Raw genomic sequence first — 144179 nt, forward strand, 5'->3', positions numbered from 1 at the left:
GATCACACTGACAGAACCACAGGCGCATAGACACAGGCAACAGAGCATGCACAATGTCGGCACTAGTACAGTGTATATCCACCTTTCGCAGCAATGCAGGCTGCTATTCTCCCATGGAGACGATAGTAGAGATGCTGGATGTAGTCCTGTGGAACGGCTTGCCATGCCGTTTCCACCTGGCGCCTCAGTTGGACCAGCGTTCGTGCTGGACGTGCAGACCGCGTGAGACGACGCTTCATCCAGTCCCAAACATGCTCAATGGGGGACAGATCCGGAGATCTTGCTGGCCAGGGTAGTTGACTTACACCTTCTAGAGCACGGGATACATGCGGACGTGCATTGTCCTGTTGGAACAGCAAGTTCCATTGCCGGTCTAGGAATGGTAGAACGATGGGTTCGATGACGGTTTGGATGTACCGTGCACTATTCAGTGTCCCCTCGACGATCACCAGTGGTGTACGGCCAGTGTAGGAGATCGCTCCCCACACCATGATGCCGGGTGTTGGCCCTGTGTGCCTCGGTCGTATGCAGTCCTGATTGTGGCGCTCACCTGCACGGCGCCAAACACGCATACGACCATCAACGGCACCAAGGCAGAAGCGACTCTCGTCGCTGAAGACGACACGTCTCCATTCGTCCCTCCATTCACGCCTGTCGCGACACCACTGGAGGCGGGCTGCACGATGTTGGGGCGTGAGCGGAAGACGGCCTAACTGTGTGCGGGACCGTAGCCCAGCTTCATGGAGACGGTTGCGAATGGTCCTCGCCGATACCCCAGGAGCAACAGTGTCCCTAATTTGCTGGGAAGTGGCGGTGCGGTCCCCTACGGCACTGCGTAGGATCCTACGGTCTTGGCGTGCATCCGTGCCTCGCTGCGGTCCGGTCCCAGGTCGACGGGCACGTGCACTTTCCGCCGACCACTGGCGACAACATCGATGTACTGTGGAGACCTCACGCCCCACGTGTTGAGCAATTCGGCGGTACGTCCACCCGGCCTCCCGCATGCCCACTATACGCCCTCGCTCAAAGTCCGTCAACTGCACGTACGGTTCACGTCCACGCTGTCGCGGCGTGCTAGCAGTGTTAAAGACTGCGATGGAGCTCCGTATGCCACGGCAAACTGGCTGACACTGGCGGCGGCGGTGCACAAATGCTGCGCAGCTAGCGCCATTCGACGGCCAACACCGCGGTTCCTGGTGTGTCCGCTGTGCCGTGCGTGTGATCATTGCTTGTACAGCCCTCTCGCAGTGTCCGGAGCAAGTATGGTGGGTCTGACACACCGGTGTCAATGTGTTCTTTTTTCCATTTCCAGGAGTGTATTTATAACTGGTACGTCATGACAAACCGTGTGCTCTAACGCGCTGTCATCAGGCCCCAGTTGAATAGCAATAAAATAATGTAAATGAGGAGTCCTTATTTCAGACACAAATGGAGATGATACACTCATACTGTGGACCCACTTGCAGAGGTTCAGACGCTGTGTTCGTTGTTGATTGATTTTCTGCTCCCGTGCCTAAGCATAAACTCAGGCGCGTTTACACCATTGCGCCTTGCGGCTAATCGCCGTGCGACTGTGCTTGCCCCCCCCCCACACACACACATGTAAAAGCGCCCAGTGTGTCCGCAGGTGCGATTGGAATCACTCGTGCGCACATATTGTGGAAAAGGCGTGCACCTACACGCGTGTGTGCAACCGTAGCCGCTCGCCGTCTAGCCGCAAGGCGCACAGGTGTAAACACGCCTTTACCCAGACCTCTACCGAAGGCTTCTCGTTGTTTGATGATGTAAATGAGCTGTTAGGGTAATGCTACCGTACTGTTACAGTACCACACTGCGTTAGGACGCCTGGTGCTACTTGAGATGGGGTGTCGTTGCATTACTCCGAACCAGCCAGTTATTGAGAAGCCTTCAACTTGGCGTTGAATCAATCAATAAGTGACAGAAAAAAATCCTCGAACCGCCTGAGATTGAACCCCGAAACTTTCGATTTGTAGCTGACACTTAACTTCTTCGCGACAGAAAATAATAACAAAAAGAAACGGTTTCTAAAACTAGTCATCTGCTGATGAAAACTAGGGATTTATGTTGCACAGAACTGCTTAAGACGTTGTGGAGGAATTACTATGTCATGACAGAGTTCCAGACCGACCAGACGTGTAGAGGACTAGTCTGTGCGAATTTATCATTCTCGCTTATCACTACCGACGTGAAAGCTCCATCTGATCACTGTATCCTCAGAAGCGGATTTTGGATGATGCGATTATTACTGCTCTTCCAAACAAGGAATCATTCCTGTTGAGTCAGTACATTTATGTTCTTTAACATTTTATAATCGATCAGTGCAAACCAAGTTTGAAATATTAACATTATGATTTTCTGGAATGTTTCTTAACGAAAATAATAACAAAAAAGTGCATTTATTTCCACAGTTTGTAGCTTCCATATCGTAAAAAGGTCGTTTGTCAGAGCAATATGTGGTGAAGCTGCTGTCGTGTGGCCCTTAATTATCATTGGCGATTGATCTATAGCCCATCAAACGGCCTACTTGAGTCGGAGGCAAAAACTTTTCGTCACTAACCCAGATCAAATACCACACGACAGGGACATAAACTAAACCTCCTGATAATCGCTATCTGCAGCTGCTAACAAGTCTTGATATGTTTCAATTTTAATTATCTGAGAGCGTCAGAACAGACAGCCTTTTCACATAATAAGTATTCTGTCACTTTTACGTAAATCTTTCTCGTCCTTAATTAAAATGAAACTGTTCCACACTAAACTTCAGTCGCAGCCAACAAACTGTTTAATACATTCCGATCAACATCAAGCTACTGATCACAAGTCCCAAATTGCTCTAACACAGTTCTTCATATGTTGTGAATTTCTCATATCCAGATTATGTGCCGTAGTATTCCCTGATTTCTCTGAGTTCAATTACATTCAAAGAATACATGTATCTCGCCCGCAGCTTACTTGTTTCCCTAAGTCTATACAGGAGTGACATATAACAATTTTATAATGTACTTCATTCCCTGAGTAGTTGGGCATTCCTTCGCGGCCATCGTGTTTCACGTCACTGTCAGAGAGCATGCAGCGAACTACAGAATACTATAGGTCCACCAGCTGCATCGTGACTCGAGCAAGTGACAAAACTCTGCATTTTCATACATATAAGAATGCATAAAATTCACCATACTGCTAGACAGTTGCCCTCTCAGCAGTAATGTTATACAAACGTCTTGATAACTAGACAGCCTACCCATCAACCTAAACAAATCTTAACGGGCTCCATAGTCAATCTGCTACGAATGTCGTAAATAAACGAGTCCTATCGCGTTAATAATGTTAATGAAGGTGCAGGATCGAACGTCATCTTTGCCGCTTGACAAAAGTAATTTTTTTTATTATTATTTTTTTTATTTTTTTATCCGAACCATCTGACAACGTACGTTATGTGAATGAGTGGAGCGTGTCTCAAATTTCCTTGTAATGTATGTTTCGCAGTACAGTTTCTAGAAATGTAGGATGAAATCCATATACAATGTGCCAGATTAGAAATCTCTTTCGAAGGATCCATCCCAGTATTTGCCTTAAATGATTTAGGCGCACGACCAAAAATCTTAATCTGCTTGATAGGACGGGAATTTAAACCACAGCCATCCCAAATGTGAGTTCAGAGTGCTGACTCCTGTTTACTTCCCTTGGTCAAATAACAGAATGCATATGGTGCTCCACAAAGCGTTCTCATCAACCAAAACAAATCTTAATGGGCTCCATAGGCAATCTGCTACGAACGTCGTAAATAAACGAGTCCTATTGCGTTAATAATGTACTTGTCTTCAAGGAGCGTAGTCGAAGGTCATCTTTATAGCTAGAAAAAAGTATTTTTTTTTTAACCTGAGCCATCTGACAAGGTACATTACGTGAATGATTGGAGTGCGTCACAAATTTTCTTGCCGCTTGATTAGCCGAGCGGTCTGAGGCGCTGCAGTCATGGACGGTGCGGCTGATCCCAGCGGAGGTTCGAGTCCTCACTCGGGCATGTGCGTGTGTGTGTGTGTTTGTCCTTAGGATAATTTAGGTTAAGTAGTGTGTAAGCTTAGGAACTGATGACCTTGATAACCAGTTAAGTCCCATAAGATTTCACACACATTTGAACAAATTTTCTTGTAATGTAAGCATGTTTCGTAGTAAAATTTCTAGAAATGGAAGACGAAATCCGTACAGAATGTGCCAGATTAGAAATCGGCCATGCTCTTTCAAAACATCCATCCCAGTATTTGCCTTAAGTGATTTAGGTACAACACCAAAAACCTTAACCTGCTTGACAGTACGGGGATTTGAACCACAACCTTCCCAAATGTGAGTTCAGAGTTCTGACTACCGTTTACTACTGTTTAGTTCTCTTGGTCAAATAACAGGAAGCATACGATGCTCCACAAAGTACACTGCGGGCCACTAAAATTTCAGCGTGGGAAAGGAGAGCAAATAAAGAAATTGTACTTGCCGAGCGCATACGTTATATGAAGTATAGCCAAACGAAAACGAAACAGATGGAAAAAGTAAAAAAACTGTTTAGTATTTCAAACGTACGAGGGCATGCTGAAAAGTAATGTTGATACTGTCACTGCAGAATGTTTGAGTTTGTTGACAGATCACAACCTCAGCTTTGTTTGCACCGCTTCATCACTATCACAGTGAAGTCCTAGTGGATGTACTTTAAATTTTGGAAACAGGTGACAATCGGATGGGGCCAAGTCGGGATTGTATAGAGGATGATCGATGACAGTTAACCCAAGGCACATGGCACACTTATCTGAGAGCTGTGTCGGTGTTATCTGACAATTTTCTCTGATGAGTTCATTAACCCGATTCCGATGAGTCTCGTCGTTTGCCATACGCTTCCGTCCACTGGAGATCTGCCACACACATTGAGTTTAGCACAATTTCCTTCATAACGAACACGAAAACCCAATACGCGCATTACTGATGCTGGCACAATGGATATCGTGTACAGCTATCGTTCGTCTATGGACTTCAATTGGAAGCACATTTACTGCGATGAGAAACTCGATTACATCACCCTATTTCTCACCCACCGACACAGTTACATTACACACTGCCATGTTGCACGCAACAATTTGGAGCCCTCTAGCGGCAGAGGGTTGCAACTTGTGGCACTGAAGAAGGAAAGCCGGCCGAGCAATGTGCATGACTTGTAATACTTTAGCCAGTTTTGAGAACACAATAAAAAATTCTGTGCCGTTACTTTCAAGAACCCCCGCGTAATCGCCATATCTATTGATATATTTATCATTGTGAGACAAGCTGGTCAATGCCTTCATGGAAAAATGTTGCGGTTGCATGTAGATCCTTGATTGTTTCTAGGTCCGCACCTCTTCGTCCAAAGCAAACTGAAGGACACGAATATCTTTCTTCAGGGCTCAAAAAATATGAAAGTAACATGGGGAGAGATCGGGACTGCATGGAGGATGTGCAAGGGCTTCCCAGCGAAACTTCTGCCGTGTTACTTCCTGGCTGTGTGCCGAACCGAGCGTCGAACTATGGACCTTTGCCTGCAGAGTGAAAATTTCATTCTGGAAACGTCTTCCCGGCTATGGCAAAGCCTCTCTACCAGGAGTGCTGGTTCTGCAAGTTTCGCAGGAGAGGTTCTGTGAAGTTTGGGAGGTAGGAGAAGAGGTACTGCTGGAAGTAAAGCTGTGAGGAGAGGGCGAAAGTCGTGTTTGGGTAGCTCAGTTGGGAGAGCACTCGCCCGCGAAAGGCAAGGGTCCTGAGGTCGAGTCTCGGTCCGGCACACAGTTTTAATCTGCCACGAAGTTTCATATCAGCGCACACTCTGCTGCTGAGTGAAAGTTTCATTCTGCCATGTAGTCAAAACAACCTTGGTAACACGTGAACGGGCATTATCCTGCAACAAAATGATGTCGTCCGCCAACATTACTGGGCGTTTGGACTTGACGGCGCGCTCCAGTTTTTGCTAAGTGTCCATGTACAAAGACATCAATGGTCGTCGATTTCCTTCGAACGAAGACGGGCGTTTCTCAGTACAATTATTGCTCCGTAGGCAACAGTAAACATTTTTCCGTGAAACAATTGGCTGGCTTGTCACACAGTGGAATAAATGTATTAACAGTTATGGCGATTACTTTTGAAATAATAAATAGTTTAACTGTTTTTTTTTCGCATGTTTCTTTTTCGTTTGACAGTGCCTTTTAGTAGCAAGAATACATGGTAGGTGATTTGAAGTTATAAGGGTGCGAAACTTAGTACGCAAGGAGTCCACTTCTGTCAGCAACAATCGCTCTAGCTCAGCTGGTCATCACGTCTGTTTGGGCTTGAGTGACACATGCATGTATTTCAGTCCATACTTCTTCAACTCTGTGCCAGTTTCTCGGCAGCCTATTACCAGATGAGTTCAGTCGGTAAGAGATCTGAAAAGTCGTGCTGGCCAGGCAGTAGTCGAACACATACCTTGTTGAGGCAGCTCAGGACACCACGGGCAACATGCAGATTAGATTAGATTAGATTAATACTAGTTCCATGGATCATGAATACGATATTTCGTAATGATGTGGAACGAGTCAAATTTTCCAGTACATGACATAATTAAGTTAATTTAACAACTTTTTTATTTTTTGTATTTTTTTTTATTTTTTATAATTTTTGTGTTTTTTTTCTTTTGTTCTTAATTTATATCTAAAAATTCCTCTATGGAGTAGAAGGAGTTGTCATTCAGAAATTCTTTTAATTTCTTCTTAAATACTTGTTGGTTATCTGTCAGACTTTTGATACTATTTGGTAAGTGACCAAAGACTTTAGTGGCAGTGTAATTCACCCCTTTCTGTGCCAAAGTTAGATTTAATCTTGAATAGTGAAGATCATCCTTTCTCCTAGTATTATAGTTATGAACACTGCTATTACTTTTGACTTGGGTTTGGTTGTTAATAACAAATTTCATAAGCGAGTATATATACTGAGAAGCTACAGTGAATATCCCTAGATCCTTAAATAAATGTCTGCAGGATGATCTCGGGTGGACTCCAGCTATTATTCTGATTACACGCTTTTGTGCAATAAATACTTTATTTCTCAGTGATGAATTACCCCAAAATATGATGCCATATGAAAGCAATGAGTGAAAATAGGCGTAGTAAGCTAATTTACTAAGATGTTTATCACCAAAATTTGCAATGACCCTTATTGTCTTGCGTTATCTTGCTGAAAGACATCTCAGAGAATGCAAAGACAGGGCACAGCTGACAGCTTTAAGACGTCAATAATTTAATAGCCGGCCGCGGTGGTCTCGCGGTTCTAGGCGCGCAGTCCGGAACCGCGCGACTGCTACGGTCGCAGGTTCGAATCCTGCCTCGGGCATGGATGTGTGTGATGTCCTTAGGTTAGTTAGGTTTAACTAGTTATAAGTTCTAGGGGACTGATGACCTAAGATGTTAAGTCCCATAGTGCTCAGAGCCATTTGAATAATTTAATCACTGATGTGGAAATTACAAGCTATTTGAACCAGAGAGTTGATTATGATTTTTACCCAACAGCAGTCCATACCATCATACCAGGTGAAGGAGACGTATGACGGTGATGAATGCCAGTGAGGCAACATTTATTCTCCTCGGATCCTCCACACGTTTATAGGTCCGTTGTGACCCTTAACACACTCGTGGGTCTCGTTGGAGGTGATATGGTGCCACTCCTGTGTCCAGTTGTTGTTATCACATGCACCATTGTCGACAACGTCTCTCCTGCTGCCAAGGGAAGCTGAAAGGTTGATCGTCGTGCTGACAGTCCGTGAGGCTCCATATGATAACGCGTTGATAATCTCTTGCTTCAGCTCCACTTACTCATGATACATGACGCGGCTGTACGATCCTGCGTGGCCTAATGAATATGTCCTCTCGGGCGCTACTCTTGTGGATTTGTTGGAATCTTGCACGGCGATGAGTATGTCCCTCCTGAAGCCATGGATTCCATGTTTGCATGACAGTCACGAGACCCACGTTGTAAGCATTTGCTTTAAAAAACTCGAATCCTTGCAAAATTCCTACAGTGCATTTGTTCCCTGGTGAATTTTATTAAAAAAAATTGCATTAAAGAAAAAAGACTGACAACGATAAATGTAACGCACCAGGGGTAAAATATCTTTGAAATCTTACACTGAATTTCATGCTGACTTGGAAAACAGTAAGGTATAGAGGCGGAACTGATGAAATCTTCTCGGGCTTCCAGCCAGGTGGCTGCATTGAAGTTCTGTGACGTTCCGATGAGTGTCACTTTCACGATCTTCCGACGAAGTGTCGAGACACGTGCCGGTGGCCCATATATAGGGTGTGACATTTAGCCTTGCCACCTCATGTATTTCCGAAACGTACCAATATGTGAAAAATTAAGCAGGAATGCAGCTACGTCAGGGACTCTCACAATCGGCGGGAATGCATAATCCATAAAAACAAATAAACATCACTTTCAACACAAAGCTACTTCTTTTTTAAATGGCACATATACTTTTTTTTCTATGGCAATGAAAATCAGAGGTACAATTAGTGACGGATGACTTGTTTTCACAGTTCTAAACCTCATTCCTTCTGAAATACTCAGACTCTGAAGGGTGATAACGGAGTCACAGTTTCTCCCGTAATGCGAAGAGCAGGCCCCAGAACAGTGCAGGCAGCCAACATTACGTCATTACAGCATTACGGTAGAAACCGCGGCACCGTTTCCAATTACTTAAAGCAGAGGACACCAAACTTTTTTGACAACTTGCCATATATCTGGCAAAATAACTAGCGCGGACCACGTCATCATTCTGTATAATACAGAAAGCTTTGGGGTAAAAGACGGGAAACTAAGTTCAGCATTCCGCGTGAATAATGTGTGAGTGGCACGCAACCAATATACAGGGTGAGTCAGGAGGAAGCATACGTGTTTTGACGGGTGATAGCATTACTGATTCTGAACAGAAAACTTGATATGCACATATGCCCTATTCCGGGTGGTTTCCGAGATAAAACACTTTTAATGTACGTTTCTCTTTATTTTCTACATTATTCATTGTCATTGTTTACAACGTACCACAGTAATATAGAGGAAGGTGAGACTAAAATTTTGATACGAGATGATTGTGGTCTATCAAGTCGGAAAACTACCTCAAACTGGCCTACAAAAAGTACTTAAGTTACAGCGCATGCGCATCGCGCCAGATGATTCAATATTCTCTCTCCGCGCAAACTGTTAGTCCTAATCAAAATATAAATAGGACCTTTTCTGTAGCAAATTTAATTTAGTTTAATTGTGCACCGAGACACGTTTTCGTTGGAGTGTGCGCTTTTCGAGTTATTAAAGAAAAACGTACAAAAGTGATATTAAACGTGTTCTATCTCGGAAACCATTCGCAATAGGGCGTATGTCACTCTGAAGTTTTTTGTTAAGAATCACTAATACAACCGCGTCTCAAAGCAAGTACCTTTCCTCCTGACTCACGCTGTATTTATTTGCTAAAAAGGTTATTAGAGAAGGTGACGTTAGCAAAAAGAGAGTTACATCCGTCTCTAATGACCTCGTTGTCGGCGGGACGTTAAACAATAAACTCCTCTTCCACGGTAGTTCCATCAGATCTTGCATGCACATATCGAAATCTCACAAACTAAGCAGCAAAAGAACGTTAGTGTGATTTGTGAAACTGACGTTTGGCTTTCAAGACATCATTAATGATTAGTTTGGTGTTGCCGTATCCAGTCGAGATAACTGCTTTCATATATTCATCTGTCAGTCTCATTCGATGTGCTGACTTAACATACCTCATTTTCGAAAACGTTTGCTCACAGACATCAGTTGTCCCAAACACTGGTGCTATATACCATCGCAAATTTCTTTAGTTTCGGAAACTCAACAAGCTTTCTTTCTCTGTGTTTCTCTTTCAACAAGACATTTGCTTCCAAATCAATGAGCTTCAACTGTAATACAATTACCACATCACCGAGGCTACACTCAAGCGGATTCTGGAACAAAAGAATGTCACTCTCCAAAAGACGCTTCTTCAAGTCACGAATAACTTCTTACGGAAAATCAAGGTTGACTTTTTCGAAGATTGACCTCTTTAAACTAGTGACAATGAGAATAAGTTTCTCCTTACGGTTACGCTTAAGATAATGACAGCGTCGTCTGACCTCTTTTGATGATTCTGTAGAGATATAGACGAGGTTATCCTTACCCTGAATTTTAAACTTCAGCTCATTCGTGTGGGATGTCATGTCGGCCAAAAATTACAACTTTTGTCTGCCAACTAGGATCTGACAACTGTGGATCAGCTCTGTGTTTTTCAGTGAGAACTTTTTGTTTCGGAGCTTTTAAAACTGGAACAGAACTTCACCGCTGCTGAGCCACCTCACTGTTGTATGATAAGGCAAGTAACAGAATTCAGAATCACTCTCTTCAAGAAAAGCCTTGGACTGACGGTGACTGAGCGCCATATCCACGAATGAAGTTCACAGCAGAAACGACTGGTTTCAGTACACAAGGAATGTATGTCTTTATCGCAGAATGCCATGTGATGTGTGATGCAGTGTATGAAAGGAGAGTTCGAAATTTCCATATCTTACAACGGGTCCTGATCGTTGAACATGGTAAATTTAAGGCACACAAGAGCCAGGTGGTTTCCGCACGTGTGAAAATCACTTGGTATTCTACAGATAATATTTAAATTTAGACTGTATCACAGCGACTCGCGTCCCACATTGAGTAAATCCAAGTACCGTCGGTGGGTCGGATGAAAAAAAAAAAAAGGGGGGGGGGGGCTCTGACGTATGTGCTTCCAACAGAATTTTTCACCCTTTTGTTTCATTTCGGAAATATTTTAGGTGGTAAACTTTGCACTGCAAATACTACGGGAATGGGAATCCTATTGATGTGTGGTTTTCACGGAATGGTAATACGAGTAATACTTAGAAAGCGCATTTTTGTGCAAACTTGCGCTTTTTTTAAATGGAACAATGTCTGCTGACTTTAAAAAACTAAAAGTAGGGTAGATTAGAATGTCAGTGGTGTTTGTTGCAGGATTTTAGTGCGAATGGTTTACGAGTTATAGCATTTTGAAATTTCCACACAGATACTTGTTTATGCCATTGAACCTGCGTAGTTGCCATATACGAAGTTATGTTTGGTTACAGTGTGCTTGCGTGTTCCTTGAGTGCAGTGTGACTTGCCAATCAGTAAGAGTGTAACAGTCCAAGCAGTAGATCGTGAGTGGACGATGGAACTTATTAGTGCAGAAAAAGTCCACATTCTCGTAGTGTATGGAGAGTGTAGGAAGAATGCAGTTCGTTATTGTGTGGTGTATGCGGCAAGATATCCCAACAGACGTCAACTATCTCGGCAATTATTTATCAACCTCTTGAACCAGGTACGTGAAAATGGTATTGTAACACCTAGACAAGGTAACAGAAGGACACAAATAACGACAGAAGAGGGGGGAAAGTAATGTTCTTGCTGCTGTTGCAGTTGATCCGGACGTTAGCTGTTTCACAATCGTATGAGGAACTAGCATGTGTCAGGCAAGTGTTCTACGCATTTTCCATTGACATAGGCTCCATCCCTATCACATCTCCCTCCATCAAGAACTGCATAGAAACGATTATGAGAATCGCATTAACTACTGTACATGGGCATTAAATCTGTATATTCCAGATGCATCCTTTATCTTGTTTAGCGATGAAACCACATTTACCAACCATGGCCAGGTAAACAGCATAACCATGCACTATTGGTCTGTTGACAACCTCCATTGGCCTCATCAGGTGGCATGTCAGCCGCGCGGGGTAGATGCGCAGTCTGAGGCACCTTGCCGAGTCCTCCCTCGGGCATGGGTGTGTGTGTTGTCCTTAGCGTAAGTTAGATTAAGAAGTGTGTAAGACTAGGGACCGATGACATCAGCAGTTTGGTCCCATAGGAACTTACCACTAACACAGGTGGAACGTCAGCGCACATAAAGTGTAAATATGTGGTGTGGGAGAGTGAACCATCAGCTCATACACCCATTTTTCAGAGACAGAACACTCAACATGCACAGGTATTGCAGCCTCCCAACAGACTATTTTCCACGCATACAGACTAAGAGAGTAGTCTGCAGTACCAACATCATCGCTGTGCAGCCCATGGTACACGAAGTACTATGGCATTGTTTCAAGAGTTGTTTCCAGATCATTGGATTGGACGCAAAGGACCTGTACCTTGGTTGGTCCGTTCCTCATATTTGACGCTTGTAGACTTTTTGTTGTTGGAAAAGTTGAAAGAGTTTCTGCAAGGAGCTACCAACTACACCCCATGATATTCAATTACGTTTACTGCAGCCTGCTCGGACATCTCTGCTGAAATGCTAACATTTCTGCAGCAGTCGTTCCATACTAGACTGGAAGCGTATATTGATTTTGCCAGAGGTCATTTTGAACACAACCTGTGATGGTCAATTGTCCCGTTACTGGTTAGATAACTAGCGTACGCATGTGTGTTCTTCTTTAGTGTGTTCTAGCACAGGTATTATACAAGTGTCGATGTGGGAACTTTTCAAAATACGATATCCTGTAAGCGACTCATACTACCGTAGAATGCTGCAATAAACCTCACTTACATTCTATTTTATCCTTCTTTTGGCATCTTAATGTTAATAGGTATTTAACATTTTAAAAAAGTGCACGTTTCAACAAAAAACTAGACTTTATAAGAATTATTATGATCTGTATTGGCTAACAATATGAGCCCCAGATGCAGGGTTTGGTGGGGAGCACAGACAACTGTTCAACTCTGTGCATTCAGTCTTGTCCAGAACTGCGAAGCATCAACAGCTGTCTACCTTCTTGGTGTATATCTGCTGGTGGAGAGTTCCATTCTGAACTTAGCAGGCTGCCCCCATCCTGTCGACGTACTTGTGCTGGAGCCTTATCTCAACTGACCACTTATGATGCTCTCCCACAGTCGACAAGCTTGGCACAATATGTTTGTTTTCTCAAATTGTAATGTACATTCTGTTGATGCTGAGTGCTACCAATGCTGGTTTAACTTAATGCTCCAGATGTACACATTTAATATGTCCCACGCAGGGTTGCAAGAAGCAGCACTGTGTTTGCTGGATGTACTGGCGTTCACACTTGCAAGGGATGCTCCCAGGGGGTATGATTAAAATGCAGCTACTGACAGAAGTAAAACTCATAAAAAAGTGACTGGTTGCTATGTTTCTCAAACATGAACTTTATCTTTCAACTGAGACTTTATCCTGATTGGGACATATTTTATACATCTTTCCTGGTAAATAAAATTAAATGTTTTCATGAGAGATCTCATGATCTCACAGTGAATGACCCTGTACTGGTGTTATTGGTTGCTGTTGAGGTCACCTTTTTAATATGTAATCCAATGAACACTGGCATGAAACTATTTGTAATGTAATTTTGTTGTAGCACTTCACCCATGCATGACACGAAATTTTTTATGTTACTTGAAGTATTGCACTTGATAATTAACATGAAACTCTGTACCAGTTCTGTATAAAAAAACAATAAAGGAGATTTTTTATGTTGATGTTAGCGAACTAAGTACTTCGCACACTGATTTTAAACAGCTCAATATATATAAGATGTTTTGTCGTTTTCAGACAAGATGGAGTTCCAGAGGTATGTTTATATTGACGCGACAGTTTAATCTTTCCCCCAGACTCCACGAAGCTTTATTTTACTATAGAATGTGAACTCTGTGTTTGTGGTCAATCTACTCGTTGTGTTTTTAGTTTTCATGCAAGAGATTCATCACTGATGCAAATGTAGATATAAAAACAGAAAAGCTGATACTTATTAAAGCCGCTGCTTCCCCAGTTACATTGAATCACTGTTGTCTACCTACCACCATTTGCCTACTATTATTTGCATGACCACAGAGTTATTTATCAAGAATGAGAATTGTCCATTTGCTGTAAGAGTGGAAGCCATTTTACAATAATACTGCAGCTATGAGACTTTTTGCCGTTGCTATTAAATTCTCACTTTCAACTAATGGCTGAAAACTATTGTTAAAATGATGTACGGGTGCAGTTATTTTTAGACAAGTTTCAAATTGCATTCTGTTTGCTATGACACATCTTCTGTTACTGTTCAGTTTATTCATTGGAGAAATAAATTTGCTGCAGATAAACAGATGAAGAAACTGTAGAATACAGGCAAAGATAGAGAGAAAAACCGTCATAAAAAAAGAAATGACAAGACTGCAAGATAAAGCCTGCTTTGAACTAACAACAAAATATTGTAACTCATTAAACTTTTCTAAGAAAGACTATTCTTACTTAGTGAACCAGCTGGTGTCAGCATTAAATTTTAACAGTATGAGGAATTTCAAATGAATTGACGAGTATTTAGCAAAAGGAAGATTGTTTTATTTTTAGCCAAAGCAATTAATAAAAACACAGCTGAAGTTTTGCATAATTCAAGATTAATTGCCTCTAATTTGAAATGTGTTTAATACAAAACATATTTTGAATTTAGAAAAGTGTAATTTGTGAGTTTTGAGCTGCACAATCTCCATCAAATATCTAACATTTAAAATAAAAATTTATTTCTGCAATTCTTGATGAATTGTGTTTTTTATAAAAATTAAAACAACAGTTTAATATTACTTTAAATCAGTCTTTTCAAAACTTAAATATAATATCACTATGCTGATAGCATTTTACAATTTGACAGGCAAAACATTTGGCTTGAAAGAATGCTGTTCCTCTAAAGTTGTCACTTTTTGTTTACATCATTTGTACTTAGAAACAGCCCACTATAGCAGGGATGTGAACACACAGTTTATAAGTTGCTACATAATTTTCTAGACGTTTCAGAAGGTACAGCAGTATTCTTTTGATGTAATCAGCTTCTGATCATTGCCTAATTTTTGATGTCTGAAAGAAACTAATATTCTGACTAGCTTGACTGACCTTGCTGAAACAGGCTGAGGATATAAATCTTAATATTAACTCAATAATTTATTATGCCAGTATTTCTGACAATAATATCTACCAACATCTGTTAATTACAAGCAACAGTAACTGACCATCTGTTAGGATAATATTTCTTTTCATTGATTTTTTTCAGAGCATTGGAGCATGCACAATGTGTTTCGAATTCCCCATGTTGGTTAGCTGTAGTAATAACAATAGGCAGTGGCATGAGTCTGTACTGCTACATTGCAGCAAGGGTAACATTACTTAGTAATGATATTGTAACTTAAATGCTCAGTGAGAAATAACTAATTCCCAGCCAAGCTTTGTACCTGTCACATGGTAAGACTGTTAGTTACAGTGAGTAGAATTTGAGCTCATATAAATAAGCACTGGTCAACCGTATCATCACATACTGCTGTACCAATGTAGAGAGCATATTCCATCTACATAAATGTGAAAGTGCTCTAATATCACTATCATTCTCTCTCTCTCTCTCTCTCTCTCTCTCTCTCTCTCTCTCTCTCTCTCTCTCTCTCTCTCTCTCTCTCTCTCTCATATTCAGCAATGTAGTTGTGGACTTGAAGTTTCACTACCAAGCTGTGGAATACTGAAATTTTAGAAAATCTGAAATGTTGGCTGCCTATAGCAGTCTCCACAATAAATTTTCTTCCTTAATGAACTCACAGTAATGGAATTTCTTACTATCACAAGACCCTGCAAATTTTGTTATATGCTGGCAGTACCCTCAGCAACCTCTTCATCATTCTTCTGAGAAAGTTAAGCACTTTCAGGAACTTAATTGTAAGGAATACTGACACGCTGCACTATACATATCTTAACTGTTCGAATATGCTCTATTTACAGCACTACTACTACTACAACGACTTTGTCCGAGGTATGTCACAATTAACTTGTGATGCTCTAGCATTGATTTTAGTCTAGTTTATCATTCTCTCGATGGAAGAGTCTGCAATCAGTATGCAGCCATTTTCAGCTGAGACTGTGCTTCAGCTTCTTTCCCCTAAACAGTACACTTGTTACACATCAACCTCCAGAGCATCCTTACTGAAGTTCCTAATTGTAAATGCTCTACAAAATTTCTAACACAGCAAAAAACACAGACGTGTTTGTTATTTTTTGACGGTTTGAATACTTAGTGGAATATGGTACACAATTGTGCATTGACAGTATCAGTTTTACTCGCACTCCAGGCTACGGACACAGAAAACGCCAAATACACAATGCGGCACTGTACAGTGTCTTTTCGAACAGTCGTTACGATCACACAGTCGAACGACACCACTGCAATTGGCGATCTCAGTCATCTATTCCAGTGTCCACGGTGGAAGACGTGTACTGCGTACTAGCACCACTGGAGAAGGAACTGCGACAAGTGTCCACGCTGAGGGCCGCATCGGGAACTGGCACGAAGTCGCACAGCATAGTCCGGCACTTGGGCTGCTTGTAGCCCCATTTAGTTTTGCTGAGCAACGACTGCAGTACCGACGAGGAACTGTCTTTGGACAGAGAGTCAGTCTCGCCTTCCGCCAGGGAGGCCATTACGTCCAGCGACACGTGGCTGTAGTTTGCAGTGAGATGCGTCTGCTGGGGGTGGTGGACCTGCACAGACGGCGGACGCCTCAGCGTGGGCGCCTTCCGACGGCACGTGGCGGTACCGGACCCCGCCTCGGACGGCCTCGGCAGCCCGAAGATACGGCGGACCTCGCGCTGGACGCGGCGCGACCGGAGGGCGAAAAGAAATGGCGAAGCGACCGTGCCCGCGGCCAGCATGGTGAGGCTGAGCGCGTCCACGTAGTGCGGCACGCCGCCGGCGGGCAGCGCCACCAGCAGCCCCGAGTGCAGCAGCAGCGCCGCCACGTAGGGGAACCAGCAGAAGAGCGCCATCACCACGACGAGCGCCGAGACGCGCGCGGCCCGCGTCTCCTCGCGGTAGCGGAACACGCTCGCGTTCGAGATGCGGTGCTTCAGTGACGTCACGATGCTGCTCGACGTGCTGCGGACGCTGGCAGCGCGCGAGAGCGGCGTCGAAGGCGCGGGCGACGACTGGCAGGTGGGAGGGCCGCCGCCCTTCTGCGGGGAGCTCGGCGGCGTCACCGTCACTGTCACCTGCGAATTCAAGGAGGCAGCTGCTGTCAGCTTCACAGGTCACAATGTTGGGTATACGCATCAGTCAGGTCACTTGCGATTGCGTAATGATATACAGAATAAAATGAAATTAACACCCTTAGCTGCTTACAGGCGTTGACATACGTCAACGGGGACAGATGAAAATGTGTGCCCCGACCGGGACTCGAACCCGGTATCTCCTGCTTACATGGCAGACGCTCTATCCATCTGAGCCACCGAGGACACAGAGGATAGCGCGACTGCAGGGATTTATCTCTGGCACGCCTTCCGCGAAACCCACATTCTCAAAGTATTGTGCCGCACTACATTCGTAGTGCCCCCCGCCCATTATACTCTTTACTCGCGGCGCGTTGCTGATTCCCGTAAGAGTTCGGGTACTGTTTGTGCATTCGCACAGAAGAAGATGGTCAAGTGGCCGGTGAGCCTTAACTAATATATATATACACACACACTAAGTATAGATATACAGGATACTCAAAAACGAATATAGCGATTAAGAACGCCTGTAACTACACTGACGTTTAAAACTCAAGGACGAAAGTAGCTTCTGCCCGATGTACTATTCAAGAGCAGCATCACTCTTATATGTTTGATCTGTTTATTGTAGATTGATTTCAACTGCTATATAGCTATTTTCAGTGCAATGATATCTCACTTACGACTGATGCTGCCTTTCCTACTGTTTTGAATCTCATTAATTCGGTCATGGAGTACGCCGTTCATGTTATTGTGGTCTTCAGTCCTGAGACTGGTTTGATGCAGCCCTCCATGCCACTCTATCCTGTGCAAGCTGCATCATCTCCCAGTACCCACTGCAGCCTACATCCTTCTGAATCTGCTTAATGTATTCCTCTCTTGGTCTCCCTCTACGATTTTTACCCTCCAGCTGCCCTCCAATACTAAATTGGTGATTCCTTGATGCCTAAGAACATGTCCTACCAACCGGTCCCTTCTTCGACTCAAGTTGTGCCACAAACTCACAAACTCCTCTTCTCTCCAATTCTATTCAATACCTCCTCATTAATTATCTGATCTACCCATCTAATCTTCAGCATTCTTCTGTAACAACACATTTCGAAAGCTTCTGTTCTCTTCTTGTTCAAACTATTTATCGTCCATGTTTCACTTCCATATATGGCTGCTAACCCTCTGACCGAACACGCTGAGCTACCGTGCTGGCGACCACTCAGCTACCGGGGGCGGACGTCGTATCATATGAAAGTCGCTTTGATCCTTAGGTTTTGCACACCAGTATACTTCACCCTTAGTTTGCGATGCATCGATAATTATTCCAAAGAGGGATCCTCAGAAATTTAATATCAGCTTGAATAAATAAAGTTACGTAACTATTTTTTTTTAAATTCCTTGCAGGCACGCGCTTGGAGTCCTAGTACACATCGAGCTCCCCGCACCACAGCAAGGAGGCATGTCTGTTTTTGAGGTGATAATTTAACTTCACGATCACGTCTCCTAATGGCTAATGGAAGACTCACTTGTTGCAGGAGGGCCGTGTTGTCCTCCGAGGCGGGCGCAGCGGACACGGAGAAGGTGATGGTGGTGGGCTGCGGCTGCTGTTGCAGCTGCGGCGGCTGCAGGTCTCCCGACGATGCCTCCTCCGCCACCGACGCCAGCGGTTGGCAGTCCGCCACCTGTGCGTCGACCGACGCGTCCGCTGTGCTCACTTGTGACGTCAGCTGCGAGCTGGCTGCCACCGGACCAGAACCTGCGCACACCGACATACGGGGGCTCTGTTAGTCGCTGCTGCTCTGCGCCACCAAACGCCTGCTCCCTGTCCCTTCCTTATACAAGCAATGCGGTTTCGAAAAAGGCTGTGACAAAGCCGCCACTCTTAATGAACATCTGTAAGCAATTTCCATCCCCTGGTACAGAAACCAGATGGCACTTATAAGAGTCGAGGGACATGAAAGGGAAGCAGTGGTTGGGAAGGGAGTGAGACAGGGTTGTAGCCTATCCCCGATGTTATTCAATCTGTATATTGAGCAAGCTATAAAGGAAACAAAAGACAGGTTCGAAGTAGGCATTAAAATCCATGGAGAAGAAATAAAAACTTCGAGGTTCGCCGATGACATTGTAATTCTGTCAGAGAGAGCAAAGGACTTGGAAGAGCAGTTGAACGGAATGGACAGTGTCTTGAAAGGAGGATATAAGATGAACATCAACAAAAGCAAATGAGGACAATGGAATGTTTTCGAATTAAATCAGGTGATGCTGCAGGAATTAGATTAGGAAATGAATTTTGCTATTTGGGGAGCAAAATAACTAATGATGGTCGAAGTAGAGAGGACGTAAAATGTAGACTGGCAACGGCAAGGAAAGCGTTTCTGAAGAAGAGAAATTTGTTAACATCGAGTATAGATTTAAGTGTCAGGAAGGCGTTTCTGAAAGTATTTGGAGTGTAGCCATGCATGGAAGTGAAACATGGACGATAAATAGTTTGGACAAGAAGAGAATAGAAGCTTTCGAAATGTGGTGCTACAGAAGATTGCTGAAGATTAGATGGGTATATCACATAACTAATGAGGAGGTACTGGATAGAATTGGGGAGAAGAGGAGTTTGTGGCACAACTTGACTAGAAGAAGGGACCAATTGGTAGGACACGTTCTGAGGCATCAAGGGATCACCAATTTAGTATTGGAGGGTAGCGTGGAGGGTAAAAATCGTAGAGGGAGACCAAGAGATGAATACACTAAGCAGATTCAGAAGGATGTAGGCTCCAGTAGGTACTGGGAGATGAAGCTTGCACAGGATAGAGTAGCATGGAGAGCTGCATCAAACCAGTCTCAGGACTGAAGACCACAACAATAACATTTGTTAATAAGAGTTTATTAGAAAAAGCCACAACAGTTATTCACAAAAGTGAGGAAGAATTATTTATTTTCGTTTTATTTAAAGGAAAGTGACAGTAAACTGAAATATCAGGCCACCAGTTTATCGCCAATGGATATTCAAAGTTGATGACTGTTCATAAGCACTGCTCCTTCATTTTCAACTGGTAACGTTAGGGCTTCTGAATTCAAATGTGGTCGACCTTGAAGGTGTCCAAAGTGAAGGACTCACGGAAGTACCGCCTCAGATGGACCCATCAAGCACACAGTAAGGTTTGGACGACTGGCAGTTAAAGGTGTACGAGGTTTTAAAATTTTGAACATGGCTGCGCTGTAGTAACGTCGCAGGTAGAAATCTGATAGAATTGGAAAATAACAGCCAACCAGTTGCAGAAGTAAAGGTATTAGCGTTTTCCCATGGTTTCGAAAAAATAATTTTTCAGTCCATTTTCCTTACGAAGGAGACAAATTTATGCTTGTCAAAAGGATCGGTACGGGCAGCGGAATCATCCTGAATTTACTTGACGAAAATTGGAAATTTATTTAATCTAAATTGTATCTGCATATCGTCACAATTGTGTCTGTTCTTTCAGGCGTACACGTCCAAATGAACGGACACCGTACCCATATAATACATATGTAAGTAGGCTGTTTAGGTTTTTTTATTGGTAACGCCACCTCTGTATGAAAATCACTGGCTGTGCTGTGTGCAGTCTGTGGCTGCTTTGCATTGTTGTAATACTCGCCATTGTAGTGTTAGGCAGCTGGATGTGAACAGCGCGTAGCGTTGCGCAGTTGGAGGTGAGCCGCCAGCAGTGGTGGATGTCGGGAGAGAGATGGCGGAGGTTTGTAATTTGTCATGAACTGCTATATTTATACATGATGATATCAAGGTAAATACATTGTTTGTTCTCTATTAATATCTTTCATTTGCTAACTATGCCTATCAGTAGTTAGTGCCTTCAGTAGTTTGAATCTTTCATTTAGCTGGCAGTAGTGGCGCTCCTGTATTGCAGTAGCTTGAGCAGCGAAGATTTTTGTGAGGTAAGTGATTTGTGAAAGGTATAGTTTAATGTCAGTCAGGGCCATTCTTTAGTAGGGAATTTTGAAAGTCAGATTGCGTTGCACTAAAACATTGTGTGTCAGTTTAAGGACAGTCGTGTATAATTGTTTAAAAAGGGGACGTTTCACATATAACAAATTATATTGGTAAAGCGTAAAGAAAGCTGATCTGAATTGATATGGTCCCTGGAGACCAAAAGGGAAAGAAAGAGATGGTGCACTATGGGACTTAACATCTGAAGTCATCAGTCCCCTAGACTTAGAGCTACTTAAACCTAATTAACCGAAGGACATCACACACATCCATGCCCGAGGCAGGATTCGAACCTGCGACCGTAGCGGCCACGCGGTTCCAGACTGAAGCGCTTAGAACCGCACGGCCACTAGTGGCCGGCTCATTGAGAAGTGAGTCACTCACCAGTGAGCCGTGTCCGCTTGCTGTTGTGGTGTGCCGCAGAGTAGATGCACAGGTAGATCCACGCGATACCAGCAAACGGGATGGCGAATATGAAGATGGCGTAGCAGGCGGCGAATGTCTCCCTGTAGAGAGAGTAATCGGCCCGCTCCAGCTGTGGCTCCTCCACACTGATGGTGCTGGTGGTGTTGTCGGCGGTGGTGTTGGTGTTGGGAGCGGAACGCGCATGCCGGTACAAGCACGCCTGCCACAGACTGGAGCCGGAGGAGTCCTCCACCGGGACGATGCCCGCCAGGGCGCCGAACACCAGCGCCACACTCCACGCCGTCAGCATCATGGCTGCCGGTCATAAAAATACGTGTTACACTGACTACTGGCAAGGGAAGGGCGGAGGCGAGCGTTCCGTCCTTATCAACGACAAATTGACACCAGACTTTGCTGGAAAAGGTCGGTAGAGGGACGGTGATGTGCAGAGACAACGCTGGAAGCGGCAGGGATGGTTCCAAAATGGATCAAATGGCTCTGAGCATTATGGGACTTCTGAGGTCATCAGTCACCTAGAACTTAGAACTAATTAAACCTAGCTAACCTAAGAACATCACACACATCCATACCCGAGGCAGGATTCGAACCTGCGACCGTAGCGGTCGCTCGGTTTCAGACTGTAGCGCCCAGAACCGCACGGCCACTCCGGACGGCAGCGGTAGGTAAGCAGTACTGTGGAAGTCCGTCATCCTCGAGACTGCTTATTTCTTTCTAAGTGTTTCATAGTAGTTGTAATTTATCTCAAGCAAGATCAGTATAAAGTAATAAGTAGCTACGGCTGGAACGATCTGTTACTGGCCAAAGGGGAGAGGTTAATGGCATTAAACTTCGAAAAGACTCACTATACGCAATTCAGAACCTTTAAGAGGTTTCCACCCAACATACGCATAAAGTATGAAGAAGAGCAAATAGAAGAGCAAATAGAAGAGGTTGACAGTCTTAAATTCCTGGGATTACAACTTGATAATACATTCAGTTGGGAGGAGCACACCACAGAACTGCAGAAACGCCTTAACAAATCTGTATTTGCAATTCGAGTGTTAGCAGACATAGGCGACATAAAAATGAAAAAGCTTGCATACTTTGCCTACTTTCTTTCCATAATGTCATATGGTATATTTTGGGGTAACTCTTCAGGTCAAACAAAAGTTTTCAGAGTGCAAAAGTGTGTAATACGTATTATTTGTGGAGTAAATTCACGGACGTCCTGTTGAAACTTCTTCAAAGAACTGGGTATACTAACTACTGCCTCTCAGTATATTTACTCCTTAATGAAATTTGTCCTAAATAATGTATCTCTTTTTCCGGTTCATACATACAATACCAGGAACAAAAATGATCTGCACAAGAAGTTAAAAGCACTTACTTTAGTTCAAAAAGGGGTCCACTACTCAGGAACACTCATCTTCAATAATTTGCCAGCAAACATAAAAAATTTAGTTACAAATAAGGGTCAGTTTAAAAGGAGCCTGAAAGACTTACTAGTGGCCAACTCTTTCTACTCCATTGACGAATGTTTTAATAGAAACAAATGATGTATTGTATATATTCATGCTGTTATTATGGTTATTTCAGCTTAAAAAAATTGACGTGTTCCACATTCACGAGGATCTCCTCAACACAGATCTATGGAACGAAAAACTAATCTAATCTAACAACCAATACAATGATGTGTACACGCGTGCAAACGCTGTAAGATGAATGTATAAAATCTTATACGAACATTGTGCGATTTATGTCACACAGTAACACACGACTGTAGTAACCTCCCTTAAAGTAAATAATGAGGACTGCGATTTAACGTGCATTGACGGCGAGATCGTTAGAAGTGAAATACTCAAATTAGGAGAGGACGGCAAAATAAATTGTCCGTTTCTTCTGAAAGACTGTCATTACAATCGGTGGATTTAAAATTGCGATCTTCTGTTCATGGCGGTAGGCTGGATGAGGCACCACTCGGAGCTTCATGCGTCTCTCGATGGTGAAACGCTTTCGTCAAAACAGCTGCTTGGTCGATTGTGCATTGCCTGTCAGAGTACAGTGGCGTCAACGACACCGTGGATTATGTTTGTTTGTGCATTAGAGTCGCATAGAAAAAGCTTTGCTATGCTGATGTTTTTTTATGACGCGCGCTTTTTATTAAAAAAACAGTAACAAAAATGGCTACAATGAAATGACAAATAAGGTGACATAATTGCAGCCATAAATTACAGCATCAAAGAATGAGGGATCTTTAGCAGTAGCACACATTCAGCACCTTCACTGTCACCTTCACCTGGTGGCAGTTCAGCATGCACATTTTCTTTTTCTGCAGCCTGAGGTTCCTCATCGTCATTTCCCAGACCCAAATTAATCATTCAGTAAATCCTTGATTTGTGTTCCTTCCAGGGTAAATTACGTGGACAGGAGAGCAGTCCCGAACAGCGACATCGCAAAATCCCTCACTGCCTTGTTATTTTTTGTCAGTTTCAGCCTTCTAAAGGCATCTTTAGGGAGTTCAAGATCTTCCCTTATATCAGACACCAGATGTTTGCCGTCATATTCTTGTATCTGCTGTACTACTGTTTTATTTTTCATGTGTGACTTGCAGGTGAGGTTAGGGTCGGGAAAGTGACCCAACCCATCCCCTCTCTAACGAGGAATCCAGTTCCTAACCTACACCCATTCTGTTGAAGATAATTCGGAGCATGTTACCATATTTCTTATTGTGATTCCGATACTTAAGTGAGGGAGCAAAATCGTACTGCAGTTCTTCGCTTCAGTTATTACACGAACACCAAACTGACGTACTGAAATAAGGGTCTCGGCATATGCAAGCAACAAAAACTGTCAACAGAGCTAAGGTAAATTGACCTGATGGAATATATGAATCGACACAGAGTACGCGAAAGGACTTGCAGTAGCATACGTGGTCTTCCGCGTTCCATCTGGTTAGTAAAACGCACAGTTCCAGAAGGGTAATTGAAAATACCAACTGCTTGCCTTTACTCTGTTATGTCTTACACTATGTCATTATATCTCCACAAACCGAGAGGAGGTTTTTAGAGTACTTAAGTGCCTAATAAGACTCAGCAGTGCTGAAGTCACGCTTGCATAGCACATGGTAAGCTCGGTAAATGTTGAAGGTCGTGGGCCTTCACCAAGAATATTGCCCTTCCCACTTTTTCAAGTACGCGCGTTAAGTATTCAATTTTCTAGCATCTTGGGAGTCTCTAGATCGTCATTCCACTGCGAGAGCACGTGATGAGAATTGATTCACTTTAGAAACAAATGAATGCCGAACAGTATAGCACGCACATTACGGAAAGAATGCTACACAAATCTGAACATTTCGGGTTGAATTTTCTCTGTTCTCGATTGCTGCCAATTAATGCGATCTATCAGTACTGGCCCTTTCAAAGCGTGGCGAAATGTTGTGTTGTGCGGATCAATTGGTAAATAATGTAAGGAGCAGGTTTAAACACTAACGTCTCTATAATCAGCTTTCGCTAGCCCTTATCACTTGGGTGTGTTAGTTATGCCATAGCTGCTGATCGGTACGAGGCGGGCGCTTCCGTGGATTACCAATACTGATCGACATTGCTACCGTCACTACCCCATCACTGGCCCGCCCCCCTCCTGCCCCTCCCTCAGTAGAAGGCGACCATAAATTGGTCTATACATCGAGAGTAGTATCGATTATTATTGACAACTTTTCGATATCTGTCGATCAGGGTGTTTGAAGTATCCATAGTACAGGGTGACACACGAGAGAGAGACGGTTTTTAATGAAATAATACTCAGCCAACTTTAAAATTAATGCATGTTATTTACACAAAATCAAAGCTCATTATTTGCCATTTTAGTTAACAAAGTTATTTGTGAAAATAATGTCGTCAAGGTGATGTCCGTCATTTCGAATGCAGGACTCAAGTCTCTTCTCAAAATCCTCCATCACATGGACTAAAATCTCTGCAGGGATGGCAGCAATTTCTTGAATGATTGCATTCTTCAACTCGTCCAAATTTCGTGGTTTGTGGTTATAGACACAGTTCTTAAGGTACCCCCACAGGGAAAAGTCACATACTGACAGGTTGGGAGACCTGGGTGGCCAAGGAACATTGCCAAAACGTGAGATAATCCGGCCAGGAAACATTCGTCGAAGAACTGACATTGAAGTGTTCGCTGTGTGCGATGTTGCCCCATCCTGCTGGAACCAAACGCGTTTTAAAGGGATTCGTCGTCTTCTTAGCTCTGGTTTCAGGAATGTTTCAAGCACACGAATGTAACGAACCGAATTAACAGTAACTGAGGCCCCGTTGTCTTCAAAAAACAAGGTCCAATAATGCCAACAGAGGCAAGAGCACACCAGACTTACTTTTTCTGAGAGGACGCTGGTGGATAAGGTGTGGATGCTCTAGAGCCCAGTAACGTAGGTTTTGCTTATTCACGGTCCCGTTTAAATGAAAATGGGCTTCATCGATCATCAATAAAATTTCATTTTTATTCGATCCCAAAATCACTTGCATTCTGTAAGCGAAGTCTTCTCGTGCAGTAAAATCAGTTGTTGGACAATGAGCATTTTGTAGGGATGGAATTTTAATTCTTTATGCAAAATTCGTGTAACCGATTCACGATTGATTCGTAACTAACTAGCATGACGTCTAGCTGACCGTCCTGGGCTTCTGACTGCCGCTTGCCTTACCCTCTCAACATTTTCTGGTGTCGTTACTCTGCGTCTCGGGCCAGGATGCTTGTTATCCAGTAGGTTTCCAGTTGAACTGAAGTTTTCCTTCCACCCATCTGAGGATTGTGTTACGGCTCGGAACAGCTCCATGTCGACCGACATTAAACCGCGCACGAAACAATCGCTGCGTAGCAACAATAGACTCACCACTTTTCATGAAACTGCCAAACACTCGACGTTGCAAGTCCCACTGCTCCATAGCGACTGAGTAAATGAAATGGCGTCTTGTGTGGATCAGAACTATCCCCACCACGACCACCTCCCACGACCGCGCCCTCAGTACTACGCAGTTCAAAACCGTCTGTCTCCCGTGTGTCACCCTGTACTTAGCGACATTGCCGGCCGGTGTGGCCGTGCGGTTCTAGGCGCTACAGTCTGGAACCGCGTGACCGCTACGGTTGCAGGTTCGAATCCTACCTCGGGCATGGTTGTGTGTGATGTCCTTAGGTTAGTTAGGTTTAAGTAGTTCTAAGTTCTAGGGGACTGATGCCCACAGATGTTAAGTCCCATAGTGCACAGAGCCACTTTGCGACATTAATAACACTGATCACTGAAGAGAGATACGGGAGAAACATGTGGTCAACGAGAGATGCGGGAGGATTAAAAAAAAATTTCAAGTCTGCAGGCTTTCGTGGCCGTTGTCATTGAAGTTAAAATCTTCTGGGTTATCAGGCCGCGTCATGTTTCTTCTAAAATGATCATTGTTTCGACTCCTCTGCTGGGATCTTCTTCAGGATCCTTTGGTGTCCACTACTGCTAGAACACTGATTGTTCTAGCAGTAGTGGACACCAAAGGATCCTGAAGAAGATCGCAGCAGAGGGGTCGCAACGTCGATCATTTTAGAAGAAACATGACGCGGCCTATTAACCCAAAGATATTATATATATTGCTGTAATACGGCAGATCTCGGGAAATACGGGACGGTTGGTCACCCCAGCTCGGATAGTGATGGGAGTGGCTTACCTGCGGAGCGCAGCTTGTTGATGCGCGAGTGGTAGTGCAGCGGGTCGACGACTGCGCAGTACTGGTCGAGCGCGATGAGCAGTACTCCAAGGATTGAGGCTGCGCAGGTGGCGGCGGCGGCGGCTCGGCCGGCGGAACAGAGCGCGGACAGCGGCCGGGACAGCACGGAGTCCGCGGCCGCCAGCGGGAGGAACACGCAGCACGCCGACAGGTTCGTCGCCACCAGATTCAGCACGAACCTGCGCATTGCCGCAGAGCACAGGCGTCACTCGCCGTACAACTCCGTGCCGGTCGGTCGGGTACTGGATATAACAATTTGTAGGGGTTAAGATGTCGCACAGGCCCAGGACGCTGGCTGAGACATGTGGAAGACTTCGGTACATTAGGATACGTGGAAAATTCAGTCGGTGTAAAAACGACATTGTTTACAAAAGTAGCTCGTGGGAACTATCTGCTTTATGATGGATAAAAACTCGAATTACGCCAGCCATCTATGATGTCTGGTTAACAAAGGGAGCGTCTTTCGCAATCATCACGTGTTTCGTGGTACGAAAACCTCCCTGCCTGGAAAATTATCCTTTGGACACTGCCCTGATTAATGTATTATAGAAGATCGTGGCGCTCAGATACGATTAACCTAAAGATTGTCGGGTATTCCCTCTGACGTCAAGAACGTACCGAGAAACGTTATGGCTTATCGAGAGGTTTCCCACTGACTAGGACTGTAAGTAGGCTGTTTAGGTTTTTTTATTGGTAACGCCACCTCTGTATGAAAATCACTGGCTGTGCTGTGGGCAGTCTGTGTCTGCTTTGCATTGTTGTAATACTCGCCATTGTAGTGTTGGGCAGCGGCAGCTGGATGTGAACAGCGCGTAGCGTTGCGCAGTTGGAGGTGAGCCGCCAGCAGTGGTGGATGTGGGGAGAGAGATGGCGGAGTTTTGAAATTTGTCATGAACTGCTATATTTATATATGATGATATCAAGGTAAATACATTGTTTGTTCTCTATTAATATCTTTCGTTTGCTAACTATCCCTATCAGTAGTTAGTGCCTTCCATAGTTTGAATCTTTTATTTAGCTGGCAGTACTGGCGCTCGCTGTATTGCAGTAGCTTGAGCAGCGAAGATTTTTGTGAGGTAAGTGATTTGTGAAAGGTATGGTTTAATGTTAGTCAGGGCCATTATTTTGTAGGGAATTTTGAAAGTCAGATTGCGTTGCGCTAACAAAATATTGTGTGTCAGTTTAAGCACAGTCTTGTATAATTGTTAAAAAGGGGACGTTTCAGGACAAACTACCATCATCAACGAAGTCTTAGTGTTGACTTAGTACTTATCTACCGCATTTTTAAAATGTGACTACACCTATTCAGGCCGTTTTAGTTTTATTTGTAGACCGTGCCCTCTTAAACAAATTACAGATTCAGGAATATCTTCTGAAGAAGGCTCAATTATTTGGGCTGAAACGTAGGTACAGGTTGGTTTCGTTACCGCAACCGAGGCTGATAGTTTCTTATATATTAGAATACTGAACGAATACAAACAATGACAACACAAATGGTCACAGATTTATTTGACGCGTAAAGGAGTGTCGAGGACGTGCTAATGAGCCTGAACTGGCAGACACTTTAAGACAGACGTCGAATACTCTGCAAGAACCTGCTTACAAAGTTTCAAAGAACCAGCATGAAGTGATGACTCTAGGAACATATCCCCATCTTCTACATATCACTTCCCTAGAAACCGCGGAGGCAAGACTGCCACCTTATGATTTCGTGGCATATTTCAAACTTACAGGACTGTCGGGCGCCCGCTCCCGTTATATAAATTCTCCACGATACTTCGCCAACAGACTAGATGCCATCTTCAGGTGGTTTCTTATCAGTGCTGCTCTGCTCGGGTCGACGTCCTATATACGTTCGCCGTTACCCTTTCCATCACTCTGGAGTGACGGAGGGAGTAATATCAAACTTATGTAGAACGCCGATCCGAGCAGGACAGCGCTGATCAGAAATCACCTGAAGATGGCAACGAGTCTGTTGGCGAATTCATCCTGGATGACACCCGAGAATTTTACAAAGAAGATGCGGCTAATTACAGTGCATACAGAGGCATTTAACAAATCATTCTTCCTGCGTGAATAGACTAATAAATGGTACAATGGGAAGTACCCTCTACCACGCACTTTACATCGGTTTGCGGGAGTATAAATATATACATAATCCAGATTTAGTGCATATTGCGATGAGGAGTGGTAGAAACGAGAATAACAACTTGCGTAACGTCAAAATGGCGATAGATACCGAAGTTCAAGTGAAAGAGTTAACCTAGCTATCTGGAAGCAAGATTACAAAGGATGGAGGAATACTGGAATCAGATTACTACAGGTGATTAAATATCTCTTCAATAAGAGAGCTCTTTTGGTATCATATATTCGTATGGATATGAAGAATTTCGTGAAGCACATATCTGGAGTATAATGTTGAAGTGTTAAGTAGACATCGGAAACCCAGATCTGAAATGTGGTGCTATCTGAGAAAAGAATGAGTGGACAGATAAAATACGAAATGAAAGAGAGTAAAACAATAGGGAGGGATATAAATATGCAGAAGACACTTAATGGAAGAAGGGACAGATTAATGGGACATCTGGTACTGCGTCCAGCCGCGGTTAACATGGCCCTGGAAGGAGTAGTAGAAAGGAAAATAGACGTATACCAAGACTATAATGTGAAAAAAGATTTTAGATGAAAAATAGAGAGCAGCGACAAACTAGTCGAAAGAATGACAACTTAAAAAAAAGCGATCCATGTGGCGCTTTGTTGGAAACAGCGAGTTAGAAATGGGCATTCAGCACTAGTAAGCTTGAAGGAAAAAGCCTTAGGGCTTAAACCGTAAAGTCACAGATGATGGTGGCAAAAGTTAACTAGTTCTATGTTCCGAAGATGATATCACAATAAACGTTCGGAACGTAGCATTTTTCGTCCCCGTTACTGCGCTGCTGTACTACGTTAAGTACTACAATACTGAAATGTAATATTCTCTCAATTAATTCTACCATTGGTGCAATACAATCATCTCGTGCTTCAAACTAATTCTTCAGGAAGTGCTGTGTTATTTGGGTTTGCGACGGTCATCACATCGAATTACGTCAGCCATCTGCAAAGTATTGTTGACGATGTCAAACACTCCGTGTTTCGCGGTACGAAAATTCCCCAGTCCGTAAAACTGTGGCTTGGACACTGCCCTGCTTAGCATACTGGTTCTGTTATGGAAAAACTCAGCGCAGATGTACTTAATTTAAAGGAATTCACGTTCTAATTTGTTGGGTATTCCCTCTGACGTCAAGAACGTACCAAGAAACCTTACAATGTGTGTTCAGATCTTCGCCACTGATCGCAGAGAAGACCTTCGGCGTTCTCCGCCTGAATATTTCCATTGTGTAAAGTTTTATTACCTATAATAACTTATAAGCACAACACAAACTTGTGATCTTGTCGATGTTTGGTCATATTTATAATGAACGTATACTACGGGAATAAAGGTAAGAGACGTTATCTATTTCCTAAATTTTTCGTAAATGTTTAATATTGACATTTCGTAGGCGCACAATTTTATACCGAAGCAATCAGTGGTACCAGAGTATGCACATTCCTAATACGGCGACAGTGACTTGCTGCATCCTTACTTGACGGAATAAAGAAGTAAGATTACACATTAATCTACCGTCGACTTCGAGTTTGTTAGAGACGTACTTGACAATCACAATTCAAATATCAGGTCAACTAGTGTGATACAGTCTTCTTTTAAGTTTTAAAATCTCACTACGGGTCGTTAGCAGTCCTGGCTTGATGTCTACAGTTGTTTAGTTTCTCTATACCATATTTGTTTTATGCCAACTACAGTTGCGACTACGGTAATATGCTGCGTATGCCTGATAATTTTGACTGACTAATAATGCGATAATTCTAACCTTCTGAAGAAGGACACTAAGTGTCTGAAACCGGTCAAGAAATAAAATTTCTTTTGTAGAACTGGTTACCTATTTCTTCAATAATTACTCTCAGTTACTGAGGAACGTTAAACTACTAAAAATTTAGAACCGTTCTACAAAAACATACCTTTGCAAAATTGAGGTAGTGTTCGGTTACTGGTGGCAATCCTTAACTTTAACTGAACTCTATACTTTTTTTGCGAAATGGTAAACTTGTCTTGTGTCTGTCGTGGGACTTGGTACTGTAGAAATTTCCTTACACAGCTTAGCGATATTAAATACAGTAATGACATATATCATAAATTAGTTACGAAACGAGAGTAATAGTATTAACTACGGGTTCCCGATCAAGTAACGGGCCACTGAAGAAACACGAGGAATGCGAGTCCTAGTCACTACAGATATAATGTCATCACGAAGTGCGTGCAGAGGCTTACCATGGATTTAACCTTCGGGGCATTGGTCTGTCATTTTACACACCAGGTACTAGGGCTATTCAGAAAGTAAGTTCCGATTGATCGAGAAATGGAAACCACTTTGAAAATCAGAAATATTTTATTTGACTCAGTTAGGTATAGCTTCCAGCCACTGCTTTACATAGTCACCACTCTGACTCAGACATTTGTCGTAGCATTGTACCAACTTTCCAATGCCCTCATCATAGAAGGCAGCCGCCTATGCTTCCCACTAATTCTCTACACTCATCTATAGCTCGTTGTCTGTGCGAAAATGTTGTCTTCATAGCCAGTAGTTAATGTGAGCAGAGATTTGAAACACAGAAGGAGCCAATTACGGGCTGTAGCGCCGGTGATCAGACACTTCCCATCGAAAACGCTGCAGGAGCATTTTCATTGCCCCTGCAGGTAGCGACCGAGAATTGTCACGAAGCAGGAACCGTATGACACTTCTGTAATGTTGGCTGCATAACATCAGGCGAAATCTCTCACCAGGACCTCATACTTGGAGGGAGACACTATTTTCTATGCATCTTGATGTGTTCACCATGCGGTCAGAACTGAAAAGAGCGAAGTGATGCAACCGACAGGCATACTAGAGACAATGTCGAACACATATGTGCAAAGCTTTATTAGATTTTCACAGTGGTTTCCATTTCTTGACCGATCGGAACTTACTTTCCGAATATCCCTCGTATATTGCCCAAATGTAGTCTAGTCTACCATTCGATCGTTTGTTCATTGTGTAACGGTTGGAAGTTATCCACTGTGTAGACCACGGTCGTCGGGGCAGTGGTTTGCAGTGTCGTCACTTTGTTGCTATTTGATCAAGTTCCACATGAGGTATGTCGTTTTAGTTCGAAGAGTGTTTTAAGTGTCACCGAAAAAACGGATATAGTTCAGTTAAAAGACTGTCATGATTTGGCCGCTATAAAAGTAAAAAAAAAAAAAAAAATAGAATATGTCAGAAAATTAACCACATTGTTATAATTTAGCGAAACTCACTCCGCGATTTATAAAATACACTGAAAAATAACGAGCCTGAAGCTGTAAAATGAAAACCGCTGGAGAGATGGTACTGACATTGCCTACGGTAGAAGGTGTTGCCCTTTAGAGGGGCAAAGCCCCAAACTCGCCTGACACTACATGATGAGAGCCAACTCTTGCACTGTCGACCGTCCGCTGCCCTCCATTAGAGCCGAAAACGCAGAAACAGGGGCATCAGCAGAAGAGCAAAGGTATGCAGCGCGTTCCTTTACAGCTAAAAGAATGCGGGGAATGGAAATCCACTGAAGACAGGCACAAGTGGACGGAGGGAACAGCATGTCCGTTGCAATTACGACGGTCAATCCGACCTCTGGGTCAACGTCTGCCACTGTAACTCGCCGGTTTTCAATAATGAGGGCATCCATATACGGGGCAATGGTGTCTGTAATGCGGTGTGGCCTTCCAGATCGTGAGTCATCGGCTAACGACGTCAGTCCTTTCTTGAATCTCATGTGTGATGACCATTGCAATGGACTAGCAGTACTCTCCGTACGCTTGTGCCACTCTTTAATGAATTTCGGTTCCCTGCTACTCCTTCCACTGTCAGGAAACACAGAACGTCCCATTGCTCTTCTTTTGAAGCTTCCTTTTCTCTGTTTTCAGCAGTACTGAGTGCAGTGGACGGTCGACGATTGCACGTGTTCGCTCTGTCGCGTGCGTGTGCGCCCATGTCCCCCTAGAGGCGTGTTTGGGGCCGCAGCGCTCTTACACTAATCATGCATTCTTCCGTAGGCAATGGCATTACGATCCCTTCATCGCTTTTAAAGCCTCTGGTTCGTTTCATTTTGAATGCTACTTACATTAAATCATTCTCGATATATTTCAGGAAGTTTGCCTCAGCTGCGTCACCTCGCATGTGGTGCGTAAACCGACCAACAACTTTGCAGGTCTAACACAGGAGTATAACACCCTCAATTAAATAAAAATTTATGTTATACGATGCATTCCAGACCCTATGGATCCATTATCAGGTGCATATAGTACAATACGCTATTTACGTCTGCTCTTGAGCGAAGTGATGCGAAAGGTACATTCCAAAATATATTTTGGGGCGTACATTTCGCATCAGTCGCTCAACAGCAGACGTAAATAATGTATTATTCAGTTTGCGCCTGATATTGGGACCACCGGGAACGAAATGCATCGTATAATTTGGCGAAACAAAAAGAATGTGTACTGAATACAGTCACGTCCACAGATGGAACGTAAGGATAAACTTGACGCAGATGTAAAAATCACTGTGGTGGGGGCGTTGGCAGTGTAACACGAGTTTGATAAGAGGGTCTTTTCTTCTTTTTCAAGATTACGAAATAGAAATCACAGTGAAAAGAAAAACGTTTTATTTGCGACATTTAGCTACACTTTCCAACTACTTTTGTACGTAGTCGTTTCCCCGACTTAAAGACATATGTCGTAGAGTGGTACCAACTTCCCAAGACCTTCGTCGCAGAGGATAACCGCCTGCACTTTCAGCCAATACTCGATGCTGATCTGCAGCTCGTTGTCTGTGCCAAAATGCTGTCCTCATAGCTAGCGTTTCATGTGAGCAAAAAGATAAAAATCGGAGGGAGCCAAGTCCGAGCTGTTGCTGGGTGACCAGACACTTTCCATAGAACACACTACAGGAGCGTCTTTCTTGCAGCTGCAGTGTCGGCCCACCACTGTCATGAACAACAATGCCTGAGGACAACAGTCCACTTTACTTGTCCTGAGTTGCCCTTCGTAGGAGATTTTCTCTAACCGCCTAATCGGCTCGCTGAACAAGATCATTGGTTGACGCTCGCCTCATTCCCTGACCGCCTGCATCATCAACGTCTGTACGTCCTGCTTCGAAGTTCCTGCACCATTGCCACAGTCGTCTGTAACGCGTGACGGTTACGTTTTCGAGCCGCATGGAAGTCAGGCAAAAACCCTCGGCGTGAAATGAAGAAATCGAATGACAGCACCGGCTTCACATTGTTCTAGGCATCTTTACGTGTTCACTATCTGTCCAGAACTGGAAACTGCTGAAAAATGCAACCTTACGTGATCGAGGGCATACTAAAGATACTGTGCAACCCATATGCGCAAAGCGTCATCGGATTTTTACTGTCGTTTTAATTTTGCGACCGATCGGACTCTGGTATCCTCATCCCCGAAGGAAATTCTGTCAGTAAAGCTTTCAGTAGATTAAAATTTCTCCGCTGTCTCCCTACCTTCTCGAAAAGCGATTGTGAACCAATTTATTGGGAGGTTGCGCAGCAAACGTATGGGGAACTTCGAGAGCCTGGACCTGCTCAGTTGCTCAGCTCTCAATTGACGGCTTATTTATAGGCGAGCGCCGTTGTGGAAGGCTGACGTAAGCGAAATGAAACTGAGCAGAGTGGGCCGGCTGTGGGCTGGGCTCACCTGTTGGACAGGGTGCGTAGGCCGGGCCGCCGGTAGAAGACGAGCAGCACGGTAGCGTTGGCCAAGAGCCCCGCCACCAACAGGAAGAGCAGCGCCACGTCGCACGCCACCAGCAGCGCCGCCCCCGCGTCCGTCGCCGTCGCAGTCGCCGCCACAGCCGCCCCCGACGCCATTCGCCGAGGGCCTTGACTGGACTCTGCAACACCGACACCATCACCGGTCAGTCTCGCTTCGGGTACCCTGATGTTGAGGTGCCGTCCTCACTCCCAAAACTAGACAGTCTTAACACTTAATTTACAAAGGTCTTGATCGCGTTGGATGGTTGGTTGGTTAGTTGGTTGGTTGGAGGAGTGGACCAAACACAGAGCTCGTCGGTCCCATGATCTAAGGTGGCGGCAACCAAGGAAGGAACAACACAGACAGCACAGTCCAGTCAAGACAAAGAGAAAAACTGGCAAACGAAGAGGTAAAAGGAACGTCGGGGCAGCAGGAAGAGTGAAGAACAGGAAAAGGGGGGGAATGGCGTAGCAGGGGCGTCCCAGAAACGGTACGCGTGATGGGGCTTCAGCAACGCCGCCGACCCTTCTCGATCCCGGCACCATGCCATAATCACGACACAATGGGGACAATACCAGGGGAAGAAGACAGAAGAAAATGGGGAATAAACGGCATAGAAGATCAGAAAAATACGTAGGGAAAAGGAAGGGGTAGAACATGGCCGATGGGGAGACAAGGCCAAGATTGATCGTGCTGGATGGACATAACAGCACTTTGCAGGTTTAGACTGTTATGAGCCATCATCAGAACCAGTTTCTTGTCAGTAAAGTAGCGTGTCACACACTCAGCGACTGTGTTGGCCTCTTGACATCGGCATGAACTCAACGCTTGACTTGAGTTGATATCAAGTCACCATCAAAGACATTAAGTGATTGTTCGACGTGCTACTTTTCTACCAAGATACAGGTTCTGATGATGGTCATAAGAGTCGAAACTGGTAAATTTTATGCCTGTAAAGGTACATTTAGGGGGGGGGGGGCTTAATTGGAATGGTTAAATCAGTTCTTGTGTTGCCTAATTTTATTGTTATCAATTTTCTGGCTTTGATACCCCTACAGTTCACCGATCCTATTAACGGATGCCGAGACTGTTGGCTCTGAGAACTATGCGACTTAACTTCTGAGGTTATCAGTCGCCTAGAACTTAGAACTAATTAAACCTAACTAACCTAAGGACATCACACACACATCCACATCCGAGGCAGGATTCGAACCTGCGACCGTAGCGGTCGCTCGGCTCCAGACTGTAGCGCCTAGAACCGCACGGCCACTCCTGCCGGCGCCGATACTGTCAGAGGGATGTGAGATTCCTATTTAAAAAATTATCCTTCTGGCACAGGGCAAACTAGTTCAACTGTGGCGATTCACTTAATTTCAGAGGTGGCTCAACGTAAATATTTTTATTTAGACAGCTAAATGAAGTGGCGTAATGTCACAAGTCCATCCCGTGCCAACAGGACAATAGTAAGTAAAGTACTTACGAAAACAGGTCGCGCGCTACAATTTGACAATGTCAAACTTCATTCTAGACAGGTTATTTAAAGATGCTTCCTTGGTCTAAATCCTCATTGCTATCGCATTGTCTCCAACGAACTAATGATGTAAATTACTCTCCCACTGCATTATAACATCACTGGAACTTTCATACAATTGCAACAGTGTCCACTAAAGCCACAAATTTAGTGTCACGCTGGCTGCCATTTGAAAAATTAAAATAACCATTTCTTTTGCTTTCATAATTTATCAGTTTCGGCAGTGAAGCGTTCTCACATTATTATAATTATACTACATAATAATCAATGTACTTTGTGAAGACAGGGCCACCACAGATACTACATGTGGAAAAAGGCTATTTTGAATAATTTTACGATGTCTGAAGGTGTTCAGACGATCGAAACCGGTTCATAAAGCAGCTATTGGTGGCTCTAAAGTGTGACTTTCTCACATTTTGTATACAACTCATCACAATCGGCGTAACTGCGTTACTCATCAAAATATCTCAATGGTAAAAAGAGGAGAGGGTGCGTGAGGTGTCAGTCGGATTTCACAAAAAAATAACACTAGAATTACTTTTAACAGCTGTGATGTAGCATATCGCTTAGAAATGTAAGAATGTACTGGACACGTACGACGACACCACAGTTCACGTAATAAATGTGATCTGAGACGAGACATCTCGGACAACACGATCAGTTACTCAGTCGGTGGAAGGAAGGCGGAAGGCAAAGGACGCATGTTCCAATCCCCCTCCGGCACCCAGTTTTAATCTGCCAGGAAGCTTCAAAACGATATACAGGGTGTTACAATAAGGTACGGCCAAACTTTCAGGAAACATTCCTCACACACAAAGAAAGAAAATATGTTATGTGGACATGTGTCCGGAAACGCTTACTTTCCACGTTAAAGCTCATTTTATTACTTTGTAAGTAGGCTGTTTATGTTTTCTTATTGGCAACGTTACGTAGCGCTCTGTATGAAAATCACTGTCTGTGCTGTGTGCAGTCTGTGGCTAGTTTGCATTGTTGTCTGCCATTGTAGTGTTGGGCAGCTGGATGTGAACAGCGCGTAGCGTTGTGCAGTTGGAGGTGAGCCGCCAGCAGTGGTGGATGTGGGGAGAGAGATGGCGGAGTTTTGAAATTTTTGAGACTGGATATCATGAACTGGTATGTATATTATGAGTTTTCAACACTATTAAGGCAAATACATTGTTTGTTCTCTATTAAAATCTTTCATTTGCTAACTATGCTTTCCGTAGTTTGAATCTTTTATTTAGCTGGCAGTAGTGGCGCTCACTGTATTGCCGTAGTTCGAGTAACGAAGATTTTTGTGAGGTAAGTGATTTGTGAAAGGTATAGGTTAATGTTAGTCAGGGCCATTCTTTTGTAGGGATTATTGAAAGTCAGATTGCGTTGCGCTAAAAATATCGTGTGTCAGTTTAAGCACAGTCTTGTATAATTGTTCAAAGGGGACGTTTCAACTTCTCTTCAAATCACATTAATCATGGAATGGAAACACACAGCAACAGAACGTACGAGCGTGACTTCAAACACTTTGTTACAGGAAATGTTCAAAATGTCCTCCGTTAGCGAGGATACATGCATCCACCCTCCGTCGCATGGAATCTCTGATGCGCTGACGTAGCCCTGGAGAATGGCGTATTGTATCACAGCCGTCCACAATACGAGCACGAAGAGTCTCTACATCTGGTACCGGGGTTGCGTAAACAAGAGCTTTCAAATGCCCCCATAAATGAAAGTCAAGAGGGTTGAGGTCAGGAGAGCGTGGAGGCCATGGAATTGGTCCGCCTCTACCAATCCATCGGTCACCGAATCTGTTGTTGAGAAGCGTACGAACACTTCGACTGAAAAGTGCAGAAGCTCCATCACGCATGAACCACATGTTGTGTCGTACTTGTAAAGGCACATGTTCTAGCAGCGCAGGTAGAGTGTCCCGTATGAAATCATGATAACGTGCTCCATTGAGCGTATGTGGACGAAACTAAAATGAGCTCTAACATGGAAATTAAGCGTTTCTGGACACATGTCCACATAACATCTTTTCTTTATTTGTGTGTGAGGAATGTTTCCTGAAAGTTTGGCCGTACCTTTTTGTAACACCCTGTATACTCCGCGGCAGACTGTAAATTCGTTGTGGAGTAGTTTATGTGATCATGCTTATTAAGTAACACACGCTCTGGCGCCAGGAGAGAATCGTATCTTCCGACGATAATGCCCTCTTGTACTGTACTGCAAATGGTATAGATTTTGTATGACAGCTGATCTCTCCTCCACTGAACTCGCGACGGTGGACATCCCGCAGACTTCCTTACTGTGCTTGGCCTACTGCGGTGTAGAGCGCGTTATATAAGCGGGACGATACCTGCAGTTTGTAGGTGTCGATGACTGTGGGCGGCAGGGTGAGTTCCCTAACATACGGCTTTAAACATACCGGCAGACGTATCTAGGGCAGAGGCCTCCTAATATACTGTGCCGTCTGGAGAACGCCATGTTATAAAATACTTTTGCCGGGAACTTAATGGTCTTGCGGAGCGAAGCCGTCTGTATATACTGCCTCGTGCCAGGATCAGTTACGATATTTAATGGTTTATGGGCAAGTAAGTCACAACTGTCACTCTAATGGGAGTTAAAGACTTTCAGCTTACCACGTGATGGCGCTCTGTCTTCCTTTCAATCCATAAGGCAAAATTGTTTCAAAATTTAGCGAACTTCCGAATAAGTGCGGATATTCAGCATTGCGGATTATCCGTGCTGCTTTCCACTAGTTTTGCTGCTGTTAGAATTATGACGAATATTTTTTGTTTAGAATACACCACTATGCATGTGGCTAATGTTTTAAGACACAATTCGAACCACTAAATGTGCTGATCTGTTATGAGAGTATGCGTGAACCAAATTTAGCGATACCGTAGTTTTGACTCATAGGGAAAACCGTCGACAGAAAAAAAAGTGATTGGAAAACAGAAGCGGAAAAAAAAATTGATCATTGTCACGAAATGAAAGCGAATGATCCCAGTCAAGCAAAGAAGTTCCGAGACTATTAATAAAAAATAAAGATTCGTTAAGAGCGTGGTTTTAGTGCACCAGTGTTCTACATAGTCTCTCATGACTTGAGTAAAATGCACAGAACGTTCAATCATGAGAAACTGCCAGAAAAATCCTACATTGGGATATTGTTCAAATCGCATGACACATTGGATTGAACGTCGGTTATATTGGCAAAACGTGTGACCATTCATGTGAATTTCTGCACCTTGTGTCGTTTCTGGTAGGTTGGTATTGGTAACGCTCTTTACGATTTTATCAAGGAAGACCTGCCAGCGTTTTATATGTCAATTAAGTCGTGGCAGGCGTCGACGTGTAGTAGTTTTTGTTCGATAATCTACGGGGGACAAACTCAGCAGACGCTTTCCTCTTCTTCAGAACACTCTGGAGAATGTCTAACACATGATTTAGAGGTGTTGCTCCACTGCAATTTGTGAGGCAGTGACACACTGTGGCCGCACGCCCACTACCTAACACCGCCTGTCATTGTTTACAGTTGTTAGTTCAACATGCCACCGTAGTTACTGCGCTGATCTCGCTTACACGCCAGGGATTAAATCAGTCTCTCGACTTTTTGGACCGATGGTTTACAGTGCGTTTTAAGAGCAATTTAGTAACTAAGTTTCAAGTTTTCGACGCTTCACGCGTACGTAATGTAGTGGGCTTTCAAGCAAGTTATGTAAATAAAGTAAACGGCAACTTCCGTTAAAAACAAATGTATTTTGGGTAATCCGTATTTTTCACTTATCCATTCAGTTCGGTTCCGCATCAATCCAGAACATCGGAAGCTTCTGTATTCCGTTTCTTAGCAAGCACCGTTTTTGTGATAATTAGGGCTACATCGAATTCGCATTCCTGGTCAACGGCGTGGCGAGTAGGAATAATTTATCTGAAAGATGGAAAATGATCGACACGCATTGGCGTTATTCCTCCTACTTACACGCTGTCTGTGTTCCACGAAGATTAAAAAGAGACATCAAGTAAAAGGATGGATCACTTTTCCACGTGGAGAGCAAATACATGCTAATGTATCAACGACAAAGCTGAATTTTTCAAATAAAAGTTTATTGAGTGGTACTAGTTCAATCTATCGTGGTTGCTCCCGCGAAGAATTCTTAAATCTATAAGGAGCCGTCAAATAAAAACGAGACAGATGGAAAGAAAGTAAGTAAGTAACCTGATTGTTATTTAAAAAGTAATCTCCAAAACTGTTAATAGATTAATCTCACTGAGAGACAAGACGGTCAATGCCTCCATGGAAAAAAGCGCTTACTAAGCGCCCGACCCCTTGTTGCCAAGGTTGCTTCGAGTACGTTGCAGAAAGTGGGAAGCCCTTACACACACACGATATAGCCCCGACCTCTACTCGATTTTTGGGGCCATGAAAAAGGACGTTCGTGGTCGTAGATTTGCTTCAGACGAAGAGATGCACCCCTGGATACAATCATGATTCCGTAGGTAACTGCAAACATTTTTCCATGAAAGCGTTTGCCGTCTTGTCTCACAGTGGTATAAATGTATTAACAGTTATGACGATTACATTTTGAAATAATAAACAGTTAACTTCCTTTTCTTCCATCTGTTTCGGTTTCACTTGACTGCCACTAATAGTTTTATGGAGTCATTTCGAGGAAACTCTCTCCAGTCCTAAGACGACTCGAATCACACGTCGAAAGGCTGAAAATCGAAATCTGCTGCTGGAAGGTGAATCCAGAACGACCAGGAAGGAAGAGGAGGAGGAGGAGGAGGAGGAGGAGGAGGAGGAGGAGGAGGAGGAGGAGATTAGAGTTTAACGTCCGTCGACAACGAGGTCATTAGAGACGGAGCACAAGCTCGGGTTAGGGTAGGATGGTGAAGGAAATCGGCCGTGCCATTTGAAAGGAACCATTTAGGGAAGTCTAAATCTGGATGGACGGACACTGGTTTGAACCGTCGTCCTCCCGAATGCGCGTCCAGTGTTTTAACCACTGCGTGGACCTCGATCGGTCAGAACTATCAGAACTGGTGCAAAGGAGAGAAGGGCGCGATGGTTGGTAACACTGGTTATAGAGTGCAAATGGCCGATTTCTTCAGAGATATTCGCTAGTGGCTGCCAACAGTTCCAGCTACGCTGTGATTTATTCAGCCCACGTCGGAACACGTGCGACCGAAATACCGGATGGCGACCACTTAAGAAAATTCGCAGTAAAACTCGTGAGCAGGCGAACTGTCCTCCTTACAGTGACATAACTCTGTACCAGCGCATCACGCTTGTGGGCAAAACCAAGCATCTTTAGTTATATTTATAACGTGTTTCTCATTTTTGGTCTAAGTCCCTCTCGAAACTTCCTGGCAGATTAAAACTGCCGGACCGAGATTCGAACTCGGGACCTTTGCCTTTCGCGGGCAAGGTAGGAGACGAGGTACTGGCAGAAATGAAGCTGTGGGGACGGGCGTGAGTCGTGCTTGGGTAGCTCAGATGGTAGAGCGGCGAAAGGCTAAGGTTCCGAGTTCGAGTCTCGGTCCGGCACACATTTTTAATCTGCCAGAAAGTTCCATATCAGCGCACATTCCGCTGCATAGTGAAAATCTCATGCAAGTCCCTCTCATCTGATAACATGTTCTGGCGGCTAAATTATAGGAGTTTGCCTGGCTCCTTGAGTCCATGAAAAATCTGCCTACATCACCGGCAGATTAACCACGGATTAGTTTTTAGGCCCGCACCGACTGGCCTACCAGTACGAAGAGCAACCTGTGATCGTCGGACATGTGAGCACAGCATGCCACCAATACCAACAGCCGTTATTGCCATTAGATGCATCCTGGTGATGCTGCTGCTGCTTCTTTTTTATTCAAGTAATCCTGATTTGACCTCGTGACGTTGCGTCGCACCCGTTCTAGAGCTCCGTACCTCAGAAAAGAATCTGAGAAGGTATCGGGAATTGAACTCGGGTCTTTTCGCACCGGAGGGAGCAACGCTAACCATTCAGCTACGCAGGCGATCTACTGGCAAATAAAAAATAGAAATTATCTGAATGTTGAGGTTTTAAGTTGGGAATTCTCGTATGGCTTACGGGGTACAGGAGTACAAGTACCACTATAGCCGTGATCTGGATCCTAGTCTTAATAAGGTACTCTCCCTCTCCCTGTGTGTGTGTGTGTGTGTGTGTGTCAGAGAGAGAGAGAGAGAGAGAGAGAGAGAGAGAGAGAGAGAGAGAGAGAGGTGTGTGTGTGTGTGTGTGTGTGTGTGTGTGTGGGGGGGGGGGGGGGGGGTGTCTGCATTCTTACTGTGTGTAAGAGAGCGAGACACAGTTGGTAGTAACGAGAAAACAGACCCACAAAAAGAAAGGCGTAACAAATATCACTGGCTGTGTTCACCAGCCTGTTTATGAGATTACGGACTCTTCGCTAAGGAGCATGTATTGGGTAGTTGAATTCATACATATGTCTTCCAATATGGAGTTTTAAGTGACGCCGGAACGAAGAGTTGTTTAAATCGGCGAAAAGTCTTTTTCATTAGTCTACTACGCGCGTTACTTTGGATATGTAACAGTCTCACCAAGCCACGCGGTGTGGTAAGTTGCTACTATGCGATGATTGTAACACATCGTATATTTAATCATATCCTTATTTCCTTATATACTTCTCATCCCGCCCCCTCTCCCAAACACACACACACACACACACACACACACACACACACACACACTTCTTGTATGTTGCAGAATGACTTACTCGTGGACGAGGAATATTTGACACTAAAGTGAACATCAGCTAAACCTGTGTTTATTCCTGTGTTGCACTGTTGTTATAGCACATGAAATTCTGGCCTCCCTCGACCCGGATTCTTTGCTTTCAGGCTGCAGTGCACAGAGGTAATGTTGTCGTTCAGTCAGCACTCATTCTTCCGGAAACACCCAAGAAATGGTAATCGACATACGTAAACCACACATTTACAACACATTTTCCGATCGTCTTTTTTTTGGGGGGTGGGGGGGCGGTTATACGAACATTGTTTCGGACAGCCCGGGTTCCTTCGCTGCGCCTAAGCGATATTTCCAAGGTCTGTTGCTGTCCACTTCTACAGCGCGGATGACCTTGCACCGAGGCCGTGCCCGCTTGGCATCCTAAGGACCGTACAAGCGGCATAGGAACGCACGGAATTTTGAAATCTATTTTCCTGACATTCCTCACTGTTCCACCACTGTCCGTCAACACGCCTGTTTTCGTAATACATTCATGCCTGTAACGATAAAGAACGCCCCCGTAAAACACAAACAACTCACCCTGTCAGTGACCCGATCTTAACATATGTACAGGAATTTGCAATGTCGCTATTTTTTCCTAGACTAGCAATATAAAAGAGTTGCAATTTTCTTCCTTATTCTTAACTTTCTAGCGCTATTTTGTTTTGTAGAACTGGACCGAATTTCAAAAGCTTCCTGTTAGCTCGCAGTGACATTATGCGTCTATAATCAGCTACGTAAGACGTGTCGGAGGGTGTTTCTCAAGGAAAGATGTATTGACCAAGCACGGTATTATATGTTCCGTGTATCTGGCGTAAGACCGGGCTCAGGTCACGTGGAACGCATGTACCAGGTTGCGAAAGACGAGGAACCGGTTTCTGGGACGCAGATACTTCAGGATGCGAATATTATTTAACGTCGGCAACCACTGCTACCTTCTGTGCGGCTGCGGAGTTACATCGAAAATGTTTCTTAAGAGTCACCAATGAGTGGAGACTTTTTCGAGATATTTCGGTTGAATGAAAAGGTTTATGCATGTCAGTATCGATAAACAGACTTCATTAGGGCCACATATGCATTTCTTCTAGGAAGCGATTACAATGTACATTGTTCGGTTTCACAACGCCAGGGCTTTGTCTAATGTGTGGCGTGTCGACCCGGAAAAACACCCGCTGTTCTTTGCTGAAAGAAGTCAGATTCAGAGAAGGCAGTTAGCTCGCCCATTAGCAGTTGTGATTAGCTCACGAGTCGGCGAACTCTGAAATTTCCACACGCTGAAAGACCACGCCTACACTGGTTTCACCTAGCCTGTGTAACTGGAACACTAATTGCTCGTGTGTTATTCCCCGCTGGTATTCGTCGTTGTTAACACTCAAGTTTTCATAGCGTCGTGTTCAATAACTAAACAGTGTAAATAGATATTCTACGTTTTTCAGTTTTCTGTTTTTTGCTGCACTACCGTGGGTGATTTCTGATGCCCCCTTACAACCTGCTATAACAAAGTCTGAAGAAACTTTGTGCAAGGTTGGCACCTTGAGAAAATTGATAATATAACAACATATTACATCAAGGGGGGAGGGAGATTGGGTTTAATGTCGACATCGAGGTCATCAGAGATGGAGCAAAAGCTATGGATGGGAAGGCAATAGGCCATGCCCTTTCAAGGGAATCATCCCGAAGCGATTTAGGGAAATCACGGCAAACCTAAATCTGGGGCAGTCGGACTCTGGTTTGAACCGTCGTCGTTCCGAATGAGAGTCCCGCGTGCTACCCACTTCGCCATCTCGCTCTGTAGGAGAAACTGAAGCTCATACTAACGTAGGTGTCGCTGTAGTTAAAATACTGGACTCTCACTGCGAGATGGTTTTTTAAATCGTCTTCCACCCATCCGGATTTCTGTTGTTCCCTCAAATCCCGTAAGGCAATTGGCAAGATGGTTCATTTAAAAAGGAGACAGCCGAAATCCAATCCCATTCCTCCCGAAACCGTTTTCGTGTTTAATCCCTAACGACCTCGTCGTCCACGGAACGTTAATTCCAATTTTCCTTCTTTCTGAACTCACAACCCACACTGAATAAACGATCTTATTCGGAAGAGAAGCGGCCAGTGCGTGGGTGTGCTACTTCTCTCTGGTAGAATTTTAAACTGAATTAAAAAGCGAATTCGTTCGACGCACTGTCAGGGCACAATTGAAAAGAATGGGAGATGCAGCGGAAAGTACATTTGTTATGGGAACAGCCTGGACAAAGCAAGGACAGTCATGGGAACATATCAGTGGGAAAACATCAACCCAGCGCCGAGTGTAGAAGAAACATCTCTTCCAGACACTTCAGCTCCTTGCCCCTCAGCGTCGATGGTAAACGAAACCGAAGCCGACTATAAATAAACACTCCGAGGCTGACCCCAGAAAACCGCAACGCAGAGGAACACACACACAGCTAGCGGCGGTTATGCAGCCGGTGATGCAAGACGTGTGACACCGATTGCAGCGCCAGTGGCGTCTGGCTGTAGCAGCTTGCAGAAGTCAGCCAGCTTGGATTCGGCTGTCGCCGGAATGCTAGCGGGTCTGAACGACAAAGGACGAGAATGTTCCAGCGGTCGATGATCTCAGCCGACACGTCATTTCGGGAAAGACACGTCTTGGCCGCACGCAACCGGTACGTGCAATTGGTAAACTGGCTGAAACGAGTGTTAATTACTTGCTGCAACCGCACTGGTGCCAAATATGCGAAACAGATGCATGAGAATTAGGTCATCGACTACGTTACCGTTCACACCGATTCAGATCGCGATAGTATAGTTTTATTCCATCGGAAATTGACTCATTCTCTACAGTACGCTGTACTAGTATATAAGAAGGATAAATGTGTGGGTATGCCTTAGAGTTAAGTCGATAAGAGTGTAATGTATCTTATGCTGCGAGTTATGGGACTTGTGCTTAAGACGACGACGGTGCCAACAGCGGAGACAGCTATGCCATGGCGACGATTGTTTTGATGATGATGATGATGATGGTACAGAGAATTATTGGAAGTGTTACGTATACATTTCCCACGATGCAGGGAAATGAGGTATAGGCCCTGAAAAATGAGGAATGGATGACGATGATGAATGACGACTGGATGATGATGATGATGATGATGATGATGATGATGATGATCGCATGTTAACCGCTATGACGTGATCAAGTCAGTGATAACGAAATCTACTGTGTTTTGTGCACAGGGGACACAGAAAACTTCACTGGCAAGAGTCTCTCCAACACATTTGTTGGTCTCACCCAGTACAGTGCCTAAGTAATGAAACACTCATTGTTACGAAGTTAGGCAACATTATGCATACAGAAGCAGTCTGGATAAGAGTGACTTTTGGGAACTCTCAACCAGGATGAAAATCATACAAGATTTGGTTCGACTCATCCTACATCGTTCGAAGGACCTAGCCTGGTAAGAGAGATCACATTTTTGTCGCCACAAAGGTGTAACAAACTCCGGTACGTAACATTCAGAAGGAACAACGGAATCTCCTTTCTGTAAAATGCTCTTAGGTGGTTCAATAAAGCGTATATCCAAGATCACCGCGGTACAAAAAATTCCTGCGCGTAAATGTACAAGTAATATGTACTGGAGAAACATGTCGTAATCGTAAAATAGTTGATATGTATTCCGCTCAGAATAAATTTACATGTACTTATAACTGTGTCATTTTTTTCTTTGGATGATTTTTGTGTATTATTTTTGTACGGATTTTCTCCGCCACTAGTAACTTTGTTCCGCCTACAGACTTTGTAGAGTCAAGAACTGACGTCCAAGGCCGAACGAACACGGCTTTGTAGATCGTAAAACGTCCACGCACTTGGCAGAGGCCTCAGCCTCTGCCCGTTTCGTCCCTGAATAGAAAAACTGACTGATGGAAGCAAGGCAACCTTGGGATCGAGTGAGGGGTCTAGCAGAACAGAAAAATAAGGAGAAGAGGAAGAAATGTAAGAGGAGGAGGAATTGATGAGCAGAAGTGCCAATGAGGAAACTTTCGAAATGCACACCACTAGTGTGTGGAAGGAATAGATTGAGGAGGAGTTGATGATCAAGACGGCTACAAAAAGGCGCTAAGCATACGTATAAAAAAAAAGCGCGACACGAGTACGTTCATTGATTGTCTGGCTGAGTGCAAGGGCTGATCGGGTGCATCGCCCACTCCAGGTGTCGCTAGCGGAGAGACCATTGTATGCTAATCTCTCGGCTTGTGAGCTCAAAAACAGCCGCGCGCCGACACACACACACACACACACACACACACACACACACACACATACACACACACACACACACACACACACACAGACGTGGAGAGCCCCATCCTGCAGACCAGACTGCTTGCCGACTGATGGTGGGCAGTGGCGTGGAATTCTTTGCAGCGGACCAGTCGCTGCCCGCCGACCACCCCACACCAGACCGGTCAAGGTTGAAAGGTCAGCGAACCGGAGGAGTTGTGACCAGCTGCAGATGGCGCACTGCCTCCTCCGTACCGTTCTCACAATCGATTGTTCACTTCTCTGGTACAGATTTAAAAGTTATCCAAAGGATGATACAAATTGTGGTACGCGCGATGCAATTTTCTATTTTAAATCATGTTTCTAATCGATATTCCGTAAACTGATTTTGCACAACAACGTCCAAAAGAACTATGCAAAATAATTTCTAATGACTGCATACCTTTGGAAAGCATTTCAACCGTCTAGAGCTGCTGATAAGTAACTTCTTATTCACAAGCGGTTTCGATCTTCAATCATTTTCAGATACTGTATTTCATTTTTCGAGTTGTTTAGAGCTCTTACCGGCCGCTAGGCCCTAGTGGTTCTAGACGCTTCAGTTCGGAACCGCGCTGCTGCTACGGTCGCATGTTCGAATCCTTTCTCGGGCATGGATGTGTGTGATGTCCTCAGGTTAGTTAGTAGTCCTAAGTCTAGGGGACCGATGACCTCAGATGTTAAGTCCCATAGTGCTTAGAGCCATTTGAACCATTTAGAGCTCTTCAGGTCTTTTCTCGCAACCTCATATCCAAGCCACACGACCCTTGCATAAATCTTCTTTCAAATTTCTTCGTCGCGTATACTACTCCACTTGATTTTTCCATTCTGCAGTCTTCCTCTTTTTCTGTTTAAGGTGGATGCCAACACAGCAGTTTCTTTCGGCCATCGTTCGTTCCCGTGACATTTTAAACGCCGTTTTTCCACCCCTTCGGTGAGGTGCGTGTGGGTTTTCATTCAGTTCCTGATTATTTGGGATTTTGTCTCTCCTTGAAACCTTTCAGGCACCTTGTAATTAACAGCTGACCGGTTCCAGGCGCTTCAGTCTGCAACCACGCGACCGCTACGGGGAATTTCATTAAAAAGTAAGTGGAAAGACATGCGGAATGCCGATGAGCAAATGGAGTATTTGGGAAATTCTTATTAAGAAGCGACAGGCATGGTGTATGAGCCAGTTCCGCAGCTGAGGTTAAGATAAAGCAAGACTGTAAAGTTCATATGGACTGAAGACATTGATACTAGTCAGTAAATAAAAAAGAAGAGGTGAGGAGACTAGTACAGAACAAAAACATTGGATGACACTTTTATCAGCATTTCATGAATTAAGAAGTACGGGACACACAAAATTTGCAAAAATCTTACAACTAATGTTGCGACCGTTTAAACCCATCCATCAGCAATCAGCGATTTCAAAAAGGGATGTTAGAACGTGACGATATGACTTCTAAAGGAGTCGAATTTCGAAATAATTTGTTTAATCCCCTTCTCTTATCATCTGGGTAGCGAACTTTACCCTCGGCGATCGTTGACTGATGTCTCGCGCCACTTACGCGCACCACAACGGTTTTGATAATTACGCAACGAGTAAGCGTTGGCCTTCAAAAATCTGGCTTATCATAGTGTACAAGAATCTCGGTGTTGTTGCAAAATCACAAAGAAACCTTCATGATTGCCACCTGCCCTGCGGTATGCCGAAAATGTTATCCTTGCCGTCCTCGGTGTACTGGTTTGCAGAATATAGAATCAAGCCACCTGACGATGTTACAGACTTCGTTACATCTTCAGTAGCTGAAAATGGCATTGGGATGAAGGTCGGACGCAGCTAAAATGTGGTGGCTAACATAACCAAATTAATAGTTCATCTGCTCCCTACATCCAAGCCCTTACCCCACTCCAAATTCACAGACAGCAACTTCAAGGAGCTAGTATGCAACACAGCAAGGAGCAAGGACGACCTGTGACGTAAACACTAATGAGGTGGTACGAATGGCTGAAAGTTTCGCATTACTCGCTCTGACTAGAAAATCTATTTGAGGTATTGCACCCAGACGAGACTACCTTCACTGTATTTGTGTATTTCCCGATTTAAGAAATGATAGTAGCAATATTTAGTCATGTTGTTAGTGCTCACACTGGAGGAAAGAAAACAGCATCGCCGAATGGAATTCCTAGGCAGCTGAGTATTTCTGCTTTGATCTGGCTTTGCTAACCAGAGGCCACTTTTTCATATGCAGATGGTCGATGCGCGTCGCAAATAGTATTAACGAGACGGTGAAAGGGATCGTTTATTTCTAATTTAGCTTTCAAGATAATCTTCTGGCTCGCAAAATTATGGGACTGCTCTGCTGGCAGGTTGGCAGCACGTACTGTAGAGGTCTTGCCACAGTAGAATCAAGTCTTTCACTCGACGTATCACCCCACTTTCTACGCATTCTTCAGGCGAACTGTTTCTGTTTACCTTGTTCTGCAGTAATGCATGACGCACCATTCTTCAACCGCTAGTGTGGCTAGGGTGAAGTCCCGTGGATGTTGCAATCGGTTCCAGGTTCCAAGAAACTGTGCAGCACCAGGCGTATCACTCCAGGACGCATTTCTGAACTCTCTCGTTCACGTAAGTTTAGCACGAATTGGAGTACAGTGAAAATAAGGCTCGCATATTTTTTGGAGCTAAACTCATTACTGGCTCGAGAACAATGTCTCCGTCAATCAGTATCCAATTAGAAGAGAGCAAAATTGCTACTGGTTAGAAATCTCGATCATGTATTTTTTGGAACGTGTAAGAGGACCGATATAAATTGGGAATATTATAATGACTTCTTGTATTTTCGGGTGTCTAGCCAGGAGGTATCCACAATACCGCCGGTATTTACCTGGTTTGTGTTATACATATTGACACCATCTAGAGGCACCTGGAATTCTTTTGTTTCTAACTATTGATAACAAACAGAAGGGGAAATAAGATAGTTAAGGCAAGATAAACATGTCAGACTTGAGATAATTGCCTTAAACACGTGAACAGGGCTTTCAAATAGCCGTATGCCGTTTTCCCGCTACCTGTCACTCATTCCAATATAGTGGCTATTCATGTTAAAAGACAACGCCCAGTTTTAATCTTTTATCAGCGCCGAACATCGCATATAAATTCACGTGTTCCACGTCTACTGTAGGTGCTTAGCAGGAGGTTTCGCAGTATTGCAAAAAGCTGAAAAAAAGAGATAGTGTAACACGGGCAGTATGTGAATTATTTTGTACTAATGATGTTGCATTCGACATTTACTTCTGCCCCTAGACTTCTGCTTACATTGCCGTCTTTCGCTATTCGGCTACACACTAAGGACTACATATTTTCTAGTGTAATTTATCTGCCCTTAATTACATTCCTCCCCCCCCCCATCTTGGTCTTCTGTTATCTCTTGGAATCCGGCAGGGAGCTTACTTATTCCATAACCCTTTTGTTCGCCTAGCTACTGTTACACCCATATCAGATACATATTCATTGCTTCTTAAGCTAGAAACCTCTCCCATTTGCGTCCTTATTCTTCCGAGAATATGTATCATGCATTTCTCCGATGATCACTGAGAAATCATTAGTTTTTATCGGAAAACCGTTCGAAACTTCATTTCTCACATTTCGTAAGTCAAAACTGGTAGTACATATACAGATTGTGGCTTCTGCATTTAATTTGCGTCAGAAGCTCTTACTTAGTTTGCTAAAAGCACACCAGCCTATTTTTACTTTTCAGTTTACTTCTATTGTTGCACCTTGGATAGTCGTCTCGCACGTCCCTATGTGCAAAAGCTCATGGATCGATCAGGGTACGTTATTGTTAATTTTTTGTTATTGTTAGTTCGAGTATGCATCATATTAGTCTTCTTATAATTGTCAAGTTTTAAAGTAAAGTTACCTCATCCATTGTTGAAGATTACCTACACTAGAGACGAACCGTACGTTATCAGCAAAACAAAAGTATCCAGAATGAGATTTTCACCCTGCAGCGGAGTGTGCGCTGATATGAAACTTCCTGGTAGATTAAAACTGTGCCCGACCGAGACTCGAACTCGCAGGAGACCTTCTGTAAAGTTTGGAAGATAGGGGACGAGATACTGGCAGAAGTAAAGCTGTGAGGACCAGTCGTGAGTCGTGCTTCTGTAGCTGAGATGGTAGAGCACTTGCCCGCGAAAGGCAAAGGTCCCGAGTTAGAGTCTCGGTCGGGCACACAGTTTTAATCTGCCAGAAAGTTTCAAAACAAAAGTAGTTCAAGTGTGTGTGTATATATAAATAGAATTAGTGTGTGATGTTACGAAAGTGCGAAAATTACAGTGTTTGTCTGAAGATTAAGGGATTTTTTCCCTACACATCTTCTCTAGGCAGATACGGAAGAAGGGGAAACGTGCTGCATGCAGTTTAACTGTCACATTTAAAAGGGATTGTCAGCGGAACCATTCAAGTGTCAACTCTTAACACTGAATCTTCGGAGTCAGAGCTCAAGACAGTGGGACTGGTAGTCTAGTGAGCGTTGACCAAGCAACATCATCTTAGAATGGGAGATTCTGATTTAACGTTCAATCGAAGGCGGGTCGGCCTGAAGAAGGATGGGAAAGGAAATCAGTTTTATCCCTTCACAGGAATGGTCTGGCACAGACCTTTACGTAAAAACCAAGCAGGCCAGATGGGAATTTGACACCACCGCCCTCCCGTCCCCATATAACCACTGCATCACCCCACTCGGATCACTGCTTAATACTCTGGAGCAGACTCTGAGAACGGGGCAGTCACTCACTCACTGGTGCAAGAAATGATACGCAAACCACATTCGGAATTAGCGGTACTAGATACACTGTCCACCTCGAAGACTGAATTTTCCCACCTCTCTACATACTGTTATTGTAGCCTAACCTAAACCAAACTCAAGCCTTTGTCTTACCTAAAGTCGTGAGCCATGCGCATGTTTTGCGTCAGTGTAAGGAAGTAAGGAGGGTTAAAGAGTGTAACGCTCCGTCGACGCTTAACTAGTCGGAGATGGTGATTCAGTGACTGTTCTTTCCGTGGAGAAGTGGCGGTGTAAGGCCGTCGCAGCTACTTGCGTACGACAGTAAGAGCTGCGTGGGCGTAAGGCATACACAGAGGTGGAGAGGTAGAGCGTCTCGCACTACTTTGACAACTTGTTGTCGACTTCCAGCTACGGCGGCTCATTATCACTCGGGTGGACAGAGTTCGGACATGCGCTAATTTTAGACACTTGTTTGCGCTTCGCCCGTAATAGCTGTTCGGCCAGTAAATTTTAGCCGTGGGAGGGCTCTGGAGCACTTTAACACACTGATCTCGACAAGGAAGGAACGCTACTGCCCGTAAATCGATCGTCATGCAGTTTAATAAGACTGTCTGGCTTGTACCAGCTGGAGAAACTTACACGTCTCTCTCCTCTTCTTCAAACCAGACACTGCCTCGCATTGTGAGAAAAAATTGTTAGAATTCCACGAGTCTTCTATAACCAGCACTAATTCCTGCAGCAGAAGCAATAGTTTACAATAATCCGTTTAGTGTCGTTACGTTAAGGAATTATGAAAGCTATGTGCCCTTGCCCATTAGGGGAAGGCTAATACAAGAAACCTCTTAATTTAGAAACAAGTTAGTTGATATATATCAGACTGTTAATGTGAGAATAAAAGTGCGGCGTATCATTGGCATGTAAGAAAGCGCGGAAAAATGTTTCAGGCAATAGTACCCATCTGCAGCTTCGTATTAGTCTCAAGTGCACAGTATTAGTACAATAAATGAAACTCTTGAATCGAATAGCTGAATGTACTACACAACACTCCGTTGCCACACAGCGTACAACTGGAGGTGGTATTGCGTTTTAAATACCTAGTATCTCTTTTGTTGCATCTTTATTGCTGTCTTTTACTATCGACTTCCGAACACGAAAAAGATAGCAATAAAACCGCAGGTAAATTGCACACCAGTTCAATAAAGAACTTTTTATGTATAAATAGGAAAACGTACAAACATATTATAGGTTCTTTATTTGCTGATGGGAACAATTATGGTGTAAACACTCTTAAATTGCAGTACACTTAAGACGGAAGAAAGCAAATAATAATTGACATACCATTTCTATTGATTTGGCGCCTTCCTCTAACTCGTTCTCATACTTTCATTTCTGTTTCCCCCAACATCCTCGGCAATGAGGAGTTCGGATGTTTCCCAAGTTGCTATTCTCGTCTCTACTACTCTTCATTACTTTCATCCTAACTTTTCTTTGCCCTCCAAAGCGCCATTTCGCTACAATAAGCTAATTGTCCTATTCAGCATAGCTCATAATTCTTTCTTTTCATCTCTAGAAAGGTTTTGTCATAAGCGAATCTTAGCAACAAAGTCCGTAGCCAATCTACCTCTAAGTCACTCGAGAAAAGCTACTTAACTTCTTAATCAGTTCTTTGGATTGCCTTTAGGGGAGTACGTACGATGAAATTGGTCAAAAAGTGACATTTTTCCGATTATTATCTCTTAATAATGCTTGATCTCTCCTGAATAACTTGATGCATCTTTTATCGACTAATTCCAATTCGGAGTGCCGTTTTTATTATATCAAAGTTAACAGTGCAAGTGTAAAAAACATACATTTTGCACTGATTTCCGTAACTACCTCTATGTCAGGTACTATTTAATCTAGAAAGCTGTGGTTTTCCTTGAATTCGTGTCAATGTTCGTGTTAAGAGATTGGATTTAGTGTGTAAACAGAAATGGCGATAATGCACATGCATTTTGTGGGGACTCTAAATGGTAAAGGAAGACTTACAGACGAAAAAGTTGATGAACTCCAGCAATATTGTAGAATGGCAGTAAGGAACTATACACATGACCTACAAGGGATAAAAAGAGCAGTGTGGGCTACATTCTTCCACAAAAATTATCTATTGGTGGTACACTTATACATGGTCTTTGCCCAACTGGTGTTGATTCATGGTTCAGGTACCACAAATCTCAGGCAGCGGGTACAGAGGAACAACTTAGGCACAAAAATAGCATACCATTTGCAGTGATGGCAGACATTAAGCCAATTACAGAGAGTTAGCTCATCTTGATCTTTTTTTCCAAATGTCTCCATAGTCGAACGCAAAAACCGAATGAGTCTTTTAATACTGTCACTTGGACCTACATACCAAAAAAGACCTTTGTACGAATGAAAACTCTGTGCTTGGTGTATGTGACGCTTTAATAAAATTTATGATGGTAGTAAGGGAAGAATCAGGGTACTAGAGCAACTTGGTTTAACTCCAGGAGCCAACACACTGCAAGCCTTTCGGCGAATGGATCGACATAGTATCATGAAAACTCAGGAATTGACTAAAGAAGGAAGAGGCAAAGAAAAGAAGCTTTTAGATTTGACGTATGATCAAGAACAGGTCCAGATAATGCTGATTATGGGCCTGGCTGTTTCTAGGTGCTGGCATGCCTCTCCATATGTGAGTTCATATCAAATGAATCTTTTAAACAGGATTTCCTGAACGTGACTTATTTTTTTAAATATTTGACCCATTAACTCAGGAACTATTACTGATACGTATATCTAATTTTTCACTGTGTTACCTCTTCGTATACTGCTGCTGCTGAACCACAAACATATCTATAATGGCTTTTTACCTACAAAAGCCAAAGTTGATAAATTGAACATAAATTTTTAAAAAATCATAAGTAATTAATTATTTGTCTGTGTATTATTATTCTAGTTCACTAATCACAGCCCGCATCTCGTGGTCGTGCGGTAGCGTTCTCGCTTCCCACGCCCGGGTTCCCGGGTTCGATTCCCGGCGGGGTGAGGGATTTTCTCTGCCTCGTGATGGCTGGGTGTTGTGTGCTGTCCTTAGGTTAGTTAGGTTTAAGTAGTTCTAAGTTCTAGGGGACTGATGACCATAGATGTTAAGTCCCATAGTGCTCAGAGCCATTTGAGCCACTAATCACAACAGGAGTGAAACTATACCTCCCAAAAATTTGAGATCTCAATCTGTCGAAGGTTCTGAAAAATGGCTCGTCAATATTGCAAATTTAACACTGTAGGTGTGGGACGTACGGACTCCCTTTAAAGCCTTCTTAATGTGTACTTTCATTTTTCCTGCCCGATATGTCCATAGCCTCACTCAAAAATCGTTCTACGATGCCGTTCTCTGTTTTATGACTCAGGGATGAACAAGATACTGTCAGAGACAACAGAAGTGTTCTGGAACAAAAAAAAAAAAAATTGAATTCAGAGCAGTAGGGAATAGAATGTAGGGCTCTTAGTATTTCTTATATGGTGAAGCATCTGTAAAGATCGTCCTGTGAAGGTAGGAAGTATACCATACAAAAGCCCCAACGCATACTTGCGGTGCTGCGAAACCGCATACCATCCGCGTCGTCATTTGTGACTCGCAACATCATGAACTCTGAGTGACTCAACGTTACAGTTACGGCGTTGTCTATGTGATAACCGTTTACTAGTGGTCACGACAAGTGGGAGACCGAGGCATACCATTATACTGTTGTCTCCCGCACTTAACGAGACTTCTACGCCGAGGAAAATAAGTAGACCGAAGATTAGAATTTAACGCGTCCGGTTGACGAAGAATTGATCAGAGACAGAGCACTTACTCGAAGGGTGGAAGAAAATCAGCAGTGCCCTTTTCAAAGGGGCTCAGCACTTGCTTTAAGAGATTTGGGACAATCACGGAAAAACCTAAATGTGGATAGTAGGAAGCGGATTTGAAACGTCGTCCTCCAGAATGCGAGTCCAGAGTCCTAACCAATGCACTACCTCACTCGACGGCAATAAAGTGAGATGATGACAATAGGAGGAATCTAATAGCTACAAATCACGTCTTTTATTTGTCATGAGAGCTTCAATGGAGTCCGTACTCATCCCTGTCGTACTCTGCTTCTTTTGCAGTTTTCCTCGGTACGTCTATGGCGGCGAAGAATTTCAATAAAAGCGTGAATTGACGTAACAGTGCTATAAAGCTTCCCACATCCTGAATTTTTCTGACGATGCCATTGAACCATCGCGTGGGCGCCGTATTTAGAATTCCGATCCACCTCGCGCGCGAAAATGCGGAAGGAAGACTTGTAGCGCAACCTTTTCACCTTTTTTTACCCTGCAGGGCCGGCTATTCACAGGATCCGAAAGCGCTCGCATCAGACCCTTGTAAGGAGCGTCTGACAGAGCTGGTTGTTTTCACCGAGCTTGTGGCTTGTTTCTCCTCTCTTCTGCTCTGCACCGATTCGAAACGGAGCACAATCCTTTCTGCTTGCAACGGGTCACATTTCTGTAGATGGCATTCGGAGGTGGCAAATAGTAATCAAATGGCCAGTGCTGATTTCCGAAATTATACAACAGCACCAAGAGACAGTACTTGATCTATATGGACCACGTATTTTTTCCACTGCATCGTATAGTCTCTAGCTATATCAACGAAAGAAACAAATAATATCTCCGTCCTTTAAAGAATTATTTGCACAACTTCATCACACTGCGTAGGTGTAAGTTTAGAGTTCAACACCGTAACTATTGTAGAATGGGTAGTGGAATTCATTTAAACCTGAAATCGCGTTACCTAACGTAGTGCATAAAACACAAATTGGAACTGTACAAATATTGAGACTTGCATTCATAAAATCGCTTCTCTGTCCAGGAAGGAAAAAATTACAGCTACTATAGCCCTTTCTAAAAACCCACTACATAACCACACAATCTAAGTATCAGGATTATGTCACTGAGCACTTGTGCCACTTTATATCTATACCATCTAGTGTTATCTTTTACTCGAGTACCGCGAAGAGTTTCTTGGGAACGCCCTCATTATCGGTATTGTAAAAAAAAAAACAACAGCTCTGAACCGTGTAGTTTTTGCCGCTATCCCGACGTTACGAGACTGACGAATGAATATCACATAACTGCAGCTGGATATGATGTCCAGTCGATACATACACATCTATTGACGTGGTATGGGAGTGCTTGTTGTTCACTTTACATGCAATTCATAGCACCCCTCTGAAGACTAGAAGTTCCCACAGTTATGGTAACTTTCTTCCTTGGTGGTGCACGGGGTAACAATCATTAGCGTATACCTGTAATAGAAAGTAATCTTTAATCTGATCAGGTTGAATAAATAAATAATCCTGAAGATACTCGCTTAGTCAACACAGTTCACAGATCTCGTTCTCCACAGCCACTACGGAGATGATATTATTCAGCCGGCTTACTGACTGGCACGCCAGGTAATTCCAGATTTACGTCGGCAACGGCAGGCCTGGCCGCGAGACCGTTGAGCGCGCCTGGACACCCCTGGGCGGGTGGGAGTTCTCCCGCAATCCGCATTCTGCCCGGGTAGCGGAGCCGGCCGCTAACCCCATTCACAGTTGAAAGCCGTTGCCATGGAAACGCACGACCAGCCCGGATGCCACCTCGTCTGGAGAGGGGGGGACACGTCTGCGCATGCGTACGGCACTGAGTCCCGGCAGGGGTTCCCAACACCTAGCGACAATTGCTCTGGCGTACAGAGACGGATGCGCAACCTATGACACTGGATTTGCTCGAGCGGCAAATCCCAACCGACACGTGCAAGCGTTAAGCGATCGCGGCTTTGGAGCAGGAATTTCGCCAAACTCAGTTTGTGGCTGGTAGGAAGCTTTTCCGCGCAAGGATTCTTTAGTTAGAAATAATTAGAAATCATTAGAACATCTTTTTTCAAAAAATAAGTAACATTTCAAAAGCCAGCGCGGCTACGTGTTTCCACTTGTGCAGCTCATCCGGCATTAAAAAAACAAAACAGCAGTTATTTAGCTATCACCACGTACAGCAAGCATTACCAAGCTCGCACAACGCTGGCGCGTATTGTATAAACTACCTAGCGGTATATGTATGAGGACATTTGCTGTCTCCCTCTACCTCCGTACCGTACATCACGAAAAAGTAGCTTACAATGAAGTAGACTAAAATGAAATCCACACTTTCAGTAACACTTCTAGACAGACACGTCATTTTGAAACGTTTTATTGTAACAAATCTAAGTAAAATATGTGCGCCCTTGACAGATTTTTAACGTATACTTCTCTCATCTAATAGGAACTCATCATCACGAGCTGCTTAGCCACTACTGAGACAAACTAAAAATTGTACTTTTTTGTCCAATACTATAAAAAGTCGTATCACAAAATATTTGCACTTTACTGTAAGAATGGAGGTAAAACTTTCGTTCGACGAAGTGTTTAATGTTTTTTGTCAATATATACTCCAACCATGTTGGACAATCTGGCCGATGTGGCCGAGCGGTTCTAGGCGTCTCAGTTTGGAACCGCGCGAATGCTGCGGTCGCAGGTTCGAATCCTGCCTCGGGCATGGATGTGTGTGATGTCCTTAGGTTAGTTAGGTTTAGGTAGTTCTAAGTTCCAGGGAACTGGTGACTTCAGATGTTAACTCCCATACTTCTCAGAGCCATTTGAACCATGTTGGACAAACAACAGAAAAGAAAAAGATCAAACAAGACGTACACGATTCGTCAAGGGTTTGGTAAATCATCGTGATGATCTGCTCAACAAACACTCATGAGAGACGTTCCAGGAAAGATACTGTGCATCATGAACGGCGATACATTCAAAAGTTTCGACGTCTCACATTCCAGTATGAGTCTACAACACATGGTTTCCTCCCAAAAACATCTCTCGTAATGACTTCTACAAAACTAGGAATATCTACAGGGTGTAAAATAATAATAGCCACCAGCCACAATAGGAGGTGATTTTATTTAACATACGACCAGTTTCAGGTTTGCGTCCATCTTCAGGCGGTTTGTATTCATTTACATGGTTCCATACTCAATGCTGGATATCAGTGTTAGAGAGAGAGAGAGAGAGAGAGAGAGAGAGAGAGAGAGAGAGAGGGAGAGAGAGAGAGAGGGAGAGAGAGAGAGAGGGGGGGGGGGAGTGGGGAGAGAGAATGCGACGATACTAAATAGATAAAACCGAAACAATTAGAAGTTGCTCAGTGACTTGTGTCGAAAAATATTAATAGTATATACATTCATCTGCAGTATCCATATAGTTTCGACATTACAATCATCACATTTTTTACAGAAATATTAGAGTTTTTGCAAGACTATATTTTAGTCTCAATGGTAATTATTGGTACTTCCATATTATGCCTTTGATACAACAGTGGCAGACGTTATTAGTTTCAGAAGCACATGCACTCAATTTCCAAAGTGTGTCATTTGAAAACAGAGGCTATGGTCAAAGAGCTTCGTTCTAAGAAGCACAGAGACGTTACAAGCACAGAAATAGAATAGGTATTACAAGTGATGAACATTAAAGTGGTACATGATTTTGGAATCACACTGGCGTTGATAATATATCAGAGTGATTGCTGGAAAATTATTTGAGGGTTAATGGTCATGATCAATTTTTTTATGGTTGTGAGGAGGAAATAATTTACAATTTTCGTTTTCATATATTTCATTAAAGGTGTGTGGTCGCCTGTAATGGCTGTGGCTAAGTGGTCGTGTTCCTTCCGATGTGTTGTAAAAATGGATTTATCGAAATTATTTAGCTGGAATGCATCTGTGTGTTTCCGATATCTTACAGTAAAACTTCTGTTGTGGTTTATGTAGAGCTGTGGGAAATTGCCGCATGAAGTTACTAATAACTGTTTTATCAAAGGCATAACATGGAAGTACCAATAACTACCATGATGACTAATTGACAGTTAACGTGGAAAAAATCGAAATCTTAAATAAGATGTGGAAACGGTGTCGATACCCCTGCATTATGTATGTACTCTTACTGTAATATTTTTCAACACATGTCACTTAGCCACTTGTAATTGTTTCAGTAGTATCTGTCTAGACATCATAACATTATTCACTTTTTTATTTAAACAGTGATGTCCAACGTTGAGTATGGAAACATGTAAATGAACGTAAACTACCTGATTGGCACGAGCTCTAAACCGGTTGTGTTTTAAAATCGCCTTCTATTGTGACGTGCTGTTCCTGTTCTACACCCTGTAACGGGGCAGTCAGAGTTCAGCTGCATCCAGTATGGATAAAATTCACTTAGAGAATCTCTGTCTACACAGACGGGTACCGACGATGCACTTGCAGAGTATTGTCCGCGAATCGCATAGAAGTATCTCAGTACTGGTTCTGGCACACCATTTGGTACTTTTCAGAAAATAAATCCAGAAGTCAGATAGGCCGTATCGAAGTACAAGTATTTGATCTTCTCAAGCAATGTCTTTCATTTTTAAGCAAGTAGGATTCATTCATCCAACTCGTGAAAGAGAGTGAAAACTTACCTAAGACGCACACTAGGCTACCTGCTGGGCTAAGGCGAACTGTTAAATTTTTAAATTTTTTGAGGTGTAAAACATACTGCGCTCGTGATAAAGATTTTCGTAGAACCGTAATTGCAATGAACTATCTACACATTCATTAACAGGGATAAAGGCGTCGTTTATAGAGCAGCAGGAAATCCTTGTAATTGGCAAAAGAAACGTTGACGCCAGTGATAAGGCGTCGTTTATAGAACAGCAGAAACGTCCTGTAATTGTCGAACGAAAAGACGTCAGCGGTCTTTGTTCTCGACCGGTTACGGCTCGACGTTCAGGGACAGAGCGACTGGTTCCTGAATTAAACCAGCGTTTCCAAAACGCTGCCAAGTGTCTGAAAATTCCTGTTGGCAGACAAGTCGAGTGACGAATGCCGGCCACCGAGACAGCGACGAATGTTGCTGGGCAGTCACAAATGCTCCCCGGTGGTTTAAAAACACACTAACCACTCTAAATTCCGACCTCTGTGTGTAGCTAGGGCAACATTCTAAGCTGTTTTTACGAGATAACCTGCGACTCCAAGGGTACCCCAGGTGCTAATATATCAGAATCCTACTCGACCTCACGAAGAACGTAGACTGGGTGGAAAAGCCGCATTGCTTAGTTACTTAGTACCGTAGTTTGTGTCTTTAATAAAGAATTGACTATGATCAGCCTTTAAATTCTCGATCGGCTTCTTACTTCCTGCCCACGATTTCGAACTTCATTGAAAGGCGCGTCATATGTTTCTATTACGCATGTTATGCCTAGGGTATCGAGATTCATGCAGGGAAATCTTTGTTCATCATAAATACCTCCCAGTCTACTCACTGTATCTTTACAAATTAATTATATTTTTTGTGACACATCAAAACAAAGCAACAAAGTGCTCTGATATGCATGCCTATAATACAAGAAATAAAGACTGCTACTACAGACAAAGAACAAAATTAAAAACAACAGACCATAGTCCATGCATTAGTGGTCAAATATGGTACAACAGATTACCGAGCTCTATAAGGTGCCACAAAGGGAACCTATTGAAAGTGAAACTGAAATATTTCTTGATTGACAAGTGTTTATATTCTTTAAGTGAATATTAATATTAAACTAAAATTATATATATATATATATATATATATATATATATATATATATATATATATATGTGTGTGTGTGTGTGTGTGTGTGTGTGTAAAATCTGAATATTTGTAATAGGTACGATGTAACACCCAATATTGTGCCTTATTAGGTAAAATGGTACATTTGTATCATGTATATGTAATCACATATGTATATATGACTGTACTAAACTTGTAAAAAAAATGCTATGACGTTTGCAAAAGACACCAGTTGGTGTCTCCATGCAAAAAAATAACAATAAATAAAATAAAAAAGATTGTAGACAACTCATTTCACAAACCGTTTGACTTATTTTTCATTTCTTTTGTCATACGGTTTTAGTCTCGGCGCTGACGTGCTTCCCTTGACAGCGGTTACGCACAATGAAAGCTTTCCGGGAAGAGTCAAATGTACGGTCACGAGACTCGAGCGGCGAAGTATTCTCGCGCCAACCCTCCTCTCCCCCCGCCTTCTCACAACCGGAAGTTTGCTCTCAGCAACCATGTCAGAGGGTCACTAACGTGAGGCTGCACGAGGTATCCGCCGCGAAGTGGGTTCAGTATTGTCGAGCCTACAGCAGACACCGGAAGTGAGACAGAACGGCTCAACTGGCTGTCGGTTGTGAGGCAGTGAGCAGACAAGAGACGTGGGAAGCGGGATGTAGCGAATCAATTGGAGCAGAGTATGCGTGACACTTCCATAGAGGTGGCGGTCCCGCTGAAAGCAGCGGAAACCGATGGGCACCGATGTGTGCCACGCAATCGGCACGCACGCACCATTACCTAAGCTGCTGGCTGGCTGGAGGCTCCGCCGTCGTAACCACTGGCCAATCCTCGCTTTCTCCAGCACTCTCGATGCTCACAGTAGCTCCACAACGCTGCAGGACGCTCTTTGAGGTTCTTTGTCGGCTCGTGTCCATACTGTCGAGTCTAGTGGCTGACCTCTCGGAAGATCAGGACGTCACAAAAAATGACTAAGGTCTCATCAGTAAGGTTTTACATTTTAGTTTGTCTCCAACCTTTGAACCATGGCCATAAATGAAGACTGGTTTGAATACTGCACTACTTGTCCAGGTACTGTCATACTGCAGATGGTATGCGTTGAATTCTTCCGACTTTTGAACTGACTTATCAGCCAGTTAGAGGAGGCTCTACAATTTAATGCGGACTATGAACCATGGTGCAACTCGATTTCACATTAACAAACAATGCCAGAAGTGAAAGAAGTTATGACAAAAATCCTGAACTTGACCAGGGGGGTGAACCCGAGATCTTTTGATTGTCTGCCTTTTTCATACACAGTTTCAAAAATAATGTAAGAAAAGTAACTGTAGGAACTTTCAACATGTTGTTGTTGTTGTCTCCAGTTCAAAACTGGTTTGAGGCAGCTCTCCTTGCTACTCTATCCTGTGCAAACCTCTTCCAATAACTTCTGCAATGCAACCTACATTCTTCACGATTTTTATCCCCCCCCCCCTCGACACACACACACACACACACACACACACACACACACACACACACACACACACACTTCTCTCCAGTATTAAACTGGTGACTCCTGCATCCCTCAGAATGTGTCCTACCAATCCATTCCTCCTCCTAGTCAGGTTGTACCACAAACCTCTAGTCTCCCCAATTCTATTCAGTACCTCCTCATTAGTTACGTGATCTACCATCTAATCTTCAGCATTCGTCTGTAGCACCACATTTCAAACGCTTCTATTCTCCTATTGTCGAAACTGTTATTCGTTCATGTGTCACTTCTATACACGGCCTACACTCCATACAAATATTTTCAGAAAGGACTTCCTGACAAATCTATACTCTATGTTAACAAATTTCTCTTCTTCAGTAACGCTTTTCTTGCCATTGCCAGTCTGCATTTTATACCATCCCTACTTCGACAATCATGTTATTTTGCTTCCCAAATATCAAAACTCATCTACTACTTTAAGTATCTCATTTCCTAATCTAATTCCCTCATCACTTCCAACACACTGCAGATATATCTACATCAAGTAACACTCAAAACTATCTTTGTTATCAGCACATTAAAGAAATTTCATGTTTTTGTTATCACAGCAATTAGCATTTCTTTCCTTTAAAGGCTGGAAGTACACCATATCACTACCAGCAGTGAATTTTCATCGTCTTCTTCTTCTTCTTCTCGAGCATATTCACCGCCATCATCACTTTCACTTTGTTGTTATTTTTGTTGTTCAGATATGTGAGGTTCGACTAATTTTCTTCTGAGCGTCCTTCAATGTCTGCCACTTCTTTAGCTGACTTATTTCTACCGTAATTGTTCCTGTTTTGTCTTTACATGTTACAGTTGGCACATTGCAGCTTGACATTATGTAGCAAATATTGTCGGGAGGATTCTGTTTGTACAAAGCTCCAGACGACTATACATTTGCGCTTAAATTATTCGTATTACACAATGAATGAACGATCGACTATGCAGCAGCAGCAGCGCGGTAGTATGTTCATCGTGAAAAGTGGATAGCATGTCGCAGGTCGTCCTGAGATATTTCATATTTCTTGTCCAGTTCACACGTTAGACATATTACCCGTTACAGTCATTTACTCCTTGTTAAATTCAGGCTTAATATTCCTGTACTTCGTTACATTACGTACCTCGCAGCCTGCAGTATCCTTTGGTAGCCAATACATAACAGGAGAAAACTTATACACTCTATATTCTTCATAAAGCACGAAGAAAGATGCACATCACCATTAAAAATAACTATGATACATACCAAACGGTTACCGATTTCTCTCTGAGGAAACCAAAAATTTGACGAATCGCCAATGTTTAGTTATCTGTATCGACCACGGTTGTTTGTAAACATACCAAAATTTAGGAGAATCCGGGAGCGGCTCCTATGTAAAGGTGACGGTCGACTTCCTTCACTGAGCCTTGTCTTAGGTCCTGTCTGTATTACTCAATTGTCGCTGGGTCTGTGAAATATATCCTTACTTTGTTCCCTCACTGTATCTCCAAACTAATGAATGTGTCTTTACAGGAAAATTCTTGCTAGATACTATCCATCTTGTCGCGACTCTAGCGTTAGCTGTTTCCCCTAGTACAAGATAGGCTCCTTACCTATAAATGGAAGTTCTCTCTCGAAATGGAAATTCGAATTAACAATGCGCCATCGATCGTGCAATGCCGTAACGCAGTGGCGACTTGCAACTGAAACCGCATGCTACCTCAGCGCCTAAGCGGATCATAAGGGATAGAGACGGAGCCCGTGTAATGCGTCTCGGACCGGCGTCTGAAATGTAATAAGCGGTTATCCGTGACCGCAACACGGCTCACAAGGCTGCCTCGTTCCAGGTCGCCGTGCGGACGTTTCCAGGCCGACTATGACTGGAGCGCGCTCTTCATCACAACTATCCACCGGGCGTATATTCCGCGAACATGGAGTCATTACCACCAACCTCAAAACACGATGAATCTTGAATGAAAGCGATTTATCGAATTCTAAATACACCTGTAGAACCTAAAAGAGACGTTGTCAATCCTTCGACATTGACAAAAATTTCTGTTATCTGGAGAGAGAAGCAAGCTTAAGGCTCTCTCGACGAATTCCGTTGACGAAATCGCCTCTTGCTACCAGCCGCGTTTACAATGTCACTTCGGTGCAACGTTTCCACAAATTTCGTACTCGTCTTCTGGTGAGGGAAAGCGGGAAACTTGTAAATACGTTGCACAAAGGCTACATTGTTAATCACCTGATAACCCGAGAAGATTTCTCTTTTACTACTTTGTGTGATTTATATAGCGTTTGAATATCCGTTTCAAACAGTTTGACTATAGTAGACGTCAGTTCTCTAACTAGATTCTACTGACGCAGGAGACTATAGTAACGACACACAGTGCGGAGTAATAGTGCCTCAGAAAAACTTAAATAGATCTACCAGTAGCAAGGTTTAAAGTATTGCATTGTCCCTAATTTACATGTTAATGCTTCAGAACATTATCTTTTGTGATCAGAGTGGTTAGGCATTCGAACATCCTTGAGTTTGTATTTCACGTTTCCTTTTGATAACTGTTACTGCGTATTTTTAGTTGTGTTTCTACCAGTACCTTGAGAGTTATTCAATCTGCAGAACAAACTGAATTAAACAACCTCAGTGGATTTTACAAACTTTATCCCTTCTATTTAGTATGATTTTAACAACAGCTATTCGATATATTACGATGGATATTCGGAATGTAAGTTCCGACCTTAAAAAATCTAATAAAGCTTTGAACATATGTGTTCTACAGTGTCTCTAGTATGCCTGTCGGTTACATCACTTCCCTCTTTTCAGTTCTCAGCGCATGGTGAGCACATAAAGACGTGTAGTAAATAGTGTCTCCCGCCAAGTATGAGGTCCTGGTGAGGGATTTCGCCTGATGTTATGCAGTCCACATCACAGAACTGTCATACGGTTCCTACTTTGTGACAATTATCGGTCGCTATCCGCAGGGCAATGAAAATGCTCCTGCTGCGTTTTCGATGGGTAGTGTTTGATCACCCGCACTACAGACCGCAATTGGCTCCCTCTGTGTTTCATCTCTGCTCACATTAACTAATGGCATTTTCACACAGACAACGAGCTATATATGAGCGCAGAGAATTAGCAGGAAGCATAGGCGGCTGTCTTCTATGATGAGGGTATTGGAAAGTTGGTACAACGCTACGAAAAATGTGTAAGTCGGAGTGGTGACCATGTATAGCAGTGGCTGGAAGTTGTAGCTAACTGTTTCAGATAAAGTATTCCTATTTTCAAAGTGGTTTCCATTAATCGGAACTTACTTTCTGGATAGCCCCAGTGTTACAGCCACCGTACCAGAATGAATGTGAAACAAGTTTGTGGAAGAACCGTGATTTGGCACAATAGCTATGTGACACGTCTTTATTAAAATTACCAGTTACCGTATCTTTCCGATACATGAAAATAGAAATTAATTTCGCTTCACTTCATACGACCAACTGTTCGTTTTTCATGCCTGAAGATAGTTCGCTGTTTCACAAACCAGGAGTTCTAATGAAGTGACACACCAGCATTGTGCCATATCATTATTTCCCAAAAATCGACCATGATCTAACAGTAGCGTCTTTGACTAATAATAAAAACTACCGTGATCTTGAATTAGATCGCATCCTTTGATTAATGTTGAATAAAACAGATCAGTAGCGGCGAACGGAGACAACCGGCGTAAGCAAGTCACCTTTGTTCTGCCAACGGCCTTTTTCAATGAGGCCAGAGGAGCGAACAGTGGTGCAGACACCTTCTTGCCCTTGGGGTGGGAAACTGCCCCTAAAGGCGGAAGAATCGGCGACGATCAACAGCTTGAGGATGTAGAAGGCAACGGAAGCAACTGGATTAAAGACACACAACGTTTATCCACAGAAGATTAGCCTGCAATAGAAGGTTGTATAATGACCTCTCTATTGGCGAAAGATTCCAGGGTAGCCTCCTTTAGGTCCACCGGGGAGGTAGGAGCAGGAGATCATGAGAAAAAGACTGGATAACCAGCGAAAGGGTAACAGTTTACAAGTCGGAGAGTGGAATGCCTGAAGTCTGCATGTGATGGGGAGGTTAGAAAATCTGAAAAGAGAAGGGAAAAAAGGCAGTCTAGATACAGCGGGGGTCAGTGAAGTGAGAAAAAGTAAAATTCTCTGGCCAGGTGAGTGTAGGATAATACCAACAGCAACTGAAAATGATGTAATGGGTGTCGGATTCGTCATCAGAAGGAAGGTAGGTCGGACAGTTAGTTACTGTAAACTAAACCTTCTAGCAACATCTACAAAGTAAAGAACGCCAACAACAATAGTTCAGGTTTACTTGCTGACGTCACTGTAGTATAGTTTTATTAGCATCCACAACTAGTTAGTAATCAGAGTGGTGAGTCAGAGTGTGTGAACTACTCCCAACGCCTGCTCACAGACGTACGTAAAGTAGAGCCTCCGAACTCAAGACGGCAAACTCTGGCGTCTCGCATGGATTCCGCCATCGTACGCCTCAGGGAGCGCCGCGCTAGCGTGCAGAAATTTGTAGAAAGTTTACCTCCGGGCCTTGTTCGTCGCAACCGCACCTCGCGTATCGCGTCTCCCCCTACTCGTGGCCACTAATGCAGTATACGGATAGGAGCGCATACCAATGATACCTCTCTCTCTCTCTCTCTCTCTCTCTCTCTCTCTCTCTCTCTCTCTCTCTCTCTCTCTCTCAAGTGTGTACAGACAGTTTAGGAAGACGTGCCTATGACATACCCACCTCCTCTGGAAAGTGACCTTCCTTGTTTACCAGCAGTGAGTGGCGGAATCTTCCCTCATTTTTCTCGCGAGCAAAGCGTCCTCCAACCGACTAACGGGAATTGCAGACGAGCGAGGTGGCTCCGCCCGCATGAAGACTCGTGGTCACCGCCCGTATGTCATCCACCGGTCTGGGCAGATATGCCGGACAATGGGAACCGACAGTGGCAGCTCCCGTGGAGAGCTACGTAGAAGGGCTCACAATTGCTGGAAACGGAGCGCACTCATTGGCGCGAAATCACTTACTGGTATGTCTGCAACGTTGTTGTCCATCAGAAAAATCGTATCCGAGTAAAGGACGAAGTTCAAACCTGATCTGAAATCGCTGCAGTCAAGAAGCTACAACGACGTGTCGACTACGCTTTGAAAAACTGACTAAAACGAGTTTGATCTTCCCATAAAATAATTTTTTTTTAAACTTTTCTTACAGATATAGTTTGTTAAGTAGGCTAAATACCTGGAATTAAAAAAATGAGGTCGACATCTGCATTTAAAATTGTAAGTGCGTCAATTCAGACTATTAACTTGAAGAACTGAGTTCCATATTTTAGTCTTCAATCTTCAGCTGAGGAGACGCGCGATCAGTCTTCGTCCGCTATACATTTCCCTTTCCTGCTCGCAATAAGCAGTTATGTAACCGACTCAGTTGTAGAGCAATCATCTCCGGATCACAGAATCTAATGCAGCTAGTATGATAAAGCACCCTGTCATATGGAACCAATAAGAGTGCCCTGCAAACAGCAACTGACTACGTGATTTATAATAGCAGTTGCATTAGGAATTACGACCTAGAGATAGTTTTTCAACAGATGAAATCAAAACTAAATTTATACTGAAGCGAGTTGCAGTTCCTCTTGCAGACAAATCGTTACTAATGATTCGAAACATGGGAGAATCATGTGTTGAGATGCATCGCAAACGACAGTCATAAAACATAAAGAGTCAACCAATTCAATTTGGCTCTTGCTACCTCTAACGAAGCCACCACATAGGATTTAAAATTGGGCACTACAACGACGCCGGCCGGAGTGGCCGAGCGGTTCTAGGCGCTTCAGTCTCGTACCGCGCGACCGCTACGGTCGTAGGTTCGAATCCTGCCTCGGGCATGGATGTGTGTGATGTCCTTAGGTTAGTTAGGTTTAAGTAGTTCTAAGTTCTAGGAGACTGATGACCTCAACTGTTAAGTCACATAGTGCTCAGAGCTATTTGAGCAATTTTTAAACTACAATTACTTCCTTTTCCACCGACATTGTTACGTTAGTGTAAAATTCTTTTGGGAATTAGGTTAAACTGCTTTAGACTCAATACGAAAGATTTTTGTATTTCCACTTGACTGAAATGCTTACTTTTCCGTGGTATCCCTAACCCACTGCCCCCGTGTTCATTCAAGTAGACGACAGGCGATTTCCCCACTTTTGTGCAACTGAGGCTCCATCATTGGCAACATCGTAGACGAGAAGCTAAAATCGAATCTGCCACCACACAAATGCAACCATTGTGTTCTCCCGAGACGGCTGGGTGAGCCGATGATGACATCTCGTCAGGACGAAGTATCCCTATTTCTGTTCGCTCTGGTGAACATATGGCGTAAACGACAGTTCGGTGGTACAGGCAACTTCGTACTTTGCGTCCTCTCGGTTTAATTTCCGAGAGACGAATTGAAGAAGCACTTAGCTATAGCGACTACCCGATTTATATGTTGGCTAATACTGATTTCCACTACCTCATCACATAATGTTCCTACAGCAACATTAAGGGATTGTATTCAGCTCAGATAACAGACCTGTACCCATCTATTGCTAATATTTAATAATCATCGTACAACGTCATCAACAGAGCACTACTTCTATTCGGACATCACAATAGCAGATTGTATTAAAAGTCGTAAAAATGGTTTCCTCTTCATGGCGTGTTGGTACAGCAACCAGTATGCAGTGTGGTAAAAATAACAGTCCTGGTTGCAACCGACACTGTTCCTTTCACCACATGGTATAAACTAACGCATTAGCTACTCGTGTGATTAGCAGAACATACAGAAATTTAGCGAAAAATAGGAGGCACAGTTTCTGTTTCCTAACTTACGGTGCCCTGTTGAACCAGCGCAGACGAAGTAATGCCAACCACTCTGACAGTTTGACTACGTCGTAACTGAAGTCCGCCCCCGAGGCACCCTATACAATCACTCACGGATTCCCCGAATTTCGTTCGGTGCTTGGCGGTACCACACAGCGCATCGCGCTGACAGCCGTCGCTTACCCCACACGCCCTCTGACCGCTTGTTTATCACGGATGGTGGCCGCAGAGCCAGGCAGAGAAGCAAAACACGACAGCAAACAGCTACCGACTGGTACTTCCTGTTACAATCTCTTTCCAACACCGGCCACATGTGTGGCCATGAACCCTGTCCCCAGAGCGCGCAAGGAACTTACAGAAAATTTCGTTTTGGTAGTGAAACGAAAACTGCTGTCTAACTTGAATGATGGATTGATGACCACACAACATTTTAATTTTATACCTCATCATTTGCTTTCTCGATTGACAGCATTAACTACCCTTGGATGCTGTTGGTGATGTCTCCAATGCCACCTACTTATCCTTACTCCCATGTAAACATTTTCAAAATACGTCTCTCCTCAACATTTCCAGTCACTCTTCAATTCATCATGATATTCTACAATCCCAAATATCAGTTACATTTCGGTTCTTCTACTGCAGTTTTCAACTGTGCATATTTTTTTATTTTTTGTCAATGCCGTCACATATTTATGCTTTCCTTGCCTCGTCTCTGTAAACCAAGTTCCTAAGTAACTTTCTAATAGCACCTTCCCAATTTATGTATATCTGATAATGAAATTTATCATAATCTATGACAGTTTGAAAGTAGTAGTAATCTCCATTAATACAAAATTCATAAAAAATAAATGACTTCCTTCGCTCAACGCTAATGTTGCCACAACTGTTCTTCAATACGCATCCACAGTAAGTGTTTGGCATTTTGAAAAAATGCGTAACATCTTTGAGAGGTACCAATCCAAATTTTGAAGCTAAACTGAAATCAGTTTTTATAGACACCACCTACTCTAAAGACAAAATTGTAGTCAGAAGATGATAGTATCTGTAATTCAGAAGAAAAACTGCATGTTAACTTTATTTGTTAAATTCATTGTTTTACTAATTACATGAGTAGCTAAAGCGTTCATTTTATTGCGTTTAATCCACTCTATTATCTACAAATCTATTAATGGCCTGCATACAGCCACACACACAGAACATATATACATAACAAACTGACTCGGTCCTCATCGTTTCAACGTAAGTTATACATATGATCTACGGGCAAGGAATCAACCAACTAGTCATCGGTATTCTGTATTATATGGTCAGTTTATTTCATTTAAAGAAACTGAGCTGATGTTGCCTGATGTATTTTAGACGGAAGATCATTTTCAAATATGATAAACAGTAATGGACCTAAGACTGAGCTTTGTGGAACCCCGTAAGTGAAGTTTCCCCAGTCAGAAGAATCTCTCCTGCTTACATTGATTGAATTATTAAGTACACCTTTCTGTGTCGTTTTCGTTGGAAATGACATTATTCACTTGTTGGATATACCATCAGTTCCTTAAAACCTCAAGGGTGTTGCGATTCATGTTTCCACAGCGACATCTATACTTTTTAAACCACTGCAAAATGCATGGCAGATGGTACGTACCAATTATTGGGGCCTTTCTCAATTCAATTCACTATGTAGCAAATGTCCTTTTTGTTTCATCTCTCTAACATCGCTCGTATATAACCCAGTGACCGCCTCGCCGGACCAGATTTAACACACTTTCTGTCCGTTCCACGTCGAGTGCATTACGACCATAACTCACACTTAGCGTAGATGTAAGGATGTAGCTCTTGACACAGTTTAGCCCACATCTGATACTGTAATGCGGATGTTTGCTACTTGCAGAGTTGGCGCAAGACTGTGTCTGGTGAGTGCTACAATCAGTCCGCTTCTGCTACGTAAAAGTGATACCAAGCATACACCAAGGCGAAGCTACTCGACGCGAAGGCAGGCTTCACAATTAGACATTGAAGAGATTTGCTTGTAGCAGGCAGAAATGTGTTCTGGTAAAATGGATGCAAGTCTGGATCTGTGATTTACGTTCAGGAACTGAGTTGAGCAGTGCAAATAGTAAGGGTGTAACTCAATAACATAAATTGTGCAGTCGTAGTATGAAACCTCACTCAATTGTCTGTCAGCATCACACTACGCTCTTGTAACCCGAGGTGAAAGAATGCAAACAGTCCAGTATGTTATGTAATAGTGATAAAGATTTAACGTAACAGGCTAGTACGGTCCGAAACAAAATGTAAGTGTGTAGTGTTATTTTGTAGTATTCTTGCTAACATCCTTCCTCCATCTTGTAAGTTAGGTGGTTGTCTCTTTCGCCTCCAACATACGCTCTCGTTTCCCAGCCGATGATTGGTAATTTACGCTTGTCCTTTTACTTTACTCAAACGAATGTCATTGTTAGTCTTTTTTAGTCGTCATATAGCCCCCTAACACTGATGAAAGTGACCTACGTTAGTATTACATAATACTACATAATACTACACTGACGTAAAGTAAAGCAAGTTGAGACTGACAGACGGATTATTGTGTTATCGCCCGAAGTTTCATTGTAGTTTCACACTGTTCCCGAGAACATTGCAGGGCATCAACATTCAATCGATCTATGACTTTCAAATGTTTGATGCTGCTCGTATCTCTAATTCTCTAGCCTGGACGCGAACGTTTCTCTTGGAGCTAAACTCTTCTAGCCTCATACGCGAGATCTATAACGACGTCTGACATCACACCTAACATCCGGTACTTCCTACAGATGTCTCCTCCTCCCTTCCTCACACACACGTTCGGATATTTATTATACTTCTCCGTCAGCTAGGTCTCCACAACTCGCCCACCGCTCTGGAAAACTGCCAAGATCTCTCTCTCTCTCTCTCTCTCTCTCTCTCTCTCTCTCTCTCTCTCTCTCTCTCTCTCTCTGTGTGTGTGTGTGTGTGGGGGGGGGGGTGTCTGTGCAAGAATAACCGGTTCGCGTTGGTGTTTAATAGTACGAGAAAGGTGAGAAGTCCTTTCTCGCAGGGAAGGCAGCCAATAACATCGTTGTCGAGACGGACTTGGTATTGACAGCACAGAAATACAATTATGACCTTAACCTGCAATTATCCCCTTCAGAACCAATTTTTTTCAGGGTAAATGGTTATTTTAATTGATGTCATACTCGGAAGCAACAATATGAAAGAAAAATCCCGAAGTTTCATTCTTCAGCGCGGGTATGGAGAAGACATACTGAGTTAAGGGTTACTTGTAAGTACCACTGGGGTTTCGGAAGGACACTGCGAAAGTACGCAAATCAGTGGACAGAACATCTGTCCAAGTGGTTAACCCACGTTACTGGTGCTAGATAGGGCACTGAATGCAAGCGGCAAACGTGAATGACTGTGAAATTATCACAGATTTTATGGAAAGGCGCAACAGCAGCCCGCTTTGCGTATCTGTTAATTGGGTTGCTTATCTGCAGGCGTCAACTACTTCGACGCAACAGTGCGAGGCGTTTTGTTTTGTTTTGTTCTATTCTAGGGCGCAAAAACAACTAAGGTCATACGCAACCATGTCGAAACCTTAGAACACTATGACGAAAAAGGATCAAAAGCGGCTCCACGTTAAGGCCAATCGACGGAAGGGAAGACAGCTGAAACCAAGGACTTCCTCTTGGAGAAAGGTCCATAAAATAAGCCTTAGACACAGCGGAGGTCCTGAACTGGAGATTAAATGTCTTTCGCCATATTGCTATGGCAGATAAAAAACGAAACACGGTAGACACGCCACGCGTCGTATTATAGAGCACACACTGGACCTCTGTGAGTAGCTGCCATTCAGTTTAACAACCTAGTATATAGAGGTTACGTTATCGTTGTTTTACTGTGGCATTAAGTCGGCGGCAGCCTCGGTCCGTTTTGTGCGCTTCTAATATTGTTCGGGTGGAAAGCTGCTCGCGAGGTGGAGGCCACGCAGTACTCGGGCTGGCGCTCTGGAGATTGGCAGGGCCCGCGTCCCGGCCACAGTGCAGGCAGGCGGCTGTTGCTCTCCGGGGAGCGGCACGCGATATTGCCGGCCTTAAGACGCCGCCGCGCATTTAGCCGGCGTCCGCCACTGCCCAGTAGCCCGTGGCTTGATGGGGGCTCAATGCCGCCAGGAGTCTGCGTAGCCTCCTGCGGGAACCGGGCCGGCCCTGACCCGTTTCCATGGCACCCTCTCAGATGTCGGGACCGCGAGGTCGCGACGCCTCTGCGAGTAGAAGAGGGCGGCCGTATCGGGTCTCAGGCTGCCCAAGGGCTCTAACACTATCACCGGATTACCGCAGACTTAGCGGCGAAAGTTTGCTCGGAACAGGAATAAAAGCCAGTATTGAGCCTCTAAGATGGCGTTGCTCTTAAGGACAGTGCAGTGCGTTGGGACCTTTGCCGTTCATTTTGTGTATTAATGACCTCGCATATAATTAGAAGCCGTCACATTAAGCAAGCTAAGCGCCGTCGGCCTTGGCTAGCACTTGGATGGGTCACAGTCCGGGGCTGCCGACCGCTGTCGGCAAGCACAGTGCACTAAACCCTTGTGAGGGCAACTGGGGAGCTACGTGATCGAGAAGTAGCGACTCCTGTCACGAAAACTGACAACGGCCTGGAGATCGGTGTGCTGACCACATGCCCCTCCAGTGACGCCTATCGTCTGAGGATGACACGGCGGTCGGTCGGTACCGTTGGTCCTTTCGAGGCCAGTTCGGATAAAATAAGAAGAGACATCAGGAATTAAGTCACACATTACTGCCAGGCCAAGAACTTTTTATTGAAGTGAGAGATGATAGTGTTTTTCAATATAGTTATCAAGTCTCTGTAAACAACGGTCGGAACGTTCTAGCAACCGTCCAGTTTCTCGACGACAGAAATAAGCTCCTGCGAAACGCTGCGTGAACGTTCTCATAGTTGAAAAAGAACTGCTCCCCCTCCCCCCCCCCCCCCTCTCCCTCGATTACCTGGATGTTGTGGCGTAGTGTTTAGCACAGCGGACTAGTGGACTAGCATTCGGGAGGATGTCCAGACAGCTATATTTAGGTTCTCCGTGACTTCCTTAAAGCACTCCGGGCAAGTGTCCGGATGGTTTCTTTGAAGAGGGCACGACCGATTTCCACCCCCAATCCTGAAACAATCCGAGTTTTTTCTCCGCCTCTGATGGCCTCGTTGTCAACGGGAAGTTACCTTTCTTCCCTCAAATGTTGAGAAATATAAAGTTTGTACTACACACACACACACACACACACACACACACACACACACACACACACACACACAGACAGACAGACAGACAGACAGAGAGACAGAGAGAGAGAAACGAGTTTTTTCTTTACTTTTCTGATTAAAATGCAAAACTGTAATTTTCCAAAGATTATTCTGTTTTATTTACATACACCAAAAAGCAAATTGTTAACACAAAAAATGTGTTTCGGCAGGTGAAAACAAAAAATACAAGGACCTACCATATTTTACTCATAATGTGAGTTATAGCTGTCTCTAAGTGGTATTGCTTCTTTGATGTCCAAATTAAACTGAGATCGTTTTCGAAATCATTACGAGTCGTCGTGATCACCATTCCATTTTACGGTTCCGATGCCGGTTACCGTTTTGTGAGGGTTCCAAACGAGGAAAATAGTCTTGGACGTCTTCCACCACTGGTGCTTCAATAGTAAGATCGAAATTCCCCTTGGCAACTTCAATCTCTCTCTCTCTCTCTCTATCTCTCTCTCTCTCTCTCTCTCTCTCTCTCTCTTCCTTCCCTCCACCCATCCTTTCAAGAACCACTTAAAATGACCTTACGACGAAATAACAGCAAACGAAATGCTTTATAAACAAATTCGAAGAACCTTTACAGACACTGCCTTCTGGTACAGAGGCCGAGCTCTTCTCCCACTTTACCGCAGGTGTACCCTGAAAGAAGATAAACATATCGTTGGAAGGCAACAGCCTGTCAGCACGTTACTACCACACGACCCTCCTGCAGCATCTGTGTGTTTACAATCGCACGGAAATGACAACCTTCATATCGTATGCGGCTAGCAGAGCCCAAATGTTAGCAATAGCTGTGGAGCCACTGCGTCTGGAAATATCCAGAACTCCGTCGCGTATTTATTGCGTTTGGCGGTAGACAGATATAAGCGTGACCTTTCAGGAAGGACAGTTTGTTCCATACGCAGGTGCAGTAGCAGAACGATTGATTGGGAGGTGTTTGTTTAGAGCCATTTTGATCAGTCGTTTTGTCAGACGCGTATTCCTTCCCAGGTATGCGGAAATGCCGTCGTTCTGTCTGGAGCAGAAATAAAGTCGCCTTGTATTTTCTTTGTTTACTCACGCGCCAACCTTTTTTCCTTTTTTTTTGGCTCTGACTGAAATGGATACTTCCGGCTCGGAAACGCGGAAGGATCGACCTTTTCCATTTTTAGATGAGCCGGAATTCGGAAGCGCCTACTCAGCGAAAATACAAACATGACCACATGATTACGGAAGGAAGGTTAGAATTTAATAGTTCGCTGACGTTGAGGCCATTAGAGATGAATTAAACGAATTGGACAAGGAAGCAAACGGCTGTGGAATGTTTATGAAAATATCACCGTATTTGAAGTGATGTGATGGAAGAAGGTAAAAATATACGTCTAGATGGTTGTGAAGGGATTTCCCATTCCTCCCCAACACGCTTCGGTGTTTTTAACCGCGTTGCTCGTGTGACGTGTAATAATCAGTTCCATGTTTATCATCACTTACATTTATCTATTATCCAGTATTTGTGAGCCAGTTATCAACTCTCCACAGCCTGAGAGCCCAGTTGGATTGTTTACCGAAGTTAGGAACCGCTTTTTCCCCAACAGATTCGCAGAAACTGTGGAGATAGGGAAGGAGTTTTCAGTTTTCGTTATCTGACGCACGGTCTTCCTCGTCGGCGTCTGGACGCTCACTGTGGCTCCTCTACAGATAACGCTCACTGCTTTTTCAGGCGCCAAAATATTTTGCGTGACTGCCTGCTTAGCCTTTCTAGTTGGAACAAGTTGACGATATAATGTGTATATCCAGACTAAGGCGACGAATGAAACTTTGTACCAATACTGGGATTCGAACCCGGGTCTCCCGCTCACTAGGTAGGTGCGCTAACCACTACACCACCCTGGCACAGTGGCTTTGCGCAACTGCACGCAGTACTCCCGCACGCCTCCCTTCTCAAGTCGACGATACGTGAATGGTTAAACGTTCGGATCCTGGCACTGGCACAATGTAATTTTGATCTACATACTCATCTATTAGGTGACATCTTGTGTCATTATGACATTTGTACGTAATTCTCACTACAGTAGAACAGACAGAAATGTATGTGACATCGCAAGGCAACAATGAGCGTTTTCCGTGACTACTACTGGGCTGTAGACAGCGCCATATTATGCAACTATTAACCAATGGGGTGGATTAATATAAAGACCAATAGAAAACAGCTATTTCAGCCAATGACAGATAATAAAGGAAACACCAATAAAGCGTACCCTTCACCCCTCCTCCTCCTCCTTTTACAGCCAATCAAGTAACGACACGGTTTTCTCGTGCAGCTATTTAAGGAACCAAGTGTGTTCATTTAGCAGTTAACGTAAGGCCCTGATGAAGGCCAGCTGCAACGCTGGCCGAAACGTTGGCGCATTTTAAATTGTAACGATGCGGTCTGATACCCTGAAGAATTTTATTGAAGATTAACCAATCAGTTGGTCATTGCTGAAAGTATAATTCACAAGGATATTTAATATAACCCTATTATTACACATCCTATTGAAGGCTATTTGCAATATCAGTCACAGTATTGGTTAAACAGTTTGCAATGTGACGCAATATTTTTAAAAAAATATGGGAACTGACTTTCAGCGAAAGTATACAAAACATAATATTTGCGTGGACTATTTAGTTTTAATTTCTGGTTGATATTCATTTGTTTATTACAGAAGCTGCACCTGGACACATCTATTCTTATTTATCTCGCGGACATTCAACTTCCGTTCATTTATCTGAGACCCATGAGCGTTTAAGGAGGAGCTTAGAAGTTAACGTGGAGGCAGGTGGAAAGTAAACACAAAAGACAAGAAAATCAGTAGTTCATACGACACGGAAATAAATTAAAAATAAATTAATATGGACGTGAAAGAAAATCAGCGGACACTTTACAACTGCAAGAAGAAGGGAACAGGAAGTTAGTTATGAAAATAGACATCATAACAACAGTCATGGTGGTTGAGATACGCAGAGTTCAGAACAAGGATCAAGTACGTCTGCAATGTACATAACAGCTACCGAAGATAAGTTGTGTTAAACAGTCTCGACAAATGTTCTTATACACTGTAGTGTCAGCTTAGTTACGATTCTGTTTATATCTTCAGCGCCAAATGGCAACGTATGTCCATTCTACCTTCTTCTCATTAGAGTAGCTGTGAGGCAAACGTTCTGGAATGAAGTTCACGACGAGAAAACCAGCTGCGGAGGTCATCTTCAGACGCCATTCAGAATGTACCATCATTCCTTCGCTGTAAGATAGGGTTGCGAATAGGCAGTGTAGGAAATTATGCAGACCGGCACAATAAAAACACAATTAATACCCACATACCACTAGCGAGCTTTTTGTTCTCTTTTGGAGAGTAATGCATACTCTAATAAATAAACTATTCGACTTCTATATATTTCTTTCCTGTTCTCTTTCCTTTGCTGTGTGAACAGCCACTTCCAAGGGTTTCCAGTCTATTTTCTTTGGTTCTTTTTATAGATTTTAAACATGTGTCGACGAGTGTTCGTTACAAACAGTGCAACGGTATGTTTTCAGGATTACCGGCAGAGGGCCGCCGATGTCCGTATCGAAGGAGCTCTTTAACATAATTTAGGCAAACAAGAGGAAACTTAAATCGTAATGTCTGGATTAAGATTTGAGGTCACTGCGTCTTGAAAACATAGCCGTGCTAACTTTCGGAGTTGTGTGGAATATTCCATAGATATGTTGCTAGTAAATATCTCTGAAGACCCAAGAGGTCTACCTGCGAGGGAAAAAAATCTTCCTTCTCTCGTCTCTTACATAGAAATATACTTCTCTTTGCTAGACCTGCTGTCCAGGAGCGTAATAATCAGAATGATGTATGTAGGATTGAATAGATCTAAAATAGAAAGTAATAATGAAAACAGCACATCATTTATCTGGTGACGTGCTGCTAGTCATGTTATGGACAAAGTGGTCCATGTGGCACCTTTGTTTTGGACTAAAGACCATGCACTGCAAGAAGTCGGGGACTCGTTATCTGTGTGTAGATCCGTTCGTGTAGAATTCAGAGAAAACTTTGTTTGCGGAAGTTGGAAGCTGCGTCTCTTATTATTGCTTCCGGTCATACAGCACGACGAACGTTTTGAATATGGGCGATCCTAAACAGCTTGAAGTTTCCCTGGTCTGTCAAATTATTGTATCAGACATCGTGTTGGAAATCTTTAATCATACAGTCTCAGCTCAATAACTATGGACACTTGTGAACGGTATATGACAATGACTAACGGTGGGGGTGCATGGTTTGCTGTTTTATTAAACTAGATTTTCATTTGCCTCCAAAGAGTTGACTTTACTCCAATGTAGAAAGATCGAAGTTGATCACTGTGCATCGAACGAGGTACCTCTGAGTCAGTAACTAATCACTAACCACTAGACAACGGGCACGCTTAACACTTAATTTTCTCGAGCTCCGCCAAGTGGAAACTCAATGGAAGACACCGATGTCACAGTTTACAGATTCGGTGCGAAGAACTTCCGCACTGTGCTAGGACAGCGCGCGTGTTATTCGTGTTGCACCGTCTGCGACCTCGACACTAGCACCCGCATCTGTTTTCGTTCTGGGAGGTTGTCACCCCGCGTCCCCACGAACGGTACGGCAATTAATCTCGCAGCGGCCAGTAGTGCCAACCTCTGACGCCTCACGGCCTTCCACATTGTGCATACTCAGCTGGCGCCGACATGAGACCCGACGGTTGCAGTCACGTGACGCTCGGAAACTAAAATTAAGGCGGCCCGGAGGCTCACATGTTTCCCTCGGCACGTGTCTAACACTCCCTCAGCTTCTTTCCTAACCGGAGCAGACAGACTTTATGCCGCTGGGAGTGCAGAGAAAGTTTCACGAGCGACTGCGTCGTTAAACGCAGCCGGACATTCGTTTCCAGGTTTAACGGTCCCGGCTGTTCGTTATGACCGCCTGACTGTCCCGCTACACGTTCCGTGCCTGCCGTTCATCACCCCGTTGCTTGTCTTGAATCCGTAAAGCTCAGCTATTTCCATAAATTCTACGAAATAAAGATGGAGATCTATTCAGGTATAGATACAGTGAAAAGACAAAGAAACTGGTACACCTGCCTAATATAGTGTAGCCCCCCCCACCCCCCCAACGAGCACACAGAAGTGCCGCAACACGGCGTAGCATGAACTCGACTACTGTCTGAAATAGTGTTGGAGGGAACTGACACTATGAATCCTGTAGGGCTGTCCATAAATCCGTAAGAGTACGTTGCAAGGCTTCCCAGATATGCTCAATAAGGTCCATGTCTGGTGTGTTTGGAGGCCAGAGGAAGTGTTTAAACTCAGATGAATGTTCCTGTAGCCACTCTACAGCAATTTTGGACGTGTGGCGTGTCGTATTGTCCTGCTGGAACTGCCGAAGTCCGTAGGAATGCACAGTGGACATGAATGGATGCAGGTGATCATACAGGATGTTTACGTACGTGTCAGCTGTCAGAGTCGCATCTAGACGTATCAGGGGGGGTCCATATAACTGCAACTGGACATGCCCCACACCATTACAGAGCCTCCGCCAGCTTGAACAGTCACCTGCTGATATTCAGGGTCTACGGATTCATGAGGTTGTCTCCATACCCGTACACGCCCACCCTCTCGATACAATTTGAAACGAGACTCGTCGTACCAGGCAACATGTTTGCAGTCATCAACAGTCCATTGTCTGTGTCGACGGGCCATACCGGTGATGTTTCGTCCAATGGTTAATATTCTTTTTAAAAAAACAATTTTTAAGGTAATAAATTATTAAAAAGAATGTTCCCCATTAATATATACGGTGAAATAATAACAGATGCACAATTGTTATAGGTAGAGGGCACTTTTTACTGTTACCAATCAGGTTACTCTTAAAAACTGCGATATAAGGTTTTAACAGATTGAAATTTTACTTATGACAGTGAACCGAGTGTTCTGTACGGACAAGTTACTCTGTAACTACAATATATGGTATGTTGGCATTTAATACGTTCCAAAATTTCTTTTTGTAAACTAAGATATTTCTATCACTAACTGTATCTCTCTTATTAATTACATTTTTAACTTTGTCTAACAGATCTGAAGATGGGCAGCTAGCCCGAAACCGGTAATTCAAAATAAAGAATAGCAATCGAAGACTGAACCGCCATATTTTATTTAACTTCCCCTATGTCAGCACGTTGTAGGTGTCGCCACCGGCGCCAACCTTGTGTGAATGCTCTGAAGAGCTAATCATTTGCATATCACAGAATCTTCTTCCTGTCTGTAGCACGTCATCTTCGTGGTGTAGCAATTTTAATGGCCAGTAGTGTACGTATAGACAAAATCAATTGCAGCGACATTTGTTGAAATGACAACGATAATCTGCTTCTGCAGACTCGATTGCTGACACGATATTTCAGCACCGCGAAAAATACGTAATGAGATGGTAGCAGGGCGAGGTAATGGGGCTGGGGGAGACGGAAAGCGCGGGCGCACGGAGGGAGCGGGGTTCGGCTCGGCGGCCGGGACGCGGCCCGCCGGCATTGGCAGTGGCTGGCGGCCGTTCCCCCGACCTCGCCCTCGGCAGCCGCAGCCACAGCTGCCGCCGGTCGTTAAGGCTAGGGGGAGTGCTGGCGGCGAGCGCCGCTTTTCAGCCGCGTGGGCGCCGCGCCGCAGCCCGCCTTTACGACCGCCTCGTAACGCAGGGCGCCGTGAGTGCAAGTGCTCGCAACATCAAACGGCCACAGCGCTGCAGTCACCAGGTCGATACCGAGCACCACCCGGAAATTACTGGGCGGAAAAATTCAGACTCTTTTTGTGACGAAAACTGCCGAACTCCCCAGCCTATGGAATATAACTCGGCGAAGGTAATATACCGGGTGATCAAAAAGTCAGTATAAATTTGAAAAGTTAGTAAACCACGGAATAATGTAGATAGAGAGGTAAAAATTGACGCACATGCTTGGAATGACATGGGGTTTTATTAGAACAAAAAAAAAACAAACAAAGTTAACAAAATGTCAGACAGATGGCGCTGGACAGCAAAACGACAGTGACTGCGCATGACAATCGTGTATAAAACGAGCTGTATTGAGAGAGAGAATCAGATGCGCCAGCAGTCGCAGCATGTTGACGTTACCTGAAAATGCGCTTTTAGTGAAGCTGTATTATCAGAATGGGGAATGTGCTAGTTCAGCGTTACGATCCTATCACTATAGGGACTGGAACGGGTAAAGGTCCGTTGACAAATGCAGCTGTGGCGAGAATGATTTCGAAGTTCGAAGCCACCGGTTGTTTAGACGATAGACCCCGTAGAGGCCGACCGAGCACAAGGCGTAATGCTGCTGAGACAGTTCAGGAAGAAATGGAGACTGTAGTGGGCTCGTCTATGCACGTGGAAGTCAGCGCTCGTGCAGTCGCACGTCGCTCTGGCATTCCATACACTACTGTTTGGTTGGCACTTAGGCGCACCCTCCGATGCTATCCGTACAAAATCCATCGGCATCATGAACTGTTACCTGGCGATTTAGTGAAGCGGAGGGCATTTGCGGTGTGGGCGTTTCAAAAGATGGCGGAAGATGACGATTGGTAGAGTAACGTGTTGTGGACCGACGAAGCTCATTTCACTCTCCGAGAGTCTGTCAACGCCCACAACTGCAGAATTTGGGCTATCGAAAATCCTAGAACTGTCGTGGAAACTCCACTGCACGACGAGAAAGTCACGTTACCACATCTACCGTTATCGGGCCTTTTTTCTTCGAGGAAATGCGTGAATCTGGTTTTGTAACTGCTACCGTGACGGGTGAGAGGTACGCCGATATGTTACAGAATCGCATCATCCCCAGCCTAGGTGATAAACACCTGCTGGAACGTACGATGTTTATGCAGGATGGCGCTCCATCCTATATTACTAGACGCCTGAAAGATCTCTAGCGCGCGTCGTTGGGTGATGATCGTGTGCTCAGCCGCCACTTTAGTCAAGCTTGGCCTCCCAGGTCCCCAGACCTCATTGCGTGCAGTTATTGGCTTTGGGGTTACCTGAAGTCGCAAGTGTATCGTGATCGACCGACATCTCTAGGGATGCTGAAAGACAACATCCGACGCCAATGCCTCACCATAGCTCCGGATATGCTTTACAGTGCTGTTCACAACATAATTCCTCGACTACAGCTATTGTTGAGGAATGATGGGGGACATATTGAGCATTTCCTGTAAAGAACATCATCTTTGCTTTGTCTTACTTTGTTATGCTAATTATTGCTACTCTGATCAGATCAAGCGCCATCTGTCACACATTTTTTGAACGTTTCTGTTTTTTTGCTTCTAATAAAGCCCCATGTGATTCCAAGCACGCGTGTCAATTTGTACCTCTCTATCTACATTATTCCGTGGTTTATTAAGTTTTCAAATTTATACTGACATTTTGATCACCCGGTACATACAGGTTCCTCGAGTTTGTGGGAAGAGGCGGAATGGCGCCTTTAAAGAGAACTCTGCCCTTCGAATCAAACAATCGCAAATACGGTATCATCTTCCCCCTCCGGTGGCCATGCGGCGTACTATTATGCGCAGGCGGAAGCACTACTATTACGTGACTGGCAGCGGTCATTTCAGTGCCTGCGAGCTAATTCCGACCGCCCCGTGTTCCCATCCACCGAGGCAGAACCTTCCCGGGGCGGGGAAACACGCGAGCTGCGACGACAGGCACCACCTATGGCGTCAGACTTCCCTGAGGCGTCCGAACAGGTCGGCTTGGAGATTCCAGCGCTCCAGCAGCGTACGGCGATCTGGTTCAGGCTGGAGAGGCCACGTAACGGCGAACTGCCTCCTACTTCCACAGCCGACCGACCGTCCGGTTGATTGCGTATTCCGGACGCGGCAGGCTCGGCGGCGGCGGAGGTATACACGGAGACCGAGCCGCCTCGAATCGGGGACGAGCATTCTTCCCGCCGTGGGCCCACTGTTTGTGTGTGTGTGTGTGTGTGTGTGTGTGTGTGTGTGTGTGTGTGTGTGTAGCGGAGGGCTTTAGAAAGTGGGCGGGCCTTCAAGCGTCGCGTATGCTTTCGCCTCCCTGTAACAGAGAGGAACGTTAAGACTGAAAGGCGCTCTGTGAGCTATTTGAAGATGTATCCAGCTCATAAACGTTTTCGAACTGAAGCCCTTTTTACACGAGTGACTTTCTGGTCAAAATCAGCTCCTCGTGGTGGGCGCGTGTAAACCGGCCACCAACAACGTCGCGATGCGTCACGGACGAGAATTACCAATTGACACCACTGAGTGTGTCTAGAATTCGACAGTCGGCACAATCAATGCTGCAGAATGTGCTTACGGCGTAATAGGTTTTTCTGGACCCGTCTGCTAACTTATTCTCGCTGCGCTCACTGATGTTATGGATTATGCTTTTATCTCTTCTTAATCTTCGTCTTTTTGTTTGCTCTGTTCCGTGACTCATTGGAGAAGCTGCATAAGGACTTCATATCTTTTCTACTAGTTTTCTGCTGTAAGAAGGCCAAATATCTGATTAATAAGTTACTTGTAATATGTGGAAAATACATAAATAAAAGCTAAGTAGCCGGAAAACATTTTAATGAAAATTACACCAACAGTGCAAAAACCAAATCTAAGGAATGAGGAAAATACCCTTTCGAAGTTATTTGGCAAGTAGAAAGAAAACGAGATACAAAGGATAAAGTAAATAGACTCTTTACTGCATTATAAACGTTTCTGAATGTGTTTGTACCTTTATATCTTGCCGAGTAAATGGATGCTGATGTTTTGAAATGCTTGGCCAACACTTTCCCTGTCGTAAAATTTTGCACATGGTTGCAAGATCAGAGACCGTGAATACTTACAATTGAAAGAAAACAGCCCTCGGTCACTATTTTTAACGAATTAACCGGGTTTCAACACTGCTAGGAGTGTCTGCCTCAGAATTTAAATCAAAGAATGGTCTGTAACATGGTCATAGAATTATGACTAATAACGTATCATACAGAGTATAAGTACAGAATCATCGTGAAAGACTGGCAGTACTTATGACATTTATAAAATAATAAATATGCCAAAAGGGCATTAGTCACAAAGGCATTTAAGATAAAAAATTGTAGTCCGTTTGCAACCTGTAACCGCTCCAGTAACGAGCAGCCCTTAGTGGCTCGCCATCACAATTTTTTTATCTTAAATATCTTTGTGACTAAGGCCCTTTTCGCATATTTATTATTTTATAAATGAAATAAGTATTGCCAGTCTATCACGATGATTCTGTACTTTTACTCTGTATCATACGTTTTTAGTCATAATTCTGTGACCATGTTATAGACCAGCAGTGTTGAAACCCGGTTAATTCGTTAAAAATAGTGACCGAGGGCTGTTTTCTTTCAATTGTAACTTTTCCTGTCCTTACATTTATCATCCGTGTGTAGAATTTACCATCTAACTCATGAACTTTTCTTAGATCATTAGTAAACATTACTGACCCTCTTAGTTCCTTAATTCTATATTTTGACCACCATTCTGTTTACAAACTACACAGCAAACAGGCCTCACAACATGCGCAGTTTTGACGTGGAAGTGCTAACAAAAACGATGAGTCGTGACAGACGAGAGCCTGTACAGGGATGCTGCAGTAGACTCACATTACCAAAAGTAGTCGATACAGACAAAAAAAGTCTGTCTGCGTAAATGGAAATTAAAGCCAATCGTCTGTCAGCTCTCGTCGTGCGCTGAGTAGTGTGTTCACCACGTGCTTCTTGCTCCACCATTATGTTTCAGCCAGTCGTTTTACAAGAACTCAGCACTCTGCTGCAATCAGCTTCAGCCACATCAAATTTAGCACACAGGGAACCTTTCTTCAACTTTCGAAATTTTTCTTCCTATATGAGTATTGGCCGATAGAAAACAAAATGGAAGGAATGGTTTTAAGAGGTCGTTGAACTAAGGGGAAAGGCAAAGGCTTAGTAAGAGCGGCACTTAATGATTCTACCTGGAGGAAGGTCACAGTGATCTTGTCTTAAGGTGCTTTAAATTTTCCGTAAATGGATAAACTACGTCAGAGTCCAATATGGAGAAAGGTGTACGAGTAGAGAATTAATCTTCATTTTCGGTAGACACAGATGGAAGATCACAGACTATGCTATACTTAATTAATGTTTCGTATGCCATTTTTCATTACAGTGCAGTGAAGTAGTGCAAGTATTAAGTAACAGATACCAATTCAACCGTGTGAATTAATTTATCTTCCCTTGCGACAGCACAATGGTGACTGATGTACGAGTCCAAATATTAACGGCTCTTCATTGTACCATTTTAACCACAATTCTTGGGCGGAAATCCGTATTTTTCTTGCTACATCCTGCTGGTATCAAGGATACTGTAACGCTCCCCGACTTTCGTCAATTCGAAGAGCATTACAAGAGGGGAATCGGAAATATGCTGACCAGCGAAGATAATCTGGCCGGACAGCAGTGTTCGCCGTCTCCCTCACTTTGCATCGCGGAGAACGCTCTGTCGCCTATTCACTGACCAAGACTGGCGAGTCTGTTGCTCTTTCAAGTGTGACGGAGCGGGGGAACCCTGATACAGCTGCAATGCGTGCATTCCATTCCAACTTCTTGCACGTTACCAGGTGCGCGTTGAGGGAAATCTTTTGTGCTTGTGTTTCAGCACTTGGCGGTTTTCTTCGAACTCTACTCTCACATTTGTATCGGGAAACTTAATTCATTCGTCATTACTATGCTTCCGTGATCAAAAGTGTTTCCCATATCTAAGAGGAGTGTGGGCGTTGGGATGTGGAAAAGATGTCGCACGAGCTCCCATTTTGTTCAGTTTTCGATTATCTAACGGCCCTTCCCAAGCAGCAAGGTCAGGTCTGATTTTAATAGATGGATCATGGCAAAGAGGCAATAACGAGCCTTAATGCTATTGACATCCTCTTTCATGGTATGATCAAATTCATAAAAGCATCACAGTTACAGCTTGCTTGTTCAGAATAGCGAACCTATATTTCCAGTCGCCCAAAGATAGGGAGGAAACACCCAGGAATTTGTAATTTATGTGTACAGAAGAGAACGAAGAGGGGAGCGAAAGCAAAAAAGGGGGAGAGGGGAGCGAAAGCAAAAAAGGGGGAGAGGGGAGCGAAAGCAAAAAAGGGGGAGAGGGGAGCGAACGCAAAAAAGGGGGAGAGGGGAGCGAACGCAAAAAAGGGGGAGAGGGGAGCGAACGCAAAAAAGGGGGAGAGGGGAGCGAACGCAAAAAAGGGGGAGAGGGGAGCGAACGCAAAAAAGGGGGAGAGGGGAGCGAACGCAAAAAAGGGGGAGAGGGGAGCGAACGCAAAAAAGGGGGAGAGGGGAGGGAACGCAAAAAAGGGGGAGAGGGGAGGGAACGCAAAAAAGGGGGAGAGGGGAGGGAACGCAAAAAAGGGGGAGAGGGGAGGGAACGCAAAAAAGGGGGAGAGGGGAGGGAAAGCAAAAAGGGGAGAAAGGATAGACAGAAGATTAGTACATTCTGGAATAGGCCAAGAAAACTGGCTGTATGCCATACAAAGGAACCATCACAATATTATCTTTAATCGACCAGACGGCAATTTGAACATCATTTGCTTCAAATGCAAGTTTCCCCAGTGTCTCAAGTTTAGACTCTAAAATATTAAGCCTCCTTTTTAGGTTGATGGCTATATCTCCATCTTTTCTTCATTTCTCTTACATGAGTACTCGTAGAGCGTTGGTTCTGAATGTACAAATGATAAAGCTCCCTTAAGACAGTTTGCAGTACTATGACACACGTTAAATAATTTAAAAAAATGCAGAGCTTATTTGAAACCAGTAGTTAGATTCTAAGTAATACTTCACACACAGAGGGAAAAAAGTGACATTACATTTGTTTTGAAGTTCATTCTGAAATAAAGACAAGATTCTAGTCATGGACGTGTTTACAATAACAAAGAGTCCATAGCGAAAATAAAGGGGACAAATAGATTTGCAAACACAAGACATTTTTATTATTGTTAAAGTAGCAAATTGGCATTAAAAACCACTGGGCTTTAAAATTTCGCCGAAGTATAAGAATCAATTTTTAAGTTTTATTTTAGTTTCGAAGTTAATATCTGCTAATAGAAAAAATGGTGAGGAGGGCATGTTTCTCGAACCGACGACGCAAGGTGCGAATGAACCCAACAACCGTGGCAAGGCAGTTTTTAGTGAGAATTTGTAAAGTTTCGAGATACGCGGTAGTGACTATTACAGATAAGATAAAAATGCAAGTAACCGAGAAGATAACATGACTAAGGATTCTGACCCTTTCTATACTTACTCGGTACACACAAATGCCAAATTCCTGGGTGATTCCATCATGGTAATTGCCAAGGATATTTTCTTTTATCGATGTGCCTGCTTTCGTTGAGAATTTTGGTAGCATAGCTTTGACAGGAAAAAAACTGAACGAGAAAAGGTTATGCATGGAAAATCCAGCAATGCGAAGGGCAAAGTTGCGCAGTAACCACCGTCCTGCACAAAGGACTGAAGAAGAAAATTGCAGGGGCACCAAGGCCAGAAAAAATAATCACTCCCTTTTCCTGTGGAACGTGGAAAGTTTTGCATCTGTTGTTCTACCCCTCTTCCGCTTGAAGTTGGTGAGCCTTGGAGGCCAATCTATTGCAGTTGACCTGAACAAGATAATGTAAGGCGTCGCAAAAGTTAGGAAAACTATGTATTACACTCTCAGCAGGCTTCACAAGACAAACCCAACAACTCTGAGACTTACAAATAGTGCTATACTTTTTTTTAGCAGATACTCTACATTGCTCCCCCCCTTCCCGATACAAATTTTATTCCGATTCTGTCACTTTTCACTGTAGGTACCAAAGTAAATGACTAGGTAAATCATCTCACAATTCGGAATCACAAGTAGGGGATACGCACTATCTACATCAAGGTTTAATGTTGTTAATTATTAGGGTTCTAGCGAACCATGCCTGCATAAATTTTAGCGACCACTGCATACCGTAAAGCGATGCTATATTCGCTACTTGGCTTTGTTTTTCGGAATGAGTTTCGAACAGTCATATTGCTACGTGAAGCTAAATAAATGCCTATTTTGTTTAGGGAAAGTGGCATTCATTGAATGCGGACGTATAGCTACGAGTTGTCAGTTATTGTGGGGAGGCAAGCCCGCTTGTTACGACTATAAACGTATAATTTACAGAGTAGCAGTACAGTGTTTGAAGGCGCCGGTAAACAAGAAGAGAGGTATGATGTAAAGAGGGAAAAAACCGTAAATGGCAGAGAAAGCAATTACAGTACAGGGGAAACCATGATGTTGGTAAACATCAAGCCGGACATAGTTCAAAGTCTAGGAAAAGACGCAAAATGGACTGAATTGCACAAGGGGAGGCTGCAACAGTAGCAATGAAAATCATAACGCAAGTTTCGCTGATGATGCTGTGCAGATCAATTACCGTTTTGATCACAGTACTGACGGCCGTAAGTTACAGTGTAGTTCGATGCTGAACTTTGTTCTACAGGTAATCGTTTCGGACTGGCCAACACAGGTCATGAAATTTTCCAGTAAAGAATTATAAGTATTATTAAGCGGTATAGACAGTATCATTCACGAAGATCACAATGACCATGGAGTCATTCTAGAAATTTACTTTGTCTATTAGTACACATTTTATGTTTTGGCAGGTACTGATACGTTCACAACCTTACATCATTTGAGAGAGTTATAAAAAAAAAAGAAAAAAAAAGCCAAGTAATATCTACAACACACGCAATGCACTTCTCACATGACAGAATTCACTAACACGCATTCTGTCTCTTCCATGAGGCTGGACCATATTAAAAAATAAATAAAAACAGTGATAGCGAGGGACAATTATACTGAGTGAAACATAACAAACACAGTTTGCTTCACAGAAGTTGGGCACAGAGCTTCGAAAACCACCACTACTACTACGTCTTGGCGAGTACAGTAATAAATAAAAAAAAAAAAAACAAAAAAAAAAAAAACAAAAAAAACAACCGGTTGCTTCGCTAGCTGTTTAATATTTTTGTGCGCAGTGCATTTTCGAAAACACAGAGGGCAGTACTAACACACAGAAAGCAGCGTGTTGTGATATGCGTTTTTTCTGGAATTATGGTAAGAGGACACTGGTGAGAGGGTTGTCACATAGAAGCAAGCGCGTGTTAACAAAATTTGACAGACAGACAACATTTCCTTAATTGTTAGTCTTATGAAACTCATGAACTAAAAAAAAAAAAAAAAAGTTTGGAAACTGTCACGTCCGTCTTTAGACGCCGTAGTTTTAAAGGTACAGATAACAAATCGTTGTTATTGTCAGAGATCAGATGCCTGAGCTAGATATTTAAATAATGGTTGTTACACATGAAACACTAAGAAATTTGTCTAAAATTTTAAGGAGAGCTCGATTTGATTGGTATGACCTAATAAATTACGTAAGTTTGCACGCAACATATGACTTTCATAAATATAAACAAAACACAGAGCCTTGTGTTTCATAATTAACTTGAACTTTCAACGGGTAACTTGTCAGGCATCCGCAACCGGTTCTGAAACAGCTGTGAGGACAAACAACTAAAGCGCTACTTCTGATACGTGTTTGAAGAACACACTTGCGGTTAAAAGGAAGGACCTGAGATAATCAACCGGGAAAGAACAGTTAGTCAGTCCCGAATCGCACTGCAAGGCCCGTAAGCGTGGGCCTTGGGGCGTTCATTTCTACATTTAGACTGAAAACTTTCACTTCGCTTAGCAGGTTGCTGCGGCAACAGCGTTCCCCTTGTTGCGCCCAGCGAACAATGCACCAAAAACCGTGCGGGTAGCTGGAGCGGCAATTTTGCCGTACTCACCTAATATCGTCGGTGGCTCAGTCACTGTGGGCGCCGAGTGGAGCGTAGTTTCCTCCGTGGTAAACGTAGCGGGGGTTCACTTCGTAAACACCGTTCAGTCCAGTGGTCTCAGTTTGAATCGGCGCAGCTTTTTACACACGCACTCGTGTCTCGCGTTCGACAGGCACTCGCTCGGACACGGAGCTGTCATCGACATCGCAACCGCCCATTTACACGGACGTCACCTACAGACGGGGAGCTGGAGCGGCAGGTGAGGTGATGGTGGATGCCCGCAGCAGCAGACGCCTGCCTCGTGTTGTGCTGCGTGTGTGTGTGTTGGCGCTCCAGGTGGCTCTCCGCAGACGTTGGCGCACGCGGCAGCGACTGGGCGCGTCAACTGGCGGACACCAGAGACAGACTGAGCGCGCGCCCGCCGGCCGCGTCGGCTTATCACAGACCGGCCGCTCGGCTGTCCCCGGCTGGCTCCGCCGCGATGGAGGGGGGAGCGGGACCGGTCTGCTCCCAGCTCCCCACACTGCTTATCTGCTCCACCACTGGCACTCGCGCGGAGATCTCTCTCGCGGAAGCCGCGCGTCTGCTGGTGACTTCGATGCTCTCCTCGACTGCAGCTACAGAGGTTGCTATTAATATTCGGAAACCTCTATCTATGAAACTTCCTGGCAGATTAAAATTGTGTGTCGGACCGAGACTCGAACTCGGGACCTTTGCCTTTCGCGGGCAAGTGCTCTACCGACTGAGCTACCCAAGCACGACTCACGCCCCGTCCTCACAGCTGTTAATTCCGCCAGTACCTCGTCTCCTACCCTGCACATTTCACAGAAGATCTCCTGCGAACCTTGCAGAACTAGCACTCCTGGAAGAAAGGATATTGCGGAGACATAGCTTAGCCACAGACTTGGGGTTGTTTCTAGAATGAAATTTTCACTCTACAGCGGAGTGTGCTCTGATATGAAACTTCCTCGCAGATTAAAACTGTGTGCCGGATCCAGACTCGAACTCGGGATCTTTGCCTTTCGCGGGCAAGTGCTCTCATTCCAGAAACCTCTATCTATATTAATAAAAACGTAAATCTTCGTTCGTTAAAAATCTCAGCGCTCGCAATACCAAGGTTGGCGGAGGCCGGGGGGGTGGGGGGTGGGGGTGGGGTGGGGGGGGGGAACTTTAAGACCACTTTTGTAGTCTAGTCATTTTCTTTATACGTTTCTTGTTTCTAATCAAGTCTTATACCAGACCCCATACGTCTTTTAAATTTTGCTGTTAAAATTAACCGAAAAATTTAAGTCTCAGTAGTAGTCCTGTTGTTGATAATTCTTCCGGGTTATATGGCCGTGGTCCATGGAATACTTCTATTCCTAACGTTTCGTCTAGTACTACGTTGGACATCCTCAGAGGTATGGCTGGTCCTGTTGAGTCCTGCCGACGTCTTTGAATTATAGTAACTGTAGCTTGCTGTCCAGGTTTCGAGAGGGTGCGTTTCTGGATGAGGTATCGAATATATTGCTTCCCCCTACTTATACCTCCCCAGGAGATCACGAATGTAAAATTAGAAAGATTCGAGCGCGCACGGAGGGTTTCCGGCAGTCGTTCTTCCCGCGAACCCTACGCGACTGGAACAGGAAAGGGAGGCAATGACGCCGACCGGTGTGGCCGAGCGGTTCTAGGCGCTTCAGTCTGGAACCGCGTGACCGCTACGGCCGCAGGTTTGAATCTTGCCTCAGGCATGGATGTGTGTGATGTCCTTAGGTTAGTTAGGTTTAAGTAGTTCTAAGTTCTAGGGGACTGATGACCTCAGATGTCCCATAGTGCTCAGAGCCATTTGAACCATTTGAGGCAATGACAGTGGCACGTAAAGCGCCCTCCGCCACACACAGTTGGGTGGCTTGGGAAGTGTAAATGTAGATGTAGATGTCACTTATCCCAATGAAGGTCGTATTCAGTATTTCCTGCTTCAGTATCTTACTTACACAACAATATCTCTTTTAAAAATTATGTTGAGACTAAAAGTCAACAACAGTAACGAAATTTGTACTTTTTATAGTTTTTGTGGCTGTCATAAAGTCGATGTACACCTTATTGAAAATGCGTTGATATTGCTAAGAGTGTGTGTTACAAGGTATTTTCAGGTTCTGGACCCAACTTACAAATCAGTACCTCTTTAAAGAATATACAGTTACTATAATTCAACGACAATTGAAGATTTCTTTTTAATTTTTTTGGGGTGGACACAAAGAACCCCCCCCCCTCTTTGTAATGCAAGTTATGGAAAATGCGTTGGTATTGCTGAGGGTAAATCTCCGAAAGCTCTTCACCCATTGCCCTGAACGTTTGACTGAACACTGCATTCCGATGCGCACTTATTTTATATATTTACTGCAGCGTCATCTTACGATATATAAAAACATATGAAGGGCTCGGCAGTAAAAAATGGTAAGGGACAAATCAATAGTTCTGAGAAAACGTACCACAAATATTTTAATAAAATCCCATAAATCAGATATCTGAGTGGCAACGGCCTTGCCGCAGTGGGTACACCGGTTCCCATGCGATCATCGAAGTTAAGCGCTGTCGGGCGTGGCCATCCTAGCCGCCATGCGCTGTTGCCATTTGTCGGGGTGCACTCAGCCTCGTGATGCCAATTGAGGAGCTACTCGACCGAATAGTAGCGGCTTCGGTCAAGAATACCATCATAACGACCGGAGGAGCGGTGTGCTGACCCCACGCCCCTCCTATCTGCATCCTCCACTCAGGATGACACGGCGGTCGGATGGTCCCGGTAGGCCACTTGTGGCCTGAAGACGGAGTGCTAAATCAGATATCTGGAATACATACAAAATCATATTTTTTTTCGGGTACAGAATCGCTTTATTACACAGCGTCAGTAGTTACATATTTTTAGTATGTAATATCAACCCGAAAAACATTTTTCAAAATTTCAGAAATACGTACTTAACATTATTTACTCGATACATTGTAATCTCAACACACTTATTTAAAATTTTATTTTTACATGAAAACATTTTATTCTAAATGCATTTACTTAACATTATTATTTTACTTAAAACATTGTTTTCTCAGTACGTGATTGTCCATCTCTCTTCTTCGTCTTCTTGTTGCTGAAGCGCAGTACCTCCTTCTGCTTGGAGTGAGCTTACCAATCATAGTATACATGAAGCTTGAGAGAATGTCTCTTAGAACAGGAAGAGGTCCAGAATATTTCGGTTTAAGCTCTGTCAGGAAAGAACTGCTTGCAGGTCTTCTACGTTAAGGCAATAGATTCTAGGCAACCATTGTTTGTATCACTAAACATTAATGTTGGGGTGGGACATTGTAGCTCAGCAGAAAATACGAACCGAATAGAATTTCGGATACGGAATTTGCTTGGAGCAGTTGATGCTTGTGGTTGGTGCAACAGCTGTTTCAGTGAAGAGAATCTGTAGAAACACTCTTGAGTCATACGAGCTACCTTGAATGGTTTCTGTCGCTTGGATGCTCTTAGAACTTCTTCCCAATGATCAGGTCCATAAACACTTTGATAACGTGAGGTGACATTTTTCTCCACTTGAGCAAAGTCTCTGTCACTGGGTAGCATGCTATGTCCAGCCTGAGGAAAGGTGTGCTCGATGTATCTGGAACGACCAGACTTTAACGCGTATAGCCAAAGCGCCACTAAGGCCCCATTCTTGTTCTGTCCGCCACATTTGTCGGAAAACGCAATCAACTTTTCACCTTTGATGTCATTCTTTTCAAAACACATCTTTAAACAGCTTTCTGTTTCGTCTGGTCCCCTTTTAGCTGTTGCTTTATTCCAGAGGAAAAAAAAACGTCCTTGGCAATCTGCAAAAGAATGAACATTAAAACTATAGCACCATATTTTACGCTTATAAAACATTGGCCCAGTCGTCAGTTTATGCCTGGGTAGCGTCAGTTGCAAATCTAACGTGATTACATGCACATTTTTGTCTTGTTTTGCTACTTTCATTGCTACATGTATTGCAGATTGCCCAGCTTCTGCTTTTCGATAGTGATTCTCCTCCTTTATTCGCAATGCATGTACTTCAGTTTCGTTTTAACAGTTCTCAGCGTGCTTGATTGCTACCCAAATTGAACCACACTGTTGACAAGTGTCCATTTTACGGCTCTCGAAACTTATATTGAATTCCTCAGAAAATATTCGTCGAAATTTGTCTATAGAAACATTTGCTTGCCGACTGACATTCCTCGACGTACCGGTACTTGTCGTAACAGAGCTGCATTGAATAGTCCATACTTAGGTACTCCCGCGATGAATCTTTGCGTGTGTAGTGACTCGTATACTTTGGAAGTTTGTCAATAAGTGCTTTCACATCGTTGATGCCATCCTTTGAATATTTTCTAGGATGACTGGAATACTTACCTCTGCTATTAGAATTAGGTGAAACGGCACCACTTTTCAATCGTTTCACGATATTCTCCACACGACCTCTATTTTTCTTAAGTCCATGAAAAGAAATGCAATTTTGCAAACAATGACATCCTTTCCAGCAGTTTTCACTGTATATACACACATCAAAAGTTTTTCATTGCCCCGGTTCGCAGAACTCCTGAAGATAGACGTTAACTGTGGGTATTGTATCACAGACAGCCCCTTTGAATGTTCAGAGATGTCACTAAACCAGCCCAAAGATATAAACTACCATGCATGAGCAGCGCCTATTAGACGGAGGGAGTCCGACAGCTGATCAGTTCCAGTCTTTCCACCAGGAAGGAGGTACACGGCTCGTGTTGTCTGTAGTTTAACCATGTCTAAACGGACAATTCGTCCGCATTGTTACTTTGTGCCAGGAAGAACTCTCAACAAGTGAGAGGCGTCTCGGAGTGAACCAAACCGATGTTGTTCGGATATGGAGGAGATACAGAGAGACAGGAACTGTCGATGACATGCCCAAGGGCTACTACTGCAGTGGATGACCGATACCTACGGATTTTGACTCGGAGGAACCCTGACAGCAACACCACCATGTTGAATAATGCTTTTCGTGCAGCCACAGGATGTCGTGTTACGACTCAGACTGCGCGCAATAGGCTGCATGATGCACAACTTCACTCCCAAAGTCCATAGCCAGGTCCATCTTTGCAGCCACGACACCATGCAGCCCGGTACAGATGGGACCAACAACATGCCGAATGGACCGCTCAGGATTGGCATCACGTTCTCTTCACCGACGAGTGTCGCATAAGCTTTCAACAAAAAAATTGTTGGAGACGTATTTGCAGGCAACCCGGTCAGGATGAACGCTTTAGACACACTGTCCAGCGAATGCAGCAAGGCGTAGTTTCCCTGCTGTTTTGGGGTGGCATCAAGTTGGGCCGACGTACGCCGCTGGTTGTCCTGGAAGGCGCCGTAAAGGCTGTACGATACGTGAATGCCATCCTCCGACCGATAGTGCAACCATGTCGACAGCATATTGGCGAGGCATTCGTCTTGATGCACGACAATTCGCGTCTCCATTGTGCACATCTTGTGAATGACCTCCTTCAGTAAACGACATCGACATGTTGGTACAACATGCAATATGTGGTTTTCATGAGCAATAAAAAGGGCGGAAGTGATGTTTATGTTGATCTGTATTTCAATTTTCTGTATAGGTTGCGGAACTCTCGGAACCGAGGTGACGCAAAACTTGTTTTGATGTGTTTAGAATTGTATGATGCGTCTAGGTATCTCCTGTTTACTCTTTTTTTCGGATAACAGTTTTTGATCGCAAACAACCTTGTACGTAAGCATTTTGAGTATCATAGCAATTCATTTCCGTGAAATTTCGGAATATTGTTATTTATCTACTTCGATGACAAGCTGAAAACATTTTTTAGAGCATTCGCATGGCGGGCCTATCCTTTTCTCTTCAACAAAAGTATCCTTACCTCTGTACTAGGCCGGCCGAAGTGGCCGTGCGGCTAAAGGCGCTACAGTCTGGAACCGCAAGACCGCTACGGTCGGAGGTTCGAATCCTGCCTCGGGCATGGATGTTTGTGATGTCCTTAGGTTAGTTAGGTTTGTTCTAAGTTCTAGGGGACTAATGACCTCAGCAGTTGAGTCCCATAGTGCTCAGAGCCATTTGAACCATTTGAACCTCTGTACTATTTCGTATACTGCTTTCCTTCATTCCTGTTTTTCTTCATTTGCTCTTGCACGTTCCAACGTTTTAGCCTCTTTCGTCATTTCCGTATGCTCTGTTGATCGTTAACATGCTTATTGTCTGCTTCATCACTGTCACCACTGCATGTATCTTCGAAGGACCATCTACCTCCAAGAAACCTCTGAACCTACATAAAAATAAAAGTCATAAGATTAACATTCTGCACAGTTTCAAGAATAATGAAACGCCTAAATGTACACATCCACTCTAGTTTTCATTATGTAACATATGCATTGACATTCTCCCACACATGTTCTCTAGAAAGAAAATCTTGAAATAGATAAGCATGTGGAATAGAGAAACTCCATAATAAAAGATCCGTAACTTAATACCGATTGCTGTTAGACGGCTAGGTATTTACAGATACCGTAATGCTTCGTAGAAACTAATATTAATCCCTTACTATGCAAGTAAGTATTGTTAAGGATAGCTCTTAACATTATTGGTCAAGTAAATACATGTAATTAATGTTAAGGGACGCAACTTAACACTGTTTACTTGCAGAAATAAATATTCATATTTGTTTGATTATCAACAACTCTGGAGGTGCTTTCATCTTCAGGAACGTATTGCGGGTCTTTATCAGAGTATCCATACTCGTTCAAAAACTCACTGAAAAGTTTGTTTTTCACACTAACATTGTCGCGCGGGATTAGCCGAGCGGTCTGGGCGCTGCAGTCATGGACCGTGCGGCTGGTCCCGGCGGAGGTTCGAGTCGTCCCTCGGACATGGGTATTTGTGTGTTTGTCCCTAAGTAGAATAAGTAGTGTGTAAGCTTAGGGACTGATGACCTTAGCAGTTAAGTCCCATAAGATTTCACACACACATACGCACACACACACACACACACACACACACACACACACACACACACACAGACACGCGCACACTCACACACACACACACACACACACACACACACACACACACACACACACACATACACGAACACTGGACACTTCACTCTCACTTTCCGTGAAGTTTTAGGCACTTACCATTGTTCACTTGTACACGAATCGAAAAAGCTGCCAACAGCGAAAATCTGGAAGTTGACAAAGTGGTGCCAACTATCGGTTTTTCGTGAAACTTTTTACTAATATCAATGAAACATGCCATATCTGACATTTTACAATTAATATCTCTGTTTTTCGCAGACTGTCCCTTGCAATTGTTTACTGACGAGCCCCTCATATTTAAGGTAGGAAGGGAAAATGTTGCTATTAAAAATCTCGAAAAGTACCTGACTGATTCCGAAGGAACATTCGGATGGATGTAGACTCTATGTTTGTTAAATACTGAATGATTATAAATTAAACTACAGCTACTAACAGGGTTCCAGTATGGGTTGTAAGTATCGTATGGCAGCGAAACTTGCTAGATACGCTAATGCGTTAACGCGGACCCAATTTACGCTGGGAAAAAAAAAATCCAATTTTGGCCTCTGGGTGCAAATCTGGCGCTGTACAGCACCTCTTCGACATCTACAGTGCTTAGGCCTACAGTAAAAAAAACTGTGTGAGCAGCAGCTCTTAAAATCTACATTAAGCCTTTCTCACTTGTTTGACGTATTCTGCCCACACCCTGCTCGTAATCCATTTCATATGGAAACATTTCTGTATGTCTTTTTTGCATTCACAGTGCCAGATTTACAGCTGGCAGCCAAAGTTGGAACCAATTTTTTTCCCAGCATGTATCGGTTCCGTATTAATGCATTAGAATATCTACCAAGTTTCGCTATCAAATGATAATTACACCTCTGTGAGTAGCTGAACTTTAATTATAACCACCCAGTATATTACATATCTAAATATCTACGTAATAATATGAAAAGGGAAACGTTGTTAGCAAAAATATCGGAAAGTTCTTGAACAGTTTACTTTATATTTATACGCATTAATTTAATAAACATTTCGTCATGTGGAGGATGGCTATAAATTTTTTAAACAACAACGTACATTTTTCTCTTAAAACCGACTGCTGTGCTTTGCTCTGCTGGGAATATGCGCTTGTCTGTTTTCTCTCTCGCTAACGCTATACTATATATATATATATATATATATATATATATATATATATATATATATATATATATAAGTTTATTTAAGTAATGTGTATAAATATGAAGTAAACTGGTCAAGAACTTTCCGAGATTTTTGCTAACAAGGCTTCGCTTTCATGTATTACAAAAATATTTTGATATGTAATACACTGGGTGGTTATGATTAAAGCGCAGCTACTCACAGATATGTAATTAAAGCTATAGTAGGGAATTTATACCATTCGAAGAATTTTTTCTCCCATACATATTCTTTCTCATGACTTATAAATCTAAACAAAAGTTGTATACACAATAATGTGTTGTTTTGTTTTCATCCTCGCAGTCGGTTTTCACACAAAATAGGAAAGTTGTATTTACGGCTTATCAGCTTATGATGAGAATACTACAATGGAATCTGAATTTGCAATTACAATAAACAAGGGTCAGGGGCGGAGAAAAGGGGAAGGCGTAGAGGACAGAGAAAGATGGGAGGAAATCGACATAGAGAGGGGGAAGGAGGAGATGGATAGACAGAGAGGCAGGAGGGCATGGAGAGAGAAGAAGGAGAAGATTGACAGAGAGAAGGGAAAAAAATTGGTAATTTGTGGTAAGGTCTTATGGGACCAAACTAGTGAGGTCATCGGTCCCTAAGTTTACAAACTACTTAGCCTAACTTAAACTAACTTAAACGCTAAGGACGACACACACGCCAATGTCCGAGGAAGGACTCGAACCTCCGACAGGGAGAGCCGCGCGAACCGTGACAAGACGGCTTAGACCACGAGGCCAGAGAGAAGGGGGAGCAGATGATAGACATAAAAAGGGGAGACGATACGAGATGGACAAAGAGAGAGGGAGGAGGAAATTATGACATAAATTCAGTTCCTATACATATTCAGCATCTGCGAAGTACTGCCGCATTCGCTAGTTGTAAATAATAATTTACAAAAAATAACCTATTAATATAAAATGTCTTTAAATAGAACTAAAAAATACAAAATAATTTCTCCTAGCCCCAGATTCCTAACTCCGTGCAGATAGTCGGAAAATTTGTGCTTGTGATTTTCTAATAGCTATGAAAATACTTGTAACATTTAAAAAGAAAAACGTTGGGATCTTACAACAGATAGTCCTAAGTAGGTAAACTACTCATGCATGAATTATGCATGGCATGCACCCCACGGTTATCGTTTTAAATATCACAAGTATTTTCCGGCCTGTTAAAAATCAACACTCACAGATGTTCAGGGCAATCTGTATGGGGTTAGGAATCTATATGGCGACAGGAATACTTATTTTATACTTTTTAGTCCGATTTAAAAATCGTTATGTGAACAATTATTTTCTGCGTTTTAGTCTTGTGTGTGTGAGATTTTTCAATAGGTTTCAAACATTTTCGTGTGATTACGAGACAGCTGACTTACCTTTCAGGTTTATCTAATTTTCTCTTCACCTCAGCCGAGCAGTATATTGCTTTCCCCTAAGTATGTCTGAAGATAAGGCCTTGAAGGTAAAAACTAGGAAGATTCGAGTTCACACAGAGGCTTACCGGAAATTGTTCTTCCCGTGAACCATTGACGAAGAGGGGAAAATGGTAGTGGTGCACAAAAGTACCATGCGCCACACGCCAGAGAAGAATTAGATTTAATATTGCATTGGCATACGGTTCTGAGATATGTTGAAAGTTTCAAGTAACCAGCTCATCGCGAAATGAAGAGTTAAACAAAGTACCCTCCGCCAACCAGCAGACAAGAAAGCGAGTTAATGTTGTACTGTTATCCAGATATGAACTAGGTGAAATGTTTAAGTCTCCGCCTTATCCAGATGTTAGCTTTAAACCAACAAAAATTGTACTGAACGGACAGAAGTGAAAGCAAAATACACTAAAAAAAAGAGTCGTACCACGCAAGAATCACCCGAATGGGACGGAAATCATCCTCTCTGGCCATCGGGGCTCATTTCGAAGCGAGACTAACCAATGAAAACTATTTTACTCCAGTCAGTGAGACTGCAGCCCGAAGACGTCTGGAGACGCTCCGGACAATGGTGGAATACCAACCTGGCTCTCGCACGCCATCCGGACCGAAACCAGGAGTTACAGTCTGTAGTGCCTTTTCTTTTCATAGCAGTATCACTTCGGATGTCATCTGCTGCACCCTTACAGCACATTGGTACGTCAACGATATTCTACGCCCCTTCATTGTAAGCCATCCTCAGATTACACTTCAGCAAGATAATGCTCGCCTGCACATGGTGAGTTTCTACGGCTTGCCTTCGTGCTTGCCAAACCCTATCTTGGCCAGCAAGCTCGCCGGATCTCTACCCAGTTGAGAACGTTTGGAGCATTATGGGCAGTACTCTCAAACTAATTCAAGATGTTGACGATCTAAACCGCCAGTTGGACAGAATTAGGCACGATATCCTTCACGAGGATACCCAACAACTGTATCAATCAATACCAAACCGAAAAACTACTTGCATAAGGATCAGAGGTAGATCAATGAATCACTGACTTTCCCAATGTGTGAAGCTCTTTATCTTGAATGAATCATCCAATTTTTATGAAACTGTAATAATTTGTTTGTGTGCACATGTACGTCACAACTACCGTTTTCCGTCTCATTCGGATAATTCCGTCGTGATGCATCGTTTTTTTTCGTCCTTGAGTGTAATAAAAACACGGTAAAATGGGTGTCTATACGTATGTATGTTCAACAAAACCACATAAATTACTGGATCGATTTCATCCAAATTTGGACCACATATCACTTACTGTCGGTAAACAACCATTGTGGGATTAAATGGTTCAAATGGCTCTAAGCAGTATGGGACTTAACATCTGAGGTTATTAGTCCCCTAGACTTAGAACTACTTAAACTCAAGTAACCTAAGGACATCACACACTTCCATGCCCGAGGCAGGATTCGAACCTGCGACCGCAGCAGCAGCGTGGTTCCTGACTGAAGCGCCTAGAACCTCTCGGGCACAGCGGCCGGCACTGTGGGGTTAAGAATCCGCTGCCTCTCAAAGGGTAGGGGTAGGGGTAAAAAATAAGCGTAACGAGCCGTTCACAAAGCCGGACTATATTAATCCAGTATCTGAGAACACTTGGAGACTTACAATAAACTTTATAAGTCATTTAAAACGACACGAAACTTTTTATTGCTGACACCCCACTCCCCCTCCACAAAATGATGAAAGTAAATAGTTTATATTACCACATCTTCGCTGTTCGTACAGCACAACTGCTGCATCAGGCATGACGTATTAATCTTTACCACTAACTCTATTTGCAACTCATTTTGCAGATAGTAACTACATATTCTACTAAATGTGTCTGCAATATTATAACATTGTACGACACATAGTTCAGAAGCCTTGGCGACGGCCGACAAACTTTAAACTTAATCTGAAACGTTTTCTATTTTGTTTTCTCGCTTGCATGTTTAATTTCCAATATTTAACGCGATAACTGAACTGTAAAGTAATTAAAAATTCGAAGCTATTGCACACAGAGGTGTTCGATTCTTTAAACAATAGGGGGTTAACTGGTCACTTACTGTCTGAAAAGACGTATTGTGGAGTTAAGAACCACCTACGTCCCATGCATGTGCAAATGAAATGGGGGTGACACTGAAGTACAGCTCAGGAATGCCTGGAGCAATTTTAACCGCATCTGATACGTAAATGTCTCATCACCTGTCTAAAAATACGCGTAGAAGTAAGATTCCCCACTGTCATTGTTGGGGGGGGGGGGGATGGTGGATGAGAAGCGGTGACCTAAAAAAAATCAAGGAGGACCTGTTGATATTTCCTCTATTTAGGTGGCTCGGTATACTTTTGAAGATGTGGAGTGCAATTTGTCTCTTGTTTGTGGTGGTGCCTGTGTCAACCAGGTCGCGAGAATGAGCACTGTGGCGAACGAATAATTTTGCCAAAGTATTTCGGGACCTAAGATCAACCCACATGGCTCAGTACCACATCCTATCTGGAGACGTGTGATGTAAAATAGGAGTGTAACAGACATACATGTGTGCAATATATGTAACATACGCATATGTTCAACGTCTCTTTCTAAACCGCTGAGTCGATTTCAACCAAACTTGATATAAATATTACTTACTATGTGGGAAGAAATACCGTGTGGCTAAAAGACGCCGACATTCCACGAGGATAGGGTAAGGCAGAAAATGGGATGGTTGACAAAGAAGGGAGAGGAGGAAGTGGGAGAAAGGGAAATGAGGAGATGGACAGATACAGAGGGGGTAGGAGATGTAAAGAGAGAAATGGGGGGGGGGGGAGAGATGGAAAAAGGGGGAGAAGGTCGAGATAGGGTGGAGGAGGAGAGATGGACAGAGAGGGGGGGGATAAGGTGGATAAAGAGAGAGAGGCGGAGGTAGATATAGAGAGGAGGAGAAGGATGGCAGAGAGAGGGGAGGACGAGATGAACAGAGAGAGGAGTGAGAAGAAGATGGACTAGTACAAAACTAGAACAAATACAAAACCTGGCAATAACGGAGTTCTCAGCTAGTACTGATAAATAATTTTCGATGTTAACTGAGGGACTATGTATCAAAGCAATATTGCGAAACCGACCTTGTGCTTTTCGCTCATGATGAAGTGAAAGTCATGGTTAAAGGCAGTCAGCTAGTTGCGCTATTTATCGATTTCCGATTTGACTCACTACTACGTCTACACTTATTTTCAAAAGTGTGATTGTATAGGGTAATGCGAGGTGCCGATTGAGCTGTTAAGTTTATCCTTAAGATGCTCTGAGTCTGATCGCTGGTGACCTACAGAAAAGGAAAGCTTCCCAAAGATCACACAAATTTAAAGAAGGATAAATTATAGGGGTGACCCAATAAAGCATGATAATACAGGTACCATCCCACACATACATATATTATTGAAGAAGCTCATCTATCTACAACTGAAGCAAGTGGTCACTGTAACAATTTGATTTATTATCAGAAAGCTTCAACATATGAATTAACCACTGAGATATGTGTGTGAACATTTAATAAATCGATAAGGCATTGTAATTACGAAATCTAACCTTGATACAGGTGAGTGGACAAAATAAAGGCATAATCATGAATAAAAGCATAATCATGAAACTAAGTCGCAAAAATGTTCAGTGACTGGAAGAATGGTTTGTGGTTTTTTAGAGAAGGAATGTGGAAAAATAGGTATGAACACCAGTGGAATTGCCAAAGTGCATGATGGAAGCAACTAGGTGGCTGCGAACGTTAAAATTGTGAAACTAACCCCTGATGAGAGGTAACTGGCATCGTGTCCTCCTTGATTCAGTGATTGCATCACCAGCTCATCTTTACCATTTCTGTATGGTGTGCCTGTGGAAGACGGCAGCAGTATCGGCTGTAACGTCTGAGCTCTTTTCGATCTCTGTATTCAGTTCTGATGTGGAGACGTTCTTCCTTTCCACGGCAAGTGGGGTCTTGTTGGTCGCCTGGCAGCAGTACTCTTCCGTTTCCTGGCAGCGAGAGTTTTCTCTTGAATCCTACGTTCACAAGTGTTCTCTGACTTACACGTTTTGAAACGCAGCTGCTTCTGCCAGTATAGGAATCTCATCAGCCAATTGCAACAGACCCTGCGAATTTCATCCAATAATAATTTTGTAAATAAGTTAAACAAGCTTCTACTCTCGTGGATTTTGTCATGGTTAACCAATGATAGGTTGGCGTGGTGAGGAAGGCAGAAAATCTGTCCCATTCCACGCCAGGTTTCTAACAGTGGCCTATCTAATGGTGTACACATAGATACAGGTGCAAAAGTGCGCTTTCTACAGAAATCATTATTATGAGCCAATCAGAAAGTCTTGATAGACTGGCCCTTAGGCTGCCCATTGTGCAGAAATCAGCCGAAGTCAATTCTGCAATGTCTACCTGCACTGCACTTTATATCCCTTCCTGGTCGTACTGAAGGGCAGCTCTCAACTCTGGACACCTTTATAGCCCCTCCTGGTTCTTTACTTATACGTTACATGAGCTAGTTAGGAAGCTTACAAGGCTGCTGAAAATAACAGTCCCTCGCAGTACTAAATGGAACGGATTAGCGGGCCAGTCACTGGTAGTATTGAATACTGTCTGCTGTTATGATGCAGTGTAAAAGGTTCGATTACATTAACCGTGGGGTTGTGCATATAACGTTATGAAATGTGTTGCGTTACAGGTTGGGAATAAGCTGCCATATGACAGTGTCAGGTGATATTTGTGACTGGATCGTCGATTTTTTGGTAGAGAGGATTGCTGTGGAAGATGGCAGCAGTAATGGCTCTAAATTCTGAGTCCATTTCTGTCGACATCGACGGATGTAGCAGTAACTTGGGTCTGCCCCAGGAAAGCGAGTTCGAACTCCCTGTTGTTCGTGTTGTATGTTCATGACCTTATAATATTATTGATAACTGTATCCTGCTGCTTTTTGCTGATGATATAGTTATCTATAATGAAGTACTGTCTGAGTGAAGCAGCACAAATGTTTGGCCAGTGCAAAGATTGGGAACTTGCTTTAAATGTACAGAAATGTGAAATTGCTCACTTCACACAGCGAAAAAAATTTGGTATACTATATGAGTGTGTTTCAGTTGGGATCAGTCAACTCACACAGGTTCCTTTGTGTAAGGATTTGTGGAGATATGAAACAATCACTTATATGTATCTTCAGAAATTTCGACATCAAAGCAGCCTGATGGCTGCTCTAGTGAGTGAGGGTTGGGCAACCCCATCGAAACCTGTTTGGAGGGGTTTGCCAACCTTCAGCTGCTAAGCAGCCGTCTGGTTGAATTGAAGTCACGTTCCTGTCATGTAAATTTGCAACGTGCTCAAGAAAGTTGCTTGGGTGGCACCGAGGATGTTGCCGAACTGGGGGAGGCGGGGGGTCGGGATCATAGAAGGGCCTTTTGCCGTTTTATTCACTCATACGTTAATGTTGCAGCCCGACGTGATCACGCTACAGTGGCGGGGGCCGAAAACAGGTGGGCTGGTAAAGCATAACTATCCTTTGGTGCATCGGATCACGTTAAAATTTCGTTGAATGGCTTTGAACGGTCACTAGTCGTTCGAAACAGTGCACGAGAACAAAAATTGCCGTCCATCATGCTGCGCTCTGAAGGGGAGCAATCATGTTCATTGGGGATGCAGCCCTCCAGTGTCCATAGGGAAGGCTTGAAACGTCAGCTCGTGTCAGCAGTGTCCAAAGTTCTCAAGGACATCTTCCTGTTGCTCTTCGCACTGTAAACAACCGTTTTCAGCCGTGAAATGTCTGGAAATCATTACCCTAGAGAAAGCGGTAGTTTCTATCACCTCTTGAGGGCTGGCCGGACGTTGTGGCCTAGCGGTTCTAGACGCTTCAGTCTGGAACCACGCGATCGCTACGGTCGCATATTTGAATCCTGCCTCGGGCATGGATGTGTGTGCTGTCCTTAAGCCGGCCGTCTGTTAGTTTACACAACGTTATCACATTCTACGCTTTAGTTTACACGGGTTGTCTGGGAATGAGCGTAAGCAGCTCGCTTTGAAAATCTGTTCATTAGGTTGCCTAGTTGCAGGCGCGAACTAATCTATGCGACGATCCGCAGCAGCGGTTAACAAGGAAACTTGAAGAAGCACAAATTACATGTGCGACCTGTTACTCTACGAATTCTTCAAACTGTCGGCAGGTTTCTCTTTACTAGTGTGGCATACATAGCAATGACATGCTGATAACATATTGTGGGACATATAATAAGTCTCAGAGATAGTAAAGATGTTTAACTATGTTACGTTCAGGAACATGAGCCTTGATTGTTGAATATTACATTCAGTGCTCATAGACTGACCTAACAAATCAAATCCTTACTTTGTTTACAAAATCATTTTCAAAAGTTTTGTGAACGCAACAGCGAATTTTCCATGTGTCTTATTACACTGCCCTTTCTGGCGCATGTAGAACAAATTCAGCTGGAACTACGGTTGAAATCTTCACTGCCATTGAGACGAAGTCTGGAAATAATTAAAATATCAACAAATTTTGCAAACCACATTCTGCAGTTAATATCGAAAACATCGTTCCATTCCGAGAGTTTTGAAAATCGATAACAAAGGGAAAGCAAGCAAAACGAAGGAAATTTTAGAACTGAACTTTTGATCAATCAAGGGTCTATTGCGTACTATTTCAGCTATATCTGGATGTGCGAAGTAATAGGACGTAGGTTTGTGAAAAGAAGCAGCTCAGCGACTGGATTATCAAAGGGAACCTAAATTAGTATGATGTAAATACGCATATATCACTTTAACCACTGTACGACGTTGCTCATGACACAGATATCGGAGTCGAGCGTAGCTTGCGAAGATGCATATTAGTTTCTAGGCACGTAAATCAGTCACGAACACGAAGATTTCCGTGAATTCCCAGATAGTTCGTGTAATCCTACCGGACTTTGAAACCGGCTTATCGAGCTCTTAGTCGAAAAGATTAATGTAGAAGTCGAAACATAGTGCAACGTGATATTTGTAATACACACAGACCACTACCAGAATTGAAAGTCGTTTCAGGTTCCAGATTTATACACACATCAAAAAACGTTTTGCATCACCCTGGTCCCCAGAACTCCTGAAGATAGACGTTGGACTGTGGATATTGTATCACAGACACAGTCCTTTTGACTGTTCAGAGATGTCACTAAACCCGCCCAAAGATGTAAACAACCATGCATGAGCAACGCCTATTAGACGGAGGGGGCCCAACAGCCCGTTAGTTCCAGTCATTCCACCTGGAAGCAGGTACACGGCTCGTGTTGTCTGTAGTTCAACCATGCCTAGACAGTCAATAGCACGGTTCGATCGCGTCCGCATTGTTACTTTGTGCCAGGAAGGGCTCTCAACAAGGGACGTGTCCAGGCGTCTCGGAGTTAACCAAAGCGATGTTGTTCGGACATGGAGGAGATACAGAGAGACAGGAATTGTCGATGACTTGCCTCGCTCAGGCCGCCCAAGAGCTAATATTGCAGTGGATGACCGATACCTACGGATTATGGCTCGGAGGAACCCTGACAGCAACGCCACCACGTTGAATAATCCTTTTCGTACAGCCACAGTACGTGGTGTTACGACTCAAACTGTGCACAATAGGCTGCATGATGTGCAACTTCACTCCCGACGTCCATGGCGAGATCCATCTTTGCAACCACGGCGCCATGCTGCGCGATACAGATGGGATCAACAAAATGCTGAATGGACCAATCAGGATTGGCATCACGTTCTCTTCACCGATGAGTGTCGCATATGCCTTCAACCAGACAATCGTTGGAGACGTATTTGCAGGCAACCCGGTCAGGCTGAAAGCCTTAGACACACTGTCCAGCTACTGCAGCAAGGCGGAGGTTCCCTGCTGTTTTGGGGCGGCATTATGTGGTGGGGCCGACGTACACCGCTGATGGTCATGGAAGGCGCTGTAACGGCTGTACGATACGTGAATGCCATCCTCCGACCGATAGTGCAACCATATCGGCAGCATATTGGCGAAGCATTCGTCTTCATGGACGTCAATTCGTGCCCCCATCGTGCACATCTTGTGAATCACTTCCTTCAGGATGATGACATCGCTAGACTAGAGTGGCCAGCATGTTCACCGGACATGAACCCTATCGAACATACCTGGGATAGATTGAAAAGGGCAGTTTATGCACTACGTGACCCACCAGCCACTCTGAGGGATCTACGCTGAATCGCCGTTGAGGAGTGGGACAACCTGGACCAACAGAGACTTGATGAATTTGTGGATAGTATGCTACGACGAATACAGTCATGCACCAATGCACGAGGACGTGCTACTGGGTATTAGAGGTACCGGTGCGTACAGCAATCCGTACCACCAACTCTGAAGGTCTCGCTGTATGGTGGTGCATCATGCAATGTGTGGTTTTGATGAGCAATAAAAAGGGCGGAAATGATGTATATGTTGATCTCTATTCCAATTTTCTGTACAGGTTCCGGATGTGTGTATAATGACATGTATCCACCAATCAGCAGGTCCATACACTGCGGATATCAGAAATACACGAATATAAAGCGTATTGCCTTCCTATGTTTCGAGCGGTTAAATTTACCGTAGAGTGAAGTTCTTGCAGTTTGCCTGAATCAAAGCCGACAAAAAAAAAAAAAAAAAAAAAAAAACGCGGTGTCTGGAAAAGCCAAATGTGGGGACAGAACTCGAGGAGGAACTTAGAACGCTTCATAAATGATGCACGGTGTGGTACCGATCGCTACAAGTTCCGTTTTGATCGAAGAAGGCTGAATATTCTTGTCGATGTGATAGTGCTTCAGCAGGCATTTTTCTGTCACGAGGCATAAACCGATACTATCTGTTTTTAAAATCTCCGTTGCGTTCTTTTGAATTAGCAAGTTCTGTATAACAAAGAGCACTATTTATATTGCGGAACACGACGTGTTTCCTAGATACTATGACCAATAAAGGAAGATAGTCTACATCTCTGCCTTCAAGTTCACGATCAGTAGAAGTCGAAAGATTTTTGGTAAACAGCGTATTTGCTACAGTAGGCAGCGTGTTTCGCAGCCAAACAGTGTTTTAGCGAACGAGTAGTCTGTGTTCCTTTCTACAATAATTCAGTTTTTAATTCTAATTTTTTTTAACATGTTGAAGCAATATGTACCATTACACGTAGGTTCACAATTTCAGTTCATGTTAATGCATTCCTTCACTTATTTCGTTTTGAATTCTTTTAAGCTCTGTGCCAGTGCTTTCATAAAATTTGAGTTAAATAACTCATTTACGACTGACATTTTCAAACAGTCAAAATATGTTATGCCGACAATTTTTATTCGCTGTTAGTTTCAATCATTAACCATCATCAGGTCGCAATGTAAGATATGAAAGTGCATGACATATAGTGTATATCTATACTAATAATAAAACTGTAAAACCGCCGTGTCTGTCTATCTGAGTATGCTAATCTCCAAAATTACTATACGAATTTTCATAGGATTATCACAGATACATGGAGGGTAGCTTTCGGCAACGTGTGGTCTGTATTTAATTAAAATCGCATAATAGAACGAAAGACAGCGTGATTTACAGTTTTACCTAAATCCGTCGTGTCTGTCTATTTGTCTGATCATGCTAATTTGTAAAAGCACTAGACGAATTGTCAGTTTTTTTTATAGGGAACTTGAGCGCAGCTTGGAACAATACGTAGGCGTTATTTTATCAAAATCGCAAAACGAAAAAAAGATATCGTAATTTAAAATTTTATCTAATATACTCTGCTCATCTTAACAGTTAGGATGTTTAATCGTAACGGCGTAATACACCAAAGAACCAATAAATGGCGCTGATAGTTTCGTAGTACACCACAGAACCGGTAGACGGTGCTGTTAGTTTTTTTAAAATCAGTGCCAGATGTATTTTCGGAAGTTTAAGACAGTGACAGAAATAAGAGCCGCAATGTAATCTTTACAAATACAAAGTAATATTGAATTTACTTGGCTAGGACATACAGATTTACTGATTTCGCTTTGTGCATTAATAGCTTAACGACACTACTTTCGATAGGTTTTATATGTATTATTTGTAATATTATATATTTTTATTTATATATTTATAAATATATACAAATATAGAAGTTTAGAATTGCGAAATTAACCCCTGGTGAGAGGTAACTGGCATCGTGTCCTTGATTCAGTGATTGCATCACAATATCATCTTGCCATTTCTATATGGTGTGCCTGTGGAAGACGTCAGTAGCGGCTGTAACTTCTGAGCCCGGTTCGATCTCTATGCTCAGTTCTGATATGAGACATCCTTCTTTTACACAGCAAATCAGGTCTTAATGGTCGCCTGGCAGCAGTACTCTTCCATCTCCTGGCAGCCAGAGTGTTCTCTTGACTACTACCTTCACAAGTATTCTCTGACTTACTTACTCCTTGGTTCTACAGCCCTTGAAAGGCCTTGGCCTGCATCACAATATCCTGCCATTCTATCCGGTCCATGGCTTTCCGCCTCCTTCCTCTGACAGCCAGCTTTTTCATGTCTCCTTCAATTCCGTCCACCCATCTCTTTCTGAGACGTCCCTTCCGTCGTCTGCCTCCAGCCTTGCCATAAAAAATCTTCTTACATGTTCTATCTTCCTCCATTCTCAGGACGTGTCCTGCCCATCGCAGTCTTCTTATTTTAATAGTAGTGACAATGTCAGGTTCTTCACAAAGTTGTTCTAATTCTGCACTCGTAGAGATGCGCCAACCTTCTTGATCGTATATTGGATCGTATATTTTACACAGAACCTTTCTCTCCCAAATGCTAAGGATCCTTTCCTCATTTGCAGTCATGGCCCATGTCTCGGCACCATACATAGCAATTGGTCTTATAATTGTTTTGTAAATGAGGATTTTAGATTTTCTTGATAGAAGTGAGCTCCTAAGCTTGGGTAGTGTGGCAAAGTAGCATCTGTTGCCCGCTGCAGTTCTAGCTGATGATGTCATTTGCGTCTGTGGTAGTCGAGGTAGTGTCTCACCCTTTCAAACTCCTTGTCGGCTATCCTGAGATTTGGTACGTCTCGCTGGTAGGTCATTGCCATATTTTTGGTCTTTTCGACACTGAGTACCAGACCAAGTTCCCTTGAACCTCTCTCCAGTTATTGATAGGCATCAGCCAGCACAGCAGTGATACGTGCGAGTAATTCCATGACGTCTGCGTAGGCTAGGTACTGCAGTGAACGGTTAAAAATGGTTCCTCCTCTACTTATCTCTATCAGACTTATGGATTCTCTAACTTAACCTTTTCGGAACTCAGCTGTTTCTGCTGGTATAGGAATCTCATCAGCCAATTGCTACAGACCTTGCGAATTCCATGAAATAATAATTTTGTAAATGAGTTCAAGAAGCTCCTACTCTCGTGTATTTTTTCATGATTAACCAATGATGGCCTGGCGTGTTGAGGAAGGCAGAAAATCTCTTTCCACGGCAGGTTTCTAACAGTTCCCTATCTAATGGGGTACACATAGATACATGTGTGAAAGTGCGCTTCCTACAGAAATAATTATTATGAGCCAATCAGAGAGCCTTGGTAGGCTGTCCTTTAGCCTGCACATTGTGCAGAGATCTGCGCTGTCTACCTGCACTGCAACTCTGAACACGTTTATGCCCCTTTCTGGTCCTTCGTACATGCATACCTGTCCGAAGGAATACACACTGCTGAGGATGTACAGCCATACTACAGCAGGAAATGTATTCGCAGATTGGGAGTACAGGACCAACCACAGCTACACAATTTACTGGGAACAAATGAAAATTTGTGGTGCACCGGGACTCGAAACCGGATTTCCTGCCTTCTGCGAGCGATCGCCTTAATAGCTTCGGCTGTCCGAGCATGCTTCACGGACAGACACAAACTTCCTTATGTCCCCGTGTCTGCTCACACAATGATGTGATTCCTGCGTAGGGAGACAGTTATTATTATTTTTTTGTTTTCTCTCCAAGCTTTGGGATGAAATACATTAGTGCAACGTCTGTGTTTGACATTGTCTGTAAATTTCGCTGTAATTTTCAGTCGGAACACTTCATCGACCTTCAAAGACACTGCTCTAATGACTTCCTGCAAAAGCCAATGTATCCTGACGAGGTAGTTGAAGCAGTTAAGGCGACCGCTCGCATAAAGCAAGAAATCCGAGTTCGAATCACGGCCCAATGCAAATTTTCACTTGTTTCCAATAAACTGAGCAGCTGTGGCGGTTCTGTATTCTCGGTCACGAATACATTTCTTTATGTTAAGTTCACCAGTCTTATTTCTGAAACTCCTAATTACTAATACCTTTTTTTTTTTTTGGTTCTGCTCTCAACTCATATTCTGTGCTCAGTAGACTGTTCATCCCGTTCAAAACCCCCGTAGCGCAGCGGTAGCTTTACCGCCTACCACGCAAAGGGGCGGGGTTCGATTTCAGGCAGGGTGTTGTGTGTCTTTCATCATCATTGACACGCAAGTCGCCGAAGTGGTGTCAACTAGAAAGAATTGCAATACGGCGGCCGAACCCCGAAGGGGATATCCCGGCCAATAAATGCCATAAGATCATTTCATTTTTTTCCGTTCAAAAAGTCCTATAATCCTTGCTCACATTCATGGAATATAAGAATATCATCAGCGACTCTAAATGGTTCAAATGGCTCTGAGCACTATGTGACTTAACATCTATGGTCATCAGTCCCCTAGAACTTAGAACTACTTAAACCTAACTAACCTAAGGACATCACACAACACCCAGTCATCACGAGGCAGAGAAAATCCCTGACCACGCCGAGAATCGAACCCGGGAACCCGGGCGTGGGAAGCGAGAACGCTATCGCACGACCACGAGCTGCGGACATCAGCGACTCTCCTGAATTTTAATACCACTACTGAATCTTTGTTTTATTTCTGTCATTGCTTCCTCAATGTACAGAACTAACAGGAAATGAGAAACTGCGTACGTGCCTTATACTCTTTGCAAGGCAATGACTCGAGCTAACGAAACCTTTCGGTTGTTTTTGTAATCTGTTCCTGCTGGACCGATTGGGAGAGAGATTTTTCACCATAAACTCAAATACGCAATCAAATTTCTCACGCAACGGATCGCATAATATATAGGAAAGACTCTCGTAAGCAATTCCTTTTTGCTGGTTCTTACAAAATCATTGACGGTTAATAACTGAGGAAAGTTATCTGTCTACTGAACTGATAATATTGGTCTAGGTTAACCCCAGTTTTATTCGCTCTTTGTGACCACACTTACTAACAGGAGCACACATTAACGTGATTTGTAAATACAAAAAGAAGAAAATGAAGCAATGAATATCGGGGTAATTTAATGACATCCTAAATGTGCTTGGATAGTGAACGAAACAGGAGTCGACAAGATAGAGATGGGGGATCCAGTATTACAATCAGTGCTTAAAACACCTTTGGAAGACTTAAGATCAAATTAGGTAGGAGTGATAGATAACATTCCATCAGAATTTCTAAAATCGTAGGGGCAGTGACGACAAAACGACTATCTACGTTGGTGTGTAGAATGTATGAGACTTGCGATATGCCTTCAGACTTTCGGAAAAACATCATCCACACAATTCCGAAGGAAACAAAAGCCGACAAGTGCTAGAATTATCGCAGAATCAGCTTAACAGCTCATGCATCCAAGTTGCTGAGACAAATAATATACAGAAGAAAGGAAAAGAAAACTGAGGCATGTGTTAGATGACGATCAGTTTGGGTTTATGAAAGGTAAAGGCACCAGAGAGGCAGTTCTGACGTTGTGGTTCACAGCGGAAGCAAGACTGAATCCTAGGGTTACGAAAATTTTACGTTGCCTCTCTGCTTCAAAGTTTTCCACAAAAGGTCCTCACAAACCTTATTCCACCAGTGGGAAAGATAGACCAGTGTTTATCCAATGATATTTTAGGAAACGGAGCTCCGACCTTCCACATGGTACAAAGTTTTAAGCCATCGAATGAGGTGCTTTCTCTCATCGGGGGAGTGGAAATTTTGTTGTTTACATGGTCTAGTGTCCGGTTGGCGCTATTCCTCTCCCACAGAAAGGAGAAAAACTTTAATAGAAACTGCCATACAGCATTGTCACGTGAAAACCGTGAGCTGTCTTCAGGTTTCTCAGAACACTTTTCGTCAACGAATGTTCTTTTAAGCAGAGAGTAAGCTCTAAAACTTTTTTTTTTTGAAAATAATGGATAATCCACATCTTTGGAGTGTTTACTTTTAGAGCCCAAAACGATTTGGCTGTATTCAGATTAAAAGTACGTGTATATCTGAAATATAACAGTGCGAGGGTTCGTGGCACAGTGACAGTTGCCAAAGTGGTGAAGATAGTACCTGTCTCTAAGAACTTGCATCTGATACACTACTGGCAGCGTACAGTGATGAGAAATCTAAGTTTTCACAGTGTGATACGGTCCAATTGCCCCAAAGAAAAAGAAAAAAAGAATTTTGGTCTTGTAGAAGCAGTTTCTCATTTCATTATGGAACGTTTGAAGACTGAAGAAAGCAGGAGTACCAGCACTCCTTCATCAAACACGCAGAAGAACCTGCTTATCTAGCGATCAACGATGGATCAAGTAGTCCACAAGATACTGCTTGGAGAAGTAAAAATTCAAGAAAAAGGCTGTCGTGGTCTTGATATTACAAGAAGAAGATTTACGGCAACAGGAAGGGAAAACGCATGGTACTGCCGAATGTTAATGGATATGCGTTTTGTACTAGCATTTATTCATTAATAAAATTTTAAAATGAAATTTCCCGTAAGTTTGTTTTTCTAACTCCAGTGCCAACTTTGTTTTTCTAAGCATTAACCAATTTTTTCAGAAAGTAGTCTTGATATTATCGAAAATGTAGTTTGTCTATTTTATTATCACATTTATGTACCGGTAATTAAAGAAAATTTAAGTTTCAAACTTTCAATAAGTGCTGAAAGTGAATTAAATATTTCTCATAAAATGAATGCGCAGAACTGTTGAATAATGACTTCTGAAAGTACCTAAAATATCTGGAATGTGAATATTACGGTCTGAGTACCAAAGCTGGATTTTGAAAATATCAATAGAATCATGTTGAAAATTTAAAAGTCAGAAACCAGTAAAGCTTTGATCTTCAGAGCTTGGGTATTGCTACATATTTACATGAAAGGCATGGTTTTAAAATTCGGCTGAAATCGACAAAGCAGAGGAAAAGTTAAATTTTCGGGTGGCATATCCCCTTAACAGAGCTAGCAGTTCGTAAAATAATTTATTTTGCTTTGATCTGGCACGCTACATTATTCTCAAACAGAATTCTTATAGAAGGTGGCCTCAGATCACAACTCGGCGTCATAGTGCACAAAGCAGGTTTTTAGATTAGATTAGATTTACTTTCATTTCAATTGATCCGTAGTGAGGAGGTCCTCCAGGATGTAGAACATGTCAGAAAAACAACAATACATGACAAATATTTACAACTCAAAACAAATAAGCTAGTTGGTTCTACTGAGAAATTCATCAATGGAGTAGAAGGAGTTGGCCACCAATAAATCCTTTAGGCTTCTCTTAAATTGAATTTCATTGGTTGTTAAGCTTTTTATGGCTGCTGGCAAGTTATTGAAAATGTGTGTTCCTGAATAATGTACACCTTTTCGTACAAGACTAAGTGACTTTAAATCCTTGTGAAGATTATTCTTATTCCTATTATTGATTCCATGAATTGAGTTGTTGGTTTGAAAAAGTGATATATTTTAATGACAAATTTCATTAAGGACTAAATATATTGGGAAACATTAGTTAGTATCCCTAGTTCCCTAAACGGGCTTCTGCAGGATGTTCTTGAGTTCACACCACATGTAACTCTTACTGCACGTTTTTGTGCCCGGAAAACTTTAGCTTGGCTTGATGAATTACCCCAAAAAATAATCCCATATGACATTATGGAATGAAAGTAAGCATAGTATGCCAGATTTTTCATTTTTATATACCCTATGTCTGACACAATTCGCATTGCAAATAGAGATTTGTTAAGACGCTTCAGCAGTTCTGTCGTGTGCTCCTCCCAGTTGAATTTATTATCAAGCTGTGATCTCAAGAATTTAACACTCTCCACTTCTTCTATCTGCTTGTCATCGTATGTTAGGAATATGCTCCTGGGACACCCCTTACAAGTTCTGAACTGCATGTAATGTGTTTTTTCAAAGTTGAGTGACAAAGAATTGGCTAGGAACCAGTGATTAATGTCCACAAATATTTTATTAGCTGACCTTTCTAAGACTACACTTTATTTGCTATTTACTGCAATGTTTGTATCAACGACAAACAAAACGAACTTGGCTTCTGGTAATGCTACTGATGAAAGGTCATTGATATACACAAGACAAAGTAAGGGCCATAAAATGGAACCTTGTCGGAACCCACATGTAATTAGTTCCCAGTTGGATGATGCCTGATAGCTTGATACATGTCTCTTTCCCAATAACACACTTTGTTTCCTGCAGGAGATATAAGATTTGAATCATTTTGCGGCATTTCCTGTTACACTATAATATTCTAATTTACTTAAAAGGATATTGTGATTTACACAGTCAAATGCCTTTGACAGATCACAAAATATACCAGTTGCCTGCATTTTTTTGTCTAATGAATTAAGCACATTTTCACTGTAAGTGTAGATAGCCTTGTCATTATCAAAACCATTTAGAAATCCGAACTGTGACTTTGACAGTATGTTATTTGAAATAAGATGGTTATAAAGCCAATTGTACATTACTTTTTCTAAAATTTTTGAGAATACTGGCAAAAGTGAAACTGGACGGAAATTTGGTGCCATTTCTTTATCTCCCTTCTTAAACAGTGGCTTAACTTCAGCATATTTCAACCATTCAGGAAATATTCCACTGATAAATGACTGGTTACACAGATAGCTTAATATGTTACTTAACTCAGAATCACATTCTTTAATTAACTTTGTCGATATTTCATCATACCCACTAGATGTTTTTGATTTTTAAGATTTTATGATGGACATTATTTCTGCTGGGGTAGTGAGGGTCAGATTCATATTATGGAAGTTACTTGAAATGTCTGGTCTGAGGTATTTCATAGCAGCATCTACAGAACCTGACAACCCCATCTTGTCAGTAACAGTTATAAAATGTTAAAAAGTTCTGCAACACTATACACATCTGTCATCAACGTATCATTTACTCTTAACGCTATTTGCCCCTATTCATGTTTGGTTCTACCGGACTCCACCTTCACTATATCCCATATAGTCTTTATTTTGTTATCTGATATAACTATCATTTCCTTGTAATATATCTGCTTTGATGTCCGTATTACAGTCTTTAATATTTTGCAGTATTTCTTGTAATGTGCTGTAGCATCAACATCGGAACTGTTTCGGATTGACAGATACAGTTTTATTTTTGTTTTACAAGATACCCCTATTCCTTGAGTAATACATGGCCGCAGATTCCACCTGGTGATAACCGCTCAGGGTTCTGACATCTCTCTGCCCAAGCAGCTCCCTTTGTAAATCGTTCCGTCCCTAGAGTCGCCTCTGGCGGTCGCAAATGGCTTCCCACACCACCTATTACATGGCTCATCCACTTCCTCTAAGGAGACATGGAAGTCATTAAAAAAGAACGTGCAGCTAAATAGGTGGAAAAATGAGATGACGAATAGTGGCTCGATCTTTGCAATAGTTATCGTCAGTCATGAAAGAGTCATACAGATTTCTATCAATCAGCACAACAAAAGAGAAACATGAAACCTATCCGCTCAACATTTGGCTGACGTATTTCATCTTTTTAATCCGAGCACTGCTGTCTTGCTTCCATAATTATTGTTCCCTCTTGGTTCTTACATATACTGTATACTGCCCGTCTTTGTTGACAGATTGTACTTATTTTTTAAACATTTTGCAATACTTTAAGCTGTCGGACGCTGTTTCGAGGTCGACAAATCCTATGAACTTGTCTTGATTCTTTTAAAACCTTGCCTCTCTGGCGGCTTACCTTTCCTAACGTCAAACTGATCGTCAGCTAATATACCTTATCGTTTGTACTCTTTGGTATATTTTTCTTGTCAGCAACTTAAGTAAGTGAGCTGTTAAGGCGTTCGTGTGATAGTTTTCGCGTTTATGGGCTTTTGATATATTCGGGAGTTTTTGGATGATATTCTTCCATAAGTCCGGTGGTTTCGTGTCACATGGATTCTACGTACCAAACTGAATAATCATTTGGTTACCACTTCCCCAACCATTTTAGAAATTTCGAAGGGAGGTTATCTATGCCTTCCTCCATGTTTAATCGCAAGTTTTCCACAACTCTCTCAACCTCTGCATGTGATATTTGGACCCGTATGTCCTTCATATCGACAACCACTTCTTCTATTACGTCAGCAGTCAGTTCTTCTCCCTCGTACAGGGTCTGATTGAGCGCTTTCCATCCACCGCTTCTCTCCTCTGCGTTTAACACTGGAATTCCTTTTGCATTGTTAATTTTGCCGCTCTTGCTTTTAATTTCGCAGAACGTTATTTTGTGTTTCCTACACGCTTAATTTGTCTTTCCAACGACGATTTCTTATATTTATTCACTCTTTCCTGCAGCAGTTTCGTTATGTAACCGTCCGTAAAGTTCAATCTCTTCCCTTTACTTCCCCAGGTATTGGGCGAGCAGAGCGCCGCAAGTATAAAGTGTAATACCTTGTCTGCAGATAATAGTCTGTTCAGAAGTTGTGATGACGGAGCCTTCAGCCCTTAGCGAATTTTGATGTAAATCTCATAGAGCAGAAGCTTCAGGATAAAGACATTACTAAAGCAAACTTTCATGTCTAGATTAAAAAGGGAGCAGAGTTTTAATGGAAAAACTTACATCGAAGGCGTAAATCAAGCAAAGTCTATTTCTGACATACAGCGCCACCTTATCCGATTTACGAGAAAGTAACTTCCTCAGGGAGAGAAACGAGACAGCGCCTTCTTCGGACTGCAGTAGGGCAACAGTGACTTGCCTCGCAAGGCGAGCTTATAATTAGTAAATCGTGTGCAGTATCCAAGGAAGTGAGTCAATGAAGTCTTCATTCTTAGTCTCATTATTAACAGCACCGTAACCAAAAACGTTAAAACATTTTTCTTTTGAATTTCTGATAACAATAGTCCCTCTAACAGAGGAACTGCGGTTTGAACTAGGAAATAAATAAATTTTTCTGTACACTTGCCCTTAAAAAGCACTTTATAGAATAAGACTAATAACAAACGACCCGCATTAGATCTATGTCTTTCTGTGCCTCGTGCTGACTGGGTGTTGTGTGATGTCCTTAGGTTAGTTAGGTTTAAGTAGTTCTAAGTTCTAGGGGACTGATGACCATAGATGTTTAGTCCCATAGTGCTCAGAGCCATTTGAACCAGATCTATGTCGAACAACCGCGTCTGACCACATCCAAAAGTTAAACTGAGGCTACCAGTAAGTTACATGAAGTGTGCCTACATCTACATCTACATGTATATGCTCACCCTGCAAGCCACCGTATGGTGCGTGACGGAGGGAACCCTGTACCGTTACTAGTCATTTCCCTTCCTATTTCGCTCGCAAATAGAGCGAGGGAGAAACGACTATCTACATGTCTCCGCATGAGTCCTAATCTCTCTGATCTTGTCCTCATGATCCTTACGCGCGAAATGTTCTTGGGCGGCAGCAAAATCGTTCTGCACTTAGTCTCAAATGCCGCTTCTTTAAATTTTCTCAAGAGTACTCCTCGAAAAGAACGTCGCCTTCCCTTGAGAGATTTCCGTTTGAGTAGAAGCATTTCCGTAGTATTGGCGTGTTGTTCAAACCTACAGGTACTAAAGCCCTGAGACAATCATGGTTTGCAGGCTAGACAATCTTAAGAGGGTAACCTCGACCGTCACTTCCACAAGAAACACTAAGTTAGCACCGAACGAGGTGGTGAGGTAGTAAGACGTGTTTATTATCCCCAATCCGAAGACTGGTTTACGCAGTTCTCCAAGCTATCTTGAGCAGGTCTCTTTGTCTCAGTTTGACTACTGCAACATAGACCCATTTGAGCCTCCTTACTGTAGTCAACCTGTGGTTACCCTACCCGACCCCATCCCCTCTCGCTTCTGTTACCAAACTGACGATTCCTTGATGCCTCAGGGTCTGTCCTATGGATCAGTCTTGTCTTTTAGACGAGTTGCAACATAAACTTCTTCTCTCACTAATTCGGTTCACTACTTGCCCATATCATTAAAGTCGATTTGCAGTAGGGTTTTAGAACATATTCTCTGTTCGAACATTATGAATTACCTGAGAAAAAAAACGATTTATTGAAAATGGTTCAAATGGCTCTGAGCACTATGGGACTTAACTTCTAAGGTCATCAGTCCCCTAGAACTTGGAACTACTTAAACCTAACTAACCTAAGGACATCACACATACCCATGCCCGAGGCAGGATTCGAACCTGCGACCGTAGCGGTCACGCGGTTCCCGACTGTAGCGCCTAGAACCGCACGGCCACCCCGGCCGGCACGATTTATTGACACGTAGTCAGCACGGATTCAGAAAACATCGTTCTTGTGAAACACAACTAGCTCTTTATACTGATGAAGTAATTAGTGCTATCGACAGAGGATGTTAAATTGATTCCATATTTTTAGATTTTCAGAAGGCTTTCGACACCGTTCCTCACAAGCGTCTTCTAACCAAACTGCGTGCCTATGGAGAATCGCCTCAGTCGTGCGACTGTATTCTGGATTTCCCGTCGAAAAGGTCACAGTTCGTAGTAATAGACGGAAAGTCATCGAGTGAAACAAAAGTAATATCTAGCGTTCCGCAAGGAAGTGCTGTAGGCCCTCTATCGTTCCTGATCTATATTAACGACATAGGAGACACTTTGAGTAGCCCTATTAGATTGTTTGCAGATGTTGCTCTCATTTACCGTCTTATAAAGTCATCATATGATCAAAACGAATTGAAAAATGATTTAGATAAGATATCTGCAGGATGCGAAATGTGACAACTGATACTGAATAAAGAAAAGTGTGAAGTTATACACACATGAGTACTAAAAGAAATCCGCTAAATTTCGATTATGCGATAAGTCACACAAATCATACGGCTGTAAATTCAACTAAATACTTAGGTATTACAATTACAAATAACCTAAATTGGAACGATCACATAGATAATGTTGTGGGTAGAGCAAACCAAAGACTGCGATTCTTTGGCAAAACACTTAAAAGGTGCAACAGGTCTACTAACGAGGCTGCTTACACCACACTTGTTCGCTCTATTCTGGAGTATTGCTGTGAGGTGTGGGATCCGCATCAGGTGGGACTGACAGATGACATCGAAAAAGTCCAAAGGAGGGCGGGATGTTTTGTACTATCGCCAAATAGGAGAGATAGTGCAACAGACATTATACGTGAACTGCAGTGACAATCATTAAAGCAAAGGAGTTTTTCGTTGCGGCGGGATCTTCTCATGAAATTTCAATCACCAGTTTTCTCCTCTGATTGCGAAAACATTCTGATGGCACCCACCTACATCAAGTCTATAGCCGAGTTCTTCCCAAACGCTGATAAGTGTGTCATCAGTGATTGTAGCAACAGCTGCTTCAATCTGGTTTCTTAATTCAGGGAGGTCTGCTGGTAGCGGAGGCACATACACACGACCCTTGATGAAGCCCCAAAGGAAAAAATCGCATGGCGTTAGGTTGGGTGAACATGGGGGCCATGCAAAGCAAGCCCTGTCATTGCGCCCCCTGCAGCCTATCCAGTGCTTGGGTACAGTGAAGTTCAGCCAATCGCATACGTCGCTATGCCAGTGAGGTGGCGCACCATCTTGCTGGAAAACGCTCATCTTCTTCCAACTGAGGGAAGAGCCATTCCTCTAGTGTATCAAGGTAAGAAGTGCCAGTTTCAGTAGGTTCACCAAAAAAGAAAGGCCCATAATCTTTCCGCTGGGGTGCAGCACAAAAAACAGTCACTTTAGGGGAATCTAGTTGCATTGTACCACGTCGTGAGGATTTTCTGAGCACCAGAAGCGCACTTTGTGAGTGTTAACATGTCCAGTAAGATGAAAAGTCGGTTCATCACTGAAGACAACATGATCCAGAAAATCTTCATCGCCATGAAACAACATTTTGTTTGCAAAGTTGGCACGTAATCCATGGTATGCCAGCTTTAGAGCCCGTAATAACTGTAAACGGTAAGGGCATAGTTGAATGTGTTTTCTTAAAACTTTCCGAACAGTCGACACGGGAACTTGTAATTCACGACTAGCCTTCCGTTCTGACTTCTTGGCTTTCGAGTGAATGACTCTCTCACTCGCTCAACAGTCTCTTCTAACTCTTATTCGTCCTGCGCTCTTCCCTTTACAAAGGCAGCCGGTATCTTCAAATTGCTGATACCATCTACGAATGCTATTGTCACTTGGAGGATCACAACCGAACTTCAGCCGGAACGTACGTTGCATAGTAATTACAGATTCGGTCTTTGCAAACTGCGAAACACAAAACGCTTTCTGTTCACACGTCGCCATCTTCGCTACTAACGGCGAAAACATTGCGCGCTGTGCATGCGCACTGGTGCCAAACATAACTGTTTGAGTTGTTCTTTCATTTGACATATCATTTATAACTGTAAGTTTAATGTAATAAATATTATAAAGTGTCAAAAGCCCGATATTCATTTATAAATACCCTGCATTTTGGCCAACGACCTTGTTGCAGTGGTAACAATGAAGTTGAGCACTATTGGGCTTGGCTAGCACTTGGATGTGTCACCGTCCGGGTTCACCGTCTGGGTCTGTCGAGTGCTGTTGGCAAACAGAGTGCACTCAGCCTTGTGAGACCCATAGAGGAGTTATTTGATTAGGCAGCGGCACTGGCAACGAAAACTGACAGTAGCCAAGAGAGTAGTTTGCTGACCACAAGCTCCTCCGTATCTGCATCCGGTAACGCCTAAGTGCTGAGGATAACAAGACTGCCGGTCGTACCGATGGGCCTTCATGGCCTGTTCGACGGTGTTACTATGTTTTTTTGTTTTGTTTTTATTCTTATACTTCATTCTTATATCAGTTCTTACATTAATTCTTACGCTGTATTCTTACTTTTATTCTTCAGGAAGATTTGGTGCAGTCCTTTGAACGATACCGATCGTACAAACACTGGAATCATACAAATTGCGCACACCACGATCACGTTTGCCAGTGTTGTTTTGTTATTATCCATGTTTCCACTAAAGCATTTTTCGCGGGTGTTGTTGTTGTGGTCTTCAGTCCTGAGACTGGTTTGATGCAGCTCTCCATGCTACTCTATCCTGTGCAAGCTTCTACATCTCCCAGTACTGACTGCAACCTACATCCTTCTGAATCTGCTTAATGTATTCATCTCTTGGTCTCCCTCTACGATTTTTACCCTCCACGCTGCCCTCCAATGCTAAATTTGTGATCCCTTGATGCCTCAGAATATGCCTTAAAAACCGGTCCCTTCTTCTTGTCAAGTTGTGCCACAAACTCCTCTTCTCACCTATTCTATTCAATACCTCCTCATTAGTTACGTGATCTACCCATCTAATCTTCAGCATTCTTCTGTTGCACAACATTTCGAAAGTTTCTATTCTCTTCCTGTCCAAACTATTTATCGTCGATGTTTCACCTCCATACATGGCTACACTCCATACAAATACTTTCACAAACGCCTTCCTGACACTATACTCGATGTTATCAAATTTCTCTTCTTCAGAAACGCTTTCCTTGCCATTGCCAGTCTACATTTTATATCCTCTCTACTCCGACCATCATCAGTTTTTTTCTCCCCAAATAGCAAAACTCATTTAGTAATTTTAGTGTCTCATTTCCTAATCTAATTCCCTCAGCATCACCCGACTTAATTCGACTACATTCAATTATCCTCGTTTTGCTTTTATTGATGATCATCTTATATCCTCCTTTCGAGACACTGTCCATTCCGTTCAACTGCTCCTCCAAGTCCTTTGCTGTCTCGGACAGAATTACAATGTCATCGGCGAACCTCAAAGTTTTTATTTCTTCTCCATGGGTTTTAATACCTACTCCGAATTTTTATTTTGTTTCCTTTAGTGCTTGCTCAATATATAGATTGAATAACATCGGGGAGAGGCTACAACCCTGTCTCACTCCCTTCCCAACCACTGCTTCCTTTCATCCCCCTCGACTCTTATAACTGCAATCTGGTTTGTGTACAAATTGTAAATAGCCTTTCGCTCCCTGTATTTTACCCCTGTCACCTTTAGAATTTGGAAGAGAGTATTCCAGTCAACATTGTCAAAAGCTTTCTCTAAGTCCACAAATGGTAGAAACGTAGGTTTGCCTTTCCTTAATCTTTCTTCTAAGATAAGGCGCAAGGTCAGTATTGCCTCACGTGTTCCAACATTTCTCCGGAATCCAAACTGATCTTCCCCGAGGTCGACTTCTACCAGTTTTTACATTCATCTGTAAAGAATTCGCGTTAGTATTTTACAGCTGTGACTTATAAAACTGATAGTTCGGTAATTTTCACATCTGTCAACACCTGCGGGTAGTAGTCATGATACCTGTATCCTCGGATCTGCATCTGGAATCAGGTTATGAGATGAATATCAAAAATCTAAAAGAAAGGTAATGAAATGTAGTCTAATTAAATGATACGCTGCTGATATAATTAGATTACGATATGAAACATTAAAAGTAGTAGACTAGTTTGGCTACTTGGGGAGAAAAATAATTGACAACGGTTGAGGTAGAGAGGATGTAAGACACAGACTGGCAATAGTAAGAAAAGCATTTCTGAAAAAGAGAAATCTGTTAACATCGAAATTAAATGTAGGTTTTATGAAGTCTTTTCTAAAGCTACTTGTCTGAAGTGTAGCCTCATATGGAAGTGAAACGTGGACGATGAACAGTTCAGACAAGAGGCGAATCAAAGCTTCTGAAATGTGGTGCTACAGAAGAATGCAGAAGGTTAGATGTGTAGATCGGATAAATAATGAGGTACCTCTATATCCACGTGATTACTCTGATGTTCACAATAAAGTGTCTGCCAGAGGGTTCAATGAACCAACTTCAAGCTGTCTCTCTACCGTTCCACTCTCGAACGGCGCGCGGGAAAAACGAGCACTTGAATTTTTTTGTGCGAGCCCTGATTTCTCTTATTTTATCGTGATCGTCATTTCTCCCTGTGTAGGTGGGTGCCACCAGAATGTGTGACAAATGGTGCTCACATTGAACATTTATAAGGCTTTTGGTAAAACTGTTTTAGTTGCTCTTTCATTTGACGTATCATTTATAACTGTAAGTTTAATATAATAAATATTATAAAACCTTAAAATCCCGATATTCATTTATAAACACCCTGCATAAGAATATGAGAATTTAAAAGTATTGTTATCCCTGAAAACGCCATATACACGTAGATTACGCAATTGATAACACTTATTGTGGAAACCAGTTCTAATTTTACAATTAATATAACGCCCTTGTATGCTCTAATTTCATAAGTAGTATTCGTCTAGTAATCTTCTACGGATGAGTGGATAATGAAAAAAATAGCAACAATATTCGGGTTTCGAACACGGGTCGCAAAATTGTTAGGTCTCAACACTAACCTCTATGCCACCGCTTCGATTGAATTTACCGCGAGCTAGAAGTCATATAAATTACGGCGGAAACTTTGACCGTCGTCTTCTCGGAAACTGTCAAGTATCTACGGATGAGCATAGACACGTAAAGCGGTTGATGGCATTCTCTTCGTAGCCGGGCATCCTGAAGAAGGCGCCGAACCGTATCCATCGATCCGGGAAACGCAGTAGTATGTACCAACTGCACCCAGTTTAAAAGAAGAAAAGATTGTACCATGACGTATCGAAAAGTTTGTTATTGTGGACAGATGCATTTACACGCCAAAGCCCAGTTCCCACACGCCGACTGGAATCTCTAGTATCTCGATAACGTTTTACCCACTGTTGCGCAGTGCGCTCAGGAACGCCAGACCGTGGCCCGGCCTCCGACGCCGCCAAATTCCCTTCCTCCACAAGAGCGATGACGCGGCCACGAACAGCCTGTTAACTATAAGGCATGGAGCGTGAATAACATGACTTGGCTGAAAGTGATGTGGTGTAGGTATTTGACCTTGCTAGTGTACTGTCATTGGCTATTATAAGCTGAAGAGCCAAAGAAACTGATCCACCTGCCTAATATCGTGTAAGGCCCCCCGCGAGCACGTGGAAGTGCCGCAACACGACGTGGCATGGACTCGACTAATGTCTGAAGTAGTGGTGGAGGGGACTGACACAATGAATCCTGTAAGGCTTTCCATAAATCCGTAAAATTTCGAGAGGGTCGAGATCTCTTCTGAAGAGCACGTTGCAAGGCGTCCCAGACATGCTCAATAATGTTCATGTCTGAGGAGTTTGGTGGCCAGCGGAAGTGTTTAAACTCAGATGAATGTTCCTGGAGCCACTCTGTAGCAATTTTGGACGTTTGGAATGTCGCATTGTCCTGTTGGAATTGCCCAAATACATCGGAATGCACAATGGACACGAATGGATGCAGATGATCAGACAGGATGCTTACGTACGTGTCACCTGTCAAAATCGTATCTAGACGTATCAGGTGTCCTTTATCACTCCAACTTCACACGTTCCACACCATTACAGAACCTCCACCAGCCTGAACAGTCCGCTGCCGACATGCAGCATCCATGGATTCATGGGGTTGTCTCCATTCCTATACACTTCCATCCGCTCGATACAACTTCCAACGAGACCCGTCCGACCAGGCAACATGTTTCCAGCCATCAAAAGTTCAATGTCGGTGTTGAAGGGCCCAAACGAGGCGTAAAGCTTTGTGTCGTGCAGTCACCAGGGGAAAACGAGTGGGTCTTTGGCTCCAAAAGGCCATATCGATGATGTTTCTTTGAAAGGTCCGCACTCTGACACTTTTTGATGGCCCAACATTGAAATATGGAGCAATTCGCGGAAGGGTTGCAATTCTGTAACGTTGAACGATTATCTTCAGTCGTCGTTGGTCCCGTTCTTGCAGGATCTTCTTCCGGCCTCAGCGATGTCGGAGATTTGACGTTTTACCGGATTCCTGATATTCACAGTACACTCGTGAAATGGTCGTCCGTGAAAATCCCCACATCATCACTACCTCTGAGATGATGTGTCCCATTGCTCGCGCACTGACTATAACACCACGTTCAAACTCACTTAAATCGTGATAAGCGGCCATTGTAGCAGTAGTAACCGATCTAACAACTGAGACAGACAGTTGTTGTCTTATATAGGCGTTGCCGACCGCAGGCCTTATTCTGGCTGTTTACACATCTCTTTATTTGAATACGCATGGCTATACCAGTTTCTTTGGTGCTTCAGTATACAATGCTTGGTGCACTTTGCAACACGCTTTTGCAATAATGAATAATGTTCATGGCATACCCACGTCACAGATTTTCGAAATTTTTTGGTGTAACCGAGAGGCTTGCCCACTATTAGAATGTTAAAGTTTTATTTCTTAGCTGTGTCTGTTGCTGGCCTCGTTGTCTTCTTTTCACGGTATGACTTTGATCTCCAGATGTGGTTGTACAAAGATGTATACTATTTCTAGGTTTATCGAGTATGTGTAAGATTACCGTTGTGTATTTAATACATGTCATGATAGGAGGTATGGGACGGCCGGGAAAAGAAAGCTGGGTAACATTAGATGGAGATCCAAAAACTATTTAAGTAAACTATCGAATCACCTTAGGAACATATTAAGTACATCGGACAATTCAATTTTCACAAAGTGGCAAAATGGCCACTTCGCCCAACAGGAGAGGCAAAACAGCCTGTGGGGCGGCGGATAAGTTTGTAAAAATAAATATCTAATTACTGTATAAATGCTTGCATGTTGAATCAGTTTCTGGCTTTTAGAATGTTGTTAATGCTGTCTTTCGCCGTTCTCAACACTGGCTCTCTATTTACTTTTTAGCACCCAGAAAGTGATTTAACAAAACGTGGAGCCAGTAATTAGAGATCCTAGTGCCCACTTCATTTGAGATACCATTATAGCTGCAGCTTATAGCTCTGAGGAATTAGGAGATTGTCTGGGATTTCTAATCAAAAACGGTTTTCCAAAATAGAGTATATTCTAAAATTCACTGATAAAAAACACAAGTATCCCTACAACCTAACTAACAGAGCAGTTCAGAGTCTAATGCGCTGATGCAAGTATAAATGTCCGAATTAAATGTTAAAAAGAATGCTCGCCATAATTTGATGAAAATATTTCATCAAACGCCACGCTAAATATTTGGTAGAATGTCTGTCCCGCGACGGCACGTGAAAATACGACAGTACGCAAACTGAAGCTAGATAATGAAAATCATCCCAGAATTAACACTTCACTTGAAATGTTTTCATGGTTCCGCGTATCTCTTGTAACTTAATACGGCACCCGAGGCTGTTTGTAGCAGTGACACTGATGCGACGCGACTCCCGACACAGATGGCGTGTCATTCAGCGTCTGGAGAGAACTGGGGCCTTTCTTCCTCGCGCAGCGTTCGTATATATAAAGCCGTGGTGCGGACGGCTAAGGGAACGCCTGATCAAATCGGCTCTCTCGACTAGCCGCTGGGCTAGTAACGCACCACTTCAAGTTACATAATAATTTATAGCTTCTTTTGCTGATCGCCGATGAAGCTCTTAATTTAAACGTGCATTCAGCACGCAGGTAAGTATTGATAATAAAATTTTGACGTGGCTAAGTTAAATATTTTGGGCGAGAGAATTAATTAAATTACACTGCAAGCAGTAGATGAGCTCTGAACTGGCCCTTTTGAGATCCGCTATCGCTATAATTTTATAGGTATTCAAAAGAAACTTTTCACATCTTCATAGTCATAGCGGATCTCCAACCTATTTAAATCTAAACATCCTAGCCTTATTTACTAGCCTACTTAATCTATCTTGCTTCCTTCAGTTTTGAGACGAAAACCAGAAAATCATGAATTTCCACTAAAATCTTAATTTGTGAAATCCAAAGTACTGTTTTTATTAAATCATTATGAAAGATGAATCTAAATATAAATTTTGAAGTCTCTAGCTCTTTTCTGTTGCGCCAATGATTTTTTTAGAAAAACGTCCAAATTTCGAAAATGGCTGAAGTTATCGAACTGATATTAACACACATTAATTTAGTATTATTCCTGACATGCTAGAAAAGTTTTAGGTCATTTGCTTGATTTTTAAGGTATTGCGCAACATTTATGACGTCAGAGCTAGTTACAGCAGACTGGCTGGTACACAATGGAAACTGATGTGAATTTACTACAGCGTGAGTAGGCTGCTTCCCTACATCATCCTCTACTTAAATTTTTTTTAATGTTAATGAATGAAAAAAAAATTTAATTACAAAAAGGGAAGCAAGAGTACAGTTTAACTCCCTATGAAAAATCAAAATTGAAATATAAACCTGTAGAAACATTAAAGAAAACTGATTACCTACATTAATTACTTAAATTGTAGGCATGTTCACTGCCTTTTAAACAATGCCATTACTCAAAATTTTAAGCAAAGTCAATGAAATATTTTGGCATACATATTGCCTTAGACAAACAAACACATACAAATTGAAAAATTACGAAAGTCTTAGATCCATTAAATACATTAAACACATTTTTACATACACAAATTCAAAGAAAATAACATGATACATAAACAGATGATTATCTCTTAGCAGTCTTTTCTAAACCTGAAAGAAAATTTCACAAATAATTTTTACACACGTGGTTGTAGCCGCTTTGGCTGGTGTCCTACACTTCCATTCACAAGGGTAGAGGAGGGGAAGTTGCTATGGTGTGCGGCCTTCACGTTCTCTCTAAATTACATGGGGGAAAGGGGAGGGGTCCCTGTGAGTTGTGTCCAAGTCACTCCACGCTTTCACGCAGCTACCAGGCTGCCATTATCTGGTTTGTCCTGTAGAACAAACAAAAAGAGTGCCTCAGACTCTGTTCACTTAACATCTAAGGGTGGGTCACAATGAAATGGGGATATATACATTTTATCCTTCAATATTTTGCTGGAACAAAGTTAACAAAACTTTTTCAGTATTACTCTCGCGGTTACTTAACTGTCATAAACTCGTTAAACAAATGGCTCAAAACGCCTTTAGTCATGTATTAGAGAAAATTTATGCTCCTAAGGCATACAATCATAAATCATATTTAATCTGAATTTATTATTTCTGGGCCGGAACACTGAACCACTGCTCGGTACATTCCTGATACATTTGTATTTTAAGTACTTAACTGACTCATCTTTGATTACCTTATTCTTAGAGATAGTATGAGTATGATTAGTGGTTGTTTTCTCAGCTTCTTTGTACATGTGAGTAACTTTTGGTAATAGTGCAGTTGTGAGTGTTCAAAACACACTACGTTTAGTTCGACTACAAAATCCACTTATTGGTCCTCTGCTGTTGTCAGTTCCACATCTGCAATTAGGTACTTACTTCATCGAAGTGTATTTATGCTGAGCTATAAATAATGGTTCACGTCTGCCATTATATACTTACTTACTTTGCTAGTGTATGAACTTATTTAACACTCACTCTATTAATATTTAAAGCATAGGATAGCACATTTATTTCATATTCATAGTGTACTGCAGCTGATTAGTTTGCTCACGTGGCAATCCATTTCCACTCGATCGGATGCTGAAACCTCAGGTAGTCTCTCTCAGACCTACCACTAAAGTGCATCAAGTAATTATGGACGAGCGTAATGCTAAATTCCTTAAACGTATAGGACACCATGAGCTACTCTGTCTCATCTAACATAAGGGTACCTATGGTCGCATTCACGCCTCCAACTCATAACCTCAATACGTGTAGGTGTATCCTGTCACACACTACACTAAAATAATGGCCAGCTCCAACCTTATAAATACTTCAGGGACGTGTCCTTCACGTCTCAACCACAAACACTGCTCAATTCTATTACACTGCCTTTCCTTGCTACACAAGGTGAGTTCATCCTTACAACTTATCTGCATATTTTTCATAACACTAAGCAATCTCTTTCTTACTCTTTCTTAGTTAGCTCTAATGCATACACTAGGTTTCACTACCACTTCAGATCCTGCTTGTACATGAATTCATATATCTTTTTAAATTACTGTTGGTGGACCATTTCCAATAAAACAACACTTTGTACTTACTATATTACCAGGGTACTATACATAATTGTTACTCAAATACATTTGTATTTTAATTACGTCATACTCCTCTATTGTTTGTCAATATTAGGTTTGTCACATTAGGTATTTTTTTTTCACTAATCGGTAGATAGAATGGTTACATAACTCATGGCTTGATAGCCATGACAGAAAATTTTCATGTCTGGAAAGAAGAGGTCGAAATTTTTGTGGATAGGAAAGATGAAGAATGAGTGAGACCTGAAAAGGAAAGAAGATCTCACACAGCTGGGACTGCACAGCTGCCACACTGTGTAGAGGTTACAGAACAACCTCCTCCCTACAGCATTCATTAGCTTAATGCTGGCTTGATAGCCATACCGGAAAATTTAATGTATGAAAGAAGCGGTCGAAATTTTTGAGGACAGGAAAGAGGAAGAATGAGTGAGACCTGAAAGGGAAAGAAGATCTCACACAGCTGGGACTGCACAGCTGCCACACTGTGTAGAGGTTACAGAACAACCTCCTCCCAACAGCATTCATTAGCTTAATGCTGTATTGATAGTCATAACGGAAAATTTTAGTATTTGGAAAGAAAAGGTCGAAAATTTTAGTGGATAGGAAAGAGGAAGAGTGAGTGAGACCTGAAAGGGAAAGAAGATATCACACAGCTGGGACTGCACAGCTGCCACACTGTGTAGAGGTTACAGAACAACCTCCTCCCTACAGCATTCATTGGTTTAATGCTGTATTGATAACCATACCGGAAAATTTAATGTATGAAAGAAGAGGTCGAAATTTTTGAGGACAAGAAAGAGGAAGAATGAGTGAGACCTGAAAGGGAAAGAAGATCTCACACAGCTGGGACTGCACAGCTGCCACGCTGTGTAGAGGTTACAGAACAACCTCCTCCCTACAGCATTCATTCACTACCTATGAATTTCTTTGGTCGATCACGTTCCTGAGACCTAATAGCTTCTTACTTTTAGGGTACTCTAGCCTATATGCATTGGCATGTGGTTTTCCTATGATCCTGAAAGGTCCTTGGTATACGAACATGAATTTCTTTGTTTCTGCATTTACTTTCTTTGATTTTTCTTTGGTTGTGACAAGGACTAATTGACCTATTTCAAAGCTAGTAGGTACAGCTTTTGCGTCATGACGCTTCTTCCTGTCCAACGCTCTTTTTCTCATATTTGCCCTAGCCTTTAGTTTCTTCTCGTCTGTGGATATTTGCGTTAGAATAGGGAATTCTACCATATCTGCAATCACATTGTGTGGTTCTTGGCCAAACATCAATTCGCAAGGTGCAAAACCAGTTGCATCATGTCTTAAGTTGTTAATTACATTCTCGAAATACTTAATGTGCTCTGCCCAACTTGAGTGTTTCCGAGCACAATAAGTTCTGCAAAGCCTATTCAATTCCCTCATAATACGTTCACTCATATTTCCTTGGGGGAAATACGCAGATATTTTCAGATGTTTCACGCCGGCCTTATCTAGACATTCCTTAAATCTATCAGAAGTAAATTGAGGCCCATTGTCTGACAACAAATTCTTCGGAACGCCAACGTTCACGAAGAAATCTTTTTCCAACTTTTCAACCAATGTTTTTGCATTTGCTCTTTTAATTGGGTATAGCTTAACATATTTACTGAATCCATCCACAATAACAAAAACATGGGTGCAACCACCTCTCGAAACAGGAAGAGGGCCAAACAAATCACAAGCCAGTAATTCTAGGGTTTCAGTTGGCTCTACTGAATGCATATCCCCTTGTATTCTGGTGTTAGCAGCACGGACTTTCTGGCACACTACACAAGCAGCTAGACGCTTGGCCACACGGCGGTACATGTTGTCAAACACAACCTTCTCTTTTAATTTTGTAATGCACTTCTTTGCACCGTAGTGCCCATACCTCAGGTGTACATAGTCGATTAGTAAGTCTACATGTTGTGAGGGAAAGCACAACTTCCACTCAGAAACACCTATCTTTTTCCTCCTAAACAGAATACCTTTATGCAAACAATAGTATTGCGAAACCTTAGGATAGTTCACATTTCCTAAATAACTCTTCACTAATTTCAGTTGGTCATCTGCATTCTGCTCACGTCTCAAGTTCTTAATCACTCTCTTTAATGCACTTTCTTCCTTTACTTCGTGCAATGCAAACATTCGAACTTCATTTAGGTCTGTTGCTGTAATTACCGCGTCATCACAGAGCTCCGCACTTCTAGATAACCCATCAGCTACCAGATTGTCTTTCCCTTGAATATATCTAACCTCAAGGTCAAACTGCTGGAGATACAATGACCATCTTACCAAACGAGAATTCCTCAACTTACAGGTCTTTAAAAAGGTCAACGCCTTATGGTCACTGTAAACAATTATCTTGTGACCTAATAAATACTGCTCAAACTTCTGTACCCCAAATACAATTGCCAATGCTTCCAGTTCTGAGATGCCATAATTTCTCTCTGCTGCCTGTAAAGATCGACTTGCGAAAGCTATAGTCTTGTGCACTTCTTGTTCGTTCTCTATTTCTACTTGGAATATCTCCACAGCTATACCATAGCCACTAGCATCAACAGACATGCAGAATGGTTTTTGAAAATCAGGATGATGTAAAATTGGACTATTAATTAAAGATTGTTTAAGCACCTCAAACGCCTGTTGACATTCTGCTGTCCAAACCCAAGGGGTATTCTTTTTCAGCAGGAGGTGAAGACAGGGAGCATTAAAAGCCTGATCACTAACAAAACGCCTATAGAAGCCGAACAGACCGAACATTGATCTCAACTGCTTCTTGTTTCTGGGAGCCTCAAATTTTTCAATGACTGCTAGCTTGCCTGGGTCAGGCAGAATACCTTTTCCACTTATCCTATATCCCAAGAAACCTATTTCCTCTTTAACGCACTCTGTCTTTTCAATCTTTAGCTTCATGCCACCTCTCTCAATAGCCTCTAACACTTCCTCTAATAAAGCTATGTGTTCTTCCCAGGTAGGAGTTGCTATTAACAGATCATCTACGTAGACTGTTATTTTATTACTTAAAGCTGGTCCTAAAACATGGCACATCACACGTACGAAGGCACAAACAGAGATATTAAGTCCGAAAGGTACTACATGGTATTGGTAACAAACTCCTTCGTACAAGAAAGCTGTGTACTTCCTTGAACTTTCCGCCAGTGGCAAATTCCAATATCCACACGTGATGTCCATAGAAGTTAAGAATTTTACTCCCCGGAACTTTTGCAATAACTCGTCCATGTTCTGCGGTCTATCACTTTCCCTAACCACTATTTCATTCAACCAACGAGCGTCCAAGACCAATCTGACACTCCCGTCTCTTTTTGGTACAACAACAAGAGGATTATTGTACTCACTGACCGCTTTCTCAATCACACCCCACTCCAGCATTCTCTGTATCTCCTTTCGAACCGCCTCCTTCCTAGCTACATGTATTTGGTATGGCTTCCTAAAAAACACTTGGCCGGGTTTCACCTTTAATTGACATTCATAACCTTTGACTATGCCAGGTCGATCTGATAATACCTTATGATGCCTTTTTAGAATCTGTCTCAGTTCTTCCTTCTGATTGGCTGAAATCTTATCGATTTCCTGCAATTTAGCTTCTATTTTGTCTAAAATAATTGCTTCTTCTTCTTCTTCTTCTTCTGTGTTCAGCTTACTGTTACTAAGATTAACACCTTCGTCCCAATACCTCCTATTTTTCAGAACTCGTATAGGCAGATCCCAAGTTTCATGATCAGTTACTACATGTTTATCACTAAAAGGTACTATAATTACTCCAGTTATTGGCAAGACCATTTTTAACTGGCTTCTTTCAAAGTCAACAACACTCTGATATTTTGACAAGAAATCTATGCCAATTAAATCCTCAATACTGAGATTGTTTACAATTAAATTATCGTTAATGTTAAAGGGCAGCAAAGCTTCTTGCTTTACCGTTTTTGACACCTTGCCAGTAGCACCAATTATTCTTAGTCCTGATACCCTCATTACTGAAAGCTTGTCTTTACCAGGTAATGCATCAAAGAAGGACTGAGATATTGCAATCACCTCACTTCCTCTGTCTAAGAGACAACGTACATTGATACCCAACATATTCACTATTATTATAGGGTGGCTTATTCTAGGTTGTACAGGTGATTCCTCAAATTCATCTAATAGTTCCTTTTGGATTTGTCTCCAACTAAAGTGATCGACATCTGTCTTCATTACATTTAGGTCACAGTGTGTAGGGGTTTCCTGAATTACATTTTCAGCTGCCTTTTCCAGTCGATCTATTAATTTTAAATCGAAACACCGCACGACTTCATTACATTTAGTTTGCTGAACATGACCCAAATTACTATAGTCTGAGCGATTCTGCGCCTCCAGACCGGGCATAACATTAGTTACAGCTAAACCATTTTCACCATTATCGTCGGTTTCCTTCTCAAGTGACAACTGGTCACAGCTACTGGGTTCATCGACCCTCAACAGCCTACCCTCACTTATCTCCTGTCCTAAATCTATTAGTACATTATCAACATCCCGCACAGGCACTTTAGATAAGAGCACATCATCCTCATCGTAAATATAAGCATGAATTTCTTCTGCTTCTTCACCTGTCAATTCAGTATTTTGTAGCTCGTCCCTATCGTTACACTGCTGCGCCTTCTCTTTCTCTTCCCACTTAGAAAGCGTCTCTAACACGGTATCTATGAAATACTGTGAGTGATCTAATATTTCTGTTGTATCCTTAGATGCTACCGACACTTCATCCACCTGTTCAGTTTGAGTATTCTGATTTATCTTACCAATTCCCGTAACTACTGGCTTAGGAAAAGTAACCGCCTGGTGAGCGCCAGTGTCCTCATAGACGGGAACTAGTTTTCCTGCCTCGGCCTACTACTGTTTCCTTTATTTTCATTATAGTTGATTGGCACAGCATTACCTTCCGTACTGTTGTTTACATGCATATTTCTATTTGGAACAAAATTATTATCCCTTGGACGCCATTGTTGGTTCTGATAATTATTTCCCCAATTCCTACCTCTCTTAGGATGGCGAACACCTACTGTTCTGATGTTTACGTTGCCATTTTGCTCGTTCCTAAAATTACTATTATTGTTATTGGCATTTCGGTTATTACGTGCTTGCTCCTCATTGGCAGCAACTCGTTCTACACGTTCTAAATACTCAATGAAACGATCCAGATTATCTCTAGGGGCAGATATAATTCTAGTTTGCCAATACCATGGCAGTTTGGCTTCAAGACCTAGTATTATCATTTCAGGTTTCAGCTTTTCGTCCAAATGTGACAAACGTGAAATCCATGACCTAGCAAACACTTTAATGGACTCCTTGCCTGCATTGAAGCGTTTCCCACTCCAAAATTCTCTCAACACTTCATTTTGCTTATTGCTAGACCAATACTCATTAATAAAAGCTGTTTTAAATTCCGCTAATGTTTTACACTTTAACATAACATCAGCTGACCAACGCATGGCGTCACCTGCTAAATGGCTTTTAATAAATGAGATTTTCTCTCGTTCAGACCAAGTTGGTGGAATCACATCTTCAAAATCGTTCCAGAAATCTAGCGGGTGGATATTTTTATCTGGATCAAACCGCAAGAACTGCCGACACCCGATAAAAGCGGCGTTTGCAGCTACAACTTGTTGTATATTACCATTACCAGAAGTTACTGAAGCTACTTTACTCTCAATGTTAGCAATGTTAGTACTGATATTTTCTACTTTCATTTCAACATTATCTACTCTTTGTACAATATGAGTAGTGTCAGTTTTGATCGCATCTACTTCTGCTTGACATATGCTTACTTTTATATTAACGTCTTTAAACCTATCTGAGCACAGTTCAGATTCCGCCTCGATCTTTTCTGTTAACTTGTGCTCCAGCTTCGCATCTTCCATTTGGAAGTCTTTGCGAACCTCAGCAACTTCGGATTTTACTGTTTTATACATTTCAGAAAATTGTTGAGCAACTTTTTTCTTAATATCCTCATGATTGTAATCAATTTTATAATTCAAACTGTCTAGATCCTCTTTCAACTTATTGCAACCAGCCTTGAAGGTATCGTCCATTACCTCCAATCGTTTATTAAAATTAGTTTGGCTGGCCATAATCTCATACTTTAATTCAGCATTACTGCTTTTGACCTCAGTTATTTCAGACTTTAATTCAGCATTACTACTTTTGACCTGTTCACTTATTTCAGACTTTAATTTAGCATTATTGGATTCTAATTTATTGTCCATTGCCTCAAACCGCATATTAAAATTTGTTTGACTGGCAGCTATTGTTTGTAATATAACATTTAGATCAACAGCCCCAGCATCTTTGGGTTGCTCATTAGCTGGCTTTTTATCACACTCAGGTGACGAAAAACTAGCTCCAAGACTAGAACCATCAAAACTAAATGAAACTTCTGATTGATTAGTCATATCTAACTTTTCCTTCTTAAACTCTACCATCTCTGATGACTGTTTCATTTTTAATTCATCAGAGAAACTATCATCCAATAAATTTACAATTTCTACTTTCCGCTTTACTACAGGGGTCTCTATAATTGAATCATTGCCCCTTCGCACACTACTGTCAGGAGACAATACTTCATATTTCACTTTAACATTACTACTTTCATGCATATTTACACTTGAACCGTTGTCTGGATTTACAGTTCCTTCAACAGACATAGGTTCTGATTTAAGTTTAACCTCAGTTTCTTTTGGCGGTTCCATCGCCAACAGTCTTTTAGTGCAGGTTAGTAAAATTTTTAACAGCTTTTCACTTAACTTAGTTCCTTCTGCACGACGTATGGCGTTGCCGGCGCGGCGTACCAGGATTCCTGATGTGACGTGGCACGTTGAACTGCAGACGGCACTCCGACTGCTGCGACGGACGACTGCGGTACGGCAAAACTGGCTTCTCGCGATGCCGGCAGCACCGCTAGACTCAGTGCCAGCTCCGTCAATCCAGATGCATTGTTAATCCAATTGCGTCGTCCACATGCACACGTAACACATTCACTGTTCTATACTCAGTTGCGTGTCGCATTTCACTCGCGAATCCGAATAGTTAAAAAAAATCACTTTCACTTAGTTGATTTCCCGGCCGATGCACCATATGTGGGGCGGCGGATAAGTTTGTAAAAATAAATATCTAATTACTGTATAAATGCTTGCATGTTGAATCAGTTTCTGGCTTTTAGAATGTTGTTAATGCTGTCTTTCGCCGTTCTCAACACTGGCTCTCTATTTACTTTTTAGCACCCAGAAAGTGATTTAACAAAACGTGGAGCCAGTAATTAGAGATCCTAGTGCCCACTTCATTTGAGATACCATTATAGCTGCAGCTTATAGCTCTGAGGAATTAGGAGATTGTCCGGGATTTCTAATCAAAAACGGTTTTCCAAAATAGTTGAGTATATTCTGAAATTCACTGATAAAAAACACAAGTATCCCTACAACCTAACTAACAGAGCAGTTCAGAGTCTAATGCGCTGATGCAAGTATAAATGTCCGAATTAAATGTTAAAAAGAATGCTCGCCATAATTTGATGAAAATATTTCATCAAACGCCACGCTAAATATTTGGTAGAATGTCTGTCCCGTGACGGCACGTGAAAATACGACAATACGCAAACTGAAGCTAGATAATGAAAATCATCCCAGAATTAACACTTCACTTGAAATGTTTTCATGGTTCCGCGTATCTCTTGTAACTTAATACGGCACCCGAGGCTGTTTGTAGCAGTGACACTGATGCGACGCGACTCCCGACACAGATGGCGTGTCATTCAGCGTCTGGAGAGAACTGGGGCCTTTCTTCCTCACGCAGCGTTCTTATATATAAAGCCGTGGTGCGGACGGCTAAGGGAACGCCTGATCAAATCGGCTCTCTCGACTAGCCGCTGGGCTAGTAACGCACCACTTCAAGTTACATAATAATTTATAGCTTCTTTTGCTGATCGCCGATGAAGCTCTTAATTTAAACGTGCATTCAGCACGCAGGTAAGTATTGATAATAAAATTTTGACATGGCTAAGTTAAATATTTTGGGCGAGAGAATTAATTAAATTACACTGCAAGCAGTAGATGAGCTCTGAACTGGCCCTTTTGAGATCCGCTATCGCTATAATTTTATAGGTATTCAAAAGAAACTTTTCACATCTTCATAGTCATAGCGGACCTCCAACCTATTTAAATCTAAACATCCTAGCCTTATTTACTAGCCTACTTAATCTATCTTGCTTCCTTCAGTTTTGAGACGAAAACCAGAAAATCATGAATTTCCACTAAAATCTTAATTTGTGAAGTCCAAAGTACTGTTTTTATTAAATCATTATGAAAGATGAATCTAAATATAAATTTTGAAGTCTCTAGCTCTTTTCTGTTGCGCCAATGATTTTTTTTTAGAAAAACGTCCAAATTTCGAAAATGGCTGAAGTTATCGAACTGATATTAACACACATTAATTTAGTATTATTCCTGACATGCTAGAAAAGTTTTAGGTCATTTGCTTGATTTTTAAGGTATTGCACAACATTTATGACGTCAGAGCTAGTTACAGCAGACTGGCTGGCACACAATGGAAACTGATGTGAATTTACTACAGCGTGAGTAGGCTGCTTCCCTACAAGCCAGTTAGTTTTAAGCTCAAAAATAAAGGAAAAGAAACTGTTGTAACAAAGAGCTATATACATTTTATTATAAAACATGATTTGAATTAAATTATTTACACTTTTCAGAAACAAAAGTCAAACTGTGTGTACAGTGAGCAATAAATCCATTTCTCTTCTGGCCTTGAATTTAAAAATTTTCTTCGCAGTACATACACTCTCTGTCTTCATCATTGTTGTGAAAAAGAGCTCCCCTAGGATTGGGTTTCGTGCACTTCGCACTCTTCTGTTTAGTGCCTTTCTTCTCGTCGGCTACTTCCGTTTTTCTTTATTTTTATTTGCTTTTTCTTCTCTTTCTCTATTTGTCAAAAATGGTTCAAATGGCTCTAAGCACTACGGTACTTAACATCAGTCCCCTAGACTTAGAACTGCTTAAACCTAACTAATCTAAGGACAATACACACATTCATGCCCGAGGCAGGATTCAAACCTGCGACCTAACAGCAGCGCGGTTCCCGACTGAAGCGCCTAGAACTGCAGACACGAATTCGAGTAAAATACTTTCGTGACTCGAATCAAAACATAGATTACATTGAGGCTGTTGCTAGTTTTATTGTCATATTCATGCAAACTTCCTCTTCGTATTTTCTTTTATTTTCGGATTATTCTTCGCTTGCTACAGTTTACTGCTTTACGCTCCTAAGTGATCAGAAAACGATTGTTATCAGAACTGTGCCTGCATAGTCAAAGCAAAGAGGATTTTAATAGTACACTCGCATAAAAGACGAATGCTGCCTTCACCAAAAGAGCTCTAGTGATATTAAATATTAATAACTCTCGAACAGAGCATTGTACGAAAGTGGAACGTAAACTGTGGGAAAATCGGAGAAAACGCCTGGAGTAACTTTAAATATTCTGATATTGAAGGATCTTGATAAATGAGACTACTGATAAATTCTTCTTTTGTGCATATGAATGGGAAAGAGCCCAGAAAAAGGGAAAGCTTAGCGAAGACTCTTCTGTACAAAAGGAAGGAATGCTTCGGAGACCTGTTAGATAGAATAGAGATAATATTTTGAAAAACGTATTGGTCAAGGGCAAACAGTGTCCTAGATGATGAGAAGTAGAGAGGAAAGTTGCCTCAATATGATAAACTGAGGTGGGTAAATTATTAGATGACGTGCAAGAATTTCTGCTAGTTACAGGGCTATGCTGCACCGAATAGCTAAAAAAAGTGAAAGAACAAGAGTTCGTAAGCCTTGTGCATGCTTTCTTCAATAAAGGAACTCTACTGGCATCAGACGTTCACATCGAATTGAAGAAATTCCTGAAATTATTTGTCCGGAGTAGAGCAATATGTGAGATGTGGATCGTGGCAGTGGAGAAAGAGATTGGAAGTATCTGAAATGTGATACTTTAATAATATTACTTAACAAAAACTATATACAGAAAGCGGTGCTTAAATCCAAACAAATAATTTTTTTTAAAAAGCAAATTTGTTAAAACTGGAACAAATGAAAAAGAAAATCCTTTCACATACAAGCAGTGGTGTCTTTCAAGATTAACATAACTCGATATAACCCCCTTCATGCGCGATGACCGTCTCCAATCTCGTCCTGAAGCGATCGCGCGCAGTCTTTAAAACAGCGCTGTCCATGTTCGCGATGCAACGTTAGGGTGCCTTGCCTTCAAATGGTTCAAATGGCTCTGTGCACTATGGGACTTAACACCAGAGGTCATCAGTCCCCTAGAACTTAGAGCTACTTAAACCTAACTAACCTAAGGACATGACACACATCCATGCCCGAAGCAGGATTCGAACCTGTGACCGTAGCGGTCGCGCTGTTCCAGACTGAAGCGCCTAGAACCTCTCGACCACTCCGCCCGGCTGTCTCGTCTTATTGGTAACTCTTTCGACTACGCTCCAAACATAGTAGTCGAAGGGGTTCAAGTCTGCGCCATTCGGGGGTCAGAGCTCCATTGACCAGAACATGTTAACCAGTTTTGGACTAAACGGCTCGCATGAGATCCTCCTCTGCCATCCTACCCACTGGTCGCTCGCTGACATTCACTACTGACGCCAATTTCCTCAGCGATTGCCCCGGCCCTCAGAAATCAGCACCTGAGCCTTTTCGATGACTGCCGAAGCTCGTGACACGCGTTGCTTGGAATGGGGTTTCCTCGCCGGGTTAGCGGAACCTTCCCCAGACTTCTCCGACGCACTATACTTGGCCACAATATAGTAAACAGTTGATCTGGGATACCAGAAGAATCGAACTATTTCAGTGGTGAACGCGGCTCTTCGGTTGTACTCCCCACTTGTCAGTAACATCTCGCCATTTTGAGTTTCTGAATGTTTTCTAGATGGCATTCGAGGACACCAATCGCAACCTCCGGCAGAAGTACGATATGGTGGGAAATTCAAATAGAAATTTGTCTGGATCCAAGCGCCGCACCTCGTATTCTTGCAGGTGTTTACTGCTTTCTACTGAAACTATAGTCCGTTCAGTCACCTCATGTACAAGAACAAGACTGTCAAGCTGTCAACGTTGATAACGATAGAGATTAGCATGTTCCACCGAAGCTTACACAGATAGCGTTCACGGTCAGCAAGAATGTTGTGAAGGCCGTCAGCACTTTCTGCCACGTCAGTGGCATACACGAAACAGGAATTAAAGTATCTGATGTTTTTATGTGGCCTCTTTGGCTGTTGTGTCAATAAAATGATAAAATAAAAAAATTCTGAGGTACTGAAACTCTTCAGTAATGCTGTCTTGTAAACTTGCGACAAGTTGCGTCAGAATTTTGCAAGTACATGCAGGTATGAAGATTCTTAT

At 42.8% G+C, this 144179-nt stretch overlaps 1 protein-coding gene across 1 annotated transcript; it reads right to left on the reverse strand.

Annotated features, from left to right (window-relative positions):
• Positions 1-14459: 14459 nt before the first annotated feature.
• LOC124544712 (tyramine receptor tyra-2) lies at positions 14460-92152 on the reverse strand. The gene is made up of 6 exons (XM_047123358.1): positions 91768-92152; positions 35082-35277; positions 27203-27441; positions 21471-21806; positions 18637-18866; positions 14460-17122 (listed from the first exon to the last, which is right to left on the reverse strand). Exons 2-6 carry the CDS (start codon positions 35252-35254, stop codon positions 16313-16315), a joined length of 1788 nt encoding a protein of 595 aa, XP_046979314.1. The 5' UTR covers positions 35255-35277; positions 91768-92152; the 3' UTR covers positions 14460-16312.
• Positions 92153-144179: the final 52027 nt, after the last annotated feature.

The sequence above is a fragment of the Schistocerca americana genome, chromosome 8 (genome assembly GCF_021461395.2).
Source record: "Schistocerca americana isolate TAMUIC-IGC-003095 chromosome 8, iqSchAmer2.1, whole genome shotgun sequence".
Taxonomy (NCBI): domain Eukaryota; kingdom Metazoa; phylum Arthropoda; class Insecta; order Orthoptera; family Acrididae; genus Schistocerca; species Schistocerca americana.

Bases quoted from the DNA above. Each gene is read 5' to 3' on its own strand.
- LOC124544712 (XM_047123358.1), bottom strand. From the start codon at position 35,254: ATGGCGTCGGGGGCGGCTGTGGCGGCGACTGCGACGGCGACGGACGCG. The intron at 18,867-21,470 runs GTGAGTGACTCA...CGGTGTGCGCAG, and splicing joins CAAGCGGACACGGCTCACTG to GTTCTGGTCCGGTGGCAGCC. The intron at 17,123-18,636 runs GTGAGTCTTCCA...TTGAATTCGCAG, and splicing joins ACACGGCCCTCCTGCAACAA to GTGACAGTGACGGTGACGCC.